Below are 137,887 nucleotides of genomic sequence, written 5' to 3' on the forward strand. Positions count from 1 at the left end.
TCAACGGCTGCGAAGCGCTGGAGATGATTGCTCTGCAAGAAAATCGCAAACGTAAGGAGACTTGGGGAATTCTACTGAGCTATCATGAGCATTTACTTTCTTGCAAACACTGGTAAGTTTATGGGTGGTAGCTTTTCTGCGTACTAGGGGGTTTTACGGAAGTTGAGGGTGGCGTTGTGATTTGAGTAGATGATACCCAGGAATGAATTGACTTTTGACGGAGATTTTAAGACTCACAAGAGTGCTGCCGTCGTGATCGTGAATTTCAAGCTTGTGCTTCAAGAACTCGACAGCTATATTTCCACAGTGACACCAGGCAAGATGAAGACGATGATCAAGATGTTCAGGTGGTATATTTCATAATCAGTAACGTCTGCATAAGGTAGGCAAGCACGTAAGTAGATAAGACGCCTGAGCCCGAACAGAGGAGAGCCCATTCATTGTCTGAGATGGGTAGCAAAGGTACAGCAATGCAAAGGTATCACAGCGTGGCCATCGTGCCAGTCAAAACAGGCAATAAACACTAATGTAATAACAACATATGGAGGGATGAATGCTGCGACCCAGAGCGAACGACAAGCAGCCAGTGCAAAACATCAAAACATCCATGCTGGAACTCGTATTCTGCGAGTACACTCAAGCAACGCCAAGCCTTTCCTATTGACTGCTCCAAAACTACCTCCGAATGCACGAACGCCGAGCAAAAGTTAAAATAGTATGAGGAAAGTAGGAGCAACGAAGACAAAAAACCCATGTATGCCCAGATTCTGAAACCTAACCCTATCCGTGAAAAGAAAAGTAAAATCCCATCAGTGGTGATCGTGAAAGCAACTCATCGTAATGCAAATGAATACAGCAAACGAGGACGTTTATTGAGTAAGATCCATTCCATACTCGTCTTCTTCCTTGAAGCTTATCGAGCCTGCGCCACTGCCACCACTGTTGTGTCCACTCCAATACTGGCCTGGACCACCCATGCCTGCATTGCCAGCATCACCAGTACTGTGATTGTCGGGGCTCAACGATGTGTCGAGTTGACCTCCTTGAGCTGAACTACCGATAGCATCCCCCTTGACATCGGTGTGCTTTGGAACTCGAAGACCGCTTCCGGGAGCGCGTGAATAGTGGAATTTTGCCCCATCATTCTTCAACATAGCATCCATCAGCTCGGTGTGCATTCGCTTCTCATCCTCGGTCTCTTCAAATGGGAAGGTTCCGCCCAATTCGGCAATGATGTTTGCAAGATCCTCTTGCTGTTGAAGCTTAAGATGAAGCATCCACATCAAGTCGCGAGTCCAGCTCACGGCACCGTTGAGAATGTCGCCTTTGTTGGGGCCTTTATCCTTTTCTTCAATTGGGATGCCTGTGGTGATATTGCCAGCAGTGGCTCTTCGTGCTCCTGGCCCAGCTAGCCCCGATGTAGCTTGAGGGGGGCTCATACCGCTGGGTGGTGCTGACAGTCCTGCGAGGGTAGGTGACAACGGCGAGTTGTTCTGCAGTGCTTTGCGGACTTTCTCATCTTCCAGCCGGTGCATGGGAACAAGGTGACTCAATTCTTGGATGCGTTCGTTGATGTTATCGCGTCTTCGACGTTCTACCAAGTTGTGAGACTCGCGTCGTCTTCTCCTCTTCATTTCTTGAGACTGTAACGCTGGAGCACTGCCAGCTTGGTGACCGTTATTCAGCTTCGCTGGCATTGACGTGCCTTTGAGGATATCAGAGATTGCCGGATTCGGATGGATGCCTTGAATTGGTGAGAAATCCGAACCGCCGAAAGAGTTGAGACTGCTTGGAGTCTGGTCCCACTGACCAGACAGAGTCTTCTGATGTCGGTGATTGTGTGAGGTTCGAATGGGCTCTGTTGGGAAGTTTGAATGTTCGGCAGAACCAATATGAAGAGCTGACATGACCGGAGTCTTTGGGGTCAACGGGCTTCTGGTATTAGAGCTCTTTCTGCCTTGCATTACTTGGGACAACCGTGGCCGTTGTTTTGCGTAATTGCTTGCATCCCGTGTGTCTGATCCAGGAACGGGTGAACCAGTATAGGAATTGGGCGAGTGTAAAGAGTTTCCGAAGGCGTGTTGAGGCTGCATATGTCGAAATTGTGCGTGGTTAAAGTTGTGAACAAAAGGGCTCTGGATTGGATCTCCATCCGGAGTGTTCGAGAACCCATTTATGTGATTTGGGTCGACCGATAACGCCGCAGCACCATTTTGGCCGTTGTACATGTTCTGGGGGAAATCGAAGTCCATGCCAAACTCTTGGCCGTTGCTCTGCATTCCCGCTTGATTTGAAGATCCCAGGCTGTCAAGTAGTTCGTCATCACCAAATGTCGAGATGCCCTTCGAAAAACTTGCGCTAGGATTTGATGCCTGGGCATTGAAGTTATTTTGGAAAGAAGATCCATATCCACCATTCGGGATGGCGACGCCATTCGTACCCATCGTGAGGTCGCTTGGATTGATGCTTCCTCCGTGTGGGCCAAATTGGTTGAAATGTTGCTGCGGTATGTTGAAGCCCTGTTGGGCGCCTCCAATGAATCGTTGGTTGTTATGGGACGAGAAGAATTGATCTTCGGGTTCGTCCTTGATGAATGGGCTGGACGCACCCGTGCCAGCCATGTTCGTCCTCTACTCAGAAGTCGTATGACAGATTATGACAACAATGTAGATGGTAAAAGCTTGTCTGAGAGGTGCTCTGGAGCAGCAATTGTAATAGCTAGAGTGTGTGACAAACATTAGCCTCTGTTGGATCCTCAAAGATCGCTACAGAATAGAAAAAGCAAGCAAGAAAAACTTGGCAACCCGGTGAAGAGAAAGAGGAAGGCGTGGTGGGTTGATAAAAGAATCGAAGTTGACGCTGAGTCTGTTTGGAGCAATGCTGAATGAGCAGGTCTGCAGCCCTCCTCGCTGCCAGATGCTGTATGAATATGTGCTGGGCACTCGAAGAAAATGCTCACTTACGTCGGGCGACTTTGTCGCGATGGTCAGAGGCGCGAGTACAACGTCTGTTTCGAAGCTGGACGGCAATAATGTCGAGGATCTCGTAGGCTCCGATGCTTGCTAGGGTTTATGCTACCACGGACAGTCTGCTCTGGCACACAAGGGGGATTCCGCGCGGATATTCTCGAGAGGGGTCCTTGTCTAACAGAGCGTCAATTAACGGGAGAAGTGACAGCTCTGACGGGATCGTCGGGAACATGAAAATGGACAATGATGGAGGGGGAGATAGTTACCTATCTAGGATGCGCTAGGAGCTGCGGAGAGCAGTCGAGGATGCTAAACAGCCGCTGTGTAGAAAAGTCTACGATGGATTGCGGCAGCCTCAGATAGGGCGGTCGAGGGAGTGGGTGCGGACTGTAGGCGGTTTCGCTCGGCTTGGAGTGACCGAGGGTGACACAATGAGGGCGGATCGCAGGACAGCGAGGTCTGGAGGGGAGAGAGGTGGGCGGGTTTGGTGTTGTGCGACGTTGATGGAAGAATGAAGGAACTTCAGTCGTGTCGAGAGAGGAGTCGGGGCTGTGGTTCGTGGTTGCGGGCAGGCGTAGCGGAGAGAATATGATTTTCGGAGGTTGACCGTGGGATTGACGGGGGGTGGAGGTCGGGGCTGATTGGGGTGATTGGAGTGATTGGGGCGCGAAGGCGACGACCAGGTGTGGGCGAAGATGGCAATGGCAGTGGGATGGATGAGAGGGGAGTGGGAGTGGGAGTAGTGAAGTGGAGTGGAGTGGAGCGGAGGATTCGACGGACGGGGAGTCACTCAATCAATCAATAATAATCGACTCGCTGTCCTCCTCTCTCCTCCCTGTCTTTCTCTTCTCTTCTCCTCTGAAGTTGGAGGGAAGTCGGTGTCGGTGTCGGTGTCGATGTCGATGTCGATGTCGGTGTGGGTGTGAGTGTGGGTGTGGTGGTGTCGCTTGCTTGGCGAGCCAGCGCTAAGGTAACTTATTAGCGCAGTCGTTGAACCTCAGTGAGGCCGCGCTGCTGCCAGAGCAACTCCAGATGTCGATACCAATGCTAGTGCCAATGCCAATACCAATGCCAATATCAATATCAGTCTCCCCCGTGCCCTGATCTCGCCCTCGTGTTGCTGATATATGCGCGCTGCTTGTTGCGTGCTGATCTGGGATGGTATGACTGCTGAGTGCTGAGTGCAGTGCTGACCTGGGAGCTGTGCTGGCCCGGCCTGCTGCGTCTGGTTATTTCAAGCACGGCAGGGTTGATTAAAGTCGAACGCCAAAGGCGGAGAGAACAACGGGGGCGTGGCCTGGGGAATAAAACTGCCCTCTCCCGTAATCAATAAATCCTGATGAGCTCTTGTGAGCGCTCGTTTGTCAATGCTCGACGCGAAGCCTGCAAATCCTCAAATCGAGATTCTCCAGCGACCTTGATGTATTCAGGTGGCGGGTGGGACGGCTGCTGTTGTTCCTCTTCCTTGAAGGGGGCCTCCCCGGATTGCCAGTTTGGACAGCTTGTATTATATTCGTGTCGACGATCGTGCACTCTGATGGCAACGAGATGGGAGGGGTGCGAGATATCGGCAATGCGGTGCTCGCTGTCGATACGACAGAAAGCTGTGCAGGACTGGGATACTGGTGAGGGGAAGCTGTGTGACCGTGCCAGCGTCTCTCGATTTGGAGAGGCACTGTATCAATCAAGAACAGGAAGGTCGATGTCGATATGAGGGGACTCTAGCGCATAAAAAGATAGGGGGGCCGGCGCAGAAACGTGATGAGGCTCCGTGGGATGCGGGGGGACGGCAGCAGCAAAGCTCAGCGGCAACGGCGGACGCGATGGGATTCTGGGTGATTGGGGGGATCGACGAGTCTACAAGATGTGCGAGGATCGGCTTTTATCCTTTTTATGTCCCGCGCTCTCAGTCTTGCCCAGGGTCGTCAGCCACACGCCTCCTGATTGCTGCTGTTGACCTTGGTCTCTCCCCTTTCAGAGTCCAAGCAGGCCATGAGGTCTCACTCTGCCCAGGCCTGGGTGTCGATGAGGACGACTTGGGAGATAAAGGGGGGATGGCTGATGGACTCAGAAGCTAATCTCAAATCCATACGAAGACGAGCCACACTGGGGCGCCTGATTCGTGCAGGGGCTGGGAGAATCCGGAATTCGGTGTGTGTGCTCACTGGCTGCTGGTCCCTCGGGATGTTGGCTGCCTCTCGTGTGTCAGCGGGGGATGGATGTCTCACAAAGCCGCAGCTTGTCGACTTCTCGATGTCTTCACGATGGGACTTGCTGTGGACTGGGGCGGCCGGCACTGGCACGGCTCTGCGACGGTAGTCAAGGGCCGTACCGTTTTGGTCGCCTTCTCTGTGGCTGCTGATCATGGCCGTGATCCCGGTCCTGAACCGGGCAAGACTGGGTTTTCGGTGGTTTGGTGGGTTCGGTGGGTTTTGGTGGGTTTTGGTGTGGCTGTGGGCGATTTGGCACCGCGCTAGGCCGCCTTAAGTGAGACACAACTCGCGTTCTTTTAACGTCAAGTGTTACTGCCTTCAGCACACCCTCTCAAGCTCGCGCTCAAAACTAAGCTCCCTTGTCGCCTGTTTCCTCGCAACCTTCTTACATATCTTGACATCGGTCTCTGTCCTGTCCCCAGCGCTGCCGACAGCCAAAGCCCCCCCTCCTCCAATAGATTCGCGGCCGTCCTCACACCCCCCTCCCCTCGTCCCTTCCAGCGTCTGAATCTCAACATTCAGGATTGCCCTGATCACGAGGCAGTCCGCAAGGTCAAGATTCAGACTTCCCAGCTGTGATCCCAGTCGCTCTTTCTGGTCATTGGACACCCTTTCAGCTCGTCGCCCATCAAGACCAGTCGTCTTCTTTCCACAAGGTCGATCCACGCACAACATACTTGCAGCTCAGACCGCAGTGCAACCGTACATTAGCCTTGCTTGACTGCGGATCCGGTGCTTGCCAGAGCTCTCCCCAGATCAATCTCCCCACGCACAGGTTATCTATCCTCCTAATCGCCATCCACGACTAGGTGCGCCGGGGCTGGAACAACTTTATCCGTCCAACTACCGGTTATCTGAAACGATTATGGCCTCGTCCTCTTTCAGAGACTCCATGAATTCCCTCGGGTGGTCACGCCGCGATCCGGACGTCCCCATCAACACTGCTCAGCAGACTGGGCTGTTATCGTCTATCAAGTCACTGAACCCATTCGGAGATGGTGGCTATGTTAGACTCCCGACAGTTGAAGGTGCTGGAGCACCACTCCCTGCTCGAACTCGAAGAGAGGAAGAAGAAGGGTGGTTTGCTTGTGAGTCAGCCATTCCACATTCCTCCACGATCCACTGCCCCTGCGTCAGCCAACCTCACGGACCTTGTGCGACATGCAGCAACAGTGGCTGAAGTGTGTTCGTATTCCTCTGGAGAAGCACCGAGAGGCTGACGCTACGTACCAACAGTGAGTAGGTGGGACCGAATATTGATATTCAGCGGCTGCAATCTTGGGGCACTTGCCTGCTTCGTCCTCTGTTTTGCTCTGTGGCCAATCATGATGGGAAGGCCACGCAAATTCGCTATCCTGTAAGTGCTACAGTTCTCCTGCTCTTGGTCTTTCCCTGCGATTCGGCCGGATCATGCACTGCCGTTTGAGACAACCCACCCTCTCGGCAAGATCGCCCGCTGCAGGTATCCGTCCAACCTCATGCACACCCCGCTGGGCAGAATTCCATTTCCAAGACAGTATGATATCACCACCAGGTTTGCTACCATTCCAGGATTATTTTCTGACAGATTCGTCTTGCAATGAATCATCGTGTTTTGTATGTTCTATTAATACTAACTGTCCTTGTGACACCAGATGGTCTTTAGGGTCAGCCTTGTTCCTAGCATCATGGGCTGCCATGATGGGACCTTGGAATTATGTCTCGCACCTGATGTCAACACCACGTCTGCCTTTTACTGCGGCGTATTTTGGATCTATAGCTCTTACGCTATACTTCAGTCTAGGTGTAAGTACCTTCGCCGCCTTCCCGTCAACGCCTCGGAAGCCTCGCTCGGTGGCTCTGGTACCTCTGCTAAACTGAAATATATCTGCAGCTCGGAAGTAATATTCTCACTTTGATATCATCACTCGTGCAACTTGCATGCTTGATATGGTACCTCGTCAGCTATTTCCCAATGGGGTCAAGTGGGTAAGCATTACCTTTTAATTTCAAGACTCATGCCCATCTCCATCATCTACCAAGCTACTCGCAACTTGACTCGGCTTTGTCACCTACCTTGACCGAGACGATCGTGACTTTCTCCTCCCTCAAAGTCATAGTGAGCGACACTGACTTGAATCTTGGCAGATTGAGACTGGCAACAAGCTTCGGCGCTCAGAGAGCCGCCGCATGGATGACAGGCTGAAGGTGGAGGAAGATAAATTCCAATCTCAAGGCTTTCTAGAATCAAGTGTAGGTAGAATGCATATTCTTCTCCAAACGCATTTGTTTGAGGGGTGGTACGTCATGTGATACTCCACTATCTCTTCCCTTCACCAAGACCACGAAAGGTGCCACTTTTCAAATTCCAGAAATCTGCATACTAGCTTGGAATCGCGAGTGCCAGTCCTAGGTTTCTTGGTCTTCTCGTAGGATTCGATTGCATGCCCTTGAGTTGACTTGACTTGTTCGGATTTCGCGTGTGAAGACTAGACGAGTTGGGTTACTAGCTGAGTTCATAGGCCGTGATCGCGCGTGATGTGATTGCTATCAAGGCTGACCTGACCGGCAACACTCGGAAAACTGACTTCAAATGCAGCTCTGTTTAGTCAGTGTTCCCCCCTCCGACCGAAAGCGTCCGAGAGTACTTCTGTAAGTGAAATTTAAAGAGTAAGTCGCGTCGGCTGCTGTCAATGACGGGACCGAGTTGCCGCCCACCCGACTTCGACACATCTTCATGAGGTTCTTCCTACGTGCAATACAGGAAAAGGGACAATTGCAAGAGGGGCTTTGCGCAGATATTCTCCGATTTTCGATTTCTTCAGGTGCTTGGAGATAATTCCTACTTTCCATGCAGGGTTGGAGCACAAACGTTATCAGATCCTAGCATTAAACGAGGAGGAGGGCTTGGTCCGTTGTGCCCCGCCAATGAAGAAACCCGGAGTCCCGTGATGCGGGTGAGCTCTGCGGCTGAATCTCCTGATTTACCGTCCTGTAAATTGAGAAAATCAGCTCCGTCTCTCGCTGAATGCGCAAGGCTCGCCTGAGCGAAGAAGGTTCGAAGCACTGTGGAACATGTTTCAGCAAAATTTCGAATCGAGGACGAGGCAACTGCTGGAACATCAGACAGCCGGGAGCGCCTTCCACCAGTTCCAATTTCTGATTTTTCACACATAAATGAAGGGGACGACCAAGCATGTAGAAAGGTCTGAGAGTACCAGTCAATAATATCCAATTCAGCCATAGAAACTCTAGTGCCCACGCGTGAAGTATGGTAGAAGCCAAAAAATTGCTGACTATTTCCGTGCTGTGGTCGTCTCGGCAAACCGATGATTCTTTTCCTAGTCCTAAAAAATTAAAGCGGGCTGTTGAACGAGGACACAATCTTCTCGCAACCAATTTTCTTTTCCTCCGATCGCTCGACCCTCTCCTTGACCCCTGGGACTTGTCGAGGCTGCCCGTCTTTTCCAAGCCTCGATTTGTGCTTGCATTCTCACCTCTCCTGTCCTCCTGCGACAAGAACGTGCCGCAAATTCCCGACCACTGAGGTACCGTCAAACGGTCGACACCTGCTCCCACTCCATTGCTAGTCGTTGCGGGTTGGACTGGACATCAGTGTGTATTCAAAGTGAACTGGCTTGCTGGCCTGTGGATCATCGAGGTTTGTCACCACATATCCACGTCATTTCGAGCTTTCATTGTGTGCCGATTATTTCGCGCTGGAGCACAATGCTCCGATCTCTGGCCCAATCCTGCCGCTTCGCTTTGGCGTTTATTCACACGCAGTCACCTTTAGCTGGAACTGTCAAACTAACATTCACTCTTCCTTTAGATTCGCGAAGCTGCGCGTGTGGGTGCTAGCAGTAGATCGGCGTTATCAAACAAACCACATCGTTCATCTCTACGCGAGACCTCGATCTGCAAAAGTATCCTTGAGTATCCTTGATACCCTTTATTTCACAAAACTTCTTCATAGAAGTCATCAGCGGCGCACGACAGAATCTCTCGACCTCCCATTCCAGTCTGCCGGATAAGCCCCAGTTCTGTCGATCCCCACATCTGATCTGACGATTTGTGCTACATCAACCAGAGTCTCGGTCGGTGATATACGTGCAGGGGGCGAGCGGTGCGGAGAGGTTGAATACACCTCTCCGGACATCCTGAACTGGAGGGATTCCCAATCTCCATCCAAGGTTCACGTATTGTTGCAGTTGGTGAAAACCCCCCTGCCTCAGAGAAGCACGAGGAATTCACCATCAAGGACCCGATTTCACAATGAGTTCTACCTCATCAAAGCCGATGGGGGAGGGCGCTCCTCCTCCACCACCCGCCTTCTCATACGCGCAAGCCGCAAAGGGTCGCCCAGCTTCGATGCCGGCCTCAACAATACAATCGAGTCAGGCGTACACCTCTGGCATTAGCACACCAGCCAGAGACTCAACTTCGGTTGCTCACACGCCATCGGGAGGTTCTGAGAGAGGCGACCGAAGCGTGAATGGAAGCCATGATGTAGCGAGTAAGGTGGATGTTTCTGGGGAAAGCACGATCTCTGACTCGAAAGCAACAAAGCCCAAGTCCTCGCCAGCTTCGCCGAGCTTTGATACAGCTTCGATATCGACATTACCGAAAGAGGATAGGGATGATGATTTTGTGTTAGTTGGTAGTACCTCTTCGGAGTCGATGCGAGATCGACATTCTCAAGGTGGCGCATCTGCAGTAGAAAAGACTGTCGAGGGTGCAGAAGGTCGAAAGGGCAAGAAGAGCAAGAAACAAAAGAACGCCGAGAAAGAGACCGAAAAGGAGAAGGAGAAGGAAAGAGAAGAAGTAAAGCCGGAGATTCTTGTTCCGGCTCCTTTACCTGCCGTGAACTTTTGGCAACAACGGAAGGAAGAACTGGCCAAGGCAAAACCTAGCCCAGGGTTTGCTCAGAGTTCCCAGTCATTTGGAGAGTCCTCCGTCTTGAATGATACAACATCAGCAGCATCTACCAAGCCTGGAGATTCCAAGAAGCGAGGCAAACCTTTGAATACCGATGATGGAGACAAGAACGCGGGGGCGAAGGATCCGAATGCGGCGAGAGGCCAAAAGAAAGGCGGAGAAGGTACGGGCAAAGCCAAGGAAGATCAGCCAAACAAGAGGGCTGGCCCTCGAGGGAGTAGGACAGGTGAGAAAGAGGAGAAATCTCTGGCCAATCAATTTCCCCCACCAGTAGAAGATGCCACATCATGGCCAACTCCCGAAACCGCATTGGAGGAAGAGAAGCGTAAAGTTCAGGAGAAGTTGGAGAAGGAAGAAAAGGACGACAATGCATCAAGCAAGCCACGACCGAAAGAGAAATGGGTCCCTGTTCCATACATCCCGACAGTTACATTCAACACCCCTCTGCCAACAAGAGGCGGAAGAGGTCGTGGTGGAGCTCGCGGTGGTCGAACAGAAGGGGGACGTCCCAGCCATGCAAACGGCAGCGCTGTGGGAGAAAAGGGACAGACCACAAATTCTACTGGTAATCCGTCCACCGAACCCGAGACCCGCTCAAGTCGAGACGGTCCTAGAGCAGCATCGCTCCCTCCGAATTCAAAGAGAAGCAACGAATCTGCTACACGTGATCAACGCAAGCCATCTACCGCACAATCAATGGAGAAATCAAGGAGTGGTCCTACCAAGGCTGAATCGAATGACCCCGCCGAGGCTCGAAATCCTTTGTACGTCGGCGTCGGCGTACCAGATCGCGGTTACGATAGTAATCAGGATCAGCAACGAGGTGAATATCCCACAGAATTCAAGCCAGACCAGATGCAGAACAATTTTCATGAGAGTCAGTCGCTGCTAGGTAACGACGGTCGAAAGAGCGATTTGAATCCGAGAGGATCTGATCAGTTAAAGGAGGGTACCGTGTACAACAGAGAAAATAGCTCGCAGTCCCGTGAGAGAAACGATGTTCGCTCAGATCGTGGCCGAGGAGGTTTCCGCGGACGGGGAAACCACACCAATTACCCAAACGGCCAACCGCATCCTCAACACATCTTCACCAATGGGCACCCATCCCAACCTCTGAACGGGTATCCCATTCGACAAAGCTCAGGCCCGTATAGTCCACCACTCCAACCACCGCCATTCAGCAACCAGTACGCGCCGCCTCCTTCGAGAGGTGGACGCGGTGGCTCTCGATCACAGTCGATACCTAATAACTCTATGTATGGTCGATTTCCTCCGAACGGCGGCCCGCTCCCGCAACACATGGGACCTATTCAAACATCGCAACCCGTCTTCGACTATCCACCTCCGCAGTCCATGACTGCTGTACCGTACACCTCTTATATCGATTACCCTTCTTTGATTGCAATGGTCACAATGCAGATCGAGTACTACTTTTCCATTGATAACCTGTGCAAAGACGTCTATCTTCGGAAACACATGGATTCTCAAGGATTTGTCTTCCTCAATTTCATTGCTGGCTTTAAGCGGATCCAATCACTCACTCAAGAGTTTGAGACTTTGCGCTTCGCCTGCCAGGAATCGGAGATTGTTGATTTTGTCAGGGGCGACGATGGATTTGATCGTCTACGGAGAAAGGAGGGATGGGAGAAGTGGGTCCTAGCGATGGATGAGAGAGATGACTCTGTCAGAAACGCTGGTCCTGCATACATCCAACGTCCGCAGCTTGTTCAGAGACCTCAACAAATGAGCATGTTTATGCCCGGCCACCATTCAATGTCCCCACCAGCGTTCTCGCCCAACGGCACAGAGTCAAGTTTTCGACCTTTCAGCAACGGCACACCCATCGCCCCTGTTACAAACAGCAATGGTGCAAGCTACCACCCGGAGACCCCACTCTCAGCTGCCGTACCAGACTTTGCTCCTGGATTGCTTCCCCTGAATGGTCAGCTAGATCCGTTGGAGGCAGAGATTACATTCCATGACGATGAAGCCACGCATTTGACCGTCGTCTTCACTCCCCAACGAAGCCATGAGGAGTCAAAGGTCAAAACTCCGTTTCACAATGCGTCTTCTAGAACCTTTTCCAACGGCTCAATTGATGGAAGATCGATTTCCGAGGGGCTTCACGACAACCCGCGCCAAGGTCGACCTCTGACCAACGGATCAAGGGCAACAGAAACGTAAGATTTCTGTCTTGCACTTGTTCTCGTGACTAGCTAACAGTTGGGCCCTTAGTTCCCCCGAGGATCTTCGTCGTTCAAGAAGTCCCTTTACGCCACTTTCGCCAACAAATCCAACCACCAGCAATGGACCCCCAGTCATGTGGGTTAAAGGTCAGAGACAGCCAGCTCCTGTTTCCGAACAGAATTCTGAAGAATTGTACACCACGTTTCATTCAAGAGCTTTGAGGAACCGGGAGGCCTCGAATGTGGGTGAGACGCACCCTGATATGAAGCTTCTTTACGAATTCTGGTCCCATTTCCTATGTAGGAACTTCAACTTAACCATGTATACCGAATTTCGAAGATATGCATATGAGGATGTACGGGACAACGACATGACGGGAATGAAGAGTCTCATATCGTACTACGACGAGATCCTTAACAGCAAGAAAAAGGTTATTCCGGAGACCTTGGCACGACATTATGTTGAGCTGGTAAAGAACGAGGAGCCTGGCACTCGACCGGCTTTTGAAAAACTTCGAGCGGCCTGGAGAAATGGTGCTCTTGACATGAAGAGCAGGAAGAAGATCGACAATTTCGTTGATCCAAAGTTGAGAGAGGAATTGGAACGGGCACCACACCAAAAGTCCGATCTCGCATGATCAGGCTTCAGACTCATGTGTTTCTTCGCTATATCACGACTGCCACGTTCAGTCATCCTTAGAAAACTTCCCGGGGCCTGGACTTACTTCCTTGACTTCTCAAAGATTCTGATAATACGCTTGCCTGAACGTCTTACGACCAATTCTTTCGCGCCTCACTTGCGTCTCCTGCTATCATGCAGGTATCTACCTCCGGGGTCTTGATGTTGATGTATTTACAGAGTTTTGTTTGATGTCATGGCGTTTAGGGCTCGCGGAAGATTGGAGATCCCTGCGTCATATCCACGCCGTGCTCAGCTCCCGAATCAGAGCATGGGTATGGCTTTTTCTTACGTTCTTGTCGCTTTACTGTTCATATTGGCATAGCTTCGGTCCGCCTCTTCCCAAAAGTCCAAGCATACGTTATTCTCAGGCGGAATGTCTCCTCAGGCTGCATGCATGCTCCGATCATAGGTTTTTCAAAATTTGGCTTCTGCATGCTTTCTGCAACTCGATACCTCGGGCACTTGAGGTGGTCGCGTTACATAAGATAGAGAAAGATCACAAAAATCGCTGTACTGTACCATACATAGCATAGCAAGAAGGCAGCAAGTTTTCTATAAAAACATAGGTCGCATTTCGAAATTGGTAATCTTGATCTACGGTAGGTGATTGAAGTTTAAATAGACTCTTACCAAACCGAGGCTGTGCAGGTCGATACGATTATATTTCCTTTCAGAACAAAAACAACAGAGGAGAAAGCTGTGAGCGGTTCTTGAGCCGTCGATGAAGATGAGAATCGACTTTCTTCTATAAGATTCGGATGAGAGCAGGAAGCTCAACAAGTCGCCACTACACTGTCTAGAGGCTTCAAATTAACGATGCAGCCCATTGTATATCGAGAAACTCTGGTTGCGATCAACTCATATCGCGATTCATTGCGAGTCTGTTGCAGATTCAAGATTAAAGCAGAATTACGGTCTTCGGAATGCTGAGTTCAAACAGCCACTCGAGCACTTGAAATTATTTATATAGGGTCACGATGCTATGACTAAAAATAAAAGAAGGCCTGGGTCAAGTTGTCCAAATCAAAGATTTTTCGACAGTCAGAGGTTTCCAGACTCAAGATGGGCAGGAAAAGCACCGCCGAATTTAACTGCACTTGGAGGGGGACAACTCTAATTTCGACACTATTATAAAACTTTCGAGATATTCGAAGGCATTCGAAATAATTGAAATGTTCAAGTTGACTTGGGCCGTGGAGAGGGGGTCTCGTCCCGTACAAAAATATCTTGCAAAGGTTGTTGCTCCACCAACAGGGTTGCGGCCAAAGAAGCCCCGCGAATCAACAGTCCCCAAGTCCCCTCTAAACTGGTTTCCAAGAAAAAGGCAATTGGTTCAAAAGAAAGAAGGCAATTCTGGACAGTGATTCCGATTCCATCCCTCTGAAAATCATTTACTCACAGACACAGACAAAAAGCAATCGGTTGGGCGACTTCTCTGGTCGCTGTCGATTATTCAGCCAGGAGCATATCCCGAGTTAGAGAAAAGAATGTTGTTGTTACCCGCATACGTCTCTCTCCTCCTCCTCCCAATATCAGCACTTCAAATACCCTCGATAATATCACCCTTTTACGAACCACGTCTCGACGACTCCCTTCTCATCTCCAATGAGACGCTCGTCCCTCCGCCAGAGAACGAGCTCCGAAAACGAGACGGAAACTGCCCTGTGAACTACAACTCTTGCTCGACATTAGCAAAGGCAGACGGAGGAGCATGCTGCATAGCAGGGTCGACATGTACGCTTGATCATGCGAGAAATATAGCTTGCTGTCCGATTGGAGCGACCTGCACCGGAACAATTCAGATCGCAACGGCGACGATAACGAGCGCTGGAGGAGGAGTTATCTTCGGGGCCACAACGACGACGAGTACTGCAGCAACAGCTACGATCACCGGCTCAGCATCTTATGTCACGAATCCCTATTTTCCGTTCCCTTACATAACAACCAGCTGGACAAATTCCGCCGCCTGCGTCTCTGCATACAGCAACTGCCAAACGAACTACGCGGCTTGCACGGTGGATCTGCAAGGCGGGGGAGGAAATGGGGTGACAATTGTGGCTCCTGGAGGGGGAACAACGGTGGCTGCTACGGCGATGAATCTGGGCATTGCGAGTGCGACGAGCATTTGCAGCAGTCTGAGTCTGGTGGCATGTCATGGGCTGGTCACGCAAAACTGCGCCCAGTTTGAAGCAAATTTTGTAGTTTCGAACACTAGGAACGGGGCGGTGCCTAGACAGACGGCGCCATGTTTTGCGAAGGTTGCTTGGGCAGGAGTAGGTTTGGGACTTGCCATGGTTTAGGGGCTGAGAGAGGGACCGAGATTGTGGGGAAGGCATTTCATGAATGATGAGGTTACTGTGCACTGCTACGGCGTTGGTTTGGATCAATATACCTGTATCTCCTGGAGATGCACCGTCCACGAAGTTTATGAGGATTTTCTTAAAAGCATTGCTTGGATTAAACGAGTTTGGCAATCAGTCAAGCTCTGTCCTCTAAGATCATAGTAATTCTCAAGTCTAATCTTATACAGCATGCTCATGCTTGCGCTCTCATCAATGTTGCTGTGTATGAAATTCCAACCTCTCCTGTGATGACCCCAAACGCCAAGCAAAGAAACAAAGTGAACCAGTCATCAACCTGATCTCGGGTGTGGAAACTCATCACTCAAGCCCTCATAACGTGTCCAATAGATTGGCACATCTCCACGTGAGCTTGACCTGGTCTAACATGTAGCAGTCGTTATTCTTAGGTTCAAATCTTCCGAAAGTAGACTGTCGACATCATCTACACACTCATTATACTGTAGCGGTTCAACCGCCTCTCAATCGATATCACGAAGAGGAATATCCTTCCCATTTAAATTCGGTCGCTTCCGTCTCAGCGTGAAGTTTGCTGATCGCCATCCGCCTTAAAAGCACACTCATGGATGCAATATTGTGAGATTGAGACTAGCAATGCAGGCCATTACGCCTTCTAGTATCATGAGGCTGATTTGGTGGCTTGCTAAGGGACCGTGGAAACCTGCTGATAGTTCAGCGACCCGGAAGACGGATCGGATAAAGATTATGACAGCCGCGATGCAGAGTCCTACTAGGAATGGGCGAAGAGGGCTTTTGGGAAGGCTGCTATTGAGAGATTGGCTGGATGAAAGTCAGCATTGATTGATCAGGAAAGAGATTTGGAAGTTGAAACACGTTTTTTGTGTTCTCTACTAGACGTTTGTAGGAAGCAGAGATACATCAAGTGGGTAGGGTGAAGTTCGGACTTAGAGAAATGCACATACCGATTGCGGGTGGAGGAAGGGGAATTAGGTTGAGCTGTGCTTTCAGTGCTGGAGATGTAGGGATGCCCTCGATTACGGTGAAAAGGCGCGGGCCCGGAGGGCAAATTCAGCACAGCAGATTGCAAAGAGGAAGAGAGAGGCGACTTGACAGGAGAGGCCTGCCAACATGATATCGATGCCCAATTGCGTTTGAATCTGGGTAAGCGGAGCATCACACTATGCTTGAGGACAACACTAACAGTAGACTTTGAAGCAGCACTACTAGCAATCGCACCTCCTACAGCTTGTAGTAATAACACCAATCAACCCACGGAACCCTCATCAATCCATCACGCCTCTCATGAATGTGACGACGCCAACGCATACGACATTCTCTGCTGTTGTGCAACCTCTAAACTGCAGCTTCTTCAGTGAACACGTGACAATATTCTTGGACCGGTAGAGAGAAACAACACTGGTGCCCGAGTATATTTCCAATATCCGACTCGTTGCCACGACCATAAGCTTTTTGCAGCCTGGACTTTGCTCTTAATACTTATCCTACTTTGGTTCCTTGAGATATCTGGTCAGGCCCTCGGTACAAAATTTTCATCTTGCAGCTCTTGTTCCCTCTCTCTTTCGTTATTGCTACCCTCTCAAGCTCGCCAATATTCACGCTCTTAGAAACCACATACAAAAAGCGACTCCAATATACATCAAGCCAGTGAATATCTGCGCGTGAAGGTAGATAAGCACCGCCTGTTGTCCGAAGTTGCAGGCCAATGGGCTCTGCAAAGGTGCAACGGGGAACCAATACTGTCCAGCTGATGGAAAGGGCGGCTGGACATATTTTCAATCCAACAACTTCCGCCCCAACCGGAGCAACAGTTGCCCGGAATCTGTGGCGAAGGTGAATGATTAAGAATGTTAGGCAATGGGGTTTTTTAGCTTACGTTCCGGAAACAGTCCCAACCATAAGAGCAAAGAAGATTAAGACCCCGAAGCTTTTCGCAAATATCCAGATGACCAAACAGAAGAGCTCGGCGAGGGATGTGCATATTCCAGCCATATTGATCCGACCAGGCCACATCGCTGAAGTAGGCCACGAAAGGTCTTCCAATGGCTGAGTCCATCGTTAACTGTTTCTCATATGCTGGATGAAGGTTTACCTTGTCCGAGGTTGAAGAGAGCACCAATCATGCTACTTTGCTTTGCAGAGGGGCCTATACTCGTGGCGTAATTCGGGTGGTGGGGGGAAACAAAAGTATAATATATCCCAGCATGGTGAAGAATCCCCGTAGTTACAGAAGGAGAAACTCCTTTCGTTTGAAATTTTTTACATCGAAGGTCAGCTGCACCGCGCCGACGGCCTTGTTACGATCTCGAATAAGAATCGTACAAAGTGTATTAGCTGCGAATGCAAGTATTGCGAGCACTCGAAGGTCCAGCCCAACCCTTTCGATTGAATTGTGGCCTGAGACGCCAACGAATATGTCAACCCACCTATGGCGCCGGCAAACGAACGGCTTTTGGAGAACCATTGAGGTACTACCCCAACACTACAAATACAAATCTTGATGCCATATATATTAGTGTTTGACTACGTCAGAGTATGTCTAGGTGAAGTGCTGGGAGGAGCACAGAATAGGAAAGAAGGATTTTGAGAGCGGAGACGAAGGGTTCAAGCAGCGCAACCATTCTTACAGGAGTGAAGTTGGTGGAAGCTTCCAGGACGATGACGTGCAGAGATAATGTGTGGTGAGGCGAGGCGAGGCTGACGATGAAAGATCGAGGGATGGTGGACGAATGACATTCTGGGAAACTCCCTGCGGAGCGACACGTGACACCGCCCCTTTGCGCGTTTTTCATAACCCGTGTGAGGCATTCATTTTCCTGCAGCGCAAGGCGTAAAGACGTGAGAAATCGTATACTACTGTACGGAGTACGGCAACGCAGTGCCGTGAGGCTTTCACCCCTAGATTTCTAAACTTGTTGTGAAGGCAGGGTCCAACGTTTTGATCGTGGAGCCAAGGATCAAAGACCAACGCACCTTGCTGCTGGCCATCTCAGCATCTGCTGGCGAGAACGAAGAACCCAATGGGCTTCTACCGTATATTATAAAATTGAAACTGAACGTCCGACGACTGCGCAGGCATTTGTGTATCTTATTCTGCTTTCCTGCGCGGAAACAATTTCAAGCCGAGCAACCAACCAACCACCACGTAGGCGTTGGCAGCATTTCGGTGATCGTCGCCCGAGGTGGTTTCCCAGGCAACCCTGTTGACTTTCTTTCTTTCTTTCTTTCTTTCTTGCACAAATACCCTACTTCGGAGTCATCAGCACCGCGCCATTTAATTGCAACCTCCCACCATCTTTCTATTGCCGTACTTTACCTTTGCTATATCCTTCTCGCTTCCTCACGCTTCGAGACCACATCTACGTCTCCAAGCTACAACAGATTGTTCATCACACCACATACACCATCAACCAGGGCAACGAAGAAAACACTCGGTCGCAATGCTGCGAGGCAGGCAGAAGGACCGCAAGGTCACGCCGCCAGGGCCAGTGTATATGACAGTAAGTTTTCACCCGGAGCAATCTCAATATCCAGCTAATAATTGCAGAATGATCAATTTGGTCTGTTGATCTCTCCAGAGAGCCTTATTTTTAACACCTCGATGCGTGTTTGTGACACACTTACTGACTTATCGCAGCCAACTATTTAGCAGACTTGCGCAACAATCGTGTCGCAAGACCCAGCGGCGCCAGACCTCCGCCTCCAAGCAGCAGACGTGAATCTGATAGAGGTGCTGCGACACACGCGCCAACAGCTGTGGTCCCAGAGTTACCTTCGAACGAATCATCTGCGGCCGACGACTCTCGCCGCTCCACAAGCTTTTCATCTCATAGACGCGCTCAGTCATCGTTTTCCACATACTCGTCTGTAACCTCGAGGACTGGGCGACAGCTAGTCCAGCCACAAAGAGCACAATCACCTCCAGTTGCAATTTTAAAGCCTTCCGATGTCGTCCCAACCGCTACATATATGGAACGAGGTCAAAGATGGATGGAGAAGGAAGAGGCTGTCTCTTTACGAGAAGCTATGGCAGATATGGATTTGAAAGATGTGGACGAGGAGGAGCTTCGGATTCACGCCGCAGCACAAAATGAAGCGTCGGAACTAGTCTGGCAGCACCAGCATCCCAAGGCTGCCATTCAGCCCGATGCTCCATACCGATACAAAGATCACCTCAGGAAAAATAGCTATCAACACGCAAGGACTCAGAGTGTTGGTCGTTATGGTGGAATTGGTATGGTCACAGGACTTGCACGAGACACTGCTCCACGGTCGGTGTCAGGGAGTTCAAGCGGTAGTGGAGGAATGCAGTCCCAAAGAAGTCGGATTTCCAGTGGATCGTCTGGATATTCTCGTCTTGCTCGGAACATCAGTCCGGACGGAGTCGGACGCTCCTCACTGGATTCTTCGAACGAAGCCGCACCCCCAAGACCGAGCCAGAAGTCTTACGGGAGCATTTCAAGTGCTGGTAAATATGGTCGCGGAACAAGACGGAGGAGCAGTGCGAAGAGGAATGTCAGTGGGGAGATCGCAGAATCGTTCACAGGCGATCAAATCTGGGAAGAGCCACAACAAGACAACGTCGACCGTGGACATTCCGAAGTTGCTCCAGATATGCCAGCACCTCTACGCCTCAAGCCACGCAATCCTCTGAACAGGGTCCAGTTTGCTCAAGATATGGCACCACGCTCGAGTAGCACTCCTCCAGAACCCATCAAAAGGCTTTCAAGATTCGAAATCCACCGAAACCCCCCCTCTCAGTCCAGAGATCCTAGTTACACGGCCAACCCCCTTCCTGTGCCCCAAACTTCAGAAGCCGGTCCAAGTACAGCGCAAGCCTCATCGATAGTTCCAACGAAAGACGGGCTTGAGATCAGAAGTGAAGAGATCCGGCAGGCAACGAGCATGCGCTTGAAGGATCGTAGCCCCAAACTCCCGACGCCTACTGTTGTCAGTGACAAACCAGGTCGTCCGATCGTAAGCTTTGATGCAAATTGGAAGCCGAAGGAGGCTGATGTAAAGCCAGAAATGCGAAGAAGATCACCCTTCGACAGGGTCTCAGCCAGCAACCAGAGGCAAAGCTTACCTGCTGGACCAGCTTCGAAGGATGTCACAACCCCTATCCCGACCATTCAGCTTCCTGACATACCCTCAATCCAAGTAAACAGTGCACCAGTTTCTGTCCCGGTCATCAATTACCCCGATCCTACTCCCTCTATCCCTACAATAAATCTTCTCGATTCGCCCTCGATTCCTACAATAAATTCATCGGGCGCCCCAATAATATCTGTTTCGACACCTAACATTCCTTCAATCAGCATCCAGTCCGATTCAACTGCATCCCCAAGAAAGAGACCTCTCCCAGATCCAAAAACCGCGGCAGGTCGGCCATCGACTCGTCATCATGGAACAGCACCCATCTCTGGAGGCCACTGGTCGCCAGCCGGCAAAAGGGCAACTGCTACCTGCCATCAATGCCAATTACCAATCGAAGGGCGTGTGGTGAAGCTCAGTGGTGCTCCTGAGCATTTCCACCCCCAATGTTTTATCTGCTTCTCTTGCGGAACTGGGCTCGAATCTCTAGAGATTCGCCCGGAGCCACCCCAGGAGCGCGCCGAGCGCATCAACCGAATCAGATGCCGTGCGCAAGGCGAGCAGCTTCCGGAGATCGAAGGCCAGACCATGGCAGAAGATGGTGACGAGAGATTGCGGTTTTACTGTCATCTTGACTGGCATGAGAACTTTGCCCCGAGATGCAAACACTGCAGGACTCCCATCATCGGTGAGCATATGGTTGCTTTGGGTGAAAATTGGCACTATGGCCATTTCTTCTGTGCTGAGTGCGGCGATCCTTTCGAGAAGGGCATGACCCATATCGAGAAAGATGGTTATGCTTGGTGTCTGAATTGCCAGACGAAGCGTACAGAACGACAAGCTCCGAAGTGCAAGAAGTGCCGGAGCGCAGTCATCGGCCAGTACGTTCAAGCATTGGGTGGCGAATGGCATGAAAGTTGCTTTCGATGTGCCACCTGCAAGAACGGATTCGAGGATGGCGCGTTCTATCCCAAGGAGGTTCGAAATGAAACGATTGTCTTGTGCATACAGTGCATTGAACGGGAGTTGAAGGCTTGATTTGGTTTGTGATGCTTCTGGTATTACGTTCACTCCTTTGAAATTCCTTTCCTCAACACCTCGCATGTTTGTGTACAATGGACGAGATCCACGAGAAACTGAATCATGCCAATCCTTTCGATCTCCTATGTTTGGGTAGCATTCTGCTGGAGTCTTGATATATCAGGGGCGTCTTGAGAATTGTGGTGCAATAGTACGACCAAGCAGCAATGAGCAATTGAGATGTTTATTACATTACTTTTCAATTTCTTGCCGTCTCTGAACACTCCCATACACCGACATCATTGTCTAACACCTACTTGAACACCGCTACCTAATGAAAAATTCAACTTCGCACTCACTCATACGGTTCCATCAGCTGATTACCAGCCACACCAGTAGGAAAGTCTTCTTCCCCGAGATGCGTAGTGTGGGCCCAAGGTTTCAACCCATTCTCCTTCCTAATTGTCCTCGCAAAGCACCCACTCCACTTCATCCTCGGATACGCCTCCACAACACTCTCAATCGTCGCTCTATCCACCAACTGCGGATTACCGCCCATGTTATCAAAGATGGTCGCAAGTTGGATTAAGGCCGCTATTCTTGTCAACGTCCCGGTTTCCCCGAGGTCTTGATGCCGAATGATGGTTTCGGCTACGTTCTCGGCTTGAGAGACGGGGGCGGAAAGGGACTTCAGCAGCCCGAGAGCAAGCAGCCCGCCGTAGAATTCAAAGGACATTAGGGTTGCGGAAATGTTCTTGTCGGTGGTACCGATGTCATGGAGAAGACAGCTCAGAAAGTAGGTTTCATTGAAGGACGGGCTTGACCAGGAGGGAAAAGCGTGGGTAAGGATAGCTTGGCCTAAGAAGTCCAGTAAGCTGTTTTGCTTGGTGGATTTGAAGGGTTGGGAGAAATACCATAGTAGTAGACACGCATGCTATGATTGAAGGTCTCCACCGCGAGCTCTTTCTTTGCATACTCGTGGACGGCTTTTACGAGATCGGAGTCTGGAAGCCGAATTGAGGAGACGAAGATGGGCTTTGCAGGACCAGAAGCCTCGGACTGTTGAAGCAACAATTCGACTTTTCTGGGAACTGCTGTCCAGCCATATTTCTCAACTGATGAGATACTCATTGTGAAGTTTCGAGGTTGAGATGTGATGGGTTGCAGGGGGTTGGTTGGCTGGAGAAAGAGAGCTGAGACAGAATTGAATTGAACGTCACTTGCTCTATATACATGAGCAGGAGGATCGAGACCTTTGCTATTACCATATTTTTCAATTATGCTTTCGTGCTCGCTGATTAAAAATCATACCGCATGCTTACCAGTCGAAAATGTCTTCGACCCCCGAGGGATACCTTTCTCCGCGCAGCGGGGTCAAGCAACATCATCCCCACCACTGATTAGTGGGCAGAGAACCCCTGCCCTGTGACGTTGTCGCCTTCAGGACCAAAAAGTTTCTCTTTCAGGCAAGTGCCACAAGCTACTCAATGGTCGCCAAATCGAGTTCAAGTGACTTCTGATTGCATTGGCTTCAAGAGTTTTTCGTTGAGCTCACCGAGTTCGAGGTTAGAGCTTACAAGGGTTTGACACAGGAACTTTTGACCATAGACTTCCGTTCCGACCTGAAATTTCACACCATTTTCACGATTGTATCTTTTTGCATACTAGGAGCCAGCCGGGCTTCCGGTGCCCACTGAGATCAACATCTCTTGATATCTTCCTTTGTCTAACTGTCTTCCACCAGAGCTAAAACCGCATGGAACTCCCTGCAACAATTCGTCTGGGATTTGTCCATGCCTCTTCGATGATTTTTCCATTCTGGCAGGGTCAAAAGTAGTGTGAATCGGTCATTATTTTGGATCCGGTTGTGACATCTTCAAAGTTCGCGGAGCTATCTTATGTACATACTTTTGAGAGAGCAACATCAATACTCTGCTTTCATATGCCGTTGTTCTTGCAGGTGAAGATGCCCCCGACAAGTCCTTGGTCATAGCTGTCAATAATACTCTGCACACTGGTATATGTGCCAGCCCCCAGGAAGAACACTCCAATAAGAATGATGACGACGTTCAGTGCCAACATTGTGTATCCATATACAGATTGTTCGTGGAGCCAATTGACACCACCATCAACTCTCCTCATTCTGATATACGCCACCCCCCAGAAGACGAATCCAAAGAGGGAGTCAAAGAGGGAGGACATCAAAGACAATAAGTCAGAGAAGAACGGAATGGCTTCTGCGATGATGAAAGCTCCAAGCCAAGTTGCAGCCAGTATTCCACCCCAAGATGCCCACCCAACGACGGTATGTTGAGTCTTATGTCTTGTACCCTCGAAAACGCGGAAAAACACGAATCTGGCTGATACAGATGAACTATTACCAAGAAACCGGAGTCAGCATACGTCTTTCGGGTAATTTCCGAGGTAGAGTGTTCCAGGAGCTATTGGGCATTGCTAGTAGAATGTCCCAAAAGCTGTTGCACATTGCTACAAGAGGAACTAATACTCCTAGAAGCTGGGACTTACTAGAGGACTCCAAGGAAGATCAATGTGGGAATCATGAAGGAAAATGACACCTTTTTGAAAACCTCATTGCCAAGTGATCCAAAAGCGGGAGAAGTGTTATACTGGTTTCCAGTATATCCATAGACAATGCCTCCTACAAGGCTGAAAAGGATAATTTCGGCAATCGTGACAGCCCAAAGAGCTTTGGGAAAATCTCTGGGGTCCTTCATCTCGGCGATGAAGCTAGGAAGAGTAATTTGGCCAATGAAAGTATAGCTGATATTCAAGAAAGCATTCATTCCTGCCACGAAGGTTGTACCTTTGATAGGGATTGCCGTCACAATTGGCTCTCCACCGTGAATTCTGAAACCAGATTAGCACCTTAAATCGAGAAAGGCTGGAGGAAGTTACGAGCATCAGGGTCGTCTTGATCCTATGACATATAAGTCGGAAGCCAGAACAGCTCTTGAAAAAACTACTTTCTCGCCGCTCCCAAAGAGAAGAGAATATCAAATAGTATGAAAGTCAGACTTACCCAGTTACTGGGTTTACGTAGTTTGGATCAAGATTGTATCCCTGTGGGTGGGCTTCAATGCCTGCAAATATGGCTGCAAGTAATACAGAGATGAAGGTGAAGAACGCAGATGCTGTGCCAAGTTTCGAAAGAGCGCTAAAAGTTCTAGGAAGGGAGCAAAACCAGCAGATTATGGTAGCAATGATCGCGAAAACCACGGTACACTGGCTATGGTTGGTGATCGTGTTGAGATATTTGGCGCTGACAAGCACATGCAAGCCCTGGCATCCATTAGCAAAATTACTCAAGTGACTCGATTCTGACATACTTGGATGAAGGTATTGTTCAAAATGAACATGACTGCAGTGGAATACCAAGCAAACTTCTTCCCCCAGAACAACATCTGCCCGATATCACAAACGTCGCGGACCTCCGGATGGCGCAGACAGAATTCCCACAGAACAAGTGAAGTGTACAGAACCAATGCGGCGACAACAGCTGTCAGGATGATGCCAGGTACAAGGCCCAGAACGGAATAGGAGTATGGAAATGACATAATAGCCAAACAAATGTACTCGGAGAAGAGCAACGCTGCAGTCTGGTAAAATTAGAGGGTCAGCTCATCCAGTCGGGTTTAATCTTCCGAGGTTTCAACTGTTTTCCAGCGCCAGAAACTTCCACGTTCCAGTGATAAATTGAGAATCGGCCCACAGGCTTCTTCTTGCTCGCCTCCCATCAACCTGAACTGACTGAAGGCCGACGAGCAATGCTTGGAATAGATAGATCGGTGAAAATAAGTGCCCACTTACTTTCTGCCAGCTGCAAGTTCTGTACTGAATATCGTTTCCGGCTTCCAGTTCGATTTGCTTTCCCAGGATGTCTGATCCTGAGTCGGCATCGCCAAAGTCGTATGCTGCTAAGTGTGGCAAGACGGGAGCAATTCTGGGACCAACCATCTTGTTACTGCGACCGTACCCAGTTTTTGGCTTCTCCCCGATGGCCTCGAGGTCGGGGTTGCTGGCTGGGTCCGGTTTGGAGTCCAGGGTTGGAGATTCTTTCGACTTCGTGAAGTCTGTAGTCGACAGATCCCGATCTAACGCCATTTCCGCGAGGGAAAGTGGACGAGGGGAGTATAATGGTTTGGGAGGGAGAGGGGAGGTTGAATGAGCTGCATTAACTACTCCGGCTGCGAGAATAATGTTGAGTGAAAGCGCGTGCCGAGGAGGATTCGCTCGTACACGGGCTGGATGAAAAGCGATGAAAATTGATGTTCCTTCAAAAAATTGAGAATGAATAATCGGGAAATACCTATCGATCAAACGATCGAACAAGGGCAGCAGGCTAGCTATAAGGTCCTGCAAATACCCTAGGAAGGAGCGGGTTGACCTTAGCACTGGACTGAGGTTGAACTACGTAACAAGGACAAAGTGCGGATGGCTGCTAAGCCGCGTCGCTGCGCTTAAACACTCACGCTCGTCAGCAGTGCTGATCTTGTTCTTGTTCTTGCGGTGGCAGCAGAGAGCCAAAAGTTGGTAGGAACTGTCGAGGCTAATCCAGTCCGTTCGATCGCAACGCCAATCAATCACTGGGGACGCGATCCCGATGCAAACCTTGCCAGCGCTGCAGAACCTGGCCGTAGAGATGGAATCCCATCATATCATGAGGGTGGAAGACGGAGCAGAAGATTGGTTGACACGGCGCTCTTTTCCCTGTCCATAGAGCGGAGAGCGGAGAGCAGACTGCAGGTATCTGAACCTTGGGCTTGAAGCAACTGTGAAAATTCTCGTCAGGGTTCGTTCATTTGCTCCAGCGATGACGTGACCCGTCGCTCCCGTTGCGCGTGGTCAGCCCCTTTCCCGCCTTGGTCTGCCGTCACAGTAGCCGGATCGAGCACATCCGGACCTCGAAATTACATAGAAGTCTTCAAGAATCATGGGAACCCGTGACTACTTTGCCTCGTTCCTGCATTCGGAGGGTGCAAATTTTAATAGATGTAATGAAGAGAGTCTCTACAGCAGGTTCTAATAAGGATCAATGCGTTCTGGTCTTAACGGTCGTTGCACCCCTCAGGGTTTATTTGCCAACTCTATTGCTTTCGCCGCAGCTTCCTCGAAATCATCATATGCATGCAAAGGTAGACCACTTTCTGCGATCTGTTCCAGCCATCAGTAACCGTGTAAAGAGGGAGAGGGGCATCTCACAATCTTCTGGCCTTCACCTTCGTTCGTTCCACGAATCCGAACCACGACAGGCAGCCTCATTTCGAGCTCCTTAAACGCCAGCAGGACCCCATTTGCTATCATGTCTCCCAAAGTCAAGCCACCAAAGATGTTGACGAAGATGACTTTCACTCGTTTATCCTGGAGGATGACCTCAAAGCTCTTCTTGACGGTTTCGCTGGTGGCTTTCCCGCCAGTGTCCAAGAAGTTCGCAGCTTCCCCGCCAGCATCTGCCAATGCATCTACCGTATTCATAGCCAGACCAGCCCCATTGACTAAAGTGCCAATGTATCCACCCCCAGGAAGTTTGATGTAGACGATACCATCTTTCTCGGCATCCAATTCCTGGGGATCCTCATCTTCGATCCGGCGAAGAGCATGGATATCTGATTGACGCCTGGTGCTTCGATATGCTGCATCGTCGAACCCAAATCGAGCACCAACAACCTTAAGATCTCCCAACCGCTCAACAAACATCGTCTCGAGAAGGAATGCCTCCTTCTTCATGTATAGATCCACAAGTCCGTTGATCAACTTTGGCAAGGACTCTTTCGAAGAGTGTCCCAGCTGCAAATGCTCTGCGATCGCTGGAACCTGACTGACATCGAAACCTGACTGGTAGTCAAACGCAAATTTTTTAGCCTCAGCATGGGGATCTCCAGGATTGTTTGCTGGTGAGGCAATAATACAAGGAGATAAGTTTGCCCGATCCACCGCAACGGCAAGCATCCGTTTTCTGCCTTTACCTGAGTACTCTGAGGCATTGATTCCTTGCTCACGAAGAAGATCAAGAGCAAGGTCTTCTCGGATGTAAAGGTTTCGTTTCTGAATCGTACTGCCGAAGCTAGATGCAAACGCTTTTGCGGTCGAGCGGACTCGTCTCATTGTGTGTATGCTTCTTCGTTCGGAGAGCCCTGATGCCGCAGCACCGGTGCTGGCTCGACCAGACTTACCGAGCAACAGCTTCATGGCGTCTCCAAACTTTGCTGGATGATTAACAACAGTGACACCCGCAGCTTCCAGATGCTTGATCTTTGTCAACGCATCAGATTCTCCTGGCAAAGTGAAAGCTCCAGCATGGCCCATCACTTTTCCAGGAGCTGCATGGATGCCCCCAACGAGTGCCGAGATAGGCCTGTTCCGTATGTCAGTTATCCACCTCCTAAGCAATGATTCTGAAACGTACTTTGGGTTTGGAGAACGCTTCCTGTAGTCTGTAATCCACTCGGCTGCCTCTAGCTCTGCTTCGCCGCCAATCTCTCCTATTAAAACGATACCCTCAGTCTCATCATCGTGCTCGAATATATTGAGAGCATCAACGAAATCTGTGCCCGCAAGAACATCTCCACCCATTCCAATGCATAAGCTTTGACCGAGTCCAGCTCTGGTCGTTGACGCCACAGCTATCTCGAAGTTAGCATTGCATAATCAGACTCAGAAGGGACTTGCCTTCGTAGCTTAAAGTTCCAGATTTGGCCGCAATGCCCACACGACCAGGCATGAAACATGGGAGAGGTTGGAACCCAATTCTGCACTTCCCAATTGCAGATATAATGCCGGGAGCATTGGCACCGACCAGTCGAGATTTCGATTGGGTTCTCAGCATTGAATGTATCTGCAATTGTTAGTAAATAGCCCGAGCGAGCAGCATTAAACATACTCTCAGCATGTCATGAATAGGAATATGTTCAGCAACTGCAACAACGAGAGGGACCTCTGCCTCGATTGCTTCTTCGATGGCTCCTGGGGCTTGATGGGCAGCCACGTAAATGCCAGTCGCATCTGGCTTCAATTTTTCCATGGCCTTGAATATTTTGTTAGTAACACAGATGATACAACCCATGTAATGGTTGGTACCTCGCGAACGGTGGGCAAAACTGGAAGTCCAAGATGCTCGCCATTCTTGCCTGGTGTAACTCCACCGACGATGTTGGTTCCCCATTCTATAGACTCTTTTGCATTTGCGGTGGCCTGCCAATGAGGTCAATAATCTGGCCCAAAGGTCTGATGATGTACACACTTGTCTTCCTAACCCCATTGTTAATCTCAATCGGAATAAAGGGGATTAGGGGACCTGCCAGTGAACCCTTGAAATATCACACGTGTATGTTTCCCAATTTTAAGATTCGAAATTGTGTCTTCATATGAATTGTGACGAGTCGATGCACTGAAGGAAACGTGCTTCCTCGAGATTGACCCGGGACCAGGACCCCGCAACAGCTGCCGCCCAATCATGGCCGAGATCATACAGGGTCTACTTCCTCCTCCAGCACGATCATAGACCTTACAAATCTTTACAAGTTTTACGAAGAAAAACAAGAGGAAATCTAGCAAAATATCAAAAAGGTAAGACCCGAAGAAAACGAACAATCATGACCTCGGGAGTAGAACTGGAACGCTTATTCCCGATGGTCTAGAACGCATGTGGAAATGCGGGGATTTTGGGAGGCTCGCGGTCGAGGGTGGAGATGTGGAACTAATTATCAATGTCCTCAGTCAAGTTGGACACTGAAAGGAGCCGATTTTAGAGTTTCAGAACTTCACGGACAATAGGAGGAAGTAGACTTTGAATTGTATTATAATTTGACGGAACTTTCGAATGAGAAGCATTTGAAATACCAGTAGTCCAAGTTGCAGTCGACTTGGGCCATTGACAATCCAGTGCCGCTTTTTCTGTCCGCCACGAGGAATATCCCAGGTCTCCGGAAGGAATCCCATCTTGAAAATATACTTCATCGTAGAGTAGAGAAGCCCATGATAATGTCTCGAGATTCCAATCGTTTCATATCTATTCTTGGTATCTGTGGAGGTGCAGCAATTCATCTACCGAGATGGCTGAACCCCCTCGTGCTTGTGCTAGCCACGCGTGAGACCCCACAATCGAAACTCCTCACTTCATATCCAGCCACAGGACGCAGGGAAGCAAGATCGTCGAAGTCTTCTGTGCATACTGCACTTCACAAGTATATATGTGGACGCATAGCATAATCACCATCAAGAAATTGTAGACAAGAACTTGCACAATGGCAGAACCCAGAGGTCAGCAATGCCTCGGCCTTCGAACGAATCACTGTACTGACCCTTCCAGCACTCGAAACTTCACTCAATCAGCTTTCTCTGCACCCGCAACCATCGAAAGCATCTGCAGCGTTCAAGAAGAAGCAACCTGTTGCCGAATCCTGGGATGACGAGGAGCTGGACTCTGGAGAGGATACGGACAGACCACTCTCTCCTCAGCAGTCAGCGGACCTTCCGGACGCACCACCACCTACCCCAATTTCACCATCTACATCGTTCGCAAGAGAGACATTTATAATCCCATTTGGATATGACATAGACGGCGCGAGTGATGTTAGGAGCGAGCGGACAAACGTGAGACCGGAGAAAACGGATGCTGTTGCGAAGAGAATGATAGCCGGTGCACTTGGGGTAAAGGCAACGAAGAAGACCGAAGAACAGAAAGCTTATGATAGAGCCATCAAAGAGAAGGAAATCAAGAGAAGGAACCAAGAAAAAGAAGCTGCGGCCAGAGCCAAGGAAGAGGCCGAGAGAGCAAAGGCTGCTGTTTGGGACGATTAGAGGATGTTTGAAAAAGACCTCGGTTTGCTGATATGTATTGGATTGGTGCATTGGAATGGCGTTGCTATGAATATATTTATATAACCAAGGAAGGAGTTATAGGGATCGGGCTTCAAAGTGACTTCAGAGCCCTCGAACAGGATTCTCAGTTGTTAAGATAGTTGTTCCCATCGACAGACACGTCACAAAGATCTGAGCTATGGAATGCAAAATGTCATGGCGAGGGGTGGTCGAGGTAGACTGGATTGTCGAGCACAAGTAAAACCTTCTAGGCCTCATCTCCCCAGAGAAGCAAGGATGCTATGAAGAGATACGCCTTGCACGCCTTTGCAAATCAAATCCCCCCCCTAAAAACCCAGATCAAAACCATCGACCCCGCATCTCATCCTTCACGCCCCGTCCCCACTGGATATCCAGCAAATATGCATCCCATGTAGACCGTCCCATTCATTTCGCGCCGCCGATTTGCTCCTGATGAACTTCCAGCGTGTCTCCATCTGCCATGTCAAGCTATTGAGAACCAACTTGTCAGCTTCCACATCCGGATTTGACTAGAATCGGAGCTCAAGGAATGATGGCGCGTGTTGAGAAGAAGTATGCTTACCGTTTCAGGACTGTCGGTGGGTTGTACGCGGCTACCATCGAAGAGGAACCGGACTGAGGTGGGAGCCTTGCCTTGTCTCTCGCAGAAGGCATCCATCAGCTTCTTGAGGGCGGTGGTACGCTTGATCTTGAAGAAGACCTCATTGTTGTTATCGGTAACCTTGATGTTGAGATGTTCACTTTGGCCACCGGTCTCAGCCTTCTCTGGGGCACCTGGGCTTCCGTTGTCGTCGGATCCAGACATGTTGGTAAGAAGGTGAAGTGGATTTGGAGTTTGTGGTGGTTGGTGTGGACGAGACTATCGCGCGTCTTAGCAATGTTTGTGCTCGATGATTTTGGAGAGGGTTTGACCTACAAGACGGTGTAGAGAGTAGAATCAAGAGGCAATGGTCAGTTGCGGCGTACTCTGTTTTGTAAGATGGGTGGAAGGCGGAGGAAGGCTCTTGGAAAGAAGAAGTGGTGGGGAAGAAGACGAGATCGCGCTAGTGTACGACGGCAACAATGGTAATAAAGTAGTGCGATTTTAATTTGCAGGAGAGCGACAATTCACCATTTAATGTCTATGGCCAATTAGGACAACAAAGCCTTCCTCACCTTCACTGCAGGAGATAGCTGGAGGTCACTTTCAACAAATGCAAAATGGTAAGATTGGGCTTTCTTTGATCACTGCCAAGTCACTAATAGAAGTACCCAGGCATCAAAAGCGGATTTGTCAACTGATCCGCCCTGCCATTCTCGAGCCGTGAGTCACATAGTTGCACCCGCATTTGCCTCTTCTAACGATGTCTGAAAGTGCGCAATACAAGGTCAGCATGCTTGCTGTATGTGGGCGGAAGCCCCCCAATGCTAATGAGTCGTTCAAAGATTGCTTGGCGAAGAACTCCTACAACGAAGCCAAGTGTAGGTCGCAAGTCGATGCTCTCTATAAGTGCTGCAATGCGTTTTATGCTCAAAATGGAGACAATGCGAAATCAGCCAGTTGCCCCAAGGCGAGTCTGTTGAAGTTGAAAATGAAGCAGAGGGCGGACGAAGGGTCAAAGTGACCTGGCGAATGAAGCTGGAGGCCCACCAGGCCCTAGAATGTATGCTGCACCAGGAAACAGGCACTAAAGATACTTGGGAAAGAATAGTCCTATGGGAATGAGAATATGACACTCCAAGTTTACTGCCCGCCGTCAGCCCAAAGATCAGGGAACGGAAACAGGGAGTGTCGAATTTGCTCTTGGCGATCATGAGCGCGCATAGAGGTCCGAAGGACCTGAACAAGCAATGATGGTTACTCCTTAGGAGGCTTATCCCGAGACTCTATTAAGATGGCCTGTTTTAGACATTATGTGTAGGAAAAGAGACGGAAGAATTTTGTAGCTTTAAAAGGTTAGCTAGCGCCAAAAATTAGGCGAATTCGCGTGCCTGCCTGAGCTTTCAACTCTCGAAGTTTATTTACAGTTAAGACCGCGAACAACCCATTGGCTTCCTCCATGACTATCCTCCAAAATTGAATCCAGCTCCTTGGTGTTTGACCATGGCGCCGATGACGCGTAGCCATGGGTTGATTCCCCTCCCTCTCTCCGATGGACGAGCACGGCCGACCCAGGCAGGCCCTCCCACACAGCTTCTCCTTGGATTCAGCTAACCTTCTCTCTCCTAGAACTTTCGCGAGACCAGCTGGCAATTTGCAGAGGTAAGCATCATATGCATTCAGTCTTGGGTACATTTACTCACCACCTTGGAACAGTCGGGAACTCGATCCGAACGGGAGCTCTCAGAAGAACCTCCTTCCTCGTATGATGAGGAAGCCGATATGGAGTCTCGTGGCGGCGATGAAGAAGCTGGTCTGTACAGACCGACTTGCCCGCTCCGAGTATTTCAACTGATGTCTGATGCCAGAGTATTATGAAGGCCCTCCGCCTTTAGAAAGTCCAGAAGACCACGAGGACATCCTCCACCCCCTTCGCGAAGCTGCAAACCGCGTGGGACGCGAGGTCGAAAAATTTGCAGAGATACTCGACAGGTATAACCCACAGCGAGCCACAGCGAGCCACAAAAAGCATGAGATGGCGGTGGAGTTAATTGAAATTTACTATGACGCTGCTGCAGAGACTGTGAAGCGTCTACGGGACGAGCATGCCTCTGAGCGACGAAAGAAGGACGGTCTCCGATGGAAGAAGAAGATGCAAGGATTCAATATGACCCATGATGATGATGATGACGACCTGGATTTGGAAGATTCCGAAGAAAATGAATCGCCTCTCTCAGAGCGACGAACTACCTTGGAAGACCTGGAACGTTGGGAAGAAGAAGCTCAGACCTGGAATCTATTGAAGCGACTCGTCAGTCTTCGATTTTCACCACCGGGAGGAGGGGCCGATGGCAGATCGATTTCCAGGCTGAGGCCGATCCACCAGTACTCATCTGAGCGTGAGATCTGGGACAATTTTCTCGAGACGGATGACCTTGCCCTAGAACGGAAGACAGTTTTACAGTGGTTAAAAGAAGCTGCAGATGAGTCAGGTGAAGACATCGATGTTCTTGTTCAAGACCTCCAACAGAACGCCGATAGGGGCGATATCATTGCCCATGGTTGGCTTCACACAAAAGCAGCCATCAAGGGCAAGAAGCGCCTTCACTCTTCACCACAACCACTTGACCCTGCATTACCCTCTCTTCAGCGAGGATATCTGAACGCCTCTGGAACGGAACCTCTTGTCACCCAGCTCGATCCTGATGCGACCACCCGGCAGAAGCGGAAATTGGAGGCCCAAGATGAATACTTTGAACGAGCTATTTGGCTGGGATGTTACGAGATGCTGCGCAGAGGAAAAAGTACAGACGATATTAGAGAATGGTGTATGGAGCGAACCGAAGTCTGGAGAGCTGTTAGCATGTCGGGCTTTCCTGATGAAGGATCAGCTGATGACCGTTTTGGAGCTTCAGGATCCAGTGCTCTCTGGCGAAGAATGTGCTTTGGCCTGGCTCGGAAGGGTGGCGGAGATAAGTACGAGCGCGCAGTGTATGGCATCTTGAGCGGCGATATCCAGAGTGTGGAGTCTGTCTGCAGGTCGTGGGACGATTTCGTATTTCTTCACTACAACGCTTTACTGAAGACCCAGTTCGATACCTACCTTCAGACTGTTCGCCCCCAGCCAGGAATCTCCAGTTCCATCTCAAATTTTGGAGCCTTCGATGCAGTTCAATTCCATGGCGACCCCAAAACCGCAGGGAAACGACTCGTTGAAACTCTCAAAATCGACCCTCGCACCGCCACAGAGGCTTGCCATCCCATGAAGATGCTTCAAGGAGTCTTGATCGCAAATGACTTTTCCCATTTCATCTACCAGCAAGGGCTTGCGCTGTCAAAGTTCGCAAACGCCAACGGGATCTCAAGTCTTATTCCGCCAAATAGATCACAGCCAGAAAACGAAGATATTACGAGATACATTGCCCTCGATGATCACGACAGTTTGAGGGTTCTCACACATGTTCTTCTAGTGTTCATGGCCTTGGGACTTGATCTGGGCGGGATTCTGCGCGAGACGGAAGTTGAAAATGTTATCGTCGCATATATCAGCTTTTTACGTCTTGCCGGCAAGGAAGAGCTTATTCCCTTGTATTGCTCTCAACTTTCTGGCAAGAGGAAGTATGCTATCCTCTGTCGAAACCTCATTGATGTAACAGACCATGAGCAACGAGTTACCCAAATAAAACTGATGAGGGAACTTGGCCTTGATGTTCAAGAATTTGTTGGCCTCCAGGCACGATTTCTGCTTGGGGACTACAAAGACACTACGACAGGGTATCCCGCGACTGGCAATTTCAAGCTTCTCGAAGGAGATCCAAATTGCTTCGGGACTATCCGCAAGGTTACCAGGGATTTCTTAGGAGATGACCCCGACAAGGTGGAAAGAATCGATATGTTGCTTATTAGAAGTCTGGAGTGGTATCTTCTTGTCGACGGTCTGTGGAGTGAGACTTTCACTGTTGGGTCTATGCTCTACCTACGATTTTTCAGTAAGCACTTCTTAATCTTTTCTTGCTGTTGTCTTGCTGACTGTCTCTAGAACACTTGCACCTTAACGCAGCCAGGACGCTAGCCTCAAGAATCACAAGTAACGCTATAGCAAAGTGCAAGACACGTGCTATACTAGGCGAGTCTCTCGACTTCTTTGGTCTAGAATCGGGCGATGATGAAGACTTGACTGAAGTACTTGATGGCTCTGGGGAGCAAAAGAGACTTCTGAGGAAACACTTACTGGCCGAGGCAAAAAGCTTCCGAGAACTTGAAACTCTGATAGAGTGTCTAGACCACATCGAGACAGTGACCAGTATGGCAGCACTTATGAAAGAGTAGGATCCCTCACCTTAAGTATTGCACAGTCGATTGACCATTACCCTAGGGATGGTGCCAGTTCAGAGAGAAATTGGCGGGGCCAGCTTGCCAAAGCATTTCAGCCCACACAGGCCTCCGTTCAGCCATTACTGAAGGGATGGTTACTTACAAGCCCAAACGGTAAGTGTTCACCCTGCTTGCGCAATTTTGACTTCTAATCATACGACAGAGGGACTTCAAGCGGAATTCAAGCTTCTAAGAGAGGCATATCTCCCAGAAACTTTACTGGCTTATATCGTGTCCCTGCAGTTTGCAGGCAATGCCTTGACTCGCGACTTTCTCATGGAATGCATGGAACTGTCTGCACTGATTGCTCAAGAGAATTCCGATCTCCTGACCCTTTTCATTGAAACGGGGCGAATGCAGGAACTGGTTGACGCTCTCGCCATGGCTAGCAAAACACTATTGCTCGTCACGTCTGCCAGGCAGGCTCCTGGATCAAGAAGTACTTCCAAGAAGATGCGCTTGAAAGGATTCACACAATCCTTGTGGAACGTAAAGCCTTAAATATGCTTGGTTAGGATAAACGCTGAGCCAGCTTGGAACAACCTGGTGGTACAGAAAACTGAATAGTGAAGGATGGGTTACACGGCAATCTGTAGATAACACCGAAGTCATCAACAAGGCCGCTGACTGGCCGAGATTTCTCTTGAGTTTTGATCTCCAGCCACGCCACCTTGCCGCTCGTGACTTCTGTGAGAAAACTTGTGAGTCTCACCACACTCTCTGTCCTCTGTGGTGAACAGATAGCGGGATAAACTTGGACAGTTGGAAGAATAGACACATAATCAAAGGTATATACATAGATTGGAGGATACGATATCATTGTAGTGCGGTTCCTTATTTATAGACGGTACATTCATTGCCTTGTCCGCTTCGAGCCTGCTGGGGTCACGGTCCATGTTGCTCACGCAGAGGCGAACGACCAAGAAACAACAGTTTTGTGCCGCTGCATAGAATGGCGACAACCTTGAGCTTCAACCTGCGATTATGGCAACAGCCTCTGCTGGGCGCGCAGCTCTTGTGACCGGCAAAGGCTCATCGTTTAGCTCATTCAGGCTCACTCACTTCGTTGCAGATGATGCTCCAAACGCGTCAACGAATACCGATATTCAACTCCAGCAACAGGCGCGGTACTCCAGCCAGCGTCCAGACACGGAGCAGATGGCGCAAGCACCTCGCCCTTCATCGGGCCAGAATTCTGATCGGACGCCATCCATCGCGCCCTCGAGGCCACCACCACAGCAAGATCACAACCAGCCCACTGCATCTCCAGCCCTGGAGCTTGTAGAACTGGCATCGAATCCGATAATCGAAGGCATACTCGGCCCCAATAAAGACGGGAGAGTGAGGAATCCGGTGCCGAGCAAACTGAAGGGGAAAACGGACAATAAGCAGGGGAATTTTGGGGTCATGCATATGGGTATGAGCCCCGGGGGGAAGAAGACAGACGCCCAAGGAAGGGATGCTGCCGCAGAGCGAGACGCCGCTGCAAGACGGACGAGCGAGAATACTGCCTCTCGAGCGAAGGCCGCGCAATCCGAGAAATACGTGCCTCCAAAGAAGAGAGGTTTGGAGGCAAGCCTAGGTGATCCAACAGCAAACCGTGGCTCCCCATTTGCTGTATCCCGAGACGATCATAGACAGCGAGCGAGACCGCTGGCCCCGGACGAGACAAAGTTCGAGCAAGCACGGCTACTTACACTGCTGAGGAGCATCAATCCGCTTACCGTAGTGGACCAGATCTGTAAAGCAGTTGCATACTTTGGGGGGATTCCTGACGCACCTCCTCCGGAGGATGGGATCTTCCCAGAGAGCGCAAATACAAGAGAGACTGGTGCATTGTTTATTGGCTGGCTTGCGGAGATTTTCCCCGACCTGGCAGCTCGAAGCCCAGAAGTTCCTAAGGATACAGCCCAAGGTGGAGGGAAGAAGAAAGGGCCACGTTCGTCCAAAGGCAAGGCTGCCGCACCGGGTGGAGAGGGGGCTTCCAACGAGCCTCCAAACTCTAGAAATGGCTATGGATTTGGCCCCGCGATTTCCGCTCCCGCATGGGGTCTCCCCCAGTCCCTGGCGCTGGTCAATACTCCTATTCCCGCAGTTCCTATTCCTCTACCTGAGGTTCGACAGGGAGGAAACGCGAGCACTGAGCAGAGTAAACCGTTCGAACAGCCACCGCCCTCTACTCCAAGCAAACAACAACCCGAAGAAGTCCCTAACAGCAATGCCTCTACAAGTAAACGGAGAAGGGGCAGACCCAAAGGATCAAGGAACAAGGGCAGGTCGGAAGGTCCACAAGGATCGGATGCAGGGTTAAACAACGCTCAGTTAGATGGCCATGACCAAGTCCTACAGCCATCGCAATCTCCTGAAATACATGCGGCCGTTGCAAAAGTTACGCAGCCAAGTCAAGCTGCGCCTGAAGCAGCCCATGTACCAAAGCCCGATAACCAACCTCCAGCCATATCGAAACAGCATCCGGCCAATCAATATCCCCAACAGCCATGGCAAAACAATCCCCACCAAAATCAAATTGGACAATCAAGCCATTCCTCGTCTGTTCCCCCAACAGATGAACTTAGCCCAGAGGAACGTGCTGTCCTGGAAGCTTTCAGAAATCATGGTTCTGAGGCGTTGAATATCGTCCCTTCTCCCATCGTTCCCGCAAAGACTGCTCCGGAGGGGGGACAAAAAAGAAAGCGTGCTCCTCCCAAGCCTAAGCCCAGCGCACTACCTGCTCCAAGCTTTCCAACCTCAACCACGAATCCCGTGCAAACTTCTGGCCCCGTCCCTCCTAACGGTGAAGCTCAGGTTGGCGTGATGAAGGACGCAATGCAGTGGTCTCATGTAGATACTTCTACACCTATTGCACCACCTGCCAAACGACCTCGCCAGAGGAAGCCCAAGGCACCAAGCACGAATGACCCTCCATCTCGAAATCACACCACCCCTGTTGTCAACAGTGCTACCCCCCCAACTGCCCCAAGCACGATTCCTGACTCAACAGCAGCATCTTCTCAGCAAAGCTTACCTGTTTCTCGACCTCCAGCTGAAGGTCTCGAAGCCCACTACGAGCGATTTGCAAATCTTTCAAATCAGCAGAATGGGCGGAGCCACACTCCCACTATATTACAACAGCAGCAGCAACAACGACCGCAAGCGAAGCCTTCATCCGTGCCGCCAAAACAGTCAACACCTCAGATGCAACAGCAACAAATGCAAACACAAAAGTCTCAGCAGGGTACCCAGCAGGGTGGCCAACAAGGGATTCAGCAAAGCAGCCAGCAGGGCATCCAGCGGGAAGACCAGAAGATGACACAGGCACCATCAGCAAGGCCATCGTCGACAGCATTCTACAATCAGCGTAGCCAACCCTCGACCACGTACAGTCAGCAATACCCTTCTCACCAGCCTTCACAGCTCTATGGGGCCCATCAGCCTTCCCCGCAGATGAGCAACAACAGCTACAGAACGTCCAGTACACACACTTTATCTCAACCATCGCCTCAATTCTCCCAGCCCGAAAACACATACAGAACCGCCAGTCCACACACTATCGCGCAACCCTCCCCATCTTTCTCTCAGCCAGACACCAACTACAGAACGAATAGCGCACACAACCTGACCCAGCCTTCTCCCTCCTTCTCGCAAGCGGAAAATGCCTATAGAGCTCCGAGCACCCATTCTATGGCTCAACCCGCCTCCTCCTCATACACAAGCTCACGTGCTCATCCACAAGCACAACCTTCACATCAGAACCATTACAGCCACTTTTCCGATTCCTCTTATATTGACCTTCCAACCTTAGAGTCTCTTGGTCATTCTGGAAGCAGCGGCACGACAAATGTGAGCCTAAGTGGTGGCCCCTATGGACAATCAATTGGCGTCGGTCTTGGTACCTCTAGGACCTCTGCCAGCACCAACAGCCTGTATGGGACCAGCTCAGGCCTAAGCAATGCCTACGACTCTGGAACAAATGATCTTTTGCGGGGTGTTTCGCGATCGACAAGCAATAACACAGCTTATGGCACAACTTCGTCAGGATTGAGTAATGCATTTGATACGGGAGCAGAGCATTTACTTCGTGGGATGGGGCGTCGGTGACGATTGATTGATTGATTGATTGATTGATTGATAGATACCACTTCGAACGTTGATGACAGGAATAGGATCGGATTGGGAGGGTGGCGTTACTTTGTATTTCATACCTTCGTCTATGCTAAATATTAATGACAGTCAGAATTGGACGGAGCGGGTGCTCGAGCTGGAAGGCACAGATGACAAACAAAACTGGAGTATTCTACTAGCTTGCTTGCAACGCATAGTCGTGGGAGGGAATTGAACGATGATGGCTTGCCAAAGTTATGTTTTGATTTGTATTTGGTATATCTTCTGCATCCAGATCGTGCGTGACATACATGTCGGTGTATGATATCTATACCCAAAATGCCCCTTATTCCCAAACTCCGCGTTTCATGGTTTCCAATACAATAATATAAAGTCCGCTCAAAAACGCCCTGTAAATGCTGCCTGACTAGTCTGATACGCCTCCGGGCGCATCCATGCCCTCTTGCCCCTCGGTATTCACAGTTTGACCAGGATCTGCTGTATTTCCAGCGCTCCAGTCATCCAGGCCATCCGTTCCATCGTCACGGATCAATTCTAAAAGCACTTGATGCGTCCGCTTGATATCCTGCGCCCGCTCCACTATTTTCCGCTCTAAGATCAATGCTTCGGCAGAGTGACACCAGATATTCGATAGATGCTGCTGATCCGGCAGGATGAGGCGAAGTTGATCACGTGGAAGGGGGCTCATAGGGGGTCCTGCGGAGAGACTGCTATGAAAGACGAGGTTATCAGTGGAGTGCCGCCGCCGACCATTCTTACAGGCTGGCTTGACGCAAAACCATTCATTGCAGCTGGTTGAATTGTGACCTGCTGTTGTTTCTGAAGTGGTTGCATCGACCGCAGCGTTGGGCTTCTTCCGTCCGAGATGAGTTATTATCGACATCTTTGATTTTGGGGGGGACTCGACAGGGCTTCGTGTGACGAAACCATACCAGGTGTCGACTGCAGCACGCCGCGAATTGTATCCCTTTGTTTCCCAAAATCGCTGTGCCTGGCGCAACCCTCCGACGGATATAATGGTGGCATAGACCTCATCCGCGGGCCGGTCTTTGAGATAACCCTTGAAGGAACGCTCAACACGACCGGCATAAGACGGTGGCCGCAACCGTCGAGAAAAAGAAGACATCACCAATGGAAATACCTGGTGAACTTTGAGAAGTGTCCGATCGTCGTACATCGCCATGACCTGGCATTCAATAGGATTCAAAGTAAATGGTTGAAGATGGATTGGAGTGCCTCCGGTGGCAAGATGCCGAACATGAAGGTCTCGATATGTTTCGAAAAAGTGGAAGAGTGCAAATATGAGCGGGACAAGCCGCTGCCGCATGCGTCGGTGTTGTGGTTCGAACTCCAGCCGCTGAGCGTCGGTGGTCCGGAGAAAAATCTCCTTCGTAGCTTGAGCTGAAATCATGATGGATAATTTTGTTGCAACATGTAGTCGATGCCATATACTACACAGGTAATGGAGATTGATCGCGGTAGGATCCGGTAGTGGGTATAATCGCAATGCGTATGCGGGAAGACTATTAGTAGCATGGTATCGCGCAATCGAAGCCTCATTGAGAGTTATTAATGTGTGGAATGATTTTGAAACCAGTCGAAGAGTGAGTATAGTATGAATCGGAAGGGGTGCAATGACTTGTGCTTGAAGTTCATTAGGCAATGCAAGTAAAAGATTCTGCAAAGCAAAGCTACGTCGTTCGAGTTAGTATGTGGTGGAAGCTGATAAGAATGGATGGACGTACATGTGAGGCGTTGTGGGATCTTCGGCCAGAACATCTTCCTGAACAACTGCTGGCGCCTTGTGAATGACTGTAACTTTAGAGCGCAAACTCCCAAAAGATCCACTGAAGGTGGGACGTCGTTGAGTTCGTAGTGCTGTGAGGTCGTGGCCCAGTGAACGTTTCTTCTGGTCGCTGGGCCTCAGAGTGAGAGGCGCATTATCACTATCGTGTGACCGTTGGCGTCTTAATGGCAGCGTCAATGTACGTCCTTCTAATAATGGCGGTTCCGCAGGGGCTGCGGCCGTTGTTGTTGTTGCTGTTGCTGCTGCTGCTGCTGCTGCTGCTGCTGCTGCTGCTGCTGCAGGACCTGAAGAAGGGGAGTTGGCAATCTCATTGCTATCGTTCAGCCGCCTTAATTTCTCGAAATATCGCTCTGAAGCGAATTCGGTGAGGTGTAAAGGATCCATGATGGCCTGCGTGTGGCCGCTATGCCATCCGGTCGCAGAGTTGAGGTGAAGTATGGCTGATAGAGCATATCATGGTCCGGAGCGGGACGACACACTTCACAGGGTCGCCGGGGATGCGCAGACGGCGCGGATGAGTGAGAAGACGTCGTGGCACGGGCGAGCCTCATGCATCGTGGGATTCGAGATTTATGGCCAGGACCAGGGCGAATTGAGGGCGGTGGCAGCGTGCCCAGGGCGAGAGGTCGAGGAGGGGAGGTGAGGTGAGGTGAGGTGAGGTCTGCGCAAGTAGCGACGACGTGCAGACAGACAGACAGACAGACGGATGAATTGTGGTATGTGGTCGGAAAGGTGGAGGTGGGGAACGGCGAGGGAACGGCGAGCAGTCAATCCAGGGCTCTGCGCATGGCCGTGATCCGCTGGGTCGATTTGACAGAATTCGGCGTGCCGTCGAGGTCGAGGTCGAGCGCGAGAGCGAGCGCGAGGGTCGTTGAGCCTTGAGGTCGTCGTGGGGGAGGGGAGGGGGGGGTGTGGTGGTGGTGGTTGAAGCGGCGGATGTGAAAGGAGTTGAGAACTTGAGATGCGAGTTTCCACGCAGCACGCATCCCAGAGATTCCAGAGAGAGCGACGGCCGGCGCAGGTCGACACTCGACAGCGGCGTGTAGTATGGAGCAGGCGTGTGGACCTGAGTGGGGAAATGGAACCACCGAATAAGGCCGCCAAACCAACCACAGCGCGCGATGTGAGTGTCTGGGGTCTGGCAACGCCGCACGCCAGTGGATCCCCCGGCTTTTTGCCTAAAGGGCGACGCGGAGTGAGGCCGAGCAGAGGGCAATAATTTCATCAGCGACGGGGAACGGGCCCGTCGTCAGTCGCGCTGGAGTCTGGATGGAGTCTGGATGAGAGAGTCTGAGAGAGTCTGGAGTCTGAGAGCCTGACTGTCTGAGAGTCGTGGTTGTTTGCAGTCGTGGTCGTGATAGAACTACCGCAACTACAATACCACAGGAGGTGCGGTGCCTCGTGCCTCGTGCCTCGATTTGTCGAGGATCACTGCCCATCTGCTTTCCCCCATTCACGCAACGGTTCAATTCTCGCTGATCCCAAAGGCCCACAGGTGTCCTGGAGTCTGGACTCTGCCTTCCACCCGCTGTCCGTTTGATAGATTGCTAAAGGGTCGCATAGGCGTCGGTGCGTGCGGTTGGGTCTGGGGATCATGGGGAATCTTGGGGAGCCAGACAGCTACTGTAGTACACTCCTCCACCTCAAGGAGAAGCCCTCCTACCACATGTAGATACTGTAACAGATACACCCCCTTCTTTTGTTGCAAGGAAACAAAGCGCTATCATGGTCCATGAGCAGTGAACCCCCCGCCTGCAAACTTCTGGTCAGGATAGTAGGAGGTCTACGCTGCCGCAATAATGGTCTTCGTTCAAAACAGAATTTCATTTCATACCCACACGCGCACGAGGCTCTCGACCCGTCTCGCGCTGGAGTGCGTCGGTGTTTTCTCCTGTCCTCGTCTCCCCTGGCCTGCAATTTGCACTGATGGGCATCTGCCGGAGGCGACGATCTCGAATGTTATTATTTTAGGGAGATCGACATTTGCTTTCGGTCCGAAATTAGTGCGTATGATTCTGGCCTCATGCCTCATCGGCATTGGGCAGACCATCGCCGTACCGAGACTCGAAACGGAACAAACAAAAGCTTCAGCTTCAACTTGTCGCCGCAACTTGTGATAGGGAACTCGTTCGTAGGCTGGATTCAAACATTCGCCGGAATTCACTGCGGCGAAGAGAGAAAGGAGGAGGAGGAGGAGGAGAAGCAGAAGCAGAGGCGGAAGCAGAACAACAAAACCACCGACTGGTCTCCTCCGCGAGTCATTGGAGCCCCCGGCTTCGCCGCACGGCTAATCATCGGCTGTGGCTGTGGCTGCCCCTGCGGAACCATTCTCCCAGCTGTGGCGCTGAGAGATCGGGACTCGGAGCCTCGCTGGTGCACAGGAAAAGCGGCACTCGCCTCAATGTCCCGTCGAGGCTGGACGCTTGGGCTCGGGGGGAGGAAAAGACATAACTGTCCTACAATTTCGAAGGCATTTGAAGGAAGGTAATTTGATTTGAAGTGCCAAAACGCGGGGGGGGAACGAGGAGAGCTTCAGAGGAGAAGCTAAGTGTCTGCTTGTGGGGGATGAAAAGAGCGGCACTGACAACTCTCCATGTCCTCAACTCATTGGGCATTTATCTCTGGAGTTGGGGTGTAAAGGAAAGTTGACATACTGGAATTTCTGAGACTCTCGATGCAAAGAAGCTTGTAGCTATCCTGCAGGTCGAGAAAACATTCGATTCGAACTCATTTGGAAATTGTAACCTTGACTGAGGAGATTCGAAACTCCAGCGCCGCTTAATTATCTCGGTCGCTTATCGACAAGGCGTTCACGCACCGACAACCGTCAACGTCCTGTCTGCTCAGAGGCGGCCATTAATACCCTTGGCCAAGACACAACCTAAATCCGAACACACATCCAAAAGCTTTCCCTCAAGCAACGCGGTGTTGAGTTCGCCCCCTTGTTAAGAAATTGGCAGCACTCGGCCCAGCCCTTACTCCCCCGTAATCCATTTTCTATCCAGAAGTCGACTGTCCATCGACACTCGCCATGACCTCGCCTGCATATCCTCCTTACCCACGTCGAAACTCCCAATCTTTTGACCCAAACACTCCGCCTGCACCTCCGCCGAAGCCGAGCAGCCAGGAGGTGAGTCGTCGCAGCACGCCTGCCGGCAGCCAGTCCTTGATTCCTCCACCGGCGACGCAGCAGCAGCATCAGGACCACTTCGGCACTCGCGGGGGAGCCTCTGATGATCTCCAGCATGTGCAGCAAGCCCGAATGAATGAGGCGGCTTATGCACAACAAAACCAAGATCCGGGCGACCAATGGCTCCCAAAAATCTTGGAGAATAAACTGTCTGTAACATTGTTGCTTAGCCTACTAGAGTATCAGTTGACGCGCTCCTCAGTAAACAAGATCTCGCCGACGTCCTTGCGAAGCCAGAACTTCTAGCTGCTCTTGCACACTCGTCGTCAAGCGCACACCCATCTATTGCTGCATCACAGGAGCCGTTGCAAGCAGCGTTGAAGGAGAACATAGCCCTTGCATCACACCTCAATGAAATCGAGGCACGCCTAACGCATTTAAGATCCTCGACTCAAGCTCAGCTGCTGTCCACGCATGCCCTAGAACGGCAATGGCGCCAGAAGCAGTCCGACATGGATCGTGCACTGGCACCATTTTCTCCGTCGTCTCTTTACCAGAGGCTCAGTCAGGGGGTTCAAGAACAGGAGATGGTGTGTCGGGCTCTGGAGGAGAGTTTTCTGGAAGGAGACGGCGCTACTGCAAGTGAAAGAGAAGCTCTTGAGTGGGTGAGAAGATATCGCGAGGCTAAGAAGATTTATTACTCGCGCCAGGAACGGAAAGAAAGGTGGGATGAGGGACGAATAGGAGGTTGGACGTAGTAGGCATTTCGCTGACGGGGAGTTGAAAACATGGGCAGAAACCGATGGATCTTCCTCGCAGCATTTCCCTCTGGCTGGTTTCACACAGCGCCATCGGCTACATCAATGCCAACACCTTGGTCTGAATGCGGGCGAGGATGCTGTTACATAACATGTCGGTAGGCAAAATCCTAGCTGGTCGTTCTTAGGGAACTTTGGTTGCTTGCCTGCCTTATTTTGTGCGTGGCCTCTGGGGCGTGTACCGGAAAGGATAGAAATGCGATCTGCTAGAAGAGTTCTATGGCGGGAGTGCAAGCCTGTAAAGCAACGGTAGTGAAGAAAATTCTCATCTAGGATGCAATGGCCCTAGCTAGCTAGTTTCTAGAAACCCGTCCGGTGTGGCATTTTTCCTGCACCCTCTGTTCACTTGTTGCTCCTGAGGGCTTGACAGAGGTCAAGTTCCTGTACTCCTACTGAGTATCGTTTTCTGGTCATTAACAGACGTTCATTAAGCAAAGCAGACTTCGGGCACCAAATCCAGTAGGTACAACGAATGGTATGCGTATCGTGCATGAAAAATGCTTTGCACAGGATACTTATTTTACTGCGCTCGTGCAGATAAAGAAAATCCAACTGTGTTGAAATACAATGTCTCGAGGAACATATCCAATCAGGTAGTATGCACTGTTGCCCCCTTAACCCCTTCTCGAGAAACACAAGCTGCATCAATCAGCCAGGATCTTAACCTCGTGTTGCAGAATCCCACAACTCGAGAGAATGGATGCATTTTTTTTAGCGAAGCCATAGAAACCCCCCTACAGCACCCTTCAGAAATACGAAACTGATCCCCTCAAGACATGATCATACCCAGGGGTCCGACTGTCTATGTTCAAGCGAAAACATTTCTTAGTCGTAATATAGTGATCATAAGTATCGACTATTATATCTTCAATATTCCTAGGTCGAAATCACAAGCACGAGCATTGCCTAAGATGAACGCATCGTGCAGATAAGCATCAACGAGCTATCTATATTCGATCAGAAGTGGAAGAGAGTAAATGGCTTTTCTATTCTACGATGCCCTCCCCGTGAAAGTGCCCTCACCCGGAGAGAGGGTTTTGGCACCAGAGTTCCGGCCTGGTGTCGTTTGCCAGGTTTCCAGTTGGCGGTGGCTATGCACTAAAACCTAACAATAGTGTGCAGTCGATTTCGAGGATGACTGTGTCATTAGCTCTCACATCGATGCTGGTACTGATTTCGATGGTCGTGGTTCTTCTGTGATGAGAGATGGCACGATGCCATGTGTACTCACCCGGGTTAGATGGTCAAGAACGTAGTGCGAAGGAAAAGGTTGACACAGCTCCGCAACTCTGGTTAGCAAACACCAGGCAGTCGATTAATGACGAGCCAGGAGCTAAGAGCTGGGGGCTAGAAAGCGGGCAATAAAGAGAGTATGCTCGCATGTAAAGAAGCTGCGGTCTTCCATGACGATGCTAAGGGTAAGGTAGTTCTCCCGTACGTGCTGTGCGAGTGCGAGCCGCGGCCGACTTTGCAACACACCCTCCGAGTCGGTATCAGTTGGTTTTAACCTCGCCTCCTGCACGCCGTCTTACTTGAAGCAATAAAACGGCATCGCACACACAGGCTTTCTAGCGCACGCTTCGCTAATGTGTAGCGAGCACATCGCAGCATCGCTGGATTTCGGGGCTCGCTTTCCATATTAGAGCTCGCTAATAAGTATATCCTCACTCGTAACCTACCTTCCTCACACCTGGATTTTCCAAGGCAAATATATGCGAGGGGCTCTCACTGCCGCCGAGACCCCGACGAACGCTAACCACAAACCCTAACCTACGAGGAGTTGGTCAGTTATTCCTTCCATGGAGTTAGTAGTGAGTCGTCAGCCTGGCGGCCGCGAACCCCTCACGGAAGTACGTACTAGACCGTCGGCCCCGATTTCAATTCCCGCATCCGCTCGCGCCTTCCGATGGAGTATAAGACGACAGGATTCTCCTCTTCTCGCAGATTTAAAGCAAGCTCACAGTCCGTCCGAATCTTTTTGTTACCTCGCTTGAGTCATTGTCATTATGTCTTCCGAGTACGACTTCATTGTCGTTGGGGGTCGGTTTCCGCTGATACGGTAGCTTGCTTGGCCCCTCGTGCTAATTCGTCTTCAGGGGGTGCATCTGGCTGCGTTGTTGCAGCCAGGCTCGCGCAATCCGAGCAACGGCCCAAAGTGCTTCTCCTCGAGGCTGGATCCGACAATGAGGATGTCTCCTACCGTGTTCCTGCAGATCGCTTCAAAACATTTCAAGAACCATCCATGAATTGGGGTTATAAAACTGTTCCTCAGACTCATCTGACTGGACAACAAATTGATTACTCGCGAGGGAAGGGGCTCGGCGGTAGCACGGCGATTAACTTTGCTTGCTGGCTGGTCGGTGCTGACGAAGATTACAACGAGGTGGGTGAAAGGAGCAGGGCGCCTTTTATTATTCAAAGCATTCTCATGTTTTCTTCCATGCCCGCCTCTCAAGTATTCTAGAAACAATTTTCATCGAGCTGCTACTAACCGCCATGTCATCTAGTGGGCAAGGAAAGTGGGCGATGATGCCTGGTCTTGGACGAACGTGAAGGAACGACTCAAAAAGATCGAAAATTATCATGTAGATGTTCCTGAGGAGGGCAAGAGGTACATCTCTCCAAAAGCAGCAGGTGAGTACGCTTCAGAATAAGTAGAACTCCAGCTAACTTAATAGATCATGGGACTTCGGTAACAAACCAATTTCTTTGTCCTATATCCCGAGCTCCATACCTCATTGGTCGGGAGGATGTCTCACGCACCTGGCTCGCACCTGGCTCTCTTCCCCTGAAGAATACGTTGCTAAATCGTTGGCAGGGGCCCCTTCACCTTAGCTACGCCGATCCGTGGGAGAAAGGCGTCACGGATGTGTTCAAGGCGGCTGAAGAGCTCGGTTTGGACGTCAACCCTGGTCAGTACAATTCGCATCCCACGGGACATCTATACCCCTCCTTGAAACAACCTCACAACATACGCTGACTCTCTTATCTTCCAGATGTGAACTCGGGCAACCCCTTAGGTAAGTATCATTTCCGGCTCCAGTGCAATCCGGTCTTAGAAGTTGTTCGATACTATCGCGCCTCACCTCGCATGTTTTGATTATCACTATTGTTTCATAGCCAATCTTCTAAGTATTGTGAACACTGACTCCGAGTTTTCGACAATAGGGATGGGTATGGGTGCGACTTGCATGTATCAAGGTTTTAGGACAACTGCATCAGCGTACCTCGAAAATGCACCGCCAAACCTCACCGTAAAGCTCAATTCGCCTGTTGCCAGGGTTCTAATGTCTGGAAGCAGGGCAACTGGAGTTAGAACGATTGAAGGGAGTGACTTCCACGCCAAGAATGACGTTATCCTTTCTGGCGGAGCCCTCAATTCGCCCCACCTACTCATGTTGTCTGGTATTGGTCCCGCAGAGGAGCTTAAGAAGCATGGCATTTCCGTTGTTCAGGACCTCCCAGATGTTGGAAAGAATCTACAAGACCACTATTTCTCAACTGCAGTACTTATTCAACGCCCAGGAACAAATGATAGATCGGAATTCGAGGGGATGAGCCCGGAAGCGATGGCTGCTACAAGAGCCCAGCATGCCAAGGACAAGAAAGGTATTCTGTCCAGCGTGTATTGCTCGGTACCCATGGGATGGTTCAAAAGTGATGCCGTTTACATGTCGGAAGAATACAAGGCCCTTGACAAGCACACACAGGAATTTTTGAAGAAACCCCACGTGCCAATCTACGAACTTGCCACCGTCAGTCCCATTCCTCGGAGAAGAACGCAGATAGCTAACTCCATCTTAAGCATGCTCCACCGCTATTCGTTGGCGACTACGTCCTCCAACCAGAAGACAGCTACCTCACAGGTTTGGCGTTTCTGATGAATCCGCAATCAACCGGGGAGGTCACTTTATATTCTGCGGACCCTTCTGTAAGTTCCCTCCCGTTTTTTATATCTTACGAGCTGCTTGGACTCCTAGGTAGAAGGCCTTGGGCTTAAACACCTCGCAAAACTCTGTCTCAATCCCAGGGTTAACTCTAGAGAACACCACTAATCCAACAATCTATTTAGGATGCTCCCAGATTCGATCCAAACTTACTCACACATCCATATGATCGCAGGGCTCTGATAGAGGCCATGAGGAAGCTGCTCGAGTATCTGGAGGCACCTATTTTCAAGCAAAATACTGTTAAGATGATTGGGTGCCCGGCAAGTAAATCGGATGACGACATCTGGGTATGTTGACGAGGAGATGGACAGAATTCTTGCTGACCAGCTGCTGTAGTCTCACTGTGCTGGAAATATTTTCTCATCATGGCACATGTGCAGTATGTCTCAGGCTTTTCTTCCCCTTTCCCACATCTGGCGAGACCTGAGCATTCAATTCTTCCCCCGTTTCAAATTTCAGCGGGGTTCAAGACAATCAACTCGTTCCTCTTTTAAACGCCCCACAAGCCATGGGACGTTTAGCTTTTGCAATTGCAATGCTGACGCAGCCTGTCTAGGCACCGTAAGAATGGGGAAGAAGGATGATAAGGGGGCTTGTGTTGATCCCGATTTTCGGGTGAGGGGTGTGGAAAATCTCCGTGTCGTGGACCTCAGCGTTATACCCTTGCTCCCAAAGTAGGTCGCCCCGAACCATGCCATCTTGCCCTTGCTAACGGAACAGTAACCACACGCAATCTACCGCTTATCTAGTTGGAGAAACTGCAGCTGAGAAGCTCATTGCAGAATACGGTCTCGACCAGGGCCAGTCACCTCGAGTGTAACTCTGGCTTATGAGACGTGAAGATATGGCATGAGTGTTTCCAGTAGTTCCAAACTTCATTGTCGGTGACAGACAACATGTTCCTAAGGCTGTTCTTCCTTACCCTATTAAGTACAACAAATGAAAGTCTCGGGTTCCGTGGAACGAAGCTGCGAATGGGTGCCTTGAAGGAATATACTCTAGATTATGGGCATGACCGAGATATCTCATTTCAAACTCCATTCATGGTAAATTGGATATTCCTTCTAGTGAACTCCCATATAGACTTCACAGAGGCTCTCTGCAGCTTCTCCATCAAAAGCTGAAGTTTGGCCATGGAAATAAGCTCTCGCTTATCCCCATAAAGAACCCCTGCGTTGTTCTAAAATTAGGATACCTCAACGAACTCCTCCCGTTAACGAACGTCGTTCTTCATTGGACATGATGACAAAAGACGAATGTCCGATTTTCAGGCGTTCTTTTCGCGGTGCGAGCAGACGGACGGATAGCGTCAAGCACTCTACTCGCGCTACAGAGGATATAGATCCACCTCCAATATCCCATGGGTCTTCGTCTTTTATCCCGAGCACCCAGTACCGGTCGCCCGAAGACCGTTTGTCTCGCTATCCGCGCACAGCTTCATAACCCTCCCTCCCAGCTCCCCGCGAGGTAGCTCCCAAAACGACGAATATGGCGGCTCCATCACCTTCAAGACTTAACTTCGAAGCAGATGTTGTGTCGGCAGCAGTTGCAAGCAGCCGGGATGAAGCTCCCGCCCTATCTTCGTCAAGGGCTCTCGCCCGGTTCGAATTCGAGTCTGGCAAAGGCAACGAGGGAACAAAGATTTTGATGGTCGAATGGTCCGACGACGAGTCGAATTCTCTGCCCAATATGGGGGATTGGGAGGTATCTTGGGAAGGCAAAACCACCGTCCTATCAGCTAGAGATGGAGCTGAGGGGAAGTTGCACCGACTCTACTTCTTACTTGCCCCTGAGGCGAGCATACCGCGGATAGTGAAGTTGTCGCAGGCAGGGAGTGGGGAGGAGATTCAGACAAATCCTCTGCCCGCAATATTTCCACCAGAGCTCGGTTTGAGTGCTACGACACAAGGTCGGAAGGGGGTACTACACACAGTTTGGGCGAAGAAGCGACTCTCGGTTCTACAAGAAGAGATAGAGATAGAGATGAAGAATGGGGAAGGGGTCGGTCTAGAAATGGCAATGCAGGAAAAGCAGTGGATCGAAGACAATTTTGGCGTTGGAGCAAAGGTCATACCCGATTTGCAATACACCACGTCACCCACAACCCCCAAGACTCCAGGAAGTGGGAGGCTGTCAGAGAAGCTCAAGGGACTGAAGCTAGGAACCAGTGCGTCGGAACTGGGACCTTCAGGTACGTTTTGCAAGACCAAGAAACGGAAACCTGACTGACAATTTATAGAAGCAACCCAGCCTGGCTTTGACGACTCCCACCCGATGTCCCCCGATCTTGGAGATATTGCTGTTTCGTCATTCTCGCAATTTCGTGGTGGAGCTCCAAGGCTGGCGAGGATCGTATCGAAAGGGCATGCCCGGAACAACAGCAGGATCAACTCCATCGATGCCATCGCTGGGGGACAAGTGGTAAAGGACGATACAGAGACGGAGGAGGGGCTATTTGCAGTGAAGATGAGCCCCCGAAGCCCGGAGATGACGAAAAGCCCGTTCAGCTTTACGTCGAAGCATACGGCGCCGTGGGTGAAGGGTAATGAATGACTGAAATGACGAGATGAGGTGATTAATTCCTTGGATGATGTCTACGATTTTTGGGAGTTCCGGGGTCAAAGGGTGACTGTCTAAACGAATGGTACTGCGTTAGACACCCGCTTTTACTCGTATACCCTCCTCGAATAAATGGCTCTTCAGAAGCGTATGGATGCTATTTCCCTCCCAAACGGGCCCCATCGGGAGCCAGTTGGCCAGATTGTTGTCTTTGCCGATTGAGCCAAGGCTGGTCAACCGCCATTGTGAGTCTGCAGGAACGAGAGGTCAAGATTGGGTATGTTTACTTATCATCCCCAATTCCTGAGAGGGAGACGAGTGGAGGGGAACATGACGGAAGAGGCTGCCAGCACCTGAATTTGGCGCTGTGCCGGGTGGCTACAGCCTCGCAGCTGCCCAGTGCCTGAAGTGTGTCTGCTTATTTTCCCATCTCTGTTGTTGCGACTGTGTGACAGTGATACTTGAGACGATCCGCTTCCAGCAGGGGTCTAGGATTTCGGCGTTGACATGTTCTTGGGTAGGTCGGCCAATACCTTTGGAACGAAGGCAGCCTGTGTTACTGAGAGTGACGGAGCAAGCGAGTGAGTTTACGACCTCGACGCCCCTTTACCTCCCGATGCCTCTTTCCTTGCCGATACACATTCATTTGCATCTGCATCTCGCGGATCAACCTTGAGTCTGCCCACTATTCCAGTACAGTCCATTTTCATTCTTTAGTGTAGTCTCTCGAGCTTTGTGCCATAGTCGATGTCACTAATCGTTCGGCGCTTCCCACCCAGTTTCTCGCTTAGCACGCTTACTGGGTGAGGGTCAGCAATACGCAAAGCACAGCAATGCGCAAATCCAAATTTTGGTGGGGACACACCAAAATCGTCCGCCTCGCCCTTCAAAACCTAACACAATTAATAATTACTTAAGTTGTGGCAATTAATAATAAGATATAGGTCTTTCCGTAAGTCAAATTTGAAAGGCAAAAAATAAAGGCGTTATCGTTGGGTAGTCCGTACAAGTTCCCCATACAAACTTTGGTCTGATTTTGGTGTGTTTTGCGCATTGCTGTGCTTTGCGTATTGCTGACCCTCACCCAGTAAGCATGCTAAGCGAGAAACTGGGTGGGAAGCGCCAAACGATTAGGTCAAGCGCAATCATTTCGTACACTCTTGCCAGTTCAGTGGTGAATAGTTCAGCATCCATAAGGGATTTCACTCGAGGGGAGCGGAAATAAAACTATGGGGGGAGAGGCGGAGTGTAGAGAGACCCGCGGGATGCGCTTTTGTCTTCTCTGGGTGAGTAATGCTAGGTCTTCCCAGTGAGCAATATTGGGAGCCTTTAGTGACGGTAGAATTGTTGCTTATTTAGACTTGGTCACTGTACATAGAATTTGAAATTAAATGTGATTCTCGATGACTACACAGTGCTTAGATGCCACTGTTGTCTCCGGGAGGATCTGGGTATTTTTCTTGTAAGACACAAACACTGCTTGGACGCATATATGAAAGCGGTCCTTAATATTGTTGTCTCTCCACGTCTCATGAATCTATAGCTCAATGCTCACGCCCCCAAAGACATGTCATGTCACCCGGGAATCTGGCTCCCACTCAAACCGCCGAACCATGCTCTCGTCTCGCTACATCAGCCACCATCTCGATTCCTCGTCTCGCATCCATTCATACGGCGTTGTTCTCTATGGCTCGAGCCGGGGCTCTGCGTCTTGGAGGTTCACGCTCTCGGAAATGAACTCGTGGACCTCGCGTAGCTCTTCCTACCTTGACTGGTCGAGCTTGTGGTTTGTTGGGTTTGCGGTCGGTGACTACAATGATTAGTTAATGATATACACGCCAAGCAAGAAAGGACTTCCGTACCATTTTCCTCGTATTCAGTCGGAGGTGCAAGACCCTTTCTCTGAAGACGTTGGTTTTGTTGCCTACGCATTGCTGCTACCTCAAACGAGTCCATGCAAGATCCGCTATCATCACCGGTCTCTTCTCTATTCTTGACTTCGGAATTCTCCTCGGCATACTTCGGGTTTGGTTGGGTGCGACCAGCTCTCTTGCGGCGATTCAATCCCCGTTCTTTCTCTTCGGAGAAAAGGACTGAAAGAAGAGCAGAAGATGCAGGTGAATGCTTCGGTATCTTTGTGGGGATTTGTTGATGGCAAGAATTGGACCTGTCCATAATATCATCACGAACTCTGAAGGATTCACCTGCAGTCGGAGATGTTGGTGGTGTAATGGGTGTAACGACTATAAGGGGTGTTGGACGGCGCGGGCAATCGGTGGCTGTTGGCAAGTGGGAGATCTGCTTGGAGGTGCTGTCGCTGGGCGGCAGCGTTGAAAGTGGAGTCCGTGGAAGGTTCGAGGAGACGGGGAGTGAGTCTGGGCTTGATTTGGCTGTGGGCGCTGCCGGGCGAAGAAACAACTTAGATGTCTTCCATTTCAGCAGTTCCGAATAGAGGGCGCCGTCGTGTGGGTAGATGGGATATTTCGGATCCTTGCTAGAGACCGTCTCATCTGCTGCTCGGCGGTAGAGAAATTTGACCCCAAAATTTGGTTCTGCCCACGGAGTGAGGTGGCTGCGGTGACCTACATACCCAACGAATTAGCACTGAAAGAGAAGGAAGGTCCGGAGGGGGTTGAGGTCTTGGAGATGTCTTTGCTCCCAGGACACAAATAGAGAGCAGCCACGACGGCTCCTAAACAGCCCCATCCCCTGCTCTCCTAGAAAGGCATGACGGTCAGGTATGAGTATATGCTTACCTTCGATCTCTCCGACAATACTCCCACCGACTTGAGCTGCCCAGGTTGCATCATCGAGGATAGGGGCAGGCGTCTGTGTAGCAGAGAGGCGCGTGATAAGCTTCGCAGACTGCTTTCGTTCGATGCAAAGTAAAGCACCACGGCCTGCACAAAGACCGACGAGTGTATCGAGGGTCTCATCAGAGATGCGGTCGAAGAAGGTAAAGGTGTGGCAGAATTTTCCGGCCACTGTCTGTGCAGAATATAGGATAGACGTGCTGTCTCTCGAGGAGATCGCCATCTTGACGGTGGCCATGATATTCCGTTCGCTCGATCAGTTCGCTCGTGGCATCTAAAGCATCGATGATGCGTGCCAGGAGCAGATCTAGTTGCTGGAGCAGTAATGGAATTTGGAAGGAGGTTCGAAAGGCGATGATAATGGCTGCGTGGACATAAGGTGAATGGAACGCAACTCCATGGTGAATACAGGGAAAGTTCAAATTTCAAAACTAGTAGAGAGGTAAACCCACTGCTTCTAAGCCATGAATGCACATTGACACCAAAGTCGGATGGTGAAAGGGGTCTTGTTAGAGACTTTTCCAAACCAAGGAGAAACCAAGGAGAAACCAAGGATAGCCTACAAGGGAATTCCAATTACTATACTATATCTTCTGCCAGCCTTTCAATGTAGTCTTCGTTCACCTTTCTACCATCCCCAGAACTGTTTGCCGGCAGGAGATCCATTTACAAAGAGAGCTCACCATCAACCTCTTCTTGTGAGAGGAGGCCGGATTGTTAAGAGAAGGGAGAATGCATAAAGATTCGTCGGGGCTTTCACACCACAGTTTCAAACAACAAAAGGCTTGGAATGAATGCTTCTGTGTTGCACTGCTAGAATATACTATCTCCACTTCGAGGTATGTTTGTGGCTCCTCGCAGGTGAGCTCCCGAGTTCTGCAACATATTTCAGGGGGAAGTCGCACGCAGCTTTATAATTTATCAAGAACAAAATGAAAAACGTTGGTTCTGCGGACTCTCAGAGGCAAATTGGAAATATGGGAATCAATAAAGACTGAGATTGGACTAATCATCTCGAATTGGAGTTGGTACGAGGTTACCAGCCCGTTACAAGATCTGCTCGAAACAATGCTAGGTGCTGAAACTCAAGTACTTCTTTAAGCAAGTGCGAGTACGAGTACTGGAGAGAGCCTGGATCTGTTAAGTATAAGCGTTAAAGGATGTTGAAGCTCCATAAAGGGCGAAAGGAAGTGAACAAGAGCTGGGGAGAGTGCAAACGGAGGGAAGTTGTCGCGAGTGAGTGGTGGTTATCTTAAAGCCTATCTATTATCACGTGCAGCGAGGTGAACTTGCCCAAAGCGGAGCTCGAGCTTCAAGCTTCAACTGTTCTTGCGAATCGCTGCTCGAATGCATTCCTCAACAACGCCTTGAGAAATCCTGCTGGAGCTTGCCCGAGCGTCATCGACATCCATCACTTGCGCGCGGGAACGGTAATTTTTGAAGGAAGCATGTCGAGCCAGATCAAGTACATGCTGGTGTCGCTACCCACGTCCAGCTCCCAAACCAACGACAAGGACGAAGCCCTGAGCGCCTTGCAATCAACCGTAGCCTCCGATAATGTCACCGTACTACCGTTCAAAATACCCGAGTTCAAAATTGGGACTCTCGATGCGTTGGTTCAGCAAGCAGACGACTTAGCCAAGCTGGAAAGCTCCTGCGAAGCTGTTGTTGCCAAAGTCGGGGATTCTCTGCGCAGCTTGCTAGAGGGCGACGAAGAGAAGATTTCCCAGCAGAAGACTGTCAATGACAGTAAGTCGCACTGAAGTTGTGCTTATACACGCCACCTCACCTGCTTAAGACTGACATGGCCTTTCCAGAGCCTGCCGACCAGTATCTCCGGACTTTCACCTGGAACAAGGTTAAATATCGTGCTGACAAACCGCTTGCCGAATTGATTGATTCCCTGCAAAAGGTCGGTATTGCCGCCGCTGGGATGGACCTATTGCTAAAGTCTTGCTTGCAGGAGCTTGGTAGCATCGATAACGACGTAAAAAGCAAATTCAGCCAATACAACACAGTGAAGACAAACCTCTCAACTCTACAGAGGAGACAGACGTGTGTACTTGAACCGAGAATTGGGGAATTGAAGAATAATACTGACCTTCAGAAAGTGGGAACCTATCTACGAAGTCTCTAACTCCGGTCGTCGACCCTTCGCTGTTGATCCAAGACTCTGAATACCTCGAAACACACCTCGTCGTTGTTCCGAATAACGCCAAGAAAGACTTCATTAGAAGTTACGAGACGATATCGCCAATGGTAGTTCCACGCTCATCGGTCGAAGTCACACATGATGATGAATTCACGCTCTATGCCGTTACAACGTTCAAGAAGCACAGCTCGGAGTTTCAACACAAGTGTAGAGAGATGAAATGGACCCCTCGAGATTATAAATATGTTGAAGGAGGAAAGGAAGAAGAACGCAAAGAGGTCGAGCGAGTTGGCAGAGATGAAAGGAAGATATGGGGTGAAGCTTTGAGGCTTGGACGGACAGGATGGAGTGAAAGCGTTATGATCTGGATACACGTTCTAACTCTTCGAGTGTTTGTGGAAACCGTATTACGCTATGGCCTCCCCCTGGACTTTGTCAGCGCCTTGATCAAGGTCATTCTGAACCGAGTCTAAAGTTCGTCCGTTGCACTAACTGGCCATAGACAACTCCCAAGCAAGCAAAGAAAGCCAAAGCTTCTCTAGACTCCACATACTCGTATCTTGGGGGTAATGCTTTTGGTAGAGATAAGAAGGGCAAGGTCACCAAGGATGACTCTGCATTATCATCGGAAATGGCTGCGGCTGGAGTGGGAGCCCACGGTGGTGAGGGCGCTGAGTATACGGCGTACGTTTATTACGACTTTGAGATCATATAGATAGATAGCCGGGATGGGGGCACTTCGACGTTGACGTCTGGATTGGAGCTTGTAGTATTGTGTCAGACCTCAATCACCCAATCAATTTTTAATGAGCGAAGCTAATGAATAGCGCGGCAATAATCTTCTGGTCTCTATTTGCTGGTGAGCAACTTTTGTGAGTGCAAGTATTCCATGATCTTAGCAACACTCTCCTCCACCGACAGCTGATCTGTTCTCAAGTGAATCTCCGGTATCTCGGGAGCCTCATACGGTGCAGAAATTCCTGTGAAGTTGGAAATCTCTCCTGCTCTCGCTTTCTTGTAGAGACCCTTTGGATCCCGCTGCTCAGCAACTTCGAGTGGAATATCAACATATGCCTCGATGAACGGTATTGAATCATCTCCCCCTTGACTCGCGGTTGCATGCAAATCCCGTGCAATCTTCCTGTCAGCTTTATATGGCGAGATGAAAGATGTGATTGCGATCGTGGAAGAATCGGCGAAGAGTTTGGCAACCTGCAGATTAACTTCATTAGCAAGTTCTCCAAAAGCAGACAAAGCACTGACCTCTGCAATTCTCCTGATGTTCTCATTTCGATCTTTCTCCGAAAAGCCCAAATCCTTGTTCAGACCAAATCGCACATTGTCTCCATCCAAACGGTATGCTGCGAATCCTAGGTGCAGAAGATGTTGCTCGAGCGCGGTCGCAACAGTAGACTTTCCAGATGCAGACAAGCCTGTGAGCCAGATGGTGAAGCCTCGCTGCTTTCGTAACTCATTGCGCTCATGTCGTGAAAGGGACGGATGCCAGGTGATGTTTCTTCATAGTCTTTGGTTAATTTTTCCAAAAGTCATTGCGGGGTCAGCGGGGTACTCACGTTGCCATTGTTGGCTGTAAAACTCAAAGCCGGCCCTGTTTTGCTTTTTATAGGTCCTAAAGTATTTTGATAAGACAAGTGTATATTTTGGTGAGGTTCTGGCTCAATTGAACGTGGGAAATTGCCAGTTGTCACGGGTAAACAAACTCGACTATAAAAAATCTGTCTGGCCGATCTGATAACAGCTTTGCATTGCATCATCCAGCACTGACAAGGGGTGTAGTCACGTGAAGAGGGTCAAGCTTGAATTCTCCACCCTCAAATCGAGAAATGTCACTTGTAGTCAGGATTCATAGAAATCTAACACGTGATAATATGTCCCTAGGTACAGCAGGGCTGTGCTGGTAATTGCAGAGTGCGCTCTTTCTTGATCAATACCTTTATCTATAAGACTACGGAATTGTGCAAGTGGTTCCCTTGAATTGTGCCCATTATCTGCTCTTTTGAAAGACTGCCGATTCTAAGCCATCTCTATAACTCCATTTAATGCTGCAGGTATAAATCACTCGTGCTCTCAATAGAGCTCTTGAGAATGCATCTTTCTTTCATTGGCAAAGTGAACTTTCCGAGCCCATTTATTGAACTGGATAGACTCTTGCCATCTTCTATTAAAATATAAGTACTTGCAGGATGCCATAAGAGGAGAATGAAGTAACCACTTACTGCGGCTTGCCTTGGCTCAATAAATAATGCTGACGCCTCAACCAAGACAACGGGTTTCTCTCCCTCCCCTACCAGCGTTTCAATGTGACCCTCGACCCAGGCTTTTCGTCCATCGACCTTGGTGGTTTTAGCTCTGAGAACCACAAACGCATCTGCTAGGGCAGGACTTCGGTAGTTGATGTTGAGATTTGCAGTCATTCCGACTTTGTTTGGGAGAGCCGCAAAGCAGCACCTTGCCAGCCCCTCGTCTAGCAGAGTAGCAAGAAGTCCACCATGGACGATGCCAGGGTGACCACATAGGTCTGCCCCTAGATAGGAAATGGACACAAGAGATTTTCCGCCCCTCTCGCTCCAGACGAAGGGCGGTACGGCGACCTTGCCGGGGCCCATAAGTGTGCCCCCTGTAAGATTGTGATTCCTCTGAGATTCTGGAATCTTCAGGTGTGGCCTTGACTCTGAATATTCTGGCTTCGAACGCATTTCAACCGAGACAGCATGATTCTGTATAAATTCCTCGATCTCTCGGGCAATAGCGTCTTGGGGCGTAAACATTGACAATGTCTCTTCGTCGGAGGGGGGGTTCAGATAGCCATTGGCGGCTTGGATGACTGGAGTTGTTGCCATGGCAAATCCTGCACTTGTGAAGAGGAAGGCTATTGCAAGGACACCAGCTGCACGTCTGAAGAGTGATCGTTTAGGTGGGGAATGGGGGAAGGCGCCTGCAAGAAAAATCAGCATTTGATATGGGGGTTTCCCAGTCCAACTCACCTAGGGAGGTTCGGAGAGGGGAGTAGCTTCGAAAATAGCTTGTGTGGTTAAGGGGGAAGAAACGGGGGTGCTGACGGATTCCGGAGCTTAGAAATTTGGCATCACCGCCGGCAACGGCACGGAGCCTGCCAATCTGGGCTGCGACGGACATGATTGGAGAGAACGGCCGTACCAATAATGCTATCTCATCGTGGCAGTAGTGAAAGGGGGGGCCATGCCGGTAGCATTGAGCGGGCCTGGGTGTGAGTGTGGTTGTGGTGTACGGTTGCACGGTTGCACGGTTCAGCCTCGGTTGCTGATGGATCGATACCGGGGCGGAGCGGGGCGGGAAAGGGGCTGCATTATCCATCGGATAAGTACGCACCCGGGATGCAGATGCAGGTCCAGATCGACCGCCCGCTACGTCATCTCAGCTTCCCAAACGCTTGGCCATCGAGCATCATCATCCCCTCCCCATACCCACCTCAATCCCTGTGTCTGTAACCTGTACTAAGTACTTCGAAGCTAGAAACTAGAGTGCTGCACTTGAATAATGTAATGTAATGTAATGTACTGTGCTTGTACTTTTCCCCTCTCCCCTGCAACATTGTGGCTCGCTGGGCACGGCTTTCTTGGGTGAACATGAACCACAGGCTGCGGAAATCATGCCACCTTCACCTTCCTGCCAATTACTGGTACAATAATCAGATTCGCATCCAGCAGGCTGCCTTGGTGGAATGATCTCCTGAGCAGCGGTGGCTCTTTCCACACGGGTGTCCAATGGATTGGAACATAGGTTGAAACGCATGGACTGGGCAAAGACCTGCCCTGCATATAAAGGCTGCCTCTGCCCTCGTTGATCTGTGTGATCTCATCCACGCCACTCACAAATTGTACAACATTCAACTCCGCATCGCAAACCCACCAACCAGTAGCAAATCTACCAGCGACCTTCCAGTTACAACATCGCGAACCATCCGTCATGGCCACCGCTGACACCGTCAAGTTGGGACCTCCCCATCCCCCCAAGTAAGCTGGAATATCGCGTTCACGGTGGCCCGGGCACTGATATCATGCGCAGGGTTGATGCCATCAAGGCCTTCAACGAAATTGAACTTGATTTGAAGAAGATGCTTCAACACCTCCGCCATGACACGAACAAGCACGAGCCTGCATACTTCGCTGCGGTCCACAATCTCTCGGACAAGCAGTTGACCAATTTCTCTGGTATGCACGGTTTCCGGAACATTTCCCCCTCTTTCTTTTCAATCATTAAATATCCTCCCACAATGTCTGCCAAGCTATGTGTACAATCCTCTTAGCCTAGGAGCTATGCATATTCCAAGATAATTCTCCTGAAAATCCCTCGGGGGCTTCATGCATTCGTTCTGAGGCTTTCCCCGTTACTTTATTTGGCACCTTGTGCAGATTGCTAACTCAAATCTAGCCGATGATTTGAAGGAGGTTCGAGTTGCAGAATCAGCATATGGCATTCACCTTTTCGGGAAAATCCTTCTGCCAGACTCTGACCCCTCCCATGCCTATCCCGAGAAGTAAAATCCCCATTATCCACTTTCCCTTTTCCCCAACTGACATAACATCCAGGGCTGGCGATTGCTACTTCATGTTTAGAGCGTTTATTCCCGGTGAAGCAGAGACCGCAAAGCTTCATTGCATTCATATGGAGGAGATTGAGAACGAAGATGAGACCAAGACCTTCAAGGCTATCTTCTTCCAGAGCGATCCTCTCGAGTGGTTTGATACATAATTGAAGCGTCTTGACATGGCCTCTGACTTTGGGTTTTGGGAAGGGAGTCAATTGGGTCACGCTTTTTTCAGGGCTTGAGTTCGGACATCAGGGTGTTCTTTCACGATGCTAATAGCACAATTTTGATTCCGGAAACTCTTGCACTTGTGCATGTCTTTTTGTGTGGCCCACTGTTTACTAATTACAGATCCTCATCCTCGTCATTATCCAGCATCCCAGCGTAGTCTTCCACGGAAGCGAATGTTGGGAGACTTTTCAGCTTCTTCCGCCTTTGCTTGCTCGTATCTTCGCCTTGCTGTGGTTCCTCTGCCTGTCCAGTCTCAAGTGCAAACAGCTGCTCGATTTCCGACCCCGAATCGTCCTCGTCATCGAAGAGACCTCCGACCTCAAATCCGTCCGATCCTCCCATTTCGGAATGTTCGAAATTCCGGGCATTTTCGTCATCACTACCCATTTCAAACCCACCGGCAGAAGATTCCGCCTCGGACTCATCCAGATCCATCATCTCCAGTTCGGATTCATCATCAGAATTTCCTTCTACCTCCGGCCTTGAGTCAACCAGGGCCTTCCAAATCTCATCTTCGTTCTCTTCATTTTCATCCTCCGAGCCCGCAGTAGCTGTTTGCCCACCCTTCTTTTTCCCCAGGGCTTGCTTAGCTTTCCCAATCTGACTAAAGTACTTGTGGAAAAACACCTCATCGACTGCGACGTCTTCCACCTTCTTGTGCCAGAATGCTTCCGTGTTGACAGAGCCTTGAGCGTGATTAGCAGTCTTGCTCGACAAAAGAACCCCACGACTATCGCCACCAGCCAATGGCTGCATAATTGAACTTCCACGAGGGCCTCCGGCGGCTGCCTTCGCGTTTCTGTACACAAACCGGTCCAGGAAATTTGAAAGAGTGTGTGAAGCCAAGTCGGGTTTGGGCGGCATTTTTTCATTGCTCAAAAGGCGTGTAGCGAAGAGGGAGACAGACGGGTGGAAGTGGTGGAGGAAAGGGATCTGGGAAAAGTTAGCAAGAAAAAGAATAGCACGTGATGCATGCTACTCACTAACTCCCATAAACAACTCTTGTCCGCGTTACTATGCTCTGGGTCTCGTTTTCGACCGTCGTAAGCAACTTTGCGGCTGTTTACATCATGCTGCTCTCGAGGCGTCAAATCGGCCCCATTCTCCAAGACATCACGGAAAACTTCCTCGTCAGCGTCGCCATTCTCTTCGGGGTCACTCAAGAGAGACTTGAGTCCAGGGGAAGTAGTCTCAAGTTCTCTCAACAAATACAGGATACCACAGATGAACGGAGGCTGATGTAAAGTTATGACTTGGAGTATTCGTTTGGCGAACGTTTTGACACGCTTGATGTTAAGGTCGGATCTCAGTGCTCGATACAGGAGATTGAGATATAGCGCATGTTTAGAAGACGTGATAAGACGAGGGTCCAGCAGCGACTCGTACAGTGTTCGGAAGAATCTGTCAACAGCCACATGTTTTGATGTAGCCAATTGCTCTATCAACATCAATGCCTGAATACTAGTGTTGAAGTTTGAGGAATGTGTGATTCTGAATAGGGTATCCATATGCTTTTCGAGGCTAGACGAAATGGTCAGAGAGTTCTTCACGTCCTAAGGACTGAGGCTTACGTGAGGTCATCTGTTTTGGAAAAGGGAAATGCTCGGTTGACACCAGTCAAAACTGCTGATATCATCTTCTCCGTCGTATCCTCATTTGCCGCCTTTGCCTCCATCTCTTTCGCAGCTTTGGCCTTTGCTTTCTTCCCCATAGGAGCACCTCCGCCTTGAACTTGGCCCTTATGGTTGATGACAGGCCCTGCTGGTATTGTTGGAGGTTCGGGCTTCTTCAAGAGGGACACGAATTGGTTGAAGTAGATACCTAGAAGTTTTTGTGCAACTTCTTCCTCCTTGCCGTTCAAAATGGTCTGATTCAGAGTGTTAATAGCGTAATATCTTGCGTGAGAGCTCTGGCCGGGCCGTAGAAGAAGTTCGCTCTCTATTGACCGAATAATGATAGATTTCATTAATGGGTGGGACGTTTGTAGTTGGAGCAAGAGATATGACGACCGAGAAGCGATTTTTTTGTCGGGATCTCCGAGTTTATTAACCAGTAAACGAAGCAGATTAGCCTCCTGCTCAGGCTTCTCCTTCAACAACTCGTACACATAAGTTACTGCCCTTGAACGAGCATATTCAACCTCGTCGTTGCACCAGCCCTCAAGGACTTTCAACATATCAAAATAAGACTCCTTCAGCCAATCCTCAAAGGCCCATGAAATCAGATGCGCTTTTGATATTGCTCCCGGAAGTTTCTGTCCCAGCTTCCAGGTTGCAGTTGAGCTCTCCTGTAATGTACCAAGAAGACCTGGTTGCGTTGCAAAGGCTCGGAGACGTCTATCGGCTGGGAGAACAACTCCTACTCCCAGCAAATCCTTTAATGCACCCAAGGCAGACACGGCTTGTCCACGGCTTCTTTTCTTGGCCAGTGTCAGGAGGCTTTCGAATGATTTGATGGTATGCACCGGGGACTCTTGGACAACCAAAGTCAACGCAGAAACTCTGTCAGAAAGAGTACCCGACGACATGATAGTAGAGAGAAATCGATGTGACGAAGACGATGAGAGGTGCTTGGAAGTATAAAGGTTCCCGTCGGCTTCAAGAAGAGACAAGGCGTAATCTTTCAGATTAAGAATAGCATCACGATAGCTGGCAGGCTCGACACCTTCCGGATTCGGAAGAGGGGGTAAAGGGGTAGCATGCCAGTCAGGTCGTGCCTCAAAAATCTATTGGGAATCAGTCAGGCCAGTAGCTCCTACAGGAGTAGTACTGACTAATCGCTTGGGATCTTCTAAGGGAGGCTTGGGAAGAGCAGTTGACGTTGACTCAACATCTTCTCCACCCTCAGAACCAGTCGAGCTGTTCACATCTGAAGCGTTCTCCCAATCGTCACCCATATCTTCTTTGTCGCTATCATCGCCACCAACTTCGTGAAGCTCTCCCTCAATACCAAGCCCAGCAACAAAGCTTGCAAGCTCTTTCCGAAAGGACTTGTCGGGAAGAGCTGCATTCGAATCGCTGTCTTCTTCGTCCGACGTAGCATCTGCCACAAGGTCCAAGTCTTCTTCGGTTCCCCCAAGCGCCAATATCTCCTTCAATAAGACAGCTCGGTTGCCGATTCCATTTCCATTTTTATGCTTCGTGGATGGCTCACTCCCAGCTACTTTTGCATTGCCACGAATATCCCTTTTCGTGCCTCTGGCGATTGCCCCGGGCTTTGTCTTCGATTGTGCTGTCACAGGCGTCCGGTGTTTGGTCCCACTGCTCCCTTTTTGTCCTCGGTTGGTCTCTCCTGCTTGCTCCGATTTCCCAGCATCGAATCCTTTCCCAATCTGAGCAGTCAATGTCGATAGTGCATTCTCATCGAATGAGAGGATGGTTCCACCATTGGCCGCTTTTGCTAGATTGGTCTTCCGCCGCGCCATGATCGCTGCAGAGAAAATGCATCCGACTCTGAAGACCGGTATGGTTGAAGAAAACGAGGATTTTTCTTCCCGATAAGAGATCAAAAAAAATAAGGTTTTGGCGTGCTCGCTTAACTTGTGTCTCCTCGAACCAGAGACGTCAAGGTTCATCACACTCTTTCTTTCACTATCAAGGCGAAGCAAAATGTTCAGCCCGCTGTCGAGATGGCAGAGAGTCGGGGGTTTTTGACTACAAGTGGAGTCTTTTTACGATACATTGGCCGGGGACCTCTCAAATTTTTCACCTCCTCAAAATGAGACCCTTGACATCCAACCCCTATATGAAAGCCAGAGAAGCAGCACGGCAACTCCCTCGGAGCTTCCTGAATTGGAGCTTTGCACATATCACATGTCGCAGTCGTGCTTTTGTCCGCAACTCTTCCAGTCATGCAGCCTGTGAAGCAACAGTAGGTCACGTGGTCACGTGGTATGGCAATCATAGCTGATATTTTAAAGGTTGATGGCAGAGCTCGACTATCTAGGATATGGGTCCCCACTGGGGGGATTGCTCCGTCTTCGGCTGAAGGTTGTGAAGTCCTAGATTGTCGGACGTAAGCTGATGCCAGTGTCAGATCCTCACGTGAAACTCGTTCGAGCTGGTTTCCTTCGACAGGTTAGTTAATGACCACCGAGTCCGGCCTGCCGTTAACTTGTTAGGCGCATTCTGGTGTCTTTCATATGCTACCTTTGGGTCGCAGAGTCCAAGATAAGCTGGAAGCCTTGATCGACAAGTACATGTACCAACTGGGTGAGAGCATCTCTGCTCCCAAATCGCCTAAGCTAATTATTATAAGGCGCCTCCAAATTGGCTCTATCTTCTATTTCATCTGAAGAAATATGGTCAAAGAGTGGTAGATTGGAAAAGGCTGGTTCTGAGGTGATTTGTTCTCTTCAATTGCATGTCAATTCTGACTTCAAACTAGCTGTTTCGGTTCAGGGACAGGAAGGATGTGCAATATCTCCTCTCCCCCACACACGAAGAGGAGATTACTTCCCTAGTATCAAGTACTGTGAAATCCTACAAAGAGCTCCCGATTCGTCTTTATCAAATATGTTGGTTTGCCGTCGATTTTCCTGCCATTGTGCTCACCATAAGCAGCTCGAAAGTATCGTGATGAACGGAGGCCCAGACATGGACTCCTTCGTTCTCGAGAATTCATTATGAAAGATCTATACACGTTTGACCTGAGTCCATCCACGGCTCTTGCGACATACGACCAAGTCCGTAAGACATATGCTCGCTTGTTCGATGAATTGAAGCTCCCATACCTAGTGGCTGAGGCTGACAGCGGCGATATGGGGGGCAATTTAAGCCACGAGTTTCATTTTCCCACTTCAAAAGGAGAGGATCATGTCATCAGTTGCTCGAACTGTGATTATGTAGCCAATGAGGAGCTTGCCGAGAGCCCAGTTCCAGACCCGGGCAGCAGGACTGTTGGTAGCGGATCCGGATCGACGAATGGAGACCTCAATCAGCCGGAGGTGAAGATACTTGTTTGGCGGGGTATATCTCGAGACAGGCGCACACTTGTCAATGTTTGGTATCCATCGCCAGCCACATCTGATCTGGCTACATCAACCATTCCAGAAGTCAACGTCCATGCTGTTAAAGCAGTATTCCCGGACTTAGACGCCTCTGTTGAAGACCCAATTTTGTTATGGGAAACCTTCATTGGCGGTTCTCGTAGGAATGGAAGCGCCAAAGTCGCTCGAACTACACTCCTAAACCTGGTTGATTGTCGTCTACCCGAATATGCCCAGTCGAGTATCATCACAACAGATTCCCATTTACCAGTCTGGCCGAAGTCAATGGAATTTTTGCCGCTTGAGACGGATATGGTATTGATAAACAAGGATCCGTCCACCCACCAACCGCTCAACTTGCTCCGCATTGCTGATAGAGACGCTTGCCCCCGTTGCTACGATGGAAGATTAAAGGTCCAAAGAGCCATAGAGCTCGGACACACCTTTCATCTCGGTACACGATACAGCGAACCCCTGTCAGCAACCGTCAACGTACCAGCCGATGACTCAGGCGCCTTCAAGATCGAAGCAGCGCTTTCAAGTCAGGTTCCGATGCAGATGGGTTGCCATGGTATTGGTGTGTCACGTATGATTGGAGCTGTTGCAGACACCCTTGCCGATGACAAAGGTCTGAATTGGCCGCGAGTTATGGCACCATTTGAGGTGGTGATTGTCCCAGGCAAAGGCTTGGACGAGGCCGCCTTGAAAGTCTACGACGTGCTTTGCAGAGTACCAACTGGACCGGGCAATTCTCAACTGGATCTGATCCTTGACGATCGGGAAACGTCATTTCCCTGGAAGATGCAAGATGCAGATTTGGTGGGCTATCCCGTAATTGTCGTTGTCGGGAGGAGGTGGAAGGCGGAGAATTTATGTGAGGTTCAGTGTCGAAGGTTACAACTTCGTCAGGAAGTAGCTATTGGAGAGCTAGCAGACTTTGTCCGATCTGTTCTAGCGCAGCTCTAGTCTTCGAGATTTTGAGGGAAATTGACCCATATCTCCTCTCACACTGTTGTTTGGCTCTAGCTTGCTCGTGTGCTATTCACTGCTCTCATCCACCACCATTTTTGTTGATTTGTGCAAAAACTTCGAGAGTAATCGGGGCAAACGACTCAGATCTCTCACAGATTTTATAAACGCTGCTGGATTTGTCCCATAGTGTCTTGAACGACAAGCGCGACCAATTACATCAAATTCCCCATCCATTTTTGCGGTGGATGAAACAAGTGGCGCTCAATCTCACTGTCTCCGTCAAATTGAACAGTTCAAATATTCCTCGCGATGCCTCTTCAAATATTGCCTGATCCTATCGTACATTGGTGGTCAACCCCTGCCAAATGCCACTTCGGGTAAGGTTACGTTTCCAACAAACTTGGAACATTGAAAAAAAAATGAGGGCCGCTATTTCTGTTTAGTGGGAGCCAACTTCTTCGCAGGGTACGACGTCTATGACTGAGTCTCCGATATTGAACGGAGATGGTTGATAAAGCAGAACTCAAGAGGCTCTGTGAAACATTTGCAAGGTATGAGAAGATCTTTACTGTAGGGATCAAAGCACTGCTAGCGGAGCAGCGATAGCACTTGGGCGCTTACGGTAATAAGTAGTTAATAGGGCTCTTTAGCGAGGTACCCCCTGTAAGTACAGGGGAGAGGTCCTAAAAAGGTGTGGTACCCAGTGCCCCTGTCTTATCGTGTTTTTGGGGCAATGACCTAGAATTATAGGGCATTTAGTGACCGAGTACGCTAGAAACAGACATTGAAGTGCTGTTAAAGCATAACACAATTTGCTCTTCTCCTCCTGAATTTTTGATACAATGGACATCCCAGATTTGTGCTTGCTAGATCCCGCCAAACCCTGCAATCAACTGTACGTCAATCTCTGGAAAAAATACGGTAGATGAGACAAGTGCAATGAGATACATATAAGCAAACAAATAATTTAATCGTCATAACAATACGTAATACGATGAGTGACCCTTAGATGAAATGCTAGATATCATACTCCGCCTCGCGTGTCACAGTAATCATTGCTCTGATGTAAGTGTCACGAGCGTCAGGTTTGCTTGGACGCTTGGTACTAGTGAACCCACGAGGTGTGCTACAGCACCTAGAAGATATGCTAGTATTGCTCTGTGATCCTGAGCAGGTCCATCTAATAAAGTGCTTCACCGTTTGGAATAGACCAGGCCCAGAGATCTAGAGGCGATAGCGCACGAAGAAAGATTGAATATCCCCATCCCAAAGAGCACTCGCATTGAAGAGGATCCGTAACATAAGCCAGCCTGGGATAGCATCCAAGTATGAAGATATTTCAGTATACTAGACTATTCAAAAATTTGAGCTTCCAACTTCGAGTGCCAAGCACGTTGTTCATTGACGCCTTTGGAGCGGAGATAGTTTCACAATCCCAAAACAAGCCTTCTCAGCTCAGAGATGATTTACAAGACTCGGTCTATTATAAATCGAGCCCAAAGAATTCGTCATTTTTAATGAAGTTGAGCATAGACATCGAGAGCACGCGACGCATATGCAGATTGAACATAATGGAATGTTCGAAATACCGGGCCTCACAGGTGCCCTGGATGGTAGATATAGAGTTCACCTGTTGGAAGGAAATTACTAGATTGCCTTTTAATTACGGATGAAAGGGTTCGAAGGAAAGCCCGTATAACGGATGGGACTTTGGAGCTAGGAAAAGGCTAAGACAAATGCAAACCTCTCCCGGAGTCTAGGGCCCTATTCTCACACATCAACCTGAAACGAATGGGCAACAGTTAATTGAGTGGATCTACAATACCGAACGGGTGTGCCTTGGGATGCAAGGCACGAGCAGGTTGGCAGATTTTCGCTGCGTCGCCCGGAAAGCTGCCGCACATTGCAACCACCCTCGAGGGCTTTTGTAGCTTGAGAACTCCTTTAACAAGGTTGAAATTTAATTTTCCAGTGAAAATGATACGTTCGTGGTGTGTGGACTCTTTTTTTCTTCACGAAAGGGCTATTGCATAGGCTGGGCGAGGCCGGTCGAAGAGTATCTGATCATGACGACTTGAGCGTGAACGTTCTAGCACATTATACTACCCATGGAACAAATCCGGAGCTTCTACTTCATAGGGAGGTGCAACCTTCGCGAATGATTGCGAGTCTAGAAGGCAATAATCTACAAAACGTCCCTTTCTCGAATGGGGTGGCTAGTTCACTCATTAATTTCTATAATATAGGGCATAGCTTGGAAGAATTAGCGAGCGTCTAGCGAGGGCATGCACAAAAAAACCTAACAGAGGAATCAAGATATAGGGAAATTGTCCAAAATAAGGGATGGGAAAGGAAAATCCGAGAAGGAAAAAAAAATTTGGGTTCTTTTCGGGGCCTAATCCGGGATCGCTTGAGGATAATTAGATGTGTTGTGAATAAAGAGCTGATCAATTACTTACAACCGGAGACCTCTTACAAGATAAACAAGTTTACCCACTAAAGTAGTTTTGTTAGTGTTCAGTACAAGAAATCACAAACCGAGCGGAGCTTCTTACAAGCAAGAATTCTACCACTGACTAGGTTGCATTAGTAATTAATGCAACAATTAGAGCTGATGTTGCACGTACACTATCAGGCCATAAGCGATGTTTTGTGAATCGATGAGCTTATTTAAGTATTTATTATGCGTGCAAAATTTGGTCGGCAACGATACTCGGGAAATGGAGGGACGCTAGGCTAGGATAGGAAGGGGTGGCGTTTGATGCCCACGAAACCCGATAAACGTCCTGAAACTCTCTCTTGCAAGCTTGCATTACTAACTCTGTCGTGATACTCTTAAATCTAGCTGGATTGCCATATGCTATCGGGAAATCCTCTTAGTTAAGCTTTTTAAGCACTGAGGAGCGGCTCAAATCTTACCCTTTTCACAGTCCACTGCTACATCCACAGTTGACTTCTAGCGGACCAGCTCTATGCTATCCAAATTCCAACGCCTATCTAGAATGTTATATCCAACTCCATACATATAGTTACAGATGTGTAATTATCAAGGATGTGTCGAGTCCGAGAACAAGGCTAGCTGGGGAGGAGGATTTTGTTTAAGACCACCTTCTAACAGTCCCGACCCAAGACAGCAAATTGTTTGGGAAACAGCAAGCCACTTGGCAACGAGTCAACGCCCTTTTCTGCATTAAATTACTTGCTAAGAAGTCAATGTCTTTTAAAACATCAGATCTCGGAATACACATCAAGAACATCGCAAATAACGGATGCTCCCAGACGAATGACTCCTAAGACAGCATTTCCATGTCGAAACTAGCCAATACCAACGAACCAACCCGTCTGTCTACTGTTATTAACTGAATCTTCTCTCATACACGCAAGGAAGGTAGAAGCTCAAAGGAAGCTCGGGAGTGGGAAGGTGCTGCCGTCGAGTATAGGAAAATAAGATTCGGAACTGAGAGATGAAGCAAGTGTTACCTCAACCTTAGGTGACTAAGTGGCAAGCCCGGCCAGGCTTGCTATTTCATGATCTCATTGATTTTCTTGGGTAAGGCGATCCAAAGGAGAGAAGGAGAGAAGGAGAGAAGGAGAGAAGGAGAGAAGGAGAGAAGGAGAGAAGGAGAGAAGGAGAGAAGGAGAGAAGGAAAAGACATGGTTATGGAAATACTACGTCTTTATTTCATAATACTTATAATTAACCCACTTGCATCCCGGTAGGTTTACCCGATATTCTTGAGGCAAATACGCAACTAAACAATTATCAGGATTAGGCCCCGTCTTCAAATTTCCAGCGAATTTTTATTTTTTTTGGGTGATGTTTCTCGATCGTTTAAGGAAGACATAGCGCTCATAGGAAAAACATTACTTAATTAATAGCCGAAACTTTTTTTATAAAAATAAAACGGGTCAATTGCGGGATCTGCTCTCTTGTTCAGTGTTTCTTTTCTCTAAAATTGCCTTCGTAGGAATCGGGATCTAAGCTGCTTAAAGGTCAACAGGCCCGACGTGCACCCTCTACTCTACACCAGCGTTTCGCGTTCACGGTAACAAATCTCGAATCGAGACAAGCACGAGAAGCCGTCCTACCGAGTGACGTGCTTACCACCAAAATCGGGGGAAAGAGTGAGGAGAAGGATAACGAGCATCTGAGAGGAGAACTACTCTAAGTACGAAGGTATAGCATCAACTCGTAGATGAAATCCTAGCTAGTAAGACTGTTCACCGTCTTACGATAGCTCATTTGCCGGTACGTTTTTTCTCCGAGCTCGTAGACTTTGAAGAAGTTGCTTAGCGGTCGCTAGGCGTGCATAGAAAATTTTGTAGATCAACAGAAAAATTAGATACATCACTCCAAAAACGTGGCTCAAACCAATTCCCTTAATTCCTAGCCGTCCCAAATAATGAAGTGTTACTTTTGTGTCTTCCCTACAAATTCAGATCCTCCCGCATCCCACATCTCCACCCCACAAACCCCAGTCATGGGGCGGTCCCAAGTATAGTTGATCAAGCACCTCCACATCCTGCACCTCGGAAGTTTTGGAGCCACTCCCCCCGTGCCCAATTGCAAGATGAATCGGCATGAAACAGTTGGCCATACCAAAGGAATGCATTAATCATTGCGGGGTTTGCTTCGTAGATCCGAGCCCATCCAAAGATGCATATCCCGATAGGATTTTTATTTTCTGTTTTTTAGAGGAACACTTAGAGTCGTCTCCTGCACCAAACTATACCGCCGGGACGATTATTTTAAAGGGCTCCTCACCACAGAAGTAGTCGCTTCACATGAGTAGTCTTACCAAATCATATGCGACGGTATTACAAACAAGTTGTAATCCAAGATCGAGTTCTTCTCCTCATCGAGTCAGTCCACCTTACATTCTTGATTTTCTCTGCCAGCCATATTCCGGGGGAACACTTTTCTCGTCTTCTAAAAATCAAATGCCTGACATTTCTAGCTATGAAAAGCCTCTGCAACCAAATGAGTTTTGATTGAAAAACCTAGCGGTAGTCTAGACACTTGGATTTTATTACTGGTCGTGCCGACTAGGGCGGCACGTTCTTTTCTCTCCTTGCTTCTGATTCTGCCCTTAATTCTGCTTAAATCCACCAAAAGTCAATCATTATAGTCCCAGACACATTTTGGTGTTCAAATCCACGTTTTTCGAGCCAATGTTATGGCCTGAGAAATCCTTCGAAAGCATTCCGCTCGAATGTGCTTCCGGCATTAACGGTGAAAGAGGGGAACCATGGTTGCGCTCACGATCACTGGACCTTAGTGCAATGATTTTGTTGATATTCCGAGCGATACGGCTATTCGATTATCTCCCGCCATTATGCAGTTGTTTCTTGAGGCCCAAGGGGCATTGTTGCCAGTAGTCCCGCAATGCCAATATCTTCTCTGCACATCACCAATATTCGCTCGGTGAGGTATCCGGGGCATTAAGAATCCTATCTAGCCGCGCTATTATAATTTGCGCCGCTGCTCCACTGAGCACCTTCCTAAGTACTTGGGAGGCGGTGGATTGAGAGTTGTTGCTGCTGGTCTTGCTCGGCTAGAGCAACAAAAAGGGGGCTCACCGCTTCAGCTAGCAAAGCAGCCGAAGGGAGATCCTAGGCAGCAATCAAGTCGGGCAGAACCGCAAGACGTATTTTATAATTGATTTTTCTTAAAGGTAATAACTATGTATTCTTGGCTGGCGTGCTATCTTCCTGTGGTAGAGCACTCGATCGCTGTACCGCTCGTTCAGGGGAAATCTCGCTTAATTTTCGTCGATCAACAACCTTATTTGAACGTGACCAAACCGTGACTCTCTGCTTTCATCCCGCCTCTCTAGATGCCTCATGTACTACCAGAGGCTTTTGTATGTCTCCGTGTATCATTCTATTACTTCTCGAGCTATATCAACCTTCATTTTACTACTATAAACTCTCTCAGTGTGATTCTCTACTACTTGTCACTGTTCACTGCTCCCAAGTTTCACTCTGCCCCTGAGACCGGTCCATTACCTTCAACATGTCACTAACAGCGTCTACCAACCTCTCTCCATCTACCTATCATATATTTGGCGACCTTTACCTTTCCGATCCATCCCACCTTCTGTCAAGCTCTAGACTTGAGAGGCTTTAACAGCTTCGTCCTGTAAGTATTTGATGTTATTCCTTTTTGAAATCTTATAGCAGTCAATTGAAATTGAGCTCTTTGAGTATTTATGTGTTGTGTCTTATTTGTACTTAGTTTTCAATTTTGGTTGTCTTTGGAAAGTTTAGAGATCTCCTTGTTCTTTTGAGTATATACCTTTTGAGTTTTGGGAGACTGCTTTCGAAGACTTCAAACGAACCGAATCTCTCCTTTGGACCGGAGCTGAAGCACGTGACTCTCGATTAATGATCAAACATTCTGGATCACTCCATGCTAATATAGCAATTCATTTACACTCCCCTACTGAACAAACTCGAAAGATTTATGATGGAGAAATCGCTGACACCTCAAATGGCTGCACGAATATGATCTTGGTAGCTGGTTTTACAGCAGAGAAGTCTTTCTGGTGGGATACACACCCATGGCGAGAAGACTCACGCTTTGAACAGTCGAAACAATACTCAAAAGCTGTTATGAAGTCCCATAGAAACAGGGAATCCACCCTGGGAGCCCACCTTCATGCCAAAGTCGAGTTGGTATTCGGAAAACCCAACCAAGCTGCAGTCCTCGCCCAATTCCGCAACGTCCTAGAGGAGTTGGTGCTTTGGGATGAGAACCAAACGTCTCTATACATTCAATTCTTCAGCATATCCAAACAATTCATTACTAGGATTCTGGTCTTCGTTAACCATCCCATGTATTACTTCTATAATATTGTGCAATCAGTGGGCAGGAAGATGGACGAGAAGCTCAAGATAGCAGCACAATTAGCAAGAGTTACGCGAACGGAGAAAGAAGAGATATATTTTGAGTGGAGGGCATTAGACAGAATGCAGAGGAAGGCAGATCGGGCAGCCAATGGCACTGAATTCCCGTAAGTAAATTTGATTTTTAATATTAGTTGGCATTATTGCAGAGTATTGGCATTTGGCGAAATATTCATTTCGCTTCGATTTAATCTAGTTTATTTGTTTTCGTCTTGCTCGTTACAAATTGTATGTTGTTTGGAGGCTTCTTTCCAAAAGCCCCTGTTTCTCTTCTTGTATTTCTTTAAGTCTCTTGCTTGCAAAAGGTTCAACTATCTATAGTTACGTTAGTATTGACAGTTATCTAGGAAACGCCAATTACCAAGTAGCGATTCCAGTGCTCTGAAGAAGCAATGAAAACACCGTGGGACAGAGAGAACTGCGGAAAGTGATGCCTACCTACTCTTTCCGAATAGCAAGACCGTCGAAGTTAGTTGCGACAAGTGCGGCTGCACTACCCTCGATGAAATCCCAGCTTTCTGGAAGACCGATACTAGATTTTATGTCATTCGAATGAAGAGAAATTGCAAAGGTTGTGGCAAAAAGGCTCTGAACGAGTTTTTGAGCTTCCTGTTAACGATGTACCATGGATGAGAAGTGATAAGAAGTTGTTGAAGAAGGATCGAGACACTGTTATTGTAAAATATAATGAATGGGCTATAGAGCAAGAAGGTCGTACTCTGTTACTGACTACTGAGGAGGAGATTGAGAAAGAGGAAGAGGCGCTTTTGCGGAGGGAGGAACGCTGGAAGAAAAACAAGGTGTACGAGGATTTATATATTGACGAGAGACGTTTCAGGGATAGAGAGCCGGAGATTCCCGCGGCTAAGGAACGGAAGGAAAGAGAGATGTACTTGGAGTTACGGGGGATGACTTTCTGGGGCTTAGTTCGCGATATTCCAGCATATCGGGAGCGTAACGAGCTTGGAAATAATACAGTTATTTACCCTAATATATACTAACCTTTAATAGTATTCTCAAGTATTATAACTAGCTTCTAACTTTATATTTATACTAAAATAATATTATTTTAATTTATTAGGCTAGTTTAAAATAAAATAAAATAAAATAAATAACTTTTAGTAAATTATTATTTAAATCAAGTATTTATTTATTTTAGTCTAATTATTAATTAAAATATATTAAAATATTATATTATTAATTAATTATTAATTATTGATTATTATTAAAATAACTATTTATAAATAAAATAATGTCTTTAAAATAATATATATTATTATTATTATTACTTTTATTTCTTATTATAAATATAAGATTTAAAGCCTAAAAAATGTAATTAAATTATTTTTATTTTAATAATTCAAAGCTAAAAAAAAAGAAAAAAATCTCGAAAAAGTTTTAAATCTAAATAATTCAAGTTATAATATATAATTTCGATTTTATTTCTCGATTTTAATTTTAGTCTAATTTCTATTTCTATTATATATTATAATTATAATTAATTCTAAGAATTAATTCTAATAAAGACTAATTAATACTTCTTTCTAAAGCTAGAAGTATTTCTTTATATATTCTCTAATACTTAGCCAAGTATATAAAGCCCTTTACTTAATTAGGAAATATAATCTTATATAATTCATATAATTCCGATTATTTATATAATTCTAATTATAAGCTTTATTTAAAATAGGGAACTAGATCTATAATATCTAATACTTATCTATATATTATTATATATACTTATTATATTAATTCTTTTTCTGGGCTCTTATTCCTAAAAGGCCTAAGAAAACTACAAATAGCTTTATAAATAACTCTCTAATACTTTTCCGGCTACTAGTTCTCTCTAAAAACTTTCTATAATTACTTTATTATTATACTAGATAATAGAATTAAGGATATAGTTTACTAACTCTGCCTAGTTAATTTATAAATTATCTCTAGTAATTTCTTCTTATAAAGATAATACGAATATAATATATATTATTAGATATAAAGCTCTTCTAATTTCTTAATTAGTTTATAAATCCTAACTTAGCCTCTATTTATAAATAAATTATTACTTTATAGGCCTAAGAATTTAGAAAAATTAATTCGATTTTCTAGTTTATTTATAAATTCCTTCTTTAGAATTTCCTGGATATTTCTAATATAAAGCCGGTTTCGAATTTATAATTATTATTTAAAAAGAAAGTATTATAAAAAGACTTCTCTTTTTTTATTAACTAATCTTTCTTTTCCTTAACTATAATACTATATCTAGCTTCTTCTTATCTTTTGCCTTTCTTTTTTAAGCCTTCTTTAAACTCTTTTAAGCTTCTTTAAGCTTCTTTAAGCTTCTTTTAATTTCTATTTAAGCTTTCTTCTAATTCCCTCTTTTACTTCTTTATTTATTAAGATAAATACTTCTTTTAGTACTTATTAGTCTATTATTACTTATTTAGCTAATACTTTTATATTCTTAATTTACTTTACTATTTTTAATATTTTAAGAATATTACTAAGTTTCCTAATCTTATTTATATTAAAAGTAATAATTACTTAATATATAATTACTACTATTTTAAAAACAAGAAATATAATTCTATAAGCTATAAATTCCTTTTTTTATTTCCTATTCTAATACTATTTAAGATTTCTTAAATATATATAATATAATTAAAAAAAAAATTGAGTTATTAATATATATAAATATCTTTTCTAATTTTTACTTAAAAAAGAAAAAGTTATTACTACTTTTCTTCTATATTAAACTATATATATTTCTCGTATTAAAGCTATTATTTAAAACTAATAGATTTCTCTAATAATTTAAGAAATAGGTTAAGTAATTCTTACTAGCTTAATATAAGTATAAAGTACTTTTAATAATATAATTAATATTTTTTAGTATTAAATAGGCTTATTTTCTTCTTATTTTTTATTAATAGCTAATAGCTTTTAGGCTAATTTATTATTTATTTCTTAAAAGAATTCTAATAAAAATAATAATAAAAATAATAAAAATAATAAAAAGTATTTATAAGAATAAAGTATTTATAGAATATAGAAATTAGAATTTTTAAAGTTTTTAATAATTTTTATATAACTTTTCTAAAAATAAATATATGGTTTTTAATAATTTCCTAATAAAAGTATTTATTTTTTATATTTCTATTTAGTTAATAATATTATAATATTATTATTTTTAAGTATTCTTATAATTCTTGAATTATATTTTCTAGATTATTTAGTAATTCTTATATATTATTTATTAATAAATAGTTCTTCTAATAAATAAGATATTTCTTTCTTTTTCTATTCTTTTTATAAGCTATAATAGATTTTACTTTAAATTTCTTTTTATTCTTAATCTTAACTAGTTCTAGTTCTATTATAATATTAGTTTATAGGTATTATAATTTTAAAAGAAAAATATATAAAATATTATAGATCTAATATAATAGTAGTAATTTTAAATAATATATTTATTTATATATTTTTATAATTTCTAGAATTTTAAAAAGATTAAAATATTTATTTATTAGCTTTATACTAAATTATAGCTATTAAATATTCTTTATATAAAGTATAACTTTATTATATATATTAAACTTCTTATTAATATATGTTTTATTATAATACTTTTTTTATATATTTATTATTTCTTATTATTACTTTTCTAGTATTTCTTATCTTACTTAAATTCTCTATATTCTTTCTTATATTACTAGTATTTCTTTTTCTGAAATATTATTTTTAATATATAATTTAATACTAAAATAGAATTTATATAATATATAAAATAAAGAAATTTCTATTATTAAATATATAAAGTTATTATATATAAATTCTATAAAAATAAGTATTATTATTTAGTTATTTTACTAATAGCTAATATAATATCTCAAATACTATTCTAGAATTTAGTTTAAATTCTTTATTTATTTATTAGTTTATAAATAAAATATTATATTTAGCTATTATTAAATCTTTAAATAAAAATAAAAATATAATTAGAATTTATTTATAAAAATAAATACCTTATTAGAAGTTATATTTATAAATATACTAAAGTTTTTAATAATATAATATATAAATAGCTTTATTAATTCAGGTACTAAAATCTTTTTAGTAATTAAAATATATTAGACTATTTTCATATATTTATTAATAATAATAAATATAGAATTATATATTTTATTATAAAACCTAAAAAAAGGCAGTTCTATAATAAAGGTTATAATAATTTCTTATTATAACTTAAAAAGAAAAGGAAATAAACTAAATATATTATATAATAAATATATTTTTATTTTAGTTTATTAATATATAAAGCAAGTTCTTGTATAGTTTTTTATGTCTTTTTTATATTTTATTAGAAATAGTTTCTTTAGAAAATCTCTAGTATTTTACTAATATTAAAATACTTATTTATAAAATTATTATAATTAGCTTATAGTAATTCTTTTTTAAAAGCCGGCTTATTTAATATATAAATAATATTCTAATATTTTAGTAATTCAGATATATTAAATTCTTAAATTCTAATAATTCTAATAAAGATTCTTTTTAAGAACTATTTATATTACTAGTATTATATTAATAAATCGAGCCTTTAGTATTATAATAGTAATTTAAGTAATATTTCTTTATTTTTCTTATATACTATTTCGGATCTAGCTATTTATATAACTAGAATTCGTAATATATATTATTTATAACTAGCTATACTAGTAATAAACTTAAATAATAGTATTTCTAATATTATTTTATTATTAAAATAAACTTTTTCTTTAGAATTCCTTAATATTTTATTAATTAAAAAATATTTATTTTCTTTTTTCTAGGCCTTATATTATAATATTACAGAAATAATATAATATTTTATTATTATTATTTATAGGATTCTCTATTCTATATTCTATAGCTTATTATAAAATATAAGTAATAAAGTATATTTATTTATATTTATTATAAAGTCTAGTCTTTTTAATAGTTTATTAATAAAATTACTATATTCTAACTAATATTCTAAAATAAAATTAAAGATAACTAGCTTTTTTATTTATTTTATTTATTTATTATTTAATTTTCTCTTAATTATAAAATATTTTAAATTATTATAATCTGATTTAATAATAATAATATATTAAATACAAAATACTAGAATAATAGCTAATAGTTTAGAATTATATATCTTATATCTGTTTTTAATTATAATTATTTTCTTTAAATAAAAAATAATAAAATATTACCTGGCTTTTACTTTTTTATTAATGAGCTAGAAAATTATATTTATAATTATAAATCCTGAAATATTCGTTTTTATATAAATCTTTAAGGCTAGATTAAAATAATAAAGAATTAATACTATTATAAATATAATTTATAGCTTTCTAAAAGCCTTATTTGCCTTATTTATCTAGCTAAAATAATATTATAAGTTTTTATTAGTTTTTAATAAATTAGTTAATTCTTTTATTATTCTAAAATATTTATAAATAAATCTCTAATAAAAGTTAGTAAAATCCAGAAATACTTAAACTTCTCAAATATTATTTTTTAGGGCTAGCTATTTTCTAATAGCTATAATCTGGCTAGCTTCTATTTTTATATTATCTAAACTAATTATAAATTCCAGGAATTCTATTTTCTTTATATTAAACTTGTATTTTACTAAGTTTATAAAAAGCTAGTATTATTATAATTATTCGAGTATATATTAAATTACTATTATATATTATTCTAAGTTCTCTAAATAAATTAAAATATTATTTAAATAAATTATATATTATTCTAAGTTCTCTAAATAAATTAAAATATTATCTAAATAAATTATCTAAATAATATTTATAAGACTTACTAGTATATAGTTAATATATATTTAGAATATTACTAAAGTATTAGATAGTTTAAAAGATATAATATAATATTTAAAATATTTATAATATATTTGAAATACTATTTTTTATTTATTACTCTTTTATATTTATAACTAATAATAAGTATTTTTTAAGTTTAGCTTTATATATATTTTTAATTTATAAAGCCTATTTATTATTTTACTAATAAGTAATAATAGTATTTAATTCTTAATAATAATTTCGTTTAGATTCTAGTAATTAATATATAAATATAAACTGCTTTTTTTTAGAATAAATATAATTAGAATATTAGCTAAGCTAGTAAAATAATAAAATAATTTTTTAAACTAATATTAAAATATTTCTAAAGAACTTTAAGCTTTCTTTCTAATAAAATATATATAGAACTATATAATAATTAGAATTCCGATTTCGGATTTATATAATAGTTAGATAATATATCTATAGTTTCTATAGAAAATACTCGAAAAAAATTCTAATATTTTTTAGAAAATATAATTATTTTATTTATAATAATAGTAATAATCTTTTAGCTATTTATTATAAAATAAGTAATTAATAAAAAAACTTATATTTTATATTTTATTATTTTAGTAAATTTCCTAGTATTTAGAACTTTAATTTTCTATAATTAAATCTAGTATTTTTATATTATTTCTCTAAAGAAAACTAGAAAATTAATCTAATAAAACTATAAGAATTCAAGTATTATATTAATATAATTTAGATTAAAATTATATAATATAAAATATATATTAGTCTTTTTTTAGTTATCTAATATATTCTTAGTAATAATTTTAAGAATATAATTTTTATATAAATAAATAAATAAAAATTCTAATAAAATACTTGTATTTAAAGCTAATTTCCTTTTTATATAATTAGTTTTTATACTCGAATTAATTAATGCTTTAATCTTTTATTTACTTTTTCTTATTTTAATAATAATTTTAATTATTATTCTCATTTTAGGAACTTTATTTTTTATAATATAAATAAATATAACTATTATAAAATATATCTATTTCCTGTTTTCTTTAGTTCTAGATATTTATATACTTTATAACTAGACTTATTATAGTTATAATAAATTAGTTTTTTCTAATTTAGATAAATAGTAATATAATAACTTTCTTTCTAATAAATAAAGCAAATTATATCCGGTTTTATAAATTCTAATATAAGTATTATATTAGATTCTATTACTATATTTTTATTATTCCGGTTTTATAAATCTTATAATAGAAATATATTTCTTTTCTATTTTCTTTTATTATTTTCTTTTACTTTTTTTCTATTTCTTTTCTTTTATTATTTTATTAGTTTATTATTATATTTCTATTAAATAAATAGATTTAAATTATTCTTAATTTTTATAATTATAAAAATAAGCTTTTTTCTATTTTATAAAATATTTTCTTAATAATTAATCTTATTTTAAATCTCTTATCTCAAGTTACTAAATAAGTTATTTTATTTTTATAATAAACTCATATATTCTAAGTTATTCTATTAGTAACTCAACTAGTAGACTAGATTTCTTTAGGCTTAGTAAATTTAGGAATTATATATTAATACCACGATACTATAATCCTTACTTCTAAATAATAACTTTACTAACCTTATATAAATAGCACTTTTATACCTATATAATAGTGCCATATATTACTAGTAAACCAATACTAATTAGTTAGTACTTATAAATCAGGAAGAAATAAGCTATACTTGCCTAAGATTCAGTTACTTAGGGGCAAAGCCATTATTCCAGTTAAAGAGGAAATAACTATTAAACCTATTACCTATAATTCGGTTATATAGGCAGAAAAGATATTTAATCTTACTAAGGCCTGATTATACTATATTAAAAGAGGGAATATCTATTAGTTCTATTACTTATAATTCGGTTATATAAGTAAGAAGGGTACTTAATCTTACTAAGTACTAAAACGGTTAGCCATTTAACTATCTTATTTTATTCCTATTTAACTCCTATAAAATCCTCTCAAAAACTACCTTCTTTTAAATCCCTGGGGCTCTTGAGCTTTAGAACTATCGAGTTCTCCCGGAATCTCGATATTTCACTTCTTAAATTTCACTTCCTAAATTTCTCGTTATAGACGAAATTTTTACCTCAAATATAATACTTTCTATAAACTACCTATTTTATAAACTACTTTCCTTTCTATAAATCTATTCTCTTTACGAATTATTATACCTTAAACTAGGTATAAGCCTATAGAATATATAATAGCAAAACCTATTATAGTAAATAATTTCTTTATTAGATCTATCTAATTTAATTATTTTATAGATAATAAATAAAAAAAATTTTTTCTTTTTAATATACTTTATTAGTTTAGAACTATATAGTACGGCTAGTAAGCTAGCATGTATCTCCGTAGTTTATATACAGGCCCAATTTCCAATATAGGTATAATAAATAGTTAGGGACGTACCCCTAGAATAGTAATAGTAAGGAAATAAAGAAAATGAGTATAAATCGCAATTCCTCTCCTATCTCCTATTCCTACTCTCCTATTTCCATATCCCCTATTTCTACCCCTATTTCTACCCCTATTTCCTCTTCTATTTCCTCTTCTATTTCTACTCCTATTTCCTCCCCTATTTCCTCCCCTATTTCCTCCCCTATTTCTACCCCTATTTCCTCCCCTATTTCTACCCCTATTTCTACTTCTTCCACTTCCACGCTTCGGTCCATATGCCATTTTCTTATATATATACTAGTCTCTTTTAAGAATACTAGTATATTCGGTATACTAATCTCCGTATATAATAGAACTTATAGGTTAAAAGCACTAGCCTCCAAGCTACCCTTGAATAGACTAAATAGTCTAATTCGTTCCTTCTTATATAGCTTATAATATAAAAGGAAGTGCTTTGCATTCTCAGTCTTCTCATATTTGTATTTATTATTAGATATTATTTTTAGCCTATATAAATAGGACTTTATATATCCGTGGCCTAGCTTTAATTAGAAGAAAGTACTAGCTAGTAGCCTTAAAGTTCCTAAAGGTAGCTGTATTTTCTTAGATACTTTCTATAGATATATATTACTATATGATTCTAGCTAGGTCTTTGGTTTAGTATAAGATTCTAAAAGTAGTCTATACTCTTATTTCTTAACTTTATTAATTTGAACCCCTAGAAAAGCAAAGGAGGTTTTTACTAATTCGGGGTCACCTAATATAGGGGAAGTAGTACCTATTTTAGCTAGTATATCTGCTTCTTCGTTCCCAATTATATCTGTATAGCCTGGGACCCAGATTAGTTCTATACTAGCTCCTTTAGCTATAAGGGCTTTAGTGGCTAGTATAGCTCTAATCTATTAACTTTGTCCCGGCTTATTAGAAGGAGTTTTTAATCTTAGTAAACCAGCTTGGTTATCTATATAGATATTATAAAGCTCCCCTCTCTTTGCTTTACTACTAGCATATTTAATAGCTCTAGTAACGCCTTCTAGTTCTCTATTATAGACTATAGCACTAGCACCTATATTCTGGCTTTCTCTATATTTAGCTATAACCAGTATATAGGAAGTTTCGTAACTATAGACTATAAGTCCTAGGCCTATTCCGATTCCTTTTTGAGTTTGAGATCTATCTATATATATAGATAATATAGAGCTATTATTATATAAAGTCTTTAAATAGAGATTATATAATATAGTAGTCTCTTCCTTAGGCTGTCTTAATATAGTAATTTTATAAGATACTTCTCTATTCCAGGGAGCAAAGTAAAAGTGTCTTATAGTCTCTAAGTCCTTAGAGACTATAAGTTCCTTAATAGAATCGACTATAATTTCAATTTGGGACATTTTAGCCATATAATCTTGAACTAGATCTGTATTTAGACTATAAATAGAGTCTATATTAGAGTCTACTAATTCTAATTACTTAGATCTTTAGAAGAACTTCTCAAACTCTAGTCTAATAGGATGATTTAGACTTAATTTAAGGATACGGAGGATATATTGGCAATAACTATGGTTTAGCCTTATAATAGGTGGAAGTAAAGCTAATTCGACCTCTATAGGAATAATAGGAGCCGTTTTAAATATTCCTAAAGTTTTTCTTAAAGCTAGGTTCTGAATAGCTTATAAAGGCCTAATTTGAGCTTTATTTTCGGTCTTCTACTATAGTAAGGAACCATAGTCTATTATACTAGTAATACAGGCTAAATATAGCTGTCTAATTACAAATGGGAATAAATCACGTGATATATTCGTAAGTCTCTGAACCCTATAAAAGGCTTGTTTTGCTTTAGAAGTTCTATAAGCTATATATTCCTTAAATCTGAGATTCTCGTCGAAATATATTCCTATTTACTTAACTACTTTACTAGGGGAAACTAGTTCCCCATTAGGTAGTTTTAAGCTAGGTTTGTTCTTGGAATTATTAAAGTAAATAAACTTAGTCTTATCTATATTAAAGCTAATAGCATTTTTATTCCCTAGATTAACTATATCCTTTACTTCCCGCTCTAAAGTCTTAATATTCTTTTTAAGGCTATTAGAAGCAGTAGTAAGAGTTATATTATCTAAATAGGACTTAAAACTAATATTTGCTAATTTAAATAGATCTCGGATATAGATTAGGAATAGTATAGGTAATATAGGACTCCCTTATAGAATGCTAGTAAATATAGACTTAAATGCTTCTATACTATTATTAAAAGCTAGTTTTAATATTCGGTTATCTAGGAACGACAATACCCAGAGAATAAGGCTAGTAGGTAGTAATAAACTAATTATAATCTATAATAGCCTATTCTTGGATACGTAATCAAAAGCACCTTTAATATCTAGGAAAAGAGTAGTAGTTTTCAGCTTATAGGACTTATTAGTCTCTACTTTATTCTATAGTAATAAAGCAGTATTAATAGCTAACTTATATAGCCTATCTCCTATTTGGGAAGGGTATAATAGGTTACTAGTCTCGGCTAAATAACTAAGTCTCTTAGCTAATATTCTCTCAGAAACCTTCCCTAAGCAATTAAATAAGGAAATAACTCGATATACTTTAGGTAGGGAATAGTTTGGTTTTCCTGATTTCTTTAGAATAAAGCCAGTAGCTTATTTCCAGACTTTAGAATAGTACCCCTTATTAATAAATAAGGAATATAGCCTATAAAAAATATCTAAAGCAGCTCTATAAGTATAAACTATAATCTCTTAAGTAACTAAGTCTAGTCCTGGGGTTTTCTCCTTTATCTTAGAGGTATATACTTGTTCTAGCTCTATTCTGGATAGAATAGGCCAGTTCTACTTTAAACTAGGCCTATAGTTTATTAGGCTAATAGGCTTAGTATTAGGGGATAATAGGAAAAGCTCAGCTCTAAAGATATTATACTTCTTTTAGAAAGTCGACTTTAAATTACTATTACTATTATTACTACTATTTCTACTATTACTACTTAAGATACTAGGGATTAGTTTATATAAGATATCTTTAGTATATTTCATAGCTTTAAAAATCGACTGGGAGTCTTTATTCTCTAAGAACTTATTCCAATATACTAGCTTAGTGCCTTTAATAGTAATAAAGTAGGTATTCTTTATATTTTGGAGTTCTTATTTATAGAGAGTATACCCTGAGGCTTTAGACTTATGGCTATAATATAGTATTGATTTATATAAAGTCTTTAAGTCCTTATTTTACTAGGGTTTAGAATATGAACTAATAGTAGATTTTGAAATACTATTACTAGCCGTATCCACTATTCTATTAGTAAAGTCTTTAGCTAATAGGTCTAGTTTATAGTTTCCAGGTATACTAGTAAGTAGAAAGGGCATATTATTAAGGCTACTAATAAGGTAGCTTATAAATTTAGCCCAGTTCGCTTTCCTAGTATTAAATCTAACTGGATTAGAACTAGAGCTATAAGTCGACTTACTAATAGTAAATAGTACCCCAAAGTAATTAGAACCTAAGTCTAGTAGTACTTGCTAGTCTTTAATCTTAGTTACTATTTTACTAGTAGCAAAACTTAAGTCTAATATAGAAGAAGTAGATATATTAGATCTATAGAAAGTACCTTCCCCTATTTTATTTAATAGCCTTAGAGAATAGCTCTCTATATAGCTAATTAAATGAATTATATAACTGCTTTAAGGCCTTAGGAAATCCTACTAAGGATAATATATATTAAAATCGCCTAGTAATAAAGAGCTATTAAAGAAAGTAGTAGGTAAAATGTCCTCTCTTAATATAATTAATATACTATTAGGGTCTTCTGGGTGAATTATATTATAGAAATTAATTAGCTGTATTTTTAGTATACCTAGACTTAAGTCTATAATTAGGTAATCTGGATTACTTAGTGAGTTTTGAGCTAGGCTAGCCTGTAATTCACGGGCTATATAAATTAAGGTTCTAGGTTTCAAGGTACCGTAATTCGGGAGTATTTAATAATAGCTCGAGTATATAATAGAATAATATTTCCGATTATTACTATCCCTTACTATTACTTATAGTTCCTGGATTACTAGGACTTTAATATCTAATTCTATAGCTATTTATAAGACGTTTTTAGTAGTAGTTCTATTATGATTTATATTAAATTATAGTACTTTTATATAGTTACTCATTAATAGTAATAGTAGGAATTAAAGTAGTAGCTTGCTTTATAGCTAAGTAAACTTTATATAGCTTAGAACTAGCTAAATATATAGTACTTAAGTAATTGGAGTATTTAGTAATTATATAGGGGCATTTTTTACTCTTCTTTTTATAGATAGAGCAAAAATGGTTCTCAGTTATATGACTTTCCCTATATAGTAAATATATAGGTTCTCTTTTGCAAATAGAATCTAAGTACCCGTACCCTGTATACCTAGTATACTATATAATACTAGAGATAGTATAATATTTTACTACCTTAGTAGAGATTCCGGCTATAAGAAGTCTATTTTTAATAGCTCTATTAGCTTGGATCTCGGTAGGGAATGCCACTACTACTAAACCGGCTTACTAGAGGCCTGAGTCTCTCTTTTCCTTAGAAGTGGCCTAATAAGGCTAGCCAATAGGCTCTAGTCCTTTATTAAAGGTCTTGATTTCTTCTAGGACTAAGTCTATTCCTTCGGGTATATTGAACTTACGAATAGGTATACTATAGATAATAACTTTATATTATGGTTCCTCTTTTTATATGCTTTTAACTAAGGGAAGTACCCCCTTTATAATCTTAATATTTAAAACCAGAAAATCAGAGTTAAACTCCGGAGTAGTATTTACTATAATATTACCCCTTAAGGAAAGAGAGACTATAGAGATTACTAGTCCCTTAATTTCCTTAAAGCAAAAAGCAGTATTAAGCGAATTACGAGTAGAAATAGCTAAAAAGGAAGTAGCCTGCTCTATATAAGCTAGTAGGAAAGTGTATTTCCTAGAGAGGGCTGTGTTTTTAGCATCACGTGTGCTATATAGACTAGTATTACGAGTACTAGTATTAGTGCCACGAGTACTACTACTACTAGTAAGTATACTAGTACCATTCCCTCCCTGATTTTTGGACTTAGTATATAATACTAAAGTCCAGTCCAATACTGAGTTTATGGGTTCTTGACTAGCTATACTAGCCCAAGTAGGCTTAGCTTGTATAGCTTGTATAGGCTTCGTAGGGGCAGTTTTTGCTTGTATTCTTGCTTGAATTTCGATCCGTTTAGTGGCATTTTCGAGGTTCGCTACTTGAGAGGCTAGTAGAATACTAGTATGGCGGATACGGCCGAATTCAGTATATTCCCTGAAGATTTCTACTAGATCTAGTAGTCGAGATTATTGATTATAGGAAGTAGTAATACTAATAGCCTTGACTATTAGTTCCCGGGCTTGGCGAATCAGTAATTTAGCTTCGTTCGAAGCTTGGTTCTGATATTGGTGGTGGTTTCCGTGGTTTTGGTATTCCTTATTAATATCGCTATTAATATTGCTCGAGCTAGGGCTACGCTTTAGCCCGTTTAGTGTACGGCTCTGTCGATTCGCACTAGCCTGATTAAGCTGAGAAAAAGGGGCTGCGAGTTCGTCTGAGGATATGGGGTTCGTGGTTAAATCGAAGGCGAACTGGGAACCTGGGGGGAATTGAGGTAATGGGGGGCTAGTAGGTAGCTCTAGCTCCGAGCTAGGGCTCTCAGGGAGCTCTCCGAGGTCCTGGGGGTCGATATTAGGGGGGCTGGAGCCCGGGGGGTCAGGGGGGGCCATTTAGCCGGCTCTAGTTCTACTTATAGTAGGTTCTAGAGCCTGGGGCTAAAGGGAGTAAGTGTATGGAGTGAGTTCTGTAGGTAGGTGAAGTGTGTAACTGAAAGTAAGGGGGGTAAAAAACCGGAAAAAAAAGTTGTCTGTGAAGAGAACCTTCAAAAGTACGTGAAGCCACTAGGGGGGGGTCGAGTTATCTCATCTGGGAATAGTTTATATCAAATTAAGGCTTGTAAGGAGCAGGAGGAGGAGGATACTTTGACTAAAGCTCGGAAGGAGCTTAAGAGAGCCGAACGCCGCTATTAAGCTGAACTTGATAGGGTTGAAAAAGAGAGGAAAAGGGAAGAGGATATTGCTCGCAAGGAGCAGGAGAAGCTTGAAAAGGCCATAAGAAGAGAACAAGAGAGAGCTGAAAGGAATGAGAGAAAGAGAATAGAAGAAGAAGCAAAGGAGGCTAGAAGACAGGAGTTACTCGCTCAGGGAAAGAAGCCTAGGGGGAGAAAGCGCAAGATTAATGCTATTAATACCCAAAGCACGGAAACTAGTACGCAGGCTAGTATGTAATATTAATGGGAGGCTAAAGGAACCAATACTATATAAAATAAGAATGATTCCTGCACTTGACTCTTAATATATAGCAAAAGTGAATATAATATAATAATTTTAGCCTAAAAATTAATACTTATCTCCGTATTGCAAAGGCTAAAACAGGTCGTATAAGGCCCATATTATATCATTTTAACAGGCTAATTGAGCTCTATGATAATATAAATTTTTTATTATGATATCTTATATGGTTACATTAATATTTAATTAATTATATAAAATGTCGGAGTTAGTAGTATATCGGAGTTGCTGTAACCGACGAGCGTAGTAAGGCGGCCCAAACAGGGTGAGGATTAGCCGACGAGTAGAGCTTTCTTCTCTTATTAAAGGCTAATTTAAGAATACTATAAATAATACGAAATTTAAAAAAGCTATTTATTTAGAATATATTAGTATAATTTAGAATATAATTTATTATAATAAGTTTTTTTAATATCTAGTAGTAAAGATAGAAATTAAGTAATAATTAAAGGCAAATACTAATTAATATAAAGAATTATATAGGATTTAATATAAGAATATAGCTAAGCAAGTTCGGATTATTTTTAAATAAATTCGGGAATATGAAATAAGATTATTTAAGAATAATAAATCTTATTTTAGGTATATTAAGAAGAAATTAGATTAGCTAAGGTATTATATAATATATAACTATTATTTGAGTATTTTCTGTATTTTTGGCGTCTTATAAACTAGTTGCGGACTTTAATTAATAATGATTTTTGACCTTTGAAAAATGGGAAGTATAGAACTATATAAGTAGTATAAAGCGCCAGCCTAAAATACGCTAGAACTATAGGAACCCTGGGAACTATAAGAACCGTTCCTAAGCGAGAACCGTCCCTTAGGCTCTGGAACTCTAGTTACCGCATATATTCCGAATTTTTACGGGAATTATAACTTAAGTAATATTACTATAATTATTTTTAGGAATCCTATAGTAAGGTAATAAAAGAAGATCCTAATTATTTTATTATTTCGGGCTCTAAATAGGATTTTTCTATTATTTTTAATATTTAAAAAATAAATATAAATAAATAAGAAATTAAATATAATATAATAGGTTATAATTTCTAAAAATTATATTATTTTAGCGGTTTTAAGGTTTTAGTTATATAGTAAAGGCTATAGCCTTTTATATATAACTTGCGGAAATTATATAAGAAAGCTAGTTTTTCTATAATTCTAGAAAATAATTTCTTTTTAGTATTTAATTAATTAAGCTTTTATATATTATATACTATTTATACTTTACTATTTATATTTTTGATTTTATTATTTTATTATTAAATTACGTTTTATATTCTAGTATATTTTATATAGGTTTTTGTCTTATTATAATTTCTCTCTTATAATAATCTAAACTAATAAGAATTTTAAAAGAAGTTAATATTATTCCGGATTATATAATATTCCGAGAAATTAATCTATTATACTTTTCTTCTACTATATTCTTTCTAGTAATCTTATTACTAGTATATATATAAGGCCTATAAGATTATAGGATAGGGCTTAAGAGTAATAGTTAGGTTACTAGTCTATAAGTATTTATTATTCTAGGATTTAATTAAAGAATAGCCTTTATTTAAGGTTTTTTAATTTTCGGGTTTTCGGGAAAGTTTCTAATATATTATTAGTATATATTTATAAAAGTATAAAAACCTGATTTCTCTAAGGGTTTTAAAGCTTTTTGCTTTTATTATTCTAAAGTCTATTACTTATATTTCTGAGGTTTTATTATCTTAGTAATACTTATATTTCTAATAGTTCTAAATTAGTTTATTTAAAATCCTCTATAGAATTAAAGAAAATAAGCTTTAAATATTATTATGAGTATAGTATTTAGGGCTTAGAAAGCAAGATAAAAGATTTCTTATAAAGATAATTTAAAGCTAAAGAAAAGAAAACTAGAATATAGAAAACTATAAGGAAATATATATATCTTATAATATACTAGTTCTAAAGAAGCTTAGTTTTCTAAATATCTCTAGTATATTCCAAGTATACTTCCCTAGTAAGGCGGCCGCATTATATATATCTAGAAAACATCTAGTATCTAGCTAGATATCTCAGATACCGGATATCTAGGAATTATAATAATAATAAAAAAGAAGGCTATAAGATTACTTTTATATTTATAATTATATTAATAAATAATAAAGCTAAAAGATATTATAGAATTAATTAAAAATAATTAAAGAAAACTTAGAAAGAAATAGAAATAGAAACTAGAAAATAATAATAAAAGAAGTTATTATATATATAATTATTATAAAAAAAGAAAATATATAAAAATATAAAAAGATTCTTTTATAAAATAGTATTTTAGTATTTTAAATTAAGCTAATTAGAATATTTAGTTCCTAAATAAAATTATAATTATTAGCTAGTTCTTATATCTGAAATATAATTATTCTTTTTTCTTATTTATTTAGCCCTAATTTAATTAAATACTTTTTATATTTATTATTTAAATTATATTAATAAAACTATTTCCTAAAATACTAGAAATTTATTTTAATTAAATATTTTACTAGAATAAATTAATAAATCTTAGAAATAAAATCTTAGAAAAGAAATATAATTATAATATATATAAAGTCATATATAACTTAAGAATATATAATAAACCTCGAATATTATAAATATTAATTAAAGAAATTAATAGCTCTTTAATATTATAATTATATTATTATTTATATTATAAGAATTAGATTTATAAATTACTAATTATATATATATTATTAGGGCCTCTTATTTAGAAAAGGCTTTTCTAAATCTTATAAAAGAAATAGAAATTAGTTTTATATTAAATTTAATATTATAATTTTATAACTTATTAATTTATTTTACTATTTTATTACTTATTAATAAATATATAAAAATAATATAATATATTCTAATTATTAAAGAAATCTCGGTTTCTAAACTAATAAAGCTATTTATATATTATATTATTAAAAACTTTAATATATTTATAAATATGACTTCTAATAAAATATAAATTTTTATAAATTTTTTTTAGTTAAGTTTATATTTCTATTTAAAAATTTAGTAATAATTAAATATAATATTTTATTTATAAATAAATAAATAAATAAAGAATCTAAATTAAATTCTAAAATAATATTTAAAGTATTATACTAGCTATTAATAAAATAACTAAATAATAAAGCTTATTTTTATAGAATTTATATATTTAATAATAGAAATATTTCTATTTTATTCTAGTATTAAATTATATATTAAAAAAAAATTAAAAAAAAGTAATAGATATATAAAAAAAGTATTATAATATAAAATATATTAATATAAAGTTTAAGATATATAATAAAATTATAGAAATTATAGAAATATAAAAATAAATATATTATTTAGAATTATTATTATTATATTAAATCTATAATATTTTCTATTTTTTTTATTAAAATTATAATATTTATAAACTAGTATTATAATAGAACTAGAACTAGTTAAAATTAAGAATTAAAAAAAGTTTAAAATAGAATTTATTATAGTTTATAAAAAATATAAAAAATATAAAAAAAAATTTATTTATTAATAAATAATATATAAGAATTAATAAATAATTTAGAAATTATAATTTAAGAATTATAAAAATATTTTTAAAAAAATATTATAATATTATTAGCTAAATAATAATATAAAAAATAAATACTTTTATTAGAAAACTATTAAAAATTATATAAAAATTATTAAATACTTTAAATACTTTAATTTCTATATTTTATAAATATCTTATTTTTATTATTATTCTTATTAGAATTATTTTAAGAAACGAAAAATAAATTAATCTAAAAAGCTATTAGTTATTAATAAAAAATATTAATTATATTTATATTAAGCTAATAAGAATTATTTAACTTATATTTTAAATTATTAGAAGAATTTATTAGTCTCGAATAATAGTTTTAATATAAAAAGTATATAAAGTTTAATAAAAAAAATTAAAAAATAATAGTTTTTTTATAAGGTATTTATTAGTAAGTAATAAGATAATAGAATGAATTAGTGAGTTATGAAATTATAGTATTAAATTTAGTATAGAACTAATTTCTGTCTTTTCTATAAGGTTCAGGGAAGCCCTTTCTAAATAGGAGGCCCTAATAACATATATATAATTAGTAATTTATAAGCCTAATACTTATAATATAAATAATAGTTAGTTATAAAGTTAAAAGGCCTCTAATTTCCCTAATTAATACCTGTAATATCCGAGGTTTATTATATGCCCTTAAGTTATATATAATTTTATATATATTATAATTATATCCTCTTTCTAGAATCTTATTTCTAAGATCTATTAATTTATTCTAGTAAATATTTAATTAATTAATTATTTAATTAAGGTAAACTTCTAGTATTTTGGAAAGTAGTTTTACTAATATAATCTGGATAATAGATATAAAAATTATCTAATTAGATTAGAGCTAAGTAAGCGAGAAGGAAAGGTAATTATATTCCAGATATAGGAGCTAGCTAGTAATCGCGATTTCGTTTGGGATCTAAATATTCTAATTAGCTTAATCCAAAGTATTAAGGTACTATCCTATAAAATTAATACTACTTATTAGATCTTATATTAGAATAATCTAAATAGCTATATAGAAAGAATTTAATAAATATTTATATAAGAAACTCATATAAATATTTCTAAGATCCTAGAGATTATTTACGGGCTTCTAGAAGTATATATTAATTAGTTATACTAATTTCCGATTAGAACTAGTACGAAAACTAGTAATTAATTCAGGTAGTTCTTTATTTCTATAAAAGAACTTTTTTATATTACTATATACTCTTTTTCTTTCTAATAATTATATATATTATTAAGAGAATAAAAGTATATATTAAGTATATAATATAGATAAAGAAATAAAGCTCTTTTATATATACTATATATATAAATCGAGTGGCTAGTATATGTATTCTATATATATACCAGGCTTATAAATTGCTCTTTTAATACTTCTATATAATTAAGAGCTCCTATAGGATCTGTATATATAAGAAGAGAGTAGAGGCTAGCTCCTATATATAAATAGAACGGGCTATCTTTAGTAAACTATAGCTAAAACCCCTTATAGGAGAAAAGATAATCTATAGAAGAATAATGAGCCGTAATAAAAGAGAAGACAGAAAGTAATTAGACGAACTAAGCTAAGTAGATAGCTATGGATTAAACTATCCGAGCGGAATTCGAATTATACGAATATTATATAGTAAAACTACTATATCTCTCTTCCGGATACCGAGAATTCTAGCTCCTATAGGCCTATAGGCCCACTAGTTCATTCCACTCCTATAGCCTTCCTAAATATCACGAATTTGTCCCGGTATAAGGCCTTTATAAGTCTATCTATTACTTACTCTGAGGTAGGAATATAGTAGAGGTTAATTCGTCCTTCTATAAGCTTTTTATAGACGAAATAGTACTAGATATTAATATGTTTGACTCGTCCGTAGAATTAATTATTCTTTACAAGTATAATAGTTCTTTAATTATTCTTATAGATAATTATGGCCTCGAGACCGGGATCTCTCGGGTTAATTTACTTAAGGAACCCTTAAAGCCAGATAGCTTCCTTAGTAGTATTTATTTAACTAATATATTCCGCTTTATATATAGATAGGGATATTATAGGCTAGTATTTAGAAGACCAGGAAATTATAGTATTCCCGAAGCTAAAAACGTATCCGGATATTAATTAATAGATATCTGGATCCCCGGCCTAATCCGAGTTTATATAGCCAGAAAATAGCTATAAAGTACCGTAAAAAACCAGCCCTAGATCTGCTATATTATAGAAGTACCAGAGGATCCGTTCTATAGCTCTTATATAGGTCTTATTAGGATTTAAAGAGAATTATAAGATTACTAAAACCGTAAAAATAAGATTCAGATAGGTCCCGAGTATAGCATATATTAGGAAGCTTATAATAGACTAATACTTATAATAGAGTATTTAATTCGCTTAATTATCCGCAGGTATAAACCGGGAAAAGATTTCTATTAGTATAGAGACGGGCTTATAAAAGCCAAACCCGTAATCTTAAAGTACCTTTTCTATATAAGCTTTCTGGAAAAGCCAGAGAATCCGTTATAGACGGTTACGGATAACCTCTATTCTAAGGTAGAAGTAGTATACTTCAAGATCTAATATCTTAACCCGCTTATTTAGAGTAGCCTTAATTCTATTAATATCTGGCTTAGAAGCCCCGGTAATTAGGAGATTATTTATATAGATTATAATAATTATATTATCCCGGTAAAAGATAGAGAAGTTAGTATTAAGAGATTTAAAATCGAGTAAGGCCAGGAAGATAGTAAGTATATTATATTAGACCTATAAAAATTACTTTAAATTATAGAGGGCTTTTCTTAATTTTATTATTCTAGAGATCTTATAGTTTATAAGGAATTTAATCTAGATATTCTTATTTATATCTTTATATCTTTATATAGTCTTAATATTTATTTATTTAATTTCTTAGTTATATATAGCTATAAGAGCGAAAATAGCCTTATAAGATATAGGCTTAATTATAGAAATAAAGGTCTTATAAAAGTCCAGGCCCTCTTTCTACTCAAACCTATAAATAACCTAGCGGGCCTTATACTAGAGAATCTTTCTATATATTCTATACTTGATTTTAAAGACATATTTACTTATAAGTATTTAATAATTTAATAGGTAGTCTTATTTAGTTTATATCCTATTTTCTACTAAAAACTAGTATTTCTCTTGAATTACTTATTCCTACTACTTTTATTATCTGCTATCCTTAGCTTCTTATAATATTTATAGCTCGAAAGACTTATAGGAATTAGTATAACTAAGAAAGGAAAAGAGAGAGAGCTTATTAAATATAGAAAAGTAGATTAGGAAAAGATAGAATATAAGAGGATTAAGAGAATCGGATACTTAATAGAGGAACTCATAAGAGAGAAAGAAATACTCGAGAGATTCTGGTTTATCTATATTCGTATTTATAATTAAGGAGAAGGAAGTTTATAGATAAAGTTCTAGGTAATAGATATATTTAAAAGAGTTAGTATCTTTATTCTCTAAGGGCAAATAGAACTCGGGATTAGGGTCTGAATCTATAGACGGTTCCGGAAAGAAAAGGTTCTCGAAATTATAAATAAGCTTATTTTCTACTATAGCTTACGGATATAGAGAAGCTTAGTATAAGTTCTCCGGATTCTCTGGTTCTTTAAAGTCGGAATTGAGTTCCGGATACCAGAAATACTCTTATTTAATAACCTATAGAAGGAGAGGCTCTTATTCTAGCAAAGTACCTTCTCAGAAGGCCCGTAGACTTAGCTTAATAGATAAGCCTTACTAGGCGGAGCTATAGACGGTCTATAAGCGAGAAGATATAAAGTTAATTACTAGAGAGGCTTCTGGGAAGTATTTAATAGATATAGTCCGTAAGAATTATGGCTAAGGTATACCTGGAGCTAGTAGCTAGTTCCGGACGAGTAAAGTATAACTTAGAGCTATTAGAACGGGAAGAGGCTCAGGAGAAGAACATACTACTCTCTCGGGAGAAGAACTACCAAACTCGAGCCAGAAGTTATTATAAGAGATAGGTAAAGCTTACTAGAGGTTCCGGTAGATTAACTAGTATAGGCCTGGCGGTTAAGAGAAGCTCAGGGGAAAACCTGAGCTAATTAGGACTAGTAGATATAGAGCAGGAGGGCTAGTACTAATTTGGACTAGTAAATATAGAATAAAGGCCTATAAACGTGGCTAAGATCCGTAAGATAATAGTCTAAGGGAGCTCAGGAAAGGCCCGAAACTAATTAGGACTAGTAATTACGGGACAGGGGCTCTTAAATATAACTGAGACCTATAGAATAATATCCGGGTCTTAGTAATAAGCTAAATAAATTAGTTTTTGTCTGCCGGATACTTCTTTCCTTAAACGGGGTACGAGAAAGTAATTGAGATTAGTATAGGCTTAATATACTCAAAGGTATAGTAAACTCCGGATCTAGTAGGATCTATAAAATAATTTATATCCGGATTTTCCTGGATATCTTCCGGATTAAATTACTACTAGAGTATTCGTTTAATAATTTATAGGGCTATAGCCTAGTAAATCCGTTCGTCTAGTTTAAGGATATAGTATAGGGTATTTCTCTTATATCTAATAAGAATTCCTTTACTAGCTTTATTATAAATAAGCTTCTATAATTTTCCAGAATTACTATAGTAAATAGTAGAACCAAATATATAAATATAACTAATATATAAGTAATAGCTATATTATACCTTAAATAAAGTCTTCTTAATCTTGAAATAGGGACTTTATATATAAAGATATATAATATACTTAATAGCCTCGGGCCAGAACTTGAGGTTTAGGCCCGTATATTTAAAAAACGAAGCTATTTTATAATAAATAGTTTATCTAAGGCATTTTATAGATTCGTTTATTTAAAAGATATATGATTTAGTTAGTTCCTACCTAATTCCTTCTTTAAAAAGTACTTTCTGGAACTTATTAGTAATATATTCTCTTCTATTATTATTATAGAGACACTTAATAACCTAGCCCAGATCCGGCTATTTATAATACTTCTTAAAGTAAATAAAACTATTTATTATATTACCCTTAGTCTTAATTAGGTAAACTACTATAATATATGCTTAAGATAATTATATATAAAATAACTAGGTACCGGCTTCTATTATAGCCTAGTATAAGTATTAAGCCTATTATATTCGAGTAAATCAGGTCTATTTTATGCTTTCCCGGCTTAATTAGGTAGTTATATAGTAATTAATAGCTCTTAAATATAAGATATATCTCGTAAATATAATCTAATAAGTAGTATTTTTTCATAAGATTAATATTCTTATATATAAATAGTAAACGGGCCATATTCTATAAACTCAGATATCTTATATAATTATATTACTAAATAATATTAGTTCGGATTATATAGGCTTAAGTAATAGTAGGTTTCTTAATAGGGGGCTTCTTAATAGCCAGAAAAGCCCTTGATATAGAGGAGATCTATAAAGCTAATAAATAATATAAGATAGAAGAGACTTTAAGTAAAGGAAAATATTATAAATAAGTACTTAGTAAGAGAGAGTTTGGAACAGATAGCTATAGAACTAGAAAAGGAAAAGAGGCCAGAAAAGGAACCGGAAAAGAGGCTTCTATAGTAAGGCAGGTAAAGATAGGCTATTATTTTATTTAATCCAGGAGCTAGAGCCCGTATTTTATAGATATATTAATCTTAATCTTACTTATAGTCTAATAGATAGCTTCTTCTATAAAAACGGGCTGTATTTTCTTTCCTTTAAAGATCTGGGATATAGAAATAAGGTTAAATGGCCCTATAGATAAATAGTACTTGATCTCGGTTAAGTAAAGAAGTATTAGATAGTTACTAGAACCAGGAATTAGGATTTCGATTATCCTAATTTCTTTAAAACATATACTACTCCTAATACTACTATAAGTATTATACTAGCCCTTCCAGAGCTCGGAGAAATTAGCTAAAATACCCGTAATATAATTTATATAGCCTATTTTAATAATTTACTTATTTTAAAGCAAGTAAGGTAGGGCTAAGAAGACTTAATTATCTATTAGAATAGGAATAATATTCTCGGATATAAAATTATTAATAGCTATATAATTAATTATTAGGGTATCCGTATCTATAGTATCTGCGGTTTACTCGGGTAAAGAGAAGGCTTTTAGCTTCTTAAAATCTCTCTTGCTTTTATTTATTTGCTTCTACTTCTTATTTCGGGCTTTTTATTTATTATTAAACTTTTTCTTAAGATATAAGTACTTTAGAAAGTATTTGGCCTCCGTATAGTAGTTCTTATTATAATAAGTATAATAGTTAATTATACCGGATAAATAAAAGAAGCTATAAGTTATAAGAGCTATTCCGGTACTAGTAATTAATAAGAATTACTACTTCTCCTTATTATAGGCCTTCTAAACCATAATATTAAACGTAATTATAAGGGTATTAATAGAGGTAATTAGGGCTATAAATTAAGTAAGTATAGTAATAAAGATATTATATATAGAGCCAAGGCCTTAGAAAAAGTAAAAAATAAGCTAAATCTCTGAGAATATAATAAACGAGTAAAGGTTTTCTAATTTATAGTTAATTTATAAAAGCTAGCCCGAGAAATTAGTAATACTTTTATAATTCCTAAGATAAAGAATATAGAACCAGATTATAAGCTCTATTAGCTTTCTAGAGCCCTTTTTATAGCTAGCCCGGAAAATATTAAATATCTAATATATCCGGATCTTTAATTTAATCTTTTAGTAATTATTATACTTATACTTACTCCGGATTACTATATATATATAGCCTTATTTCTTTATCCAGATTAGGAGTACTCTATTATACTTTGCCTTAAATAAGGTATAGTTTATATATTAAGTAAGATATATTATTTACTAGGCCTCTATAATACTATCTAGAAGATCCGCTAGAGGAGGCAGGTAATATAGCTTCTTTACTTATTATATTATATTTATAAAGCCTTCTATTATAAGTATTTCCTCTAGTTAATAGAAGAAGTCCTATTAATTAGATCCGTTATTCTTGAGCTATAGAATTAAGCTAAGAGATATTCTACTTATCTTACTCTTATTAGATAATATGGCTTATTTATCTAATTATAAGTCTGGAATCTTAATAACTTTAATAGGAAAGGAATTAGCTAATCTATAATACTTATATAAATATAGATAGGTAAGTTATAAAAGACAAGAGGAAGAATAAGAGAAAGGTAATAGGGACTTTAAGTAAGGAGGTCTTTATAGAGAAGAATATAGATATAGAGGATCTGAGTCTGAGCTTAATAGCTTTTATAGAGAAAGAGGCTCGGATTCAAAATAGAAGAACTTAAAAGGGGCCTCTTAAGGGGCTAAGAGAAGGAGAGAGCAGAACTATATAATAGTTAGTTAAGCAAGAAGTAAGACTTGAGAAAGAGGATAAGAGAGAAAGTAAGTCCGTAAGGGGATTACTACTTGAATCTCTCAAGGGAAGCAGATCATAAAGCTAAAAAGATCCGAGGAACCGGCGGGCAAATAGTAACTCTCTTGAAAATCTGCTTGAGAGAGGGAAATAGAGAAATATAGCCTATTAAATATAGACGGATAGAAATCGGGATCTAGAAGGCTATAATATATATTAAATATATCTTGAATAGTACTCTTAATATAGGAGAGCTAATAGCTAAGATTATATTATATAAGACGGTAATTTGGTAGAGATTACTTAAGTTAGAAAAGGGTTTACTTAGTAAGTTATGGGCAAGAAAGAATAATAGAGGTTCTCCCCTGCCTTTTATCTTCCGGAGTAAATTCTCTCTCCTCTTTACTAGTTTCCTTATACTTGGGAGTAAATATTAAGTAAACAAATCATATAAACTATACGAACTATATAAGTATAGGTATAAGCTCGGAAATAAGGTTCTTATTATTTTAGTATAATATAAAAATTGAGATATAGCTTACCAGAAGTTCTCCGGGACTACTATACTAAGAAAGAGCTAATAAGAGGGCCTCGCTTCGTAATTTATAGCTTTGAGAAGCTAAGAATAAGGTTTTTATCTGTATAATTCAAGGGAATTAGTCTATTATATAAAGATATAATGGTTTCTATAGTAATACGAGGGCTCAGAGCCTGTAAATCGGCACTTGACGAGATAGTAATTGAGAGATATGGAGCTAGTGGGCCTATAGCTCTAGATATGGAAATAAGAAGGCTGAAAAACGCCTTTTAGAGGCTCTATATCCGTAAAATGCGGTAGAGAAAGAGGGAAGGGTAGGAAATTAATCTCCGGGAGATTTATATAACTCGTTTACGGATGAGCTTTGGCCGAACTATCCGTATATACTAAGTAGGGAGGCTAGGAGGGGCTAAAGTAAAAGAGTAAGGCAAGAGAATAGAAAAAAGAATATAGTATCCTATATCGAATTTCAAAAGTAAGAGATAGTTTTCGAAAGAGAAAGATATCTAAAGCTCTTATATACCAGAAATCGGGGCGAGAGGAGCTATAAAAAGATTAATTTTTATGCTTTTATAAGTAGATGGGACTTAGTATATAAGATAAGAGGAAGAAACTAAGTCCTAATAAAAATCCGGGTATTATAACCTATTAAGAGAATAAAAGCATATATTAAGTATATAGTATAAATAAGGGAGTAAAGCTCTCTTATATATATTATATATATAAATCAGGTAACTAGTATATATACTTTATATATATACCGGACTTATAGATTACTCTTTTAATATATATAATAACTTTTTCTATTATTACTTTCTAGCCTCTTTTTCTGCTCTTCTCTAAGTCTTCTTTAATTATTTTTAATTAATTCTATAATATCTTCTTCTAGCTTTATTATTTACTTATATAATAATAAGTATAAAAATAATTTTATAGCCTCCTTTTTTATTACTAGTAAATACTTGAAATATTTCAAGTATTTACTTATTAATTTCTTTATCTTATATATTATAATACTTAATAAGAAGAATTATAACTATTATAATAAGGGTTCTAAGTCTTATATATTAGTAAGTTCTTTAGCTTTAATATTTATTAAAGCTAATATGATTTCAGATTTCTTATTACTTATTAGAGGCTTATTAGTTTTAGAAAAATACTATTATAACTTTTAAGAAATTTCTTAAAGTATATCCTAAATAGTATTATATTAATAAGAATAATATTATTAATTAGGTTTTTAAAGACTAGAAGAATACTAATAAGCTTCGGAAATCTTTTTCTTATCTTAATAAAGCAGATAATAATATTACTTAGATTAGTATTCTAAAAATAAGTTTTTTTTAATATATTTAGGTACTTACTAATTCCTTAAAGAAATATTATAAAGTCTATCTTTAAAATATTAATCTTATTACTAAGCTTATTACTAAGATTATTAAATAATTTATTACTAGTACTTTAAGTATTAATAATATAATACTTATAATTATTTAGGACCTGACTCTAGAAGTTTAGGCCTTTTATAAGATATATATAGCTATTATAAGTTCCTTACTTACTTTTCTTAATATCTTTAATACTAATATTATTATAGTATAACTATATTTTATTAAAAAATAAGTGAATTCCGGAAAATATTAGCTAATTTTTTATTAAGTTCTAAATAGAACTAGTATTTAGTATTCTTGCTTTAGGAATTAGGAATTTATAGAAATTAGAGTTTATTTATTTGAAATACCTATAGCTAGTTTACTTATAATAAATCTTTCTTAATCCTAAATCTTTTTCTAATAATTTAAATATAATTCTTATAAGCCTTAATAAAATTCTAGAAAACCTTTATAAGTAAAAAAATCTAGAGAAAAAGTATTTTTATTATTATTCCGGGCCTTTTCTTAGCTATTTAGATTTTCTTTTTCTTTTAAATAGTCTTTTTCTTAGTAATTTAGAATTCTTTTTAATTTTAAAAAATTATTAAAAGATAGTTTCAGATTCTAAGCTATAGTTTTAGTTATATAATTTTAGAAGTTTCTTAGAATTTTTAAGATTAGAGAAAGTAAATAACTAAATATAAAATTTTTTAGGCCAGGCTTTCTATTTAATTAAATACTATTACTTCTTGCTTTTATTATCTTATTAGTAATTAATAATAGCTTCTATTTCTTATTCTTATTCTTTATTATTATTTACTAATTCCGGAAGTTTTCCGGAAAAATATAAATATAGCTTCTAATTCTTTTTTATTATATATTTTTTAAGAAAGGAAATATAAAAAGTTAGATATAAATAATTATATATATTTAGTAATTTTAACTTATATATTAAATTACTAATATATTTAAAGATCTTAAATAAACTTATAAATTTTGGCTTAAGCTTTCTTATCTTAAGTTTAATATTTCTTATTAATAATATTATCTAGGCTTTTTTAGAATAGTATTTAACTAACTAGTACCTATTATAATAGGTTTCCTAATTATTTTATATATAATACTATAAATTCTTAAGCTTTCTTTATTTTACTTTAAAGATTTCTAGCCTTCTATATATAGCTAATATCTTTTCTATAATCCTGTTCTTAGGATTTTATAAAAGTTAAAAGTAGTATTCGTAATATATATAAAAAATATATCTTATAAAATCTAATATTTTAAGTTATTATATATAAATTTCGTAAAAAATAATTTCTTAAACTAGTTATTTTTTTAGGTATTATAATAATATCTCAGGTAGTATTTCAGGGCCTGGTTTTGCCTTTTTATCTAATTATTTATCTAAAAATAATAAGCTATATTTAAATACTATTTATATATTAAATAGAAATAGAAAGTAGACTAGAACTAGCTAGTAAATACTATTTCTTAATCGGAAATAATTTTATTAGAAGAACTAAAAATCAAGAAAACATATTCCTATATAATCTTAGTAAGCTCTAGAGAATTAATAGTTTTATAATATATAATATATCTTATTATTTTAGAGTACTAGTTAATAACTATAAGAATTATATTAAAATTAGAACTTTTTACTAGGTTCTTATATAATAATAGACCTATAATAAAATCTATAAAGATCTTATTCTAGGATCTTTTAGGCTATAATAAACTACTAAGTAAATTATATAATAAATACTTCTTTATCTTAACTTTTTAGTAAATATTATATTCTTAATAATAATTATAAATGTCTTTTTCTATATTCTCCTAATACTAGGATTTTCTAAGAAGCTCGAGAGCTTTCTTTATTCTATAATATTTGGCTATTAGGTTATTATAATAAAGCTTTATAACTTCTTAATACAAAACAGAATTATTAGATATAATAATTCTTAAATAATATCTAAATAAGCCCGAATTATTTTTCTAGTTTTCTTTTTTTTTAGTATCTTTCTTACTAAGTTTCTATTTCAAGATATTCTAATATTAAGAATTATTTCTCTAAGTTACCTAGATAATATCTAGAAGAGATTTAGATAAAGGAGCTAATACTATAGCTCTTTTAATAGCCATATATATCTATATATAGGGAATTAGGTATTTATAATTATCTAATTTAAAAACTCGAGAAACTAAGAAGTCTTTAGTTTTATTAAGTAATATAACTATAAATATTCCTATTACCTTAGCTATAATAATAGAGCCTTTAAGGCATTTCCTTATACCTTACTTCTTAACTAATTCTATAATTAAGAGATCTATAAGATAATCTATTTACTTGTCTTATAATAAATATTTCTTTTTAGCTATTATAAATATAGTAAGTATTAAATAATACCTATTTTAAAAAGGGAATTCTTTAAATATCTATAAGAGTCTCTAAATTATAATTATAAAAGCTTTCTTTAGCTTATTCTAAAAGGTTAGAAGCCAAGTTATATTAATAGAACCTTTTTTATAATTAGGTTTTCTATTAGGTCTATTTACTAAATTTAAGATATCTTTATAATAAATAATATTAAAATTATATATTATAAGATATATTATCTAATATACTTAATAGCTTTCTAAATACTTTATTTCTATAAAGTATTAGAGGTTATTATAGTCTATAATAATCTCGATTATAAACCTGGATTCTTTAAGGTAATAGTACTAATATTTAAAGGCTTTAATAATTACAAGTAGCTCTCTATTATAAGTACTATAGTTATATTTAGTTCTAAAGAATTTCCGGAACCAGAATATTACTAGATACTACTAGTATTTTTTCGGGCTATTACTAGAATTAACTTATTATAAAATAATACTAGTAATTATAAATTTTAATATATTAGTTTTAATATAAATCTTCTTAGAAGAATTAAAATAGATTAGAATAGGTATTATAATAAAAGCTTTTTTTAAAGTCTTAAAGCTTTTAGCTACTTTATTTATTTATATAAAAAGACCGGATTTCCGGCTCTTTTCTATTTCTTTTAAGAGATTTATTAAGCCTATAATTACCTGAGAGTAATAGTAAATAAACCTATGGTAGAAATTAGTAAATTTAAGAAATACTTAAATATTATAAAATAATTCTGGTTCTAGTTATTTAATAATACTATAGGCCTATTTAGGATTTATATAAATACTTTCTATTCTAATAAGGAAGCCTAAAAATTCGACTTTCTTAATATTAAACTCGTATTTACTAAGTTTATAAAATAGGTTATTTTTATATAGCCTAGTAAGTACCTGGTAAATATAATTATAGTATTTATTCTTATTTTAGGAGTAAATAAGAATATTATCTAAATAAATAATTATAAAATAATTCAGGAGCCTTATAAATATAGTATTAATATATATTTAAAATATAGCTAGTATATTAGCTAGCCTAAAAGGTATTATAAGATATTTAAAATAGCTATAATAGGTCCTAAAAGCTGTTTTTTATTTATATTCTTTACGAATTCTTATCTAATAATATATATTCTTGAGATCTAGCTTTATAAAGATCTTGGCTTTTTAGAGCTAGTTAAAAATCTTATTAATAAGAGAAAGCAGATACTAATTCTTAATTATAATTTAGTTAAGTCTATAATAATTAATATAAAGATATAGTTCTTTATTTTTCTTAGAAATAAAAAGAATAAGTACTTTTACTAGGCTTTTACTAGGCCTTATTTAATATTTATAAAATATATCCTATAAATATAAATATAATACTTCTAGTTAGGTCTCTAATAAATTATATAAAGGCCTATATAAAACTATATTATCTATATTAATAGAGTATTTAATACTATTAAGATTAGAGAGTTCCAAAGCTTTATTAAAATCAAAAATCTTTAAGAAGTCTTTATATTTATTATTCCGGAAATAGATAAATATTTCTAAGGCTTTTTTCTAAAAAAATATTAATTTACTATATTAAAAACTCCTATTTAATATTACTAGAATTATATAATAAAGTAAAGACCTAGTAACTATTATAAATATATAAAGCCTATTATCTAAAATAGTTATATTTGCCTTTAGTTAAGAATAAGACTTGAGGTACTAGCTTAGAGTACTAGTTAAGCTCCTTACTAAAAAAATTTAGTATTAGAACCTTAATATTATTAGGCTATATAAATATATATCTTTATTATTTCTTAATATAATTTATATATTATATAAGAGTTATTTTATAAAATTCTATACTAAAAACGAGGCTATAAGAACTAATGTTTTTATATTTATAAAACCGGAGCTTAAAAGAATATATCTTACTATAATTATTTATAATAAATACCTTAAAATTATAGGGTTAATAAATCTTGAATTAGTTCTTATAAAAGATTATAAATTCTTAATTATATTTAGCTAAGATAATAAAGCCCCGGTTTTAAGTCTAGTTATTATTAAAGAAGTTATAATCTAATCCGGTATTACTGAGTTTATTATATATTTCTAAGGTATCTATTTCTGGCTATATTAATCTTACTTAAATAATTATATAAAGTAATATATCTTTTTTATTATAACTAAAATTATTAATATTTAAGATTTAGCCTTCTCTTTTCTCTATTTTTTAGGAGAATCTCTTCTAGAATACTTCTTTATAGCTATAGTATTAATTTACTTCTATAAATATCTTGACTTTTCTATGATTTTGGCCTTATTAGGGTTCTACTAAGCCTATTTAATATATTTGAAATACTTCGTATTTCCTGAGAAATATTCTTTCTATTTATAAGTTTAATAAACTATACCTGAAGTAGAACTAGTACTTTATTAAGGCCTTAAAGAAGCCAAAGTACTACCTAAGAGTTTCTTATATAATCTTTAGAACTTATTCTTTTTTTTTAAATAGCCTTATAAATCAGAATATACTAAGTCAGGGTCTTTAGAAATAAAGTTACTCTTACTAGACTTCCCTATCTTTACTTTTCTTAATTTAGAATAAGTAATATACTTTACTTTCTAAGCTTTCTTAAGCTATTTGGAAATAGATACTGCCTTATTTCCTGAGAAAATAGATATAAGTATTTAATAAATCTTATAGTTAGATAAAGTAGTATTAAGAGTCCGAATCCGGTTTCTCTTAGGATATAGGTCCTAGTTAACTTTAAGACTAATTATCCAAGTATATAACTTAGTAATTATCTTACTATTTTTCTAATAAAGATCTCGGAGTTTTTTAAAGATATCTTATTAACGGATTTAAGGTACTTGAAATATATTAGCTAAATAGGCCTTAAATTACTTCTAATAGACCTTATATAATAGTAGGCTTTACTTTATTATAGTTTCCCAAGTATTATAAGATTTATTCCTAAAAGTACTTATAATAAAGTTAACTCTAGAAAAATATTTATTATAAGTCTAAGATTAGGTTCTAAAGATTACTTTCTAGGAAAATATAAATATTCTTTATTTCTTAAAGAACTTTCTATAATATAAATCAGATATTCGAACCTTAAGAAGCTTCTCTTAATCTAAATATATTTTTAGGATATTATATAGTAGCTCCTAATAAATAGTATTAAGATTACTTTTAAAGCTTATTATATTAGGAAAGAGGATAGGTTCTAATCCCATTTCAGGAAGTTCTCTAATAGGAATTACTAAGGAAAATAGAATAAACTTATAAATAGAGTTTCTATAAGATATAGTAAATTATAAGATATCTCTAAGAATACTCTTATATTACTCTAATTATAAGATATATTAGTTAATTATATCTACTAATTCTTGCTTTTATTAAAGTACTTTAACTTTAATATATAAGCCCTATTTTATAGCTTAGGTAATAGTAATTCGGGTATTAATCTTGGTATCTTAATTATTACCGGAATTATTTCTATTATTATTACTAGCTCTCGGAGGCTCCTAAAGAGCTCTATTAAAAGTATTAAACGAGCCTTTACTATTATTTATATCGGGATTAATCTGATTAACTTTCTTTATAAAAATAGCTTTAGTAAGAAATTATATATTTTATAGATTTTGAGATATAATTACTTATTAAATTACTTTCTTTAAGGGTAAAGAGATTAGCTTATAAGGTATTTATTAGTAAGTAATAAGATAATAGAATAAATTAGTAAGTTATAAAACTATAGTATTAAATTTAGTATAGAACTAATCTCTATTTCTCCTATAAGGTCTAGAAAAGCCTCCTCTAAATAGGAGGCCCTAATAATATATATATAATTAGTAATTTATAAGCTTAATACTTATAATATAAATAATAATTAGTTATAAAGTCAAAGGGCCTCTAATTTCCCTAATTAATACCTGTAATATCCGAGGTTTATTATATACTCTTAAGTTATATATAATCCTATATATATTATACTTTTTCTATTAATAAAAAATAAGAAAAATACTTATATATATTTATAGTTTAAAAAAGGTAATTTAATTATATTATATATATTTAAAGAATTTTAAATAATATTAAAATAAGAAATAAAAGAAAGAAATTATAATTTATAGAATTATATTTCTTATTCTTAAAATAATAGTAATTATATATTAAATAATTATTATTATTAATATAAATAAAATTAGGAAACTTAGTAATATTCTTGAAATATTAAAAATATTAAAAGTAAATTAAAACTATAGAAATATTAGCTAAATAGTTAATAATACTCTAATAAGTATTAAAAAAATAATTTATTTTAATTAATAAATAAAGAAATAAAAGAAAATATTAGAAAAAGGCTTAAAAAAAACTTAAAAAAACTTAAAAAAGACTTAAAAAAAGCTTGAAAAAAAAAGATAAAAAAAGATAAAAAATAAAAAGAAACTAAATATAATATTATAATTAAAGAAAAAGAAAATTAGTTAATAGAAAAAAAGAAGTTTTTTTATAATATTTTTTCCCCGAATAGTAATTATAAATTTAAAACTAGCTTTATATTAGAAATATTTAGAAAATTTCAAAAAAGAAATTTATAAATAAACCAGAAAATTAAATTAAACTTTCTAAGCTTTTAGGCCTATAAAATAATAATTTATTTATAAATAGAAACTAAGCTAGGATTTATAAACTAATTAGGAAATTAGATAAACTTTATATCTAATAATATATATTATATTTAAATTATTTTTATAAAAAGAAATTACTAGAAATAATTTATAATTTAATTAAATAAATATATATAATAATATATAAATAAATATTGGATATTATAAATCTGGTTTTCTATTTTAGATAAAGTTTATAATTAGAATTATATAAGATTATTATTAGTTTACTAGTAATATATAGTACTATTATATAGGCGTGAAAGTACTATTTATATAAGGTTAGTAAAGTTATTATTTAGAAGTAAGGATTATAGTATTATAATATTAATATATAATTCCTAAATCTGCTAAGCCTAAAGGGGTCTAGTCTACTAGTCGAGTTACTAATAGGATACGAGGTTACATAACTATATCCCGTATCCCATATCTTATTACTTATATCCTATTACCCATATCCCATTACTTATATCCCGTATCTCGTATCCCGTAACTATATATGTGACTCCCAAAGAAATAACTATACTAATACTAGAAACTCTCTAAAAACGCAAAAAATAGTATCTCTTCCTAATTATATATAAATTCCCTAATCCGGCCTAGTACTAGATTTTCCAAATACTTTATATATCTATATTATTTCTAAGGTTTTAATTACATGCCAAAGGCCGCGGCCTTTTGCACGTGACTTCCCTTCTTATAATATCCTCCTATCTCATATATTTATTTTCTGCTCTATTCGTACTTAACCTATTCCTCTATATCTAATTATATAGTATTTATATTAATTAGGTACTTGAGGGTATTTATTAGCTTTGATTTTATTATAGAATTAGTAGAATTCAATTCTTTCTTAATTTACTTAACTTCTGTAATCTCTCGTTATTTATATACTTAGTAAAGGCATATTATATTAATTATTAGGTATTTCTCTCGAGTAGTACCTAATTTAATAAGACATTTATATAATAACTTCGAATTTATATAAATAACTAGTAGTAGTTCTATTTCTAGTATTTTATTAATTATAGATTTGACTAAAGCGCCTATATTAAAACCATAAGCTATACTATAGAGTTCTAAAGCTAGAATACTTCTAGTAACTCTCTTGTATTTAGTAAAGAACTAGTAGATAATATTAGTATATCTAGTTTTATTTATTAGAATTAGAATATATCTGATTTAGGAGAAAAGATTTCTATTATTTATAAATAAAGTATTCGTAAAAATAATTAAATATAAAGACTTCTTTACTAACTTTACGAATCTTAGTTCTCTGGTAGTATTCTTAATTTGCTATTAAATATGCTTATTAAGTGCCTTTATATTAGTTTCCGAGAATTTAATAGCTTAAGTAGTAATTAATAGGTTATATAAAGCTTCTAGTTAATAAACTAATATAATATATACTTCTCTAGTATATTAGGTAATATATTAGTTTTTAATAGAGAGATTTTAATGAATAGTACTCCTATTACTTATAGTAGTAATATTTTTCATAGAAATAATTCGGAGGTTTTTATACTAGTATTCCTATATAAGAGTAATTCTAGTAGTATTTATATAAATAATACCTTTATTAAACTTGAGATTATAGTTAAAAGTAAGGAATTCACGCTCCTTAGTTAAGAACTTAGCCTTATAAAGCTTTAGTTACTTTATTTTTATAAAATTATTAGTTCTAATAAATAAGATATTATTAGTTTAAAAGCTAATAATTCTAAAGAATTACTTATTATAAAATAAGCAAGAGTTATAAATCAATTATTCTATAGAGAGCTTATTAATATAGTAGGAATAATAAGTCTTAAACTAGTAGTTCCTAGCTTCCGGTATATTATATAGTAATTTTATAACTTTTAGAATAGAATTATTCTTTAGATTTAGCTTTCTAGTAAGCTTATAAAGTAAGTTAATATAGAAATTATAATTAAATAAGATTATTAATTAAATATAAGCTTACGAAATATTATATAAATATAATTCCGTAGTATTTATTATTATAATAATAATACTAAGAATAATTCTCTGGCTAATATACTAAATAATAGGTAATTATATTAATATTATATATTTCTTATTATTATTATAGGCTTGAATAACTAGTCTCGACTTCTTAAGCTTTCTTTCCGTATCTTTATTCTTAATCTTATTAATAAACCAGAAGTTAAAGATATATATTTTCTTTAGTATCTGAGATCTAGAAATAACCTTAAATATATTCTTTTCTAGGAAGCTAGTAACTTTAATTTAACGGGAATCCTTATATAGTTTATTATCCTATAGGAATACTATAATATCCGGGGTTTTGCAAGAGTATCCTCTATTATACTTTAATAAAATAGTAAGAGAAATCATACCCGTATTACCTTTAGCTTTACTATTAGGTTCGGGAACAGGTTTAGGTTCGGGGCCATTAGTAATAACCTTAATATCCCCTATATAAAAGGGCTTTATAAAGGTTAAACGAAAGGTAATATTACTATATAATAAAGCTAGTATATAGTTCTTCCTATTAATAGCTACTAGCTTATATAATTCATTCTAATTACTAGATTAATTAGTATTTCCTTTATACTAAATAAGAATATTTGAATTTAGAAATAGTTTATAAATATTAGTAGTATTAGAACTATTTCGGGTATTTAAAGTATTCGTAATTTAATATCTAGCTTAAAGCTTCTAAATTTCTACTATTACCTTCTTAAGTATTACTAATTACTATAATATAATAGGTAATAGGATATTATATTTAGTTATTCGAGATAAAGTATTATAAACTAAAAGGGTTAGGATAATATTATTAGGTTTTATAAAGTTATTAATAGCCTTAAAAGCTATTTAGAATATAGTATCCTTATTAATTCTATTAACTTTAGCTATAATAATAAGATAGGTATATTAGATTAGGCTATAGTAATATTCTATAATTCCGATAAAGTTATAAGCTTCTATAGGAATAATCTTAATCTTAGTTCCTATAGTATTCGTAAACTAAGTAAACTTCTTATTAGTAAACTACTTTCTGGTATTTACTATAATCTAATTAGAAGGGCCTAAATAGTTATTAATCTAGTATTATTTAAGTATATCTCAGATATATATTATACTAATATTCTAGAGCTATTAGCCGGCTTAATATTAAGTACTTTTATTAATAATATAAAGTATAGGCTTACCAGAAATATAGAAAATATTAATAATAATAAAGTAATTAAAACTAATATTATTTCTTAGGTTAAACTTAAATTATTTAGGTAATTAGCTATATTTCTGGTATTACTTATAGTACTTTATAAGATATTTAAGGGCTTCTATATTAATATTATGGTCTGCTTATTCTAATATATTTCGGAGCCTACTAATAGATAAATAACTAAAATAATAGTATAGATATTATAATTTAATTTCTATAAGAAAGCAGGAATTATAAGTAAATAATTCGGAAATGAAATCTTATAATATAGTATTCTAAAACAGGAAAGAATATCTAAAATATTATATTATAGATATATATTTTCTGGTAAAAATAATAAGATAATTAGTAAGATTATTAAAGTAAATTCCTAGCTTATCTATATTAGTTAAGCTAAGCAAAAATAGAGTCTTTAAAAGTATAATATAGAATTATACTTATCTAATTAGTATACTTACTATTATAGATCTAATACTAAACTAGATGTTAACTTAATCTTTAGTGATTTTATTAAGTTTAATACTATTATTAGTTTACTAGAGAACTTGAAATTAGTTAGAACTAGTAGTTAAGTATCTAGAAGCTCTGGTATTAATTATAATTTCATAAAAGTAATAAGTATTATATCTTAATATATTATTAATTATAAAAATCTAGGCATTTTCTATTAAAGGTTTAATAGGCTCTAATATGTGATTTTCGCCTATTATCTAGTATATAAGGGAAAGAAAAGTAAGGTTATCTATAAGGGTATTAGCTATAGTTATTAGTAGAGCGGGAGTAATAAGAGTAATTAAAAAGCTTTTAATTAAAATAAAATAGGAATTTAAATAGTATTTCTCTTTTTTATTTATTTCTACTAATAAAGTTTCAAAAGTATTATTTACTAATTCGTCCTTATTATTCTTATTATTTTCTTTACTTTTAGCTTTAGTAATATATTATATATAAGTACTACTAAAGTATTTATTAAAGTTACGGGTATTTCGGGATCTAAACTAATAAATATTTCTATTCCTAAATCGAGCCTTTTTAGCCTCTTATTTCTCTGGTATATACTTTTATAAGTAGTATTCGGGCTTTTTATATATAAAATATAACTTCGGGATATAATTATTATAATTATAGGGCTTAAAGTAATTATTACGGGTTCCGAAGTTATAGCTAGATTCGTATTAATAATTTCCGGAGAAATAATAGCTTAGAGAATTCTAAGAGTAGTATTATTAATTAGTAAAGAAGGTTTCGGGATTAGCTTATTATTTGCTCTCATATATAGTAATAGATAACTAGAGCTTATTAATAAGCTGGCCGAGATTTATAGGAAGGTCTGAAATTATGTATTTATATATCCGGGAGCTTTAATAAGAGGTAATAATTTTATTATAAAGGAATTCGGTATTTCGCAAGTTAGGTATAAGACTATACTATAATTAATATAGTTTATTAATTAGTAATTAAATAGTCTTAAAGATTATTTTTTCCGGGAATTTAGCTATTATAAAAGCTAATATAATAGTATTTCATATGTCTAAATTTCGATATTTGAATTCAGGGCTTTTAAAGAAGTTATAAATATTAATATAAGCCTCTTTATATATATATTAAGAGAGCTAGTTACTATAGAAGTAATCTTAAGCTAGTTCCTTTAGTATAATAGGAAAAGCTCGTATTAGTACCTTTTATAGAAGCTTTATATATTAATAAATATTAAGGAAAATAGTAAGTTTATAATTAAAATTACTATTAGATTTATTATACTTTTATTTTTTAGTATAAATCTTAGTAATTTCTTTAATAAGTCTTATAGTTAAAGGAAATTAGGGGTTATTTAAATATAGTTATAGTAATAGTAATAGAACTAGTAAAAATATACTATTTACTTCTAAAGCTTCTATACTAGTATATAAATCTAGTAAAGATATAGGATACGGAAATAAAAAAAGTAATAAAAAAAGTAATAATATAGGAATATTAAAAATAATAGGTTCTAGGTACTTATTCTTTATAAGAATAATAAAGCCTAATAGGATTAGTTCCTTAATAAGGTCTGGTCTGGCTACTAATATATCCTTATTTTATTATATAAATATACTATTATACTAAAGAGTTTTATATAGATATAGTATTTCCGGGAGTTCGAATTTATTAAAGTTTCTTTAATAGGTAAAGTCTTTAAAATCATATCTAAATAGCTTCTAAAAGTTATTAACTATTTTATAGAAAATATATTAAAATAGTTTAGTATTTAAGAACTTAGTTATCTCGTTTACTCTAGTAAAATTCAGGTTAATTTCATATATTTACTTTCTTACTAATTTCTTATAATTATTATTATCTATATATTACAACTTTTTTTTCCGGTTTTTTACCCTCCTTACTTTCAGTTACACACTTTACCTACCTATAGAACTCACTCCATATACTTACTCCCTTTAGCCCCAGGCTCTAGAACCTACTATAAGTAGAACTAGAGCCGGCTAAATGGCCCCCCCTGATCCCCCGGACTCCAGCCCCCCTAATATCGACCCCCAGGACCTCGGAGAGCTCCCTGAGAGCCCTAGCTCGGAGCTAGAGCTATCTACTAGCCCCCTATTACCTTGATTCCCTCCAGGTTCCCAGTTCGCCTTCGATTTAACTATAAACCCCATATCCTCAGACGAACTTGCAGCCCCTTTTTCTCAGCTTAATCAGGCTAGTACGAATTAACAGAGCCGTATACTAAACGGGCTAAAGCGTGGCCCTAGCTCGAGCGATATTAATAGCAATATTAATAAGGAATACCAAAACCACGGAAACTACTACTAATATTAGAACCAAGCTTCAAACGAAGCTAAATTACTAATTCGCCAAGCCCGGGAACTAATAGTCAAGGCTATTAGTATTACTACTTCCTATAATTAATAATCTCGACTACTAGATCTAGTAGAAATCTTCAGGGAATATACTAAATTCGGCCATATCTACTATATTAGTACTCTACTAGCCTCTCAAGTAGCAAACCTCGAAAATGCCACTAAACGGATCGAAATTCAAGTAAGAATATAAGTAAAAACTGCCCCTATAAAGCCTATACAAGCTATATAAGCTAAGCCTACTTGGGCTAGTATAGCTAGTCAAGAACCCACAAACTCAGTATTGAACTAGACTTTAGTATTATATACTAAGTCCAAAAATCAGGGAGGGAATAGTACTAGTATACTTATTAGTAGCAGTAGTACTCGTAGCACTAATACTAGTACTCGTAATACTAGTCTATATAGTATATGTAATACTAAAAACACAGCCCTTTCTAGGAAATACACCTTCCTATTAGCTTATATAGAGCAGGCTACTTCCTTTTTAGCTATTTCTACTCGTAATTCGCTTAATACTGCTTTTTGCTTTAAGGAAATTAAGGGACTAGTAATCTCTATAGTCTCTCTTTCCTTAAGGGGTAATATTATAGTAAATACTACTCCGGAGTTTAACTCTGATTTTCTGGTTTTAAATATTAAGATTATAAAGGGGGTACTTCCCTTAGTTAAAAGCATATAAAAAGAGGAACCATAATATAAAGTTATTATCTATAGTATACCTATTCGTAAGTTCAATATACCCGAAGGAATAGACTTAGTCCTAGAAGAAATCAAGACCTTTAATAAAGGACTAGAGCCTATTGGCTAGCCTTATTAGGCCACTTCTAAGGAAAAGAGAGACTCAGGCCTCTAGTAAGCCGGTTTAGTAGTAGTGGCATTCCCTACCGAGATCCAAGCTAATAGAGCTATTAAAAATAGACTTCTTATAGCCGGAATCTCTACTAAGATAGTAAAATATTATACTATCTCTAGTACTATATAGTATACTAGGTATACAGGGTACGGGTACTTAGATTCTATTTGCAAAAGAGAACCTATATATTTACTATATAGGGAAAGTCATATAACTGAGAACCATTTTTGCTCTATCTATAAAAAGAAGAGTAAAAAATGCCCCTATATAATTACTAAATACTCCAATTACTTAAGTACTATATATTTAGCTAGTTCTAAGCTATATAAAGTTTACTTAGCTATAAAGCAAGCTACTACTTTAATTCCTACTATTACTATTAATGAGTAACTATATAAAAGTACTATAATTTAATATAAATCATAATAGAACTACTACTAAAAACGTCTTATAAATAGCTATAGAATTAGATATTAAAGTCCTAGTAATCCAGGAACTATAAGTAATAGTAAGGGATAGTAATAATCGGAAATATTATTCTATTATATACTCGAGCTATTATTAAATACTCCCGAATTACGGTACCTTGAAACCTAGAACCTTAATTTATATAGCCCGTGAATTACAGGCTAGCCTAGCTCAAAACTCACTAAGTAATCCAGATTACCTAATTATAGACTTAAGTCTAGGTATACTAAAAATACAGCTAATTAATTTCTATAATATAATTCACCCAGAAGACCCTAATAGTATATTAATTATATTAAGAGAGGACATTTTACCTACTACTTTCTTTAATAGCTCTTTATTACTAGGCGATTTTAATATATATTATCCTTAGTAGGATTTCCTAAGGCCTTAAAGCAGTTATATAATTCATTTAATTAGCTATATAGAGAGCTATTCTCTAAGGCTATTAAATAAAATAGGGGAAGGTACTTTCTATAGATCTAATATATCTACTTCTTCTATATTAGACTTAAGTTTTGCTACTAGTAAAATAGTAACTAAGATTAAAGACTAGCAAGTACTACTAGACTTAGGTTCTAATTACTTTGGGGTACTATTTACTATTAGTAAGTCGACTTATAGCTCTAGTTCTAATCCAGTTAGATTTAATACTAGGAAAGCGAACTGGGCTAAATTTATAAGCTACCTTATTAGTAGCCTTAATAATATGCCCTTTCTACTTACTAGTATACCTGGAAACTATAAACTAGACCTATTAGCTAAAGACTTTACTAATAGAATAGTGGATACGGCTAGTAATAGTATTTCAAAATCTACTATTAGTTCATATTCTAAACCCTAGTAAAATAAGGACTTAAAGACTTTATATAAATCAATACTATATTATAGCCATAAGTCTAAAGCCTCAGGGTATACTCTCTATAAATAAGAACTCCAAAATATAAAGAATACCTACTTTATTACTATTAAAGGCACTAAGCTAGTATATTGAAATAAGTTCTTAGAGAATAAAGACTTCCAGTCAATTTTTAAAGCTATAAAATATACTAAAGATACCTTATATAAACCAATCCCTAGTATCTTAAGTAGTAATAGTAGAAATAGTAGTAATAGTAGTAATAGCAATTTAAAGTCGACTTTCCAAGAGAAGTATAATATCTTTACCCGGTTTTCTACCCCCCTTACTTTCACACCCACACTTTACCCACCCTCAGAACTCACTCAATACACCTCAGCCCTTTGGCCCCAGGCTCTAGAACCTACTATAAGTAGAGCTAGAACAGGCTAAATGGCCCCCCCTGACCCCCCGGGCTCCAGCCCCCCTCCCATTGACTTTCAAGAGCTCGGAGAGCTTCCAGAGGGCCCTAGCGAGGAACTAGAGCTACCCACTAGCTCCCCACTAGCCCGGTTTAGCCAGGGAGCTCAATTCGCATTCGATTTAGCTATAAATCCCATCTCTTTAGACGAACTCGCAGCCCCTTTTCCTCAGCCTAATTCAGCTAGTACGGCTCGACTAAGCCGCCTCCAGAACGGGCTAAAGCGTGGCCCTAGCGCGAGCAATATTAATAGCAATATTAATAAGGAATACCAAAACCACGAAAACTACTACTAATACCAAAATCAAGCTTCGAATAAAGCTAAATTACTAATTCGTTAAGCCCGGGACTTAATAGTCAAAGCCATTACTATTACCCCGTCACATGACCAGTAATCTCGACTACTAGATTTAGTAGAAATCTTCAGGGAATATACAGAATTCGGCCGTATCCGCCATACTAGTACTTTACTAGCTTTATAGGTAGCGAACCTCGAAAATGCCACTAAACGGATCGAAATTTAGTCAAGAACTCAAGCCAAGCTAGCTACTCAAGCTAAAACTACCTCCGAAAAGCCTACTTGGGCTAAAATCGCTACTCAAGAACCACAAATACACTCGGAATCATACTCGGAAAAGGACTGGACTTTAGTATTACATACTAAGTCTAAAAATCAGGGAGGAAAAGGCCCTAGTACACTTACTAATAGCGGTAGTACTCGTAGCACTAATAAACCACCCAGTATACGTAATACTAGTGGTTCTGGTACTCGTAATACCAGATCTATAGCCCTCTCTAGGAAATGCACCTTCCTACTAGCTCATATAGAGCAGGCTAGCTCGTTCTCTCCTATTTCAACTCGCAATTTGCTTAATACTGCTTTCCGCTTTAAGGGAATTAAGGGACTAGTAATCTCTATGGTTTCTCTTTCCTCGAAGGGTAATATTATAGTTAATACTACTCCCGAATTTAACTCTGACTTTCTGGTTCAAAATCAAGCTATTATAAAGGGAGTGCTTCCCTTAGTTACAAGCATATAAAAAGGAGAACCTTGGTATAAAGTTATTATCTACGGTTTACTTATTCGTGAGTTCAATATACCCGAAAGAATAGACTTAGTCCTAGAAGAAATTAAGACCTTTAATAAGGGACTAGAGCCTATTAGCCAGCCCTATTAGGCTACTTCTAAGGAGAAAAGAGACTCAGGCCTCTAGCGAGCCGGTTTAGTAGTAGTAGCATTCCCTACCGAGATTCAAGCTAATAGAGCTATTAAAAATAGACTTCTTATAGCCGGGATCTCTGCTAAAGTAGTAAAATACCATACTATTTCTAGTACTACATAGTATACTAGGTGCGCAGGGTACGGGCACTTAGATTCTATTTGCAAAAAGGAACCTAAGTGCTTACTATATGGTGAGGGTCACGTGACTGAGAACCATTTTTGCTCTATCTATAAGAAGAAGAGTAAAAAATGCCCCTACGTAACTACTAAATGCTCTAATTACTTAAGTACTGCCCACTCAGCTAGTTCTAAGCTATATAAGGTTTACTTAGTAATTAAAAAAGCTACCACTACTATAATTCCTACTATTACTATTAATGAGTAGCTATGTCAAAGTACTATAAGTTAATGTGAATCGCAATAGCTCTACTACTAAAAACGTCTTGTAAATAGCTATAGAACTGGATATTAAAGTCCTAGTAATCCAGGAGCCTTGGGTAATAGCAAGGAATAATAATCGGGAATATTATTCTATTATATACTCTAGCTATTTCCAAATACTCCCGAATTACGGTACCCTGAGGCCTAGAACCCTATTTTATATAGCTCGCGAACTGCAAGCTAGTCTAGCCTCAAACTCACTAAGTAATCCTAATTACTTAATTATAGACTTAAGTCTAGATATACTAAAAATGCAGCTAATTAATTTCTATAATATAATTTACTTAGAAGACCCTAATAGTATATTAACTATATTAAGAGAGGATATTTTACTTATTACTCTCTATAATAGCTTTCTATTACTAGGTAATTTTAATATATATTATCCTTAGTAGAATTCCCTTAAACCTTAAAGCAGTTATATAGTTTATTTAATTAGCTATATAGAGAACTATTCTCTAAGGCTATTAAATAAACCAGGGGAAGATATCTTCTATAGACCTAATATATCCATTTCTTCCGTATTAGACTTAAGTTTTGCTACTAGTAAAATAATAACTAAGATTAAAGACTAGCAAGTACTACTAGACTTAGGTTCTAATTATTTCGGGGTTCTATTTATTATTAGTAAGTCGACTTATAGCTCTAGTTCTAATCTAGTTAGATTTAATACTAAGAAAGCAGACTAGGCTAAATTTATAAGCTACCTTATTAATAGCCTTAAGAATATGCCCTTTTTACTTACTAGTATACCTGGAAATCATAAACTAGACCTATTAGCAGAAGACTTTACTAATAGAATAGTAGAAGCAGCTAGTAATAGTATTCCAAAATCTACTACTAGTCCGTATTCTAAACCCTAGTAGAATAAGAACTTAAAGACCTTATATAAATCAATACTATACTATAGCCATAAGTCTAAAGCTTCAGGATATACTCTCTATAAATAAGAACTCCAAAATGCAAAAAACACCTATTTTAATACTATTAAGAGCACTAAGCTAGCGCACTAGAACAAGTTCTTAGAGAATAAAGACCCCCAGTCGATTTTTAAAGCTATGAAATATACTAAAGATACTATATATTAACCTATTCCTAGTATCTTAGATAATAGTTTAAATAAGCTAAAATCGACTTTCCAAGAGAAGTATAATATCTTTAGAACTATGCTTTTCCTACTACTCCCTATTACTAAGCCTACTAGTTTAATAAACTATAGGTCTAGCTCAAAGTGGGACTGGCCTATTTTGTCTAAAATAGAGCTAGAATAAGCCTGTATCTCTAAGATAAAGGGGAAAACCCCTGGACCAGACTTAGTTACTCAAGAGATTATAGTCCATACTTATAGAGCTTCTCCAGATATCTTTTATAGGCTATACTCCTTATTTATTAATAAGGGATATTACCCTAAAGTCTGGAAATAAGCTACTGGCTTTATTCTAAAGAAATCAGGGAAACCAAACTATTTCCTACCCAAAGCATATCGAGTTATTTCCCTACTTAATTGCTTAGGGAAGGTTTCTGAGAGAATACTAGCTAGGCGACTTAGCTATTTAGCCGAGACTAGTAACCTACTACACTACTCCCAAATAAGAGATAGGCTCTACAAGTTAGCTATTAATACTGCTTTACTATTATAAAATAAAGTAGAATTAAATAAGTCCTATAAGCTAAAAACTAGCACTCTCTTCCTAGATATTAAAGGCGCCTTTAATCACGTATCCAAGAATAGGCTATTATAGATCATAATTAGTTTATTACTACCTACTAGCCTTATTCTATAGGTATCATCATTCCTAGATAACCGAGTATTACAACTAGCTTTTAATAATAGTATAGAAGTATTTAGGTCTATACTTACTAGCATTTCACAAGGTAGCCCTATACCCCCTATACTATTCCTTATCTATATCCGAGACTTATTTAAGTTAGCAAATATCAAATTCAGATCCTATTTAGATAATATATCCCTTACTACCACTTCTAAAAGTCTAAAAAAAAACATAAAGACCCTAGAAAGAAAAGTAAAGGATATAGTCAACTTAGGGAAAAAGAATACTATTAGCTTTAATATAGATAAAACAGAGCTTATTTATTTTAATAATTCCAAAAATAAGCCTAGTCTAAAACTACCTAATGGGGAACTAGTTTCCCCTAGTAAAGTAGTCAAATAGCTAGGGATCTATTTCGATGAAAATCTCAGATTTAAGGAACATATAGCCTATAGGGCTTCCAAAGCAAAACAAGCCTTTTATAGGGTACAGAGACTTATGAATATATCACGTGGCTTATCCCCTTTTGCAATTAGACAGCTATATTTAGCCTGTATTACTAGTATAATAGACTATAGTTCTATACTATAGTAAAAGACTAAAAGCAAAGCTCAAATTCGGCCTTTATAGGCAATTCAAAACCTAGCCCTAAGGAAAACCCTAGGAGTATTCAAAACTGCTCCTATTATTCCTATAGAGGTCGAATTAGCTTTAGTTCCACCTATTATAAGGCTAAACCATAGTCGACGTCGATATGTCTTCCGTATCCTTAAACTAAGTCTAAAACACCCTATTAGACTAGAGTTCGAGAAGTTCTTCCAAAGATCCCGTAATTTAGAACTAGTAGAATCTAATATAGACTCTATTTATAGTCTAAATACCAATCTAAAGCAAAATCACATAGCCAAAAAGTCTCAAGTAAAAACTATAATAGACTCTATTAGTAATCTAATAGACCCTAAAGACCTAGAGACTATAAGACACTTTTATTTTGCCTCTTGGGACAGAGAAGTGCCTTATAAAATCACTATATTAAAAGAGCCAAAGAAAGAGACTACTATATTATATAACTTCTATCTAAAGACTTTATATAATAATAGCTCTATACTATTTATATATATAGATAAATCTCAAACTAAAAAAGGACTTGGAGTAGGCCTAGGACTCATAGTCTATAGTCACGAAACTCCTTATATTCCGGTTATAGCTAAATATAGAGAAAGCCAGAATATAGGAGCTAGTACTATAGTCTATAATAGAGAACTAGAAGGCATTACTAGGGCTATTAAGTATGCTAGTAGTAAAGCAAAGAGAGGGGAGCTTTTTAATATCTTTACAGATAACCAAGCTGGTTTACTAAGATTAAAAACTCCTTCTAATAAGCCAGGACAAAGTTAATAGATTAGAGCTATACTAGCTACTAAGGCCCTTAAAGCTAAAGGAGCTAATATAGAACTAATCTGGGTTCCAGGGCATATAGATATAATAGGGAACGAAGAAGCAGACGAACTAGCTAAGCTAGGCACTACTTCTCTTATATTAGAACCTGAATCAGTGAAAACCTCCTTTGCTTTCCTAGGGGTTAAAATTAATAAAGTTAAGAAACTAGAGTATAGACTACTTTTAGAATCTTATACTAAACCAAAAACCCAGCTAGAAGCATATAGTAATATATATCCGTGAAAAGTATCCAGAAAAATAAACCTACCTTCTGGAATATTTAGGCCCCTAGCTAGTGCCTTCTTCTAGCTAAAGCTAGGCCACGGATATTTAAAGTCCTATTTATACAGGCTAAATATAATATCTAATAACAAATGCAAATGCGGAAAGACTGAGAATGCAAAGCATCTTCTTTTATACTATATGCTATATAGGGAGAAACGACTCAGACTATTTAGTCTATTCAAAGAAAGCTTAGAAGCTAGTACTTTTAACCTATGACTACTATTATATACGGAAATTGGGATATCAAATATACTAGTATTCTTAAAAGAAACTAGTATATATACAAGAAAATGGCATATTAAGCGAAGCGTGGAAGTGGAAGAAGTGGAAGAAGTGGAAGAAGTGGAAGAAGTAGAAGAAGTGAAAAGAAGTGGAAATAAGGGAGGAACATAGGGAGGAAATAGGGGGAATAGGGAGGAATAGGAGAAGGGAATAGGGAAAAAAAAAAAAGAAAAAAAAAAAAAAAAAAAAAAAACAAAAAAAAAAAAAAAAAAAAAAAAAACAAAAAAAAAAAAAAAAAAAGAAAAAAAAAGAAAAAAGAAAAAAAACAAAAAAAAAAAAAAAAAAAAAAAAAAAAAAAAAAAAAAAAAAAAAAAAAAAGAAAATTAGTAGGGACAAGAAACAAAAAAAAAAAAAGAAAAAAAAAAAAAAAAAAAGAAAAAAAAACAGCAAAAATAAGATCAAAAAATACAAAAAAAAAAGAAAAAAAAAAAAAAAAAAAAAAAAAAAAAAAAAAAAAAAAAAAAAAACAAAAAAAAAAAAAAAAAAAAAACAAAAAAAAAAAAAACCATAAAAAAGAAAAAAAAAAACAAAAAGAAAAAAGAAAAAAAAAAAAAAAAATGGGAAAAGAGAAATAGGGAGTAGTAGGGGAGAGGAATTGACGATTTATATTTCATTTTTTCTTTATTTCCTTTAAAGTTTTTATTTCAGGGGTATGTTCCCTAACTATTTACTACCTATTATTGGAAATTTGGGCCTGCATATAAGCTACTGAGACTCGGCGCTAGCTTAAGCTAGCCGTGCTATATAGCTTCTAAACTAATAAAAGTACATTAAAAGGAAAAAAAAAAAAAAAAAAAATATATACTTAATATCTTTTATAATTATAAGGTTTTTCCCAGGCTCTCTATTATAGTATGCTTATTAGTGCCTAATGACTATTTAGCCTAGTTTAAAGTAGACTAGCCTATACTATCCGAATACTAGCTAGAATAAGTATATTTTCTCTACTAGGATAAAGGGGAAAACCCCAGGGACCAGACTTTAAGTTATTAAGAGATTATAGTTGTTTACTTTATAGAGCTACTTCAAAGACTTTTTTTATAGGCTTAGATACTTCCTTATTTAATATTAATAAGGGGGTATTACCCTATAAGTCCTACTAGCTTTATTCTAAAGAAATCAGGAAAACTAAACTATTTCTTACCTAAAGTATATTGAGTTATTTCCTTATTTAATTATTTAGGAAAGGTTTCTGAGAGAATATTAGCTAAGAGACTTAGTTATTTAGCCGAGACTAGTAACCTATTATACCCTTCTCAAATGGGAGGTAGGCTATATAAGTCAGCTATTAATACTACTTTATTACTATAGAATAAAGTAGAGACTAATAAGTCCTATAAGCTAAAAACTACTACTTTCTTCTTAGATATTAAAGATGCCTTTGATCACGTATCCAAGAATAGGCTATTATAGATTATAATTAGTTTATTACTACCTACTAGCCTTATTCTCTAGGTATTATTATTCCTAGATAACCGAGTATTAAGACTAGCTTTTAATAATAGTATAGAAGCATTTAAGTCTATACTTACTAGCATTTCATAAGAGAGTCCTATATTACCTATACTATTCCTGATCTATATCCGAGATCTATTTAAATTAGTAAATATTAGTTTTAAGTCCTATTTAGATAATATAACCCTTACTACTACTTCTAATAGCCTTAAAAAGAATATTAAGACTTTAGAGCGGGAAGTAAAGGATATAGTTAATCTAGGAAATAAAAATACTATTAGCTTTAATATAGATAAGACTGAGCTTATTTACTTCGATAATTCCAAGAATAAACCTAGCTTAAAACTACCTAATAGGGAACTAGTTTCTCCTAGTAAAGTAGTTAAGTAAATAGGAATATATTTCGACGAGAATCTCAGATTTAAGAAATATATAGCTTATAGGACTTCTAAAGCAAAACAAGCCTTTTATAGGGTTTAGAGACTTATAAATATATTACGTAGTTTATTCCCATTTGTAATTAGACAGCTATATTTAGCCTATATTACTAGTATAATAGACTATGGTTCCTTACTATAGTAGAAGACCAAAAATAAAGCTCAAATTAGGCCTTTATAAGCTATTTAGAACCTAGCTTTAAGAAAAACTTTAGGAGTATTTAAAATGGCTTCTATTATTCCTATAGAGGTCAAATTAGCTTTACTTCTACCTATTATAAGACTAAACTATAGTTATTACCGATATGCCCTCCGTATCCTTAAATTAAGTCTAAATTATCCTATTAGACTAGAGTTTGAGAAGTTCTTCCAAAGATCTAAGTAATTAGAATTAGTAGACTCTAATATAGACTCTATTTATAGTCTAAATACAGATCTAGTTCAAGATTATATGGCTAAAATGTCCCAAATTGAAATTATAGTCGATTCTATTAAGGAACTTATAGTCCCTAAAGACTTAGAGACTATAAGACACTTTTACTTTGCTCCCTGAAATAGAGAAGTATCTTATAAAATTACTATATCAAGACAGCCTAAGGAAAAGACTACTATATTATATAATCTCTATTTAAAGACTTTATATAATAATAGCTCTATATTATCTATATATATAGATAGATCTCAAACTCAAAAAGGAATCGGAATAGGCCTAGGACTCGTAGTCTATAGTTACGAAACTCCCTATATACCGGTTATAGCTAAATATAGAGAAAGCCAGAATATAAGAGCTAGTACTATAGTCTATAATAAAGAACTAGAAGGCGTTACTAGAGCTATTAAATATACTAGTAATAAAGTAAAGAGAAGGAAGCTTTATAATATCTATATAAATAACCAAGCTAGTTTACTAAGATTAAAAACTCCTTCTAATAAGCCGGGACAAAGTCAATAGATTAGAGCTATACTAGCTACTAAAGCCCTTATAGCTAAAGGAGCTAGTATAGAACTAATCTGGGTTCCAGGCTATACAGATATAATTGGGAACAAAGAAGCAGATATACTAGCTAAAATAGGTACTACTTCCCCTATATCAGGTGACCCCGAATTAGTAAAAACCTCCTTTGCTTTCCTAGAAGTCCAAATTAATAAAGTTAAGAAACAAGAGTATAGACTACTTTTAGAATCTTATACTAAACCAAAGACCCAGCTAGAATCATATAGTAATATATATCCGTAGAAAGTATCTAAGAAAATACAGCTACCTTTAGGAACTTTAAGGCTACTAGCTAGTGCCTTCTTCTAATTAAAGCTAGGCCACGGATATATAAAGTCCTATTTATATAGGCTAAAAATAGTGTCTAATAATAAATGCAAATGTAGGAAGACTGAGAATGCAAAGTACCTTCTTTTATATTACGAGCTATATAAGGAGGAACGAATTAGACTATTTAGTCTATTCAAGGGTAGCTTAGAGGCTAGTGCTTTTAACCTACGAGTTCTATTACATACGGAGATTGGTATACCGAACACACTAGTATTCTTAAAAGAGACTAGTATATATACAAGAAAATGGCATATGGACCGAAGCGTGGAAGTGAAAGAAGTGGAAATAGGGGTAGAAATAGGGGAGGAAATAGGGGAGGAAATAGGGGAGGAAATAGGGGTGGAAATAGGGGAGGAAATAGGGGAGGAAATAGGGGTGGAAATAGGAGATATGGAAATAGGAGAGTGGGAATAGGAGATAGGAGAGGAATTGCGATTTATACTCATTTTCTTTATTTCCTTACTATTACTATTCTAGGGGTACGTCCCCAACCATTTATTATACCTATATTGGAAATTGGGCCTGTATATAAACTACGGAGACACACGCTAGCTTGCTAGCCGTGCTACATAGTTCTAAACTAATAAAGCACGTTAAAAGGAAAAAAAAAAAAAAAAGAAGGTTCTCTTTATCTATAAAAGGAGAAGGCTTAGCCCACATGCTCTTTTTATCCTTCTTAGCAAGGTTCTCGCATATAATTACACCCAAATTAGCCTTAATCTGGGCTCCTTTCCTGAACTTATGATTAGATAATCGCCTAGAAGGCGAGAATATCTTATCTTCGTACTTTTCCAAAAAGGTGGCATGCTTATATATACCCTTTGCTCTATAGGGTGTCTGGAAAAAGGGGGTTCTGGTATACTACCGATCGTCTAGTCCGCGAATTCCTGAGTTCTCCTTGCTATAATCGGTAAGCCTAGCTTCAGAAAAGGGTTCTACCAGATTATCTATAGTATTTCCAATCTCGTTTTCGATTTCCAAAGCCCTAGGAAGTAATAAAAGCTCCAAATCGTCTTTATTATCCTCATTAAGCTCGCTTAGGGGTTCAGGGGCATTATGTGATTCGGGCTATTACTCCTATATTATTAACCCCCTAGGCTTTACTCGGAGTTGTGGTTTATTAGATAAAGGTATACGAATTCCAAGTAATGGATTAGTCTTGCTATAATTATAAATACGTCCTCTAGTGCTTTTATTACCTAGTTTCTTGGCTGTTTGCTTCTCAAGAGCCTTTAAAACCATATCGGGGTTAAATGGGTAAATACCAGTTTTTGTGAAAGCCGAACATATATTCTTTTTAGTAAAAGCTAGAGCTCTGATTTGCTTGTAGTACTATAGGAAAGTCATTTTCGTAAAGTTGTTTCTACCCTTACGAACCTCGTCTTTAATTGCTCTTGAATACCAGTGCTTCTCCTGCTGGAAATACGTAATATCCAATAGTTAATACAGGTATATAGAGTATATAATTAGACAGAAATAGATAATATCCAAAGACTCTATAGCTTGGATAAATTCGTATATTATATGGCTTCCGTATCTATCAAATATTAGAAGACGATATCTGCCCTTGACTTATAACTTAGTCTGGTAGTGGAAATGCCATAGCCACTTATAGGCTAGCTTGTCGTCCGTATATCCATTTTCAGAGGTTGCGATTTTGACGTTTGGGGCTAGATTATTATTAAAATGCTTCTGTATAAATATGCTATCTGGTATAATAATAAATGGATCAAGCTCCCAGAAACTGGTAGATATATACTCTATAGCTATAACTAGCTCTCTTCGTATAGGATCCTTTATAAATACCTGAACTTAGTTAATATAGTTACATTTTTAGGGGCATTTTTAATAGGGTGGTTTTTTACTTATATGCTTTATATTCTTATGAGTAATTATAGTAGTATTTCGCATATATCCTACCCGGAATCCAATCTCGTCTATATTATATTAATTACCCTCGTAGATATTATACTTCTCCTTTACGGCCTTTAGATTATTAAAGTACTTCGTAACAATTTCGGGGGTAAGAGTATCCTTTCTTTTATAGTCTATAGGCTTAGTACAAACTATATAGTACCGGCCTAATTTCCTCTGTTTTTCTACCTAACGAAGGGCCTATATATCTCTAATTCGGTCCGCAGGAGAGAGTATTTGACCCGTAGCCTTCAAAATTGATATAGCTACCGCAGTAACCATATCATATCGCAAAGGGTAATTCCTCTCGATATATATATCTATATACTATATTAAGCTTGCTTCCTGGGCCTTATTCAAACGTATATTATACCCTCTATTCTCCGAAAGAGGCTTGGACCCCTTATATTAATCGAAACATGTTGAGTAAAATACGTCAAATATAGAGACAGAGGTTCGTAGGTTCGTAATTTCGGTTTCCGCAGGGTCCTTCCAAGTATATATGGCCTCCTTTATCCGCTCCTCCTGTGCCATATACTGAACCGTCTTGTACCGTGGGAGTTTTTTGAGTCTCTGAACCACTTCCTTGTTCTTCTCTCTCGCTATACGGTATATGGCTTTAGGTATGGTAGCATATTCGATGATTTGGATAGAAACAGAGTGGTGTTAAGGAGTAAATTGGATACGATTTTTACATATGAGGTTATGCCGAGGCCGCTCGGTAAGCTCCGATAATTTACTTAATTAATTATTACTATAACCGGATGCGCTTTAATCAAAAAATACTCTATTAGGCAATTACTAGTCTAAGTAAGGGCTATAATTATATAAAAAAATTATTTTAATCGGATGTGTGGTTGTTTTTTAATATAATAAAAATGACTAAAAATCGATATCGGAGTTGCTATAATATCGGACTTGCTATAACCAGCGAGCTTAGCGAGCTGGCCCGAACTGGGTGCGGAATTGCCTGCGAGTAGATAAGAGGCTTTAATAATCTTATAAGAGATTTCATTTTCGTATATTTTATTCTTAATAATAACTAGACTTATTAGAATTATAGTAAAAGGCCTATTAAGTAGCAAATTATTATTAAGCTATTCTTTAGTTTCTATATTATCTGAGAATTATTACTTGCCTATAATTTCAGATTTATAAATTACTTAGCTAAAAGTATTTATTTATTTAATTAAATAAACTATATTTAGAATCTTTTTTTCTATTACTTTTAATAAATACTCGCTTATTTCCTTAGCTATTTCCGGCTTAAAATTATTAGAAATAAAGAAGTAATTAATATTTTTAAAGAACTTCTTATTAAAAATAATAGCCTTCTTATATTTTATAAGAAAAATATAGCTAATATTCTAATACTTTTTTACTAAGATAGAATTTGCTACTTAAAGCTTTAGTAATAGCCAGATCTTTAATATTGCCTTTATACTAATTATAATTAATATTTCTAGAAATATAATATCTGGCTAGCTAAGAATAAGTAACTAGGTAAATAGAATACTTATTTAATACCTAATAAAATCCGAGCCATATTAATAGATCTGTTCCACCCGGTTCGCTAATGCGAGCGACTTGGCAATCGGGGCCCCGGATTCCCAATTACTCGATATTTCGGTATCGGGGCTAAAGGAGCTGAATTCCCCCTATTTACTAGCTCGTTTAGCCCTATATTCTTCACTTTACTATACCTCATATTTTGATTCTATAGGCTATAGTTTAATTTATTAATTTAAGATATTAAAGGAGGTAATAATAGGGGTAAAGACACTTCTCTAGAGCTCCCAAATATATATAGGGCCTCTGCTCCCTTATTCCCTAGATACAGTTCATAGTACAAGTACTAACTTTCCAAGTACAAATACTAATTCTATATACCTCTTAATTAATTACCTCACTTCTAATATGTCTCTTTTAACCCTTCGTTCATCTCTATCCCTACGTATGCCTCGTCAGTGTATATATGGGCGAGCAGAGCAATATTTTAATATTACTACTGCAGGGGCTCGTTCTTCTGGCACCCAGTTTTTACCCTCCCCTATTACTGAAGAGCCTACTAATAATTGGTCTGCTGAAGACGAAGCTGCATGGGATGAGAGGCTTACTAAAGGGGGTAGTAAGAAAATTCTTACTACTAGGAAACGTATGGATATTAGATAGTGGTTGCAAAATCCGAAGGCTCCGCTTCCTGGTGGAAACAAGGCAGAGAAACGCTACTAGGCTAATATTAAGCACGATTCCGCTCTCTATAAGCTTCAGGACGGCCAGGTGTATCGCAAGGAATACTATAATAATCGACGTGGAGAGCTTATTCCCGCCCGGTATACCGTTTGCTATAATAACGCTTTTGAGATTCTTACTACTATCTATGAGAAATTAATATACCCTGGTTAGTACTCTCTGAAAGCTACTAATTTTTATACTAATTAAAAAATAGGCTCTAATACTATATTTGAGTATATACGGAAAATTTGGCATGGCCCGTCCCGTAACGATTACGCGTGGATTAGTATACGATGCGCTTACTGCAATAAAGAGAAGGTTCAAAAGAATAACAAGGGAGTATAGCCTATCCAATCTTATTATCCAGGCGAGTATATGGTTCTGGATTTAATGGATTTTCGTATAAGTGTCCCCTAAGTCATGTGATTTGCCCCTATATTCCTGTATTTCCTGCATTTCGTACGTTTTTAAGCTTTTCGTGCGTTTTTGAGCTTTTCCTGCGATTTTCGCGATTCCTGCAATTTTTGCGATTTTCGTAAATTCCGAACCTTTTTATCCACACTTTATTAATACTATTATTAATACTATTATAGCATAATCCGGACAGAGAATATATGTGGATCTGGCAATTGAAATGCCACTTTTCCAAGTTCGTCTAGATCCGTGGGCTCAAGGCTAAGACTACGGACGAAGCTGTGGACGAGCTTATTAAATAGCTAAATAATAATGGGTATATTTCCATTTTAGCCTGTAATAATGGGGGCGAGTTTAAGGGGAAAGTAATTGAGATTTGCAAGAAGAGAGGGATAAAGATTATTCGCGGATGAGCTTATTATCCTTAATCTCAGGGCTCTATTAAGGTAGCTAATCGAATCTTCAAGAAACGATTACGGGCCGTACGAGCGGATACTGGTATCTAATTGTGGATATAGTTACTTCCTTTAATCGCATGGGTAATTAATACCACAGCTATACCAGCCCTTCCTAAGGGAAATATACTATACGAGGTCTGGTTTGGACGAAAGCCACCTACTGATTTCCTGGACCACAAGGAGAGCGCTTACCGTATACGTACGGCCCTGGGAGATATAGGGGAAGAGGTTGAGAGTAATGAGAATAGTAGTTCTGAGGGTGGAGAGGATAGCCTATTCGTTAATGAGGAAGCAGAACAAGAGGAAGCAGCTGAGGAGATGATTTTATCTGAACTAACCAAGAGGGTTGCGGAGCATATGAGAAAACAGAGGGAGAATATGGTAAAGAGGGCGAATTCCAAAGCTCTTGAATATGATATTCAAGAGATTATAACACTCCAGATCCCAAAGCAATATAGATTCGGTACCGAAATAGCTAGGATTCCAGTAAGAGTTCTGGAAAAGACTTCAAAGGTATGTGATTTATAAGCCTTCCTTTTAATAAAAGCTAATTAAAAATAGGGCTACCGTTTGGCCACTAAGTATGGCGAGCTTACTACTCTCTGGCCGCATAGTGCCCTCAATAAAATCACCTCCCAATTAACTTATCCTTTTTTTTTTTTTCCTTTTTTTTTCCTTTTAATATGCTTTATTAGTTTAGAACTATATAGCACGGCTAGCTAGCTAGCGTGTGTCTCAGTAGCTAATATACAGGCCCAAAATCCAATATAGGTGTAATAAATAGTTGGGGACGTACCCCTAGAATAAAAACTTAAGGAAATAAAGAAAATGAGTATAAATCGCAAATCCTCTCCTATTTCCTATTCCCCTTTTCCCCTATTCCCCTTCTCCTATTTCCTCCCCTATTTCCTCCCCTATTTCCTCCCCTATTTCCTCCCCTATTTCCTCTCCTATTTCCTCCCCTATTTCCTCCCCTATTTCCTCCCCTATTTCCTCCCCTATTTCCACTTCCTCTACTTCCACACTTCGCTCAATATGCCATTTTCTTATATATATACTAGTTTCTTTTAAGAATACTAGTATATTTGATATCCCAATTTCCGTGTGTAATAGTAACCATAGGTTAAAAGCACTAGCTTCCAGGCTCCCTTTAAATAGACTAAATAGTCTAAAACGTTCCTCCCTATATAGTATATAATATAGAAGGAGGTGCTTTGCATTCTCAGTTTTGCCACATTTGCATTTATTATTAGATGCTATTTTTAGCCTATATAAATAGGACTTTAAATATCCGTGGCCTAGCTTTAGCTAGAAGAATGCACTAGCTATAGGCCTAAGTATTTCCATAGATAGGTTTATTTTTCTGGATACTTTTTACGGATATATATTATTATATGATTCTAGCTAGGTTTTCGGTTTAGTATAAGATTCTAAAAGTAGTCTGTACTCTAGTTTCTTAACTTTATTAATTTCAACCCCTAGGAAAGCAAAGGAGGTTTTTACTAATTCAGGTTCTAATATAGGAGAAGTAGTGCCTAGCTTAGCTAGTACGTCTGCTTCTTCGTTCCCTATTATATCTGTATACCCTGGAACCCAGATTAGTTCTATATTAGCTCCTTTAGCTTTAAGGGCCTTAGTAGCTAATATAGCTCTAATCTATTAACTTTGACCGGGCTTATTAGAAGGAGTTTTTAGTCTCAGTAAACCAGCTTGGTTATCTATATAGATATTAAAAAGCTCTCCTCTCTTTACTTTGCTACTAGCGTATTTAATAGCCCTAGTAATGCCTTCTAGTTCTCCGTTATAGACTATAGCACTAGCTCCTATATTCTGGCTTTCTCTATATTTAGCTATAACCGGAATATAAGAAGTTTCGTAACTATAAACCACGAGCCCTAGGCCTACTTTGATTTCTTTTTCAGTTTGAGATTCATCTGTATATATAGATAGTATGAAGCTACTATTATATAAAGTCTTTAGGTAGAAATTATATAATATAGTAGTCTCTTCCTTTAGCTCTTTTAATATAGTAATTTTATAAGGCACTTCTCTATTCCAGGGAGCGAAATAGAAGTGTCTTATAGTCTCTAGATCTCTAGGGTCTACTAGATTACTAATAGAATCTACTATAGTTTCTATTTGAGACTTTTTAGCCAAGCGATCTCGCTTTAGATTAGTATTTAGACTATAAATAGAGTCTATATTAGATTCTATTACTTCTAAATCTCTAGATCTTTGGAAGGACTTCTCGAACTCTAGTCTAATAGGGTGTTTTAGACTTAGTTTAAGGATACGGAAGGCATATTAACGTCGACTATGGTTTAGCCTTATAATAGGTGGAACTAAAGCTAATTCGACCTCTATAGGAATAATAGGAGCAGTTTTAAATACTCCTAGGGTTTTCCTTAGGGCTAGGTTTTGAATCGCCTATAAAGGCCGAATTTGAGCTTTGCTTTCAGTCTTCTACTATAGTATAGAACCATAGTCTATTATACTAGTAATACAGGCTAAATATAGCTGTCTAATTACAAAAGGGGATAAGCCACGTGATATATTCGTAAGTCTCTATACCCTATAAAAGGCTTGTTTTGCTTTGGAAGCCCTATAGGCTATATGTTCCTTAAATCTGAGATTTTCATCGAAATAGATCCCTAGCCATTTGACTACTTTACTAGGGGAAACTAGTTCCCTATTAGGTAGTTTTAGACTAGGCTTATTTTTGGAATTATTAAAATAAATAAGCTCTGTTTTATCTATATTAAAGCTAATAGTATTCTTTTTCCCTAAGTTAACTATATCCTTTACTTTCCGTTCTAGGGTCTTTATATTCTTTTTAAGACTTTTAGAAGCGGTAGTAAGAAATATATTATCTAAATAGGATCTGAATTTAATATTTGCTAACTTAAATAAGTCTCGGATATAGATAAGAAATAATATAGGGGGTATAGGGCTACCTTGTGAAATGCTAGTAAGTATAGACCTAAATACTTCTATACTATTATTAAAAGCTAGTTATAATACTCGGTTATCTAGGAATAATAATACCCAGAGAATAAGGCTAGTAGGTAGTAATAAACTAATTATGATCTATAATAGCCTATTCTTGGATACGTAATTAAAGGCGCCTTTAATATCTAGGAAGAGAGTACTAGTTTTCAGCTTATAGGACTTATTTGATTCTACTTTATTTTGTAATAATAAAGCAGTATTAATAGCTAACTTGTAGAGCCTATCTCTTATTTGGGAGTAATATAGTAGGTTACTAGTCTCGGCTAAATAGCTAAGTCGCCTAGCTAGTATTCTCTCAGAAACCTTCCCTAAGTAATTAAGTAGGGAAATAACTCGATATGCTTTGGGTAGGGAATAGTTTGGTTTCCCTGATTTCTTTAGAATAAAGCTAATAGCTTGTTTCCAGACTTTAGGGTAGTATCCCTTATTAATAAATAAGGAGTATAGCCTATAAAAGATATCTGGAGAAGCTCTATAAGTATGGACTATAATCTCTTAAATAACTAAGTCTGGTCCAGGGGTTTTCTCTTTTATCTTAGAGATACAGGCTTATTCTAGCTCTATTTTAGATAAAATAGGCCAGTCCTACTTTAAGCTAGGCCTATAGTCTATTAGACTAATAGGTGCTATAATAGGAGAGAGTGGGAAAAGCATAGTTCTAAAGATATTATACTTCTCTTGGAAAGTCGATTTTAGCTTATTTAAACTATTATCTAAGATACTAGGAATAGGTTAATATATAATATCTTATAGTAAGTTCATAGTCTTTAAAAAATCGACTAGGGAGTCTTTATTCTCTAAGAACTTGTTCTAGTGCGCTAGCTTAGTGCTCTTAATAGTATTAAAATAGGTATTTTTTTGCATTTTGGAGTTCTTATTTATAGAGAGTATCACCCTAAGCTTTAGACTTATGGCTATAGTATAGTATTAATTTATATAAGATCTTTAAGTTCTTATTCTACTAGGGTTTAGAATACGAACTAGTAGTAGATTTTGGAATACTATTACTAGCTGCTTCTACTATTCTATTAGTAAAGTCTTCTGCTAATAGGTCTAGTTTATGATTTCCAGGTATACTAGTAAGTAAAAAGGGCATATTCTTAAGGCTATTAATAAGGTAGCTTATAAATTTAGCCTAGTCTGCTTTCTTAGTATTAAATCTAACTAGATTAGAACTAGAGCTATAAGTCGACTTACTAATAATAAATAGAACCCCGAAATAATTAGAACCTAAGTCTAGTAGTACTTGCTAGTCTTTAATCTTAGTTATTATTCTACTAGTAGCAAAACTTAAGTCTAATACGGAAGAAATAGATATATTAGGTCTATAGAAGATATCTTCCCCTGGTTTATTTAATAGCCTTAGAGAATAGTTCTCTATATAGCTAATTAAATAAACTATATAACTGCTTTAAGGTTTAAGGGAATTCTACTAAGGATAATATATATTAAAATTACCTAGTAATAGAAAGCTATTATAGAGAGTAATAGGTAAAATATCCTCTCTTAATATAGTTAATATACTATTAGGGTCTTCTAAGTAAATTATATTATAGAAATTAATTAGCTGCATTTTTAGTATACCTAGACTTAAGTCTATAATTAAGTAATTAGGATTACTTGGTAAGTTTGAGGCTAGACTAGCTTATAGTTTGCAAGCTATATAAAATAGGGTTCTAGGCCTTAGGGTATTATAATTCGGGAGTATTTAGAAATAACTAGAGTATATAATAAAATAATATTTCCGATTATTACTATCTCTTACTATTACTTATAGTTCCTGGATTACTAGGACTTTAATATCTAGTTCTATAGCTATTTGCAAGACGTTTTTAGTAATAGAGCTATTATAATTCACATTAACTTATAGTACTTTAATATAGCTACTTATTAATAGTAATAGTAGGAATTATAGTAGTAGTAGCTTTTTTAATTACTAAGTAAACCTTATATAGCTTAGAACTAGCTAAGTAGGTAGTACTTAAGTAATTAGAGTATTTAGTAGTTATATAAGGGCATTTTTTGCCCTTCTTCTTATAAATAGAGTAAAAATAGTTCTTAGTTATATAACTCTTACTATATAGTAAGTACTTAGGTTTCTTTTTGCAAATAGAATCTAAGTATTCGTATCCTATATACCTAGTATACTATATAGTACTAGAAATAGTATAGTATTTTACTACTTTAGCAGAGATCCCGGCTATAAGAAGTCTATTTTTAATAGCTCTATTAGCTTGAGTCTCGGTAGGGAATACTACTATTACTAAACCGGCTTACTAGAGGCCTGAGTCTCTTTTCTTCTTAGAAGTAGCCTAATAGGGCTGGCTAATAGGCTCTAGTCTCTTATTAAAGGTCTTAATTTCTTCTAGGACTAAGTTCATTTCTTCGGATATATTAAACTTATAAATAAGTAGATTATAGATAATAACTTTATACTAAGGTTCTTCTTTTTATATGCTTATAACTAAGGGAAGTACTTCCTTTATAATAGCTTGATTTTGAACCAGAAAGTCAGAGTTAAATTCGGGAATAGTATTAATTATAATATTATTCTTTGAGGAAAGAGAAACTATAGAGATTACTAGTTCCTTAATTCCCTTAGAGCGGAAAGCAGTATTAAGTGAATTACAAGTAGAAATAGCAGAGAACAAGCTAGCCTGCTCTATATAAGCTAGTAGGAAAGTGCTTTTCCTAGAGAGGGCCGTAGATTTCGAGCTAGTATTACGAGTACTAGAACTACTAGTATTATAGGTACTAAGTAGTTTATTAGTATTACGAGTACTACTACTACTAGTAAGTATACTAGGGCTCTTTCCTCCCTAATTTTTGGACTTAGTATATAATACTATAGTCTAGTCCTTTTCCGAGTAAGATTATAATTCTTAAGTAGCGATTTTAGCCCAAGTAGGCTTTTCGGGGGTAGTTTTAGCTTGAGTAGCTAGTTTGGCTTGAGTTCTTAACTGAATTTCGATCCGTTTAGTAGTATTTTCGAGATTTGCTACCTGGGAGGCTAGTAAAGTACTAGTATAGCGAATATAGCCAAATTCAGTATATTCTCTAAAGATTTCTACTAAATCTAGTAGTCGAGATTACTAGTTATATAATAGAGTAATAGTAATAGCTTTAACTATAAAGTCCCGGGCTTAATAAATTAGTAATTTAGCTTTATTTAAAGCTTAATTCTAATATTAGTAGTAATTTCCGTGGTTTTAGTATTCCTTATTAATATTACTATTAATATTACTCGAGCTAGGGCTATGCTTTAGCCCGTTCTGGAGGCGGCTCAGTCGAGCTGCACTAGCCGAATTAGGCTAAGGAAAAGAGGCTGCGAGTTCGTCTAAAGAGATAGGATTTATAGCTAAATCGAATGCGAATTGAGCTCCCTGGCTGAACCGAGCTAGTAGGGAGCTAGTAGGTAGGTTTAGCTATTTGCTGGGGCCCTCTGGAAGCTCTCTGAACTCTTGAAAGTCGATAGGAGGGGGGCTAGAGCCCGGGGGGTCAGGGGGGGCCATTTAGCCTATTCTAGTTCTACTTATAGTAGGTTCTAGAGCCTGGGGCCAAAGGGCTGGGGTG

At 39.3% G+C, this 137,887-nt stretch overlaps 29 protein-coding genes across 29 annotated transcripts in view; 16 read left to right on the top strand and 13 right to left on the bottom strand.

Annotated features, from left to right (window-relative positions):
• The window catches only part of K444DRAFT_596194 (uncharacterized protein), a gene marked incomplete at its 3' end in the record, with an annotated part of 2,256 nt that extends 2,140 nt beyond the window's left edge, over nucleotides 1–116 (top strand). The window contains exon 2 of the mRNA XM_024878420.1: nucleotides 1–116. This exon is cut by the window's left edge and continues 1,194 nt beyond it. Coding sequence (XP_024732896.1) covers nucleotides 1–116 — 116 coding nt within the window.
• Nucleotides 117–869: 753 nt separating this feature from the next.
• Nucleotides 870–2,621, bottom strand: K444DRAFT_596198 (uncharacterized protein; the record flags this gene model as incomplete). Its single annotated transcript, XM_024878421.1, has 1 exon — nucleotides 870–2,621. The coding sequence occupies one exon, from the start codon at nucleotides 2,619–2,621 to the stop codon at nucleotides 870–872; it is 1,752 nt and encodes a 583-aa protein (XP_024732897.1).
• Nucleotides 2,622–6,047: 3,426 nt separating this feature from the next.
• Nucleotides 6,048–7,367, top strand: K444DRAFT_645621 (SFT2-domain-containing protein; the record flags this gene model as incomplete). The annotated part of the gene is made up of 5 exons (XM_024885105.1): nucleotides 6,048–6,270; nucleotides 6,419–6,539; nucleotides 6,817–6,967; nucleotides 7,056–7,150; nucleotides 7,310–7,367. 5 exons carry the CDS (start codon nucleotides 6,048–6,050, stop codon nucleotides 7,365–7,367), a joined length of 648 nt encoding a protein of 215 aa, XP_024732898.1.
• A 2,069-nt stretch (nucleotides 7,368–9,436) lies between these two features.
• K444DRAFT_537284 (uncharacterized protein) lies at nucleotides 9,437–12,923 on the top strand (the record flags this gene model as incomplete). Its single annotated transcript, XM_024875452.1, has 3 exons — nucleotides 9,437–10,814; nucleotides 10,887–12,279; nucleotides 12,335–12,923. 3 exons carry the CDS (start codon nucleotides 9,437–9,439, stop codon nucleotides 12,921–12,923), a joined length of 3,360 nt encoding a protein of 1,119 aa, XP_024732899.1.
• A 1,343-nt stretch (nucleotides 12,924–14,266) lies between these two features.
• K444DRAFT_617088 (uncharacterized protein) lies at nucleotides 14,267–15,526 on the top strand. The gene has a single exon (XM_024881046.1). It carries the CDS (start codon nucleotides 14,455–14,457, stop codon nucleotides 15,265–15,267), a length of 813 nt encoding a protein of 270 aa, XP_024732900.1. The 5' UTR covers nucleotides 14,267–14,454; the 3' UTR covers nucleotides 15,268–15,526.
• A 902-nt stretch (nucleotides 15,527–16,428) lies between these two features.
• On the bottom strand, nucleotides 16,429–17,779 carry K444DRAFT_617089 (uncharacterized protein; the record flags this gene model as incomplete). The annotated part of the gene is made up of 2 exons (XM_024881047.1): nucleotides 17,183–17,779; nucleotides 16,429–17,128 (listed from the first exon to the last, which is right to left on the bottom strand). Coding segments are annotated over exons 1-2 (454 nt in total), but the record flags the coding sequence as incomplete, so codon positions are not given.
• Nucleotides 17,780–18,561: 782 nt separating this feature from the next.
• K444DRAFT_596207 (uncharacterized protein) lies at nucleotides 18,562–21,438 on the top strand (the record flags this gene model as incomplete). The annotated part of the gene is made up of 3 exons (XM_024878422.1): nucleotides 18,562–18,806; nucleotides 18,854–18,866; nucleotides 18,944–21,438. The coding sequence occupies exons 1-3, from the start codon at nucleotides 18,747–18,749 to the stop codon at nucleotides 21,436–21,438; spliced, it is 2,568 nt and encodes an 855-aa protein (XP_024732902.1). The 5' UTR covers nucleotides 18,562–18,746.
• A 337-nt stretch (nucleotides 21,439–21,775) lies between these two features.
• Nucleotides 21,776–22,734, bottom strand: K444DRAFT_654988 (cyanamide hydratase; the record flags this gene model as incomplete). The annotated part of the gene is made up of 2 exons (XM_024885976.1): nucleotides 22,335–22,734; nucleotides 21,776–22,278 (listed from the first exon to the last, which is right to left on the bottom strand). Exons 1-2 carry the CDS (start codon nucleotides 22,549–22,551, stop codon nucleotides 21,776–21,778), a joined length of 720 nt encoding a protein of 239 aa, XP_024732903.1. The 5' UTR covers nucleotides 22,552–22,734.
• Nucleotides 22,735–22,974: 240 nt separating this feature from the next.
• K444DRAFT_568318 (amino acid transporter) lies at nucleotides 22,975–25,413 on the bottom strand. Its single transcript, XM_024877197.1, has 5 exons — nucleotides 25,249–25,413; nucleotides 24,768–25,037; nucleotides 24,461–24,720; nucleotides 23,947–24,288; nucleotides 22,975–23,794 (listed from the first exon to the last, which is right to left on the bottom strand). The coding sequence occupies exons 1-5, from the start codon at nucleotides 25,393–25,395 to the stop codon at nucleotides 23,359–23,361; spliced, it is 1,455 nt and encodes a 484-aa protein (XP_024732904.1). The 5' UTR covers nucleotides 25,396–25,413; the 3' UTR covers nucleotides 22,975–23,358.
• An 801-nt stretch (nucleotides 25,414–26,214) lies between these two features.
• K444DRAFT_654990 (uncharacterized protein) lies at nucleotides 26,215–29,006 on the bottom strand. Its single transcript, XM_024885977.1, has 8 exons — nucleotides 28,737–29,006; nucleotides 28,679–28,686; nucleotides 28,516–28,629; nucleotides 28,319–28,462; nucleotides 28,108–28,273; nucleotides 27,845–28,061; nucleotides 26,641–27,793; nucleotides 26,215–26,592 (listed from the first exon to the last, which is right to left on the bottom strand). The coding sequence occupies exons 1-8, from the start codon at nucleotides 28,903–28,905 to the stop codon at nucleotides 26,506–26,508; spliced, it is 2,058 nt and encodes a 685-aa protein (XP_024732905.1). The 5' UTR covers nucleotides 28,906–29,006; the 3' UTR covers nucleotides 26,215–26,505.
• Nucleotides 29,007–29,681: 675 nt separating this feature from the next.
• Nucleotides 29,682–30,237, top strand: K444DRAFT_633515 (uncharacterized protein; the record flags this gene model as incomplete). The annotated part of the gene is made up of 2 exons (XM_024883621.1): nucleotides 29,682–29,697; nucleotides 29,747–30,237. 2 exons carry the CDS (start codon nucleotides 29,682–29,684, stop codon nucleotides 30,235–30,237), a joined length of 507 nt encoding a protein of 168 aa, XP_024732906.1.
• A 447-nt stretch (nucleotides 30,238–30,684) lies between these two features.
• K444DRAFT_537094 (ubiquitin-like protein) lies at nucleotides 30,685–31,084 on the bottom strand (the record flags this gene model as incomplete). The annotated part of the gene is made up of 2 exons (XM_024875439.1): nucleotides 30,685–30,747; nucleotides 30,842–31,084. The coding sequence occupies 2 exons, from the start codon at nucleotides 31,082–31,084 to the stop codon at nucleotides 30,685–30,687; spliced, it is 306 nt and encodes a 101-aa protein (XP_024732907.1).
• Nucleotides 31,085–31,406: 322 nt separating this feature from the next.
• Nucleotides 31,407–32,226, top strand: K444DRAFT_617100 (uncharacterized protein). Its single transcript, XM_024881048.1, has one exon. The coding sequence runs from the start codon at nucleotides 31,623–31,625 to the stop codon at nucleotides 31,881–31,883; it is 261 nt and encodes an 86-aa protein (XP_024732908.1). The 5' UTR covers nucleotides 31,407–31,622; the 3' UTR covers nucleotides 31,884–32,226.
• A 56-nt stretch (nucleotides 32,227–32,282) lies between these two features.
• On the top strand, nucleotides 32,283–35,909 carry K444DRAFT_617101 (uncharacterized protein). Its single transcript, XM_024881049.1, has 7 exons — nucleotides 32,283–32,434; nucleotides 32,489–32,521; nucleotides 32,576–32,672; nucleotides 32,728–34,848; nucleotides 34,899–35,184; nucleotides 35,235–35,347; nucleotides 35,397–35,909. The coding sequence occupies exons 1-7, from the start codon at nucleotides 32,363–32,365 to the stop codon at nucleotides 35,732–35,734; spliced, it is 3,060 nt and encodes a 1,019-aa protein (XP_024732909.1). The 5' UTR covers nucleotides 32,283–32,362; the 3' UTR covers nucleotides 35,735–35,909.
• Nucleotides 35,910–36,217: 308 nt separating this feature from the next.
• K444DRAFT_537456 (uncharacterized protein) lies at nucleotides 36,218–39,331 on the top strand (the record flags this gene model as incomplete). Its single annotated transcript, XM_024875465.1, has 1 exon — nucleotides 36,218–39,331. One exon carries the CDS (start codon nucleotides 36,218–36,220, stop codon nucleotides 39,329–39,331), a length of 3,114 nt encoding a protein of 1,037 aa, XP_024732910.1.
• A 215-nt stretch (nucleotides 39,332–39,546) lies between these two features.
• Nucleotides 39,547–41,627, bottom strand: K444DRAFT_86995 (uncharacterized protein). Its single transcript, XM_024888764.1, has 2 exons — nucleotides 41,101–41,627; nucleotides 39,547–41,046 (listed from the first exon to the last, which is right to left on the bottom strand). Exons 1-2 carry the CDS (start codon nucleotides 41,544–41,546, stop codon nucleotides 39,762–39,764), a joined length of 1,731 nt encoding a protein of 576 aa, XP_024732911.1. The 5' UTR covers nucleotides 41,547–41,627; the 3' UTR covers nucleotides 39,547–39,761.
• Nucleotide 41,628: 1 nt separating this feature from the next.
• On the bottom strand, nucleotides 41,629–42,551 carry K444DRAFT_87233 (uncharacterized protein). Its single transcript, XM_024888765.1, has one exon. The coding sequence runs from the start codon at nucleotides 42,385–42,387 to the stop codon at nucleotides 41,710–41,712; it is 678 nt and encodes a 225-aa protein (XP_024732912.1). The 5' UTR covers nucleotides 42,388–42,551; the 3' UTR covers nucleotides 41,629–41,709.
• A 1,457-nt stretch (nucleotides 42,552–44,008) lies between these two features.
• K444DRAFT_617104 (uncharacterized protein) lies at nucleotides 44,009–45,441 on the top strand. Its single transcript, XM_024881050.1, has 2 exons — nucleotides 44,009–44,501; nucleotides 44,555–45,441. Exons 1-2 carry the CDS (start codon nucleotides 44,194–44,196, stop codon nucleotides 45,048–45,050), a joined length of 804 nt encoding a protein of 267 aa, XP_024732913.1. The 5' UTR covers nucleotides 44,009–44,193; the 3' UTR covers nucleotides 45,051–45,441.
• Nucleotides 45,442–47,032: 1,591 nt separating this feature from the next.
• On the top strand, nucleotides 47,033–50,106 carry K444DRAFT_617107 (GMC oxidoreductase). The gene is made up of 12 exons (XM_024881051.1): nucleotides 47,033–47,143; nucleotides 47,199–47,493; nucleotides 47,618–47,744; nucleotides 47,789–47,802; nucleotides 47,929–48,022; nucleotides 48,107–48,130; nucleotides 48,279–48,865; nucleotides 48,916–49,041; nucleotides 49,183–49,347; nucleotides 49,397–49,439; nucleotides 49,617–49,734; nucleotides 49,781–50,106. The coding sequence occupies exons 2-12, from the start codon at nucleotides 47,353–47,355 to the stop codon at nucleotides 49,878–49,880; spliced, it is 1,539 nt and encodes a 512-aa protein (XP_024732914.1). The 5' UTR covers nucleotides 47,033–47,143; nucleotides 47,199–47,352; the 3' UTR covers nucleotides 49,881–50,106.
• Nucleotides 50,107–50,548: 442 nt separating this feature from the next.
• Nucleotides 50,549–51,613, top strand: K444DRAFT_645634 (uncharacterized protein; the record flags this gene model as incomplete). Its single annotated transcript, XM_024885106.1, has 2 exons — nucleotides 50,549–51,251; nucleotides 51,300–51,613. The coding sequence occupies 2 exons, from the start codon at nucleotides 50,549–50,551 to the stop codon at nucleotides 51,611–51,613; spliced, it is 1,017 nt and encodes a 338-aa protein (XP_024732915.1).
• Nucleotides 51,614–53,018: 1,405 nt separating this feature from the next.
• Nucleotides 53,019–54,838, bottom strand: K444DRAFT_666645 (uncharacterized protein). Its single transcript, XM_024887199.1, has 3 exons — nucleotides 54,376–54,838; nucleotides 53,482–54,201; nucleotides 53,019–53,429 (listed from the first exon to the last, which is right to left on the bottom strand). The coding sequence occupies exons 1-3, from the start codon at nucleotides 54,668–54,670 to the stop codon at nucleotides 53,287–53,289; spliced, it is 1,158 nt and encodes a 385-aa protein (XP_024732916.1). The 5' UTR covers nucleotides 54,671–54,838; the 3' UTR covers nucleotides 53,019–53,286.
• A 1,042-nt stretch (nucleotides 54,839–55,880) lies between these two features.
• K444DRAFT_536991 (vacuolar ATP synthase-like protein subunit C 1) lies at nucleotides 55,881–57,299 on the top strand (the record flags this gene model as incomplete). The annotated part of the gene is made up of 5 exons (XM_024875427.1): nucleotides 55,881–56,181; nucleotides 56,250–56,344; nucleotides 56,396–56,487; nucleotides 56,544–57,036; nucleotides 57,087–57,299. 5 exons carry the CDS (start codon nucleotides 55,881–55,883, stop codon nucleotides 57,297–57,299), a joined length of 1,194 nt encoding a protein of 397 aa, XP_024732917.1.
• A 134-nt stretch (nucleotides 57,300–57,433) lies between these two features.
• Nucleotides 57,434–59,445, bottom strand: K444DRAFT_536698 (adenylylsulfate kinase; the record flags this gene model as incomplete). The annotated part of the gene is made up of 4 exons (XM_024875401.1): nucleotides 57,434–57,796; nucleotides 57,848–58,100; nucleotides 58,294–58,309; nucleotides 58,818–59,445. 4 exons carry the CDS (start codon nucleotides 59,443–59,445, stop codon nucleotides 57,434–57,436), a joined length of 1,260 nt encoding a protein of 419 aa, XP_024732918.1.
• Nucleotides 59,446–60,550: 1,105 nt separating this feature from the next.
• On the top strand, nucleotides 60,551–61,336 carry K444DRAFT_645638 (uncharacterized protein; the record flags this gene model as incomplete). Its single annotated transcript, XM_024885107.1, has 4 exons — nucleotides 60,551–60,597; nucleotides 60,650–60,795; nucleotides 61,016–61,121; nucleotides 61,174–61,336. The coding sequence occupies 4 exons, from the start codon at nucleotides 60,551–60,553 to the stop codon at nucleotides 61,334–61,336; spliced, it is 462 nt and encodes a 153-aa protein (XP_024732919.1).
• A 181-nt stretch (nucleotides 61,337–61,517) lies between these two features.
• Nucleotides 61,518–64,827, bottom strand: K444DRAFT_537073 (CBF-domain-containing protein; the record flags this gene model as incomplete). Its single annotated transcript, XM_024875434.1, has 4 exons — nucleotides 61,518–62,336; nucleotides 62,387–62,924; nucleotides 62,975–64,128; nucleotides 64,177–64,827. 4 exons carry the CDS (start codon nucleotides 64,825–64,827, stop codon nucleotides 61,518–61,520), a joined length of 3,162 nt encoding a protein of 1,053 aa, XP_024732920.1.
• Nucleotides 64,828–65,000: 173 nt separating this feature from the next.
• On the top strand, nucleotides 65,001–67,493 carry K444DRAFT_655005 (prolyl-tRNA synthetase). Its single transcript, XM_024885978.1, has 7 exons — nucleotides 65,001–65,273; nucleotides 65,323–65,392; nucleotides 65,439–65,479; nucleotides 65,524–65,614; nucleotides 65,661–65,743; nucleotides 65,790–65,919; nucleotides 65,966–67,493. The coding sequence occupies exons 1-7, from the start codon at nucleotides 65,121–65,123 to the stop codon at nucleotides 67,354–67,356; spliced, it is 1,959 nt and encodes a 652-aa protein (XP_024732921.1). The 5' UTR covers nucleotides 65,001–65,120; the 3' UTR covers nucleotides 67,357–67,493.
• A 6,376-nt stretch (nucleotides 67,494–73,869) lies between these two features.
• Nucleotides 73,870–75,272, top strand: K444DRAFT_633529 (uncharacterized protein; the record flags this gene model as incomplete). The annotated part of the gene is made up of 3 exons (XM_024883622.1): nucleotides 73,870–74,378; nucleotides 74,727–74,739; nucleotides 74,808–75,272. 3 exons carry the CDS (start codon nucleotides 73,870–73,872, stop codon nucleotides 75,270–75,272), a joined length of 987 nt encoding a protein of 328 aa, XP_024732922.1.
• A 19,804-nt stretch (nucleotides 75,273–95,076) lies between these two features.
• On the bottom strand, nucleotides 95,077–95,316 carry K444DRAFT_536701 (uncharacterized protein; the record flags this gene model as incomplete). The annotated part of the gene is made up of 1 exon (XM_024875403.1): nucleotides 95,077–95,316. A coding segment is annotated over one exon (240 nt), but the record flags the coding sequence as incomplete, so codon positions are not given.
• Nucleotides 95,317–127,517: 32,201 nt separating this feature from the next.
• K444DRAFT_695455 (uncharacterized protein) lies at nucleotides 127,518–128,575 on the bottom strand. The gene is given in 3 exon segments (XM_024887880.1): nucleotides 127,518–127,599; nucleotides 127,618–128,095; nucleotides 128,150–128,575. The coding sequence occupies 2 exon segments, from the start codon at nucleotides 128,193–128,195 to the stop codon at nucleotides 127,857–127,859; spliced, it is 285 nt and encodes a 94-aa protein (XP_024732924.1). The 5' UTR covers nucleotides 128,196–128,575; the 3' UTR covers nucleotides 127,518–127,599; nucleotides 127,618–127,856.
• Between the last annotated feature and the right edge of the window lie 9,312 nt (nucleotides 128,576–137,887).

This window comes from Hyaloscypha bicolor (assembly GCF_002865645.1).
Source record: "Hyaloscypha bicolor E unplaced genomic scaffold K444scaffold_124, whole genome shotgun sequence".
NCBI classification, from domain to species: Eukaryota; Fungi; Ascomycota; class Leotiomycetes; order Helotiales; family Hyaloscyphaceae; genus Hyaloscypha; species Hyaloscypha bicolor.

Coding starts and splice junctions, on each gene's coding strand:
- K444DRAFT_617088 (XM_024881046.1), top strand. CDS start 14,455: ATGTTGTTGTTACCCGCATACGTCTCTCTCCTCCTCCTCCCAATATCA.
- K444DRAFT_568318 (XM_024877197.1), bottom strand. CDS start 25,395: ATGGTTGGTCCCAGAATTGCTCCCGTCTTGCCACACTTAGCAGCATAC. Junction 25,038..25,248: donor GAACTTGCAGCTGGCAGAAA/GTAAGTGGGCAC, acceptor TAATTTTACCAG/ACTGCAGCGTTGCTCTTCTC. Junction 24,721..24,767: donor TGAACAATACCTTCATCCAA/GTATGTCAGAAT, acceptor AATGGATGCCAG/GGCTTGCATGTGCTTGTCAG.
- K444DRAFT_654990 (XM_024885977.1), bottom strand. CDS start 28,905: ATGATCTCGGCCATGATTGGGCGGCAGCTGTTGCGGGGTCCTGGTCCC. Junction 28,463..28,515: donor TTTTGCCCACCGTTCGCGAG/GTACCAACCATT, acceptor AAAATATTCAAG/GCCATGGAAAAATTGAAGCC. Junction 28,062..28,107: donor TGGAACTTTAAGCTACGAAG/GCAAGTCCCTTC, acceptor ACTTCGAGATAG/CTGTGGCGTCAACGACCAGA.
- K444DRAFT_617100 (XM_024881048.1), top strand. CDS start 31,623: ATGTCTGAAAGTGCGCAATACAAGGTCAGCATGCTTGCTGTATGTGGG.
- K444DRAFT_617101 (XM_024881049.1), top strand. CDS start 32,363: ATGGCGCCGATGACGCGTAGCCATGGGTTGATTCCCCTCCCTCTCTCC. Junction 32,673..32,727: donor TGGCGGCGATGAAGAAGCTG/GTCTGTACAGAC, acceptor GTCTGATGCCAG/AGTATTATGAAGGCCCTCCG. Junction 34,849..34,898: donor GCTCTACCTACGATTTTTCA/GTAAGCACTTCT, acceptor GACTGTCTCTAG/AACACTTGCACCTTAACGCA.
- K444DRAFT_86995 (XM_024888764.1), bottom strand. CDS start 41,546: ATGGATCCTTTACACCTCACCGAATTCGCTTCAGAGCGATATTTCGAG. Junction 41,047..41,100: donor GATCCCACAACGCCTCACAT/GTACGTCCATCC, acceptor CGAACGACGTAG/CTTTGCTTTGCAGAATCTTT.
- K444DRAFT_87233 (XM_024888765.1), bottom strand. CDS start 42,387: ATGAAATTATTGCCCTCTGCTCGGCCTCACTCCGCGTCGCCCTTTAGG.
- K444DRAFT_617104 (XM_024881050.1), top strand. CDS start 44,194: ATGACCTCGCCTGCATATCCTCCTTACCCACGTCGAAACTCCCAATCT. Junction 44,502..44,554: donor AAAATCTTGGAGAATAAACT/GTCTGTAACATT, acceptor CGCGCTCCTCAG/TAAACAAGATCTCGCCGACG.
- K444DRAFT_617107 (XM_024881051.1), top strand. CDS start 47,353: ATGAATTGGGGTTATAAAACTGTTCCTCAGACTCATCTGACTGGACAA. Junction 47,494..47,617: donor CTGACGAAGATTACAACGAG/GTGGGTGAAAGG, acceptor CATGTCATCTAG/TGGGCAAGGAAAGTGGGCGA. Junction 49,735..49,780: donor GTTATACCCTTGCTCCCAAA/GTAGGTCGCCCC, acceptor CTAACGGAACAG/TAACCACACGCAATCTACCG.
- K444DRAFT_666645 (XM_024887199.1), bottom strand. CDS start 54,670: ATGGCCACCGTCAAGATGGCGATCTCCTCGAGAGACAGCACGTCTATC. Junction 54,202..54,375: donor TATTGTCGGAGAGATCGAAG/GTAAGCATATAC, acceptor TTGGGTATGTAG/GTCACCGCAGCCACCTCACT. Junction 53,430..53,481: donor GACTGAATACGAGGAAAATG/GTACGGAAGTCC, acceptor TAATCATTGTAG/TCACCGACCGCAAACCCAAC.
- K444DRAFT_655005 (XM_024885978.1), top strand. CDS start 65,121: ATGAGACCCTTGACATCCAACCCCTATATGAAAGCCAGAGAAGCAGCA. Junction 65,480..65,523: donor GAGCTGGTTTCCTTCGACAG/GTTAGTTAATGA, acceptor TTAACTTGTTAG/GCGCATTCTGGTGTCTTTCA. Junction 65,744..65,789: donor TGGAAAAGGCTGGTTCTGAG/GTGATTTGTTCT, acceptor ACTTCAAACTAG/CTGTTTCGGTTCAGGGACAG.
- K444DRAFT_695455 (XM_024887880.1), bottom strand. CDS start 128,195: ATGCGAAATACTACTATAATTACTCATAAGAATATAAAGCATATAA. Junction 128,096..128,149: donor TAAGAATATAAAGCATATAA/GTAAAAAACCAC, acceptor ATATTAACTAAG/TTCAGGTATTTATAAAGGAT.